Source organism: Talpa europaea (assembly GCF_964194135.1).
Source record: "Talpa europaea genome assembly, chromosome: 15".
In the NCBI taxonomy this organism is placed as follows: domain Eukaryota; kingdom Metazoa; phylum Chordata; class Mammalia; order Eulipotyphla; family Talpidae; genus Talpa; species Talpa europaea.
The window spans coordinates 7,739-144,105 of NC_140083.1; the positions used below are offsets into that span (position 1 = coordinate 7,739).

The following is a 136,367-nucleotide window of genomic DNA, read 5'->3' on the forward strand; positions in this document are numbered from 1 at the left end:
TCTCTCTTAGCCTCCAGCTCTTGGCTTTTCACCAGCTCTCAGCATGCCATTGGGATTCCAGGTCAATGGAACTGGTAGGAGACATTCACGAATTTTCTCCCTCTATTTGTAAATAAACCTTTTATTAACCTTGTGCATGTGCCTGCAGTTGAGTATTAATGAGTCCATTTTAAGCATGCAGGTGAGGAACCATAGGTGACCCATTTCATGTTGGGGTTGCCCTGTAACAATACTACAAAGCTATTATAATAAAAACAGTATTGGAACAAAAACAGACACAGAGACCAATGGAATCTAATTTAAAGCCCAGAAATAAAACCACACTTCTATGACACAGGAGCAAGGAATATACATTGGAACAAGAATAGCCTCTTCAATAAATGCTGTGGGAAAACTGGATTGCAACATGCAAAATAAAAAAAAACCTAGACCACTATCTCACACCATGCACAAACCAACTCAAGTGGATGAAAGACTTGAATGTGAAACCTGTCATCATTGACTATATAAAAGGCAACATAGGCAAACACTCAATGACACAATCCTCAGAAACATCTTTGAGGATTCTTCTCCAGAAACAAGGAAAACAAAGGAGAATGTAAACAGTTGGGGACACATAAACCTAAAAATTTTCAGAACAGCAAGAGACAGTGATCAAAACAAAGAGACACCCTGCTGAACGGGAGAAAATATTTGCAAATCATATGACATATAAGGGACTGATATGAAAGATTTACAAAGAGCTTACACAACTCAAAACAAACAAACAACCCAGTCCAAAAAAAGGGGCAGAAGTCAAAAGACACTTCTCCAAAGAAGGAATGCAAATGACCAACAGGCACAGAAAAAAGGTTCAGAATCACTAGTATCAAGGAAATGCAAATCAAAACCATATAGATGCCACCTCACTCCAGCAAGAATGCTCTACATTAAAAAAAAAAAAACAGGAAACAACAAATGCTGAAGAAGCTGCGGAGAAAAAGGAGACTCCTACACTGCTGGTGGGAAGGCAAACTGCCCACTATGGGCAGCTGTGTGGAGCTTCCTCAGAACACTGAAAACGGATCTACATATGATCCAGCAATTCCACTCTTAGGAATCTACAAAAAAAAAAAAAAACAGGAGACCTGAAGTCCTATGTTTATTGCAGCACTATATTCAATAGCCACGATATGGAACAATGCAACAATGCAACAAAACAGATGAATGGATCAAAATGCTGTGGTATAAATACACAATGGAATATTACTCAGCAGTCAAAAAAGACAAACGCATGCCACTTGTGGCAATATGGATGAAGCTGGAAGGAATTATGCTAGCCACAATAAGGCAGGAGAAAGAAATATCAGATGGTTTCACTTATATGCAAAATATAGAGAAACTGAACAAAATGTAAATAAAAAAACAACCCTAGCAGGCTGACCAAGAGCTGAGGCATCCAGCGGGGGGTGGGGAGGGGGATCAACATGGGGAGGGAAGAGAGCAAGGGATTATGGTGATGGGTCATGGCTGCTATGGTGTGGGAGCACTATGGGGACCACCCCTGAGGGGAGAAACCAATAACTAAACAAAAATGAACAAGGATGTAAGAAAAGAAGGGAAAAAAAGAGATGGGCTTTAAGGACAGGGAAGACCCTAAAACAATATAAATAAATAAATGCACCTAAAGGGGGGTCTCATCCTGAACAATACAGCAGCCACTGCAGGGACATCCCTTCCTCACCAATTGTTCTAGATATCCAGAAATTTTTTCCTGATAGGTGCAGCAATTAAGGCTGCTGTATGGGAATAATTCCCAACGCGTCATTTCTCCTCAGATACTTCTCCTCAACACTCCTTAGTACAGTATTTCTTCTCAGATTTTTCTCCTCAGAGACCTGTATTCTCCTCAGAATCTGTTTCCTAGGGTGTCAATTCTCCTAAGATATTTCTCTACAACACACCTCACTATAGTATTTCTCCTCAGATTTTTCTCCCCAGAAGCCTGTCTTCTCCTCAGAATCTGCTTGCCAAGGTGTCATTTCTCGTCAGATATTCCTCCTCAACACCCCTTACTGCAGTATTTCTCCTCAGATTTTCTCCTCAGAGGCCTGTCAGAATCTGCTTCCCAACATGTCATATCTCCTCAGATAATTCTCCTCAACACTCCTTTGTACAGTATTTCTCCTCAGTTTTTTCTCCTCAGAGGCCTGTCTTCCCCTCAGAATCTATATCCCAGGGTGTCATTTCTCATCAGATATTCCTAGTTCATTGCCTTTGCAAAAAGAAATATAGAACATAATAGAATGAAAATCCTGTATTCCAAGTCAACTGTCACAGATCAATGTAAATCTAGTGTCCTGCCAAACAGAACACATTCATTTTCTGTCTCATTGTAGAAAGGAAAACCTGATTATTTCAGCAGAGGTTCCATCATTGACAGGAAAGATGGTGGTGTCAAAATTTATATATATTCTTTTGTGGTAGTTCAACAGTGGTTTTATTTCTGCATAAACTTGTAAACCGTACAAGGTCAGAAGTTTCATAAATGAAAAGGGTGCTAAGCCTCAAGGAAAAGGAAGAAAAAAAATAAGAATAGCAAGAGGCATTCCAGGAACGAAAGAATGCCAACAATATTTAACTCCCATTTTTAAAGAAGGGGATTTTATTTTTGACTAAAAATGTACACTTGAAATGAATTTTGTCCACTGTCAATGAAAGGAAGCGACTGACACAGAGCAGACAGGTATTGCCATGTCTATCCGTGACCTTTATTGTTTCTGACACGGTGACTTTCAAGGTAGCAACAATGGCAACAGATGTTCTAGTCTCAACCCATTTGAGCAATGTTGAAATGGAATTGCACACAGGCCCCACAAAATGGAAATCCTCACCAACATTTCCACCCCAGACGTGAGGACACTCGAGCCTTCCCCATTCATCGTACAATTTTTACATTGTCACCATCTTCAGAGGAAACGTGGGCTATTTACTTGCAGCTCACTTTGAATTTCCACGCCGGCATGATGCAGCGGGACCATCGGGTGGGTGTCGCCACCGTGAGTCCCGTCTTGCCCGGGCCAGGCTCCCATAAGACTTGGAGTGAAGTCCCGGCCTGGGCCTGCAGGGTGGGGGGTGAAAGGTTAAGGGGGGAGTGGGGCCAGCAGGGTTGGGGGCAGGAACCTGGTCCTGCAGGACCCAGCAGGGAAGCACCCTCTGTGCTTCCATCTGGGCAGAAGGGGAGCCCAGAGAGAGGGGAGAGTGAGCAGCATCTCCTGTGGGCGGCTGATGGCAGAGTGGGGGGCACCGGCTGGGAGGACCCCGGGGAGGGAGGGCTGGATGTGGAAAACCGTCAGGCGCTGGCAGGTTGTGTTGTGGGCAAGGAGGAGCACAGAGGTCCGGGTTCACTCCTGAGCAGCCCACAGGGTCAGAACCGCACTGTGGAGGGGGGCCAGGAGACCCACCGGCACGTGAAGCTGTGCTCTGAGCGCTCTGAGCGGAGGACCCAATGGAACAAGGTAAAAATGCACCGCGCTCCACCCCGGAGCTCGCCCTGCAGCTGTGTCCACCACACCCGGGTCCCGCTGGAGCTGGTCGCCGCCTGGGACAGAAGCTGCACAGACTCTCTGAGCCCCTGCACCCTCTCTGTGGCCGGAAGCTTCGCCCTGGGGGTGCGACAACCGCACCCTCTCCTCATTGCCCACGAGGGATGAGCGCCCGCCTGGCAGCGTCATTCCAGGAGGCCCCTGACTGCTGACAGAGAGGCGGGCAATCAAGGATTGTGGATTTTACAGACACACATGACCAGGACGTGGCTCTAACTTCATTATCAACTTCATGTTTTCCAGTTTCACGTTTTCAATTTCCTGACTTAATTCCTCTCCTTGATTCCTTTATAAAGCATGCAAGTAAGTCACTTGAGTGCAACATTTTCTCTGGTGGCACCATGAAGCAGATGACAAAGGGATGATCTTACTGAGCGTTCCATCAGCAGAAAGGTGGAAGAATATCCTAATACTATACGATCAATAACTGGTCATCTATTCTATGATAAAATGCCATTGCCTTTCAATCTGAAATATTCCTTCTTCATCCGGAGAACAGACCTACTTTGTCTTTTTAGAATTTATAGAAAATAACACCTACATTTTTTATTAACACTCTGTTTGATGAATGTTCCATAATTGGGAAAAAGTAACATACCAAATGGGACTTCCTATTTGTATACAATTTACAGATTCATTGCAATTTTGATGAAATTTTAAATGGTGTTCTTCAACAAAATGGAACCAGTACTGTTCAAATTCATATGGAATCACAAAACCTCAAGTAGAAAAAGTTCTCCTGACTAAAAGAGAGGAATAATGGCGGCCTGACACTCCCAGACAGCTGACAACACGACAAAGCTATTCTCATAAAAACTGTGTTGGGACAAAACCAGACACAGAGACCAATGGAATCAAATTTAAGCCCAGAAATAAAACCACCCATATATGGTGAACTAACCTATGACAGAGGAGCAAAGAATATACATTGGAAAAAGTAGCCTCTTCCATAAACGATGCTGGGTAAACTGGATTGCAACATGCAAAAGAATGGAACTAGACCACGACCTCACACCACACACAAACCAACTCCAGTGGATGAAAGACTTGCATGTGAAACCTGGCACCATAGAATACACAGAACAGAACACAGGCCAACACTCAATGAGGAGTCGTCTCCAGAAGCAAGGAAACCAGGGAGAATGTAGATAGATGGGGCTACAGCAAGCGACAGTCATCAACACAGAGATACCCGCTGCATGAGGGAAAATATCGGCACACCACACCACATAACAGCTAAGGGACTGATATCAAAGATCTACAAAGAGCTTACATGACTCAACAAAAACAAACAACCCAGTCAAAAAAAAATGCCAGAAGTAAAAAGATACTTTGCCAAAGAAGAAATGCAAATGGCCGGCAGGCACAGAAAAGATGTTCAGCATCACTGATATCAGGGAAATGCAAATCAAAACCACAATGAGCTGCCACCTCACTCCACTTAGAAGTCTCCACATTTAAAAAGAGAAACTGGAAACAACAAATGCTGGAGAAGTGGCGGAGAAAAAGGAGACTCTGACACCGCCGGTGGGCGCGCAAACTGGTCCAGCCACTATGGGCAGCTGAGTGAAGGTTCCTCAGAACACTGAAAATGGGTCTACATATGATCCGGCTTTCCACTCCTAGGAATCCACCAAAGGGACAAAAAAAAAAAAAAAAGGAAACCCAAACTGCTGTGTTCATTGCAGCCCTATTTATAATAGCCGTGACATGGAAACAACTCATGCCAGGAAACAGATGAATGGATCAAAACGCTGTGTACAGTTACACCATGGAATACTGCTCAGCAATCAAAAAAGACACATTCATGCCACTGGTGGCGATATAGATGGAGCTGCAAGGGATGATGCTAGCCACAATAAGGCAGGAGAAAGATAAATATCAGGTGGTTTCAATTACATGTGAAAAATAGAGAAACTGAACAAAAGGTAGAGAAAAAGACAACCCTAGCAGGCTGACCAAGACCTGAGGCACCCAGCAGGGAGGGGGAGGGAGGGGGGTGAACAGAGGGGAGGGAAGAGCCCAAGGGATTATGGTGATGGGGCATGGGGGCTATTTTGGTGGGAGCACTATGGGGACCACCCCTGAGGGGAGAAACCAATAACTAAAAAAATGAACAACTATGCAAGAAAAGAACAAAAAGAGAGAGATGGTCTTTAAGGACAGGGAAGACCCGAAGACAATATAAATAAATAAATGCTCTAAAGGGGGTCTCACCTGAGCACTGCTGGAGGCACTGCCGAGGCATCCCCTCGTGAGTTGTTCTAGATCTCAAGGAATTGTCTCTGGCCTGTGCAGCAAGTAAGTCTGCTGTGTGTGAATAATTAGAAAAATGCTATTTTTATTTTTAAAGATTTATTTATTTATACAAGAACCGGGGTACAGGCCAGAGGTGCGGGGGTGAGAGGAGTCACCAGAGACAGAGTGGGGAGCAGAACTGGTGGATGGATTGAAATCCAGGGCTGAGGGGGGCAGCGGGGAGACGGGGAGATCTGCTGCGCCCTGAGGGCTGCTCCTGACCCGCGGGGGTGGACCCGTCCTTCAGGGGCTGGCCAGAGCTGGGGAACTCCATCTGTACCCCCCTGCCCCCCAGGAAGCCCATGAATATAACCTGAAATGGTCCCCAGTTCTCACCCAGAAGCTGAGCACGAACTGCGCTGTAGGAGAGATGGCGCCGCCATGGGGATCACGATGGCGAGACCTCGCTCAGGGCAGCGACCTCCTGCCCCAGGACGGTGCGGGGGCTCCTGACCCCAGCTCCCCCTGCCCGGGCAGCAGCTGCCGGCCCCATCCCGGTGCCGCCCCCGGCCATGTCCTCTCCACCCGCCGGCCCTCAGCAGAGGCAGCACCGCTCAAGGCCCCACCCCGCCCGGAACCCTGGATATCCAGTTGCTGCATCCCCAGGACTACCCAACCCTCTGAGCACGCCCTGGACCTGGCCACACTCGCTGGGGGCTAGAGGGTCACCTGCACCCTCCGCTCGCACTAACAACCCCAGAAGCAGCCTGGGCGGAGGGGCGAAGTCACTGGTCAGGGAGGCTACCCCAATCTAGCCACAGGCAGACAGTGACTGCGCCCACAGCCAGGAAATGCAAACAGGCACCCCCCACCCCCTCCCCGGTCACCTCAACGCGCGCAAGCCCTGGACAACCCGCATCCCTGATGGGTAAAAGCCCGCACCTACCCCAGCTGACCTGAGAAACCCCAGGCTCAGCCCCCAGGTGAGCCAGGCCCCACCCATCCACTGTGAAGGTGCAAAAGTGACAATTTCAGAACCGTGGGTAGGGGCCGCCAGAAAACCCCTACACCCTCTACTCCCTGTCCTCTCAGTATGTGCTTCACAACGACCGCAAGCCCTGGACAACCCGCATCCTGATCCGGAAAAGCCCGCACCTGCGGGAAAAGCCCGCAACGCTCCTTACTGCAGTATTTCTCGTCAGATTTTTCTCCACAGAGGCCTGTCTTCTCACCAGAATCTGCTTCCAAGGGTCACTTCTCAGATATTTCTCCTCAACACTCCTTACTACAGTATTTCTCCTCAGATTTTCTCCTCCGAGGCCTGTCTTCTCCTCAGAATCTGCTTCCCAGGGGGTCATTTCTCTGCTGCACCTCCCCCTGCAGTGACCTTTAGGGCTAACCGTTCCTAGGTCCGGCTGGGCAACCAGCGCGCAGGGGGAGAACAGCAAAACCCTACCTGCTGCGCCTCCCCCCGCAGTGATCTTTAGGAATGGCTTTCGCCACAGTCCCTAGATCCGGCTGGGCAACCAGCGCGCGGCGGGAGAACAGCCTGAAGCAGAGGAAGTTCAGCGGAAGTTCCCTGAAAAGGCAGAAGCTTATCAAAAGATAACGACCACCAAGAACCACTACAAGAATGTTAAAAATCTTATCCCTCTTCCTAGAACTACAAACTTTAATCCCTTATTTGTCTTTCTAAACTTCCTTCTTTCTTCTATAATGGTCATTGCTTGTTATGTAGATCACCTCCCTGATAGTGATAGACTGAGCCCATGAGCAAGCTAATTTCTTTGATATTCATTCCTGTGCTTTTGGAAAACATATATATACTGGTCACAAACTTAAAGAAAATTACACTCAGATTTTCACTCTTGAAGTGTGTCTGTGTGTCATTTCTTTCGCCGACGCCCTGACCACCCTGCACGCTTCTCTCAACCCTGAGGTGGCCTCATCGTCTACTGCTGTGCTGGTCCGCGGCATTTCTCCTCAGATATTTCTCCTCAACAGTCCTTACTACAGTATTTCTCCTCAGATTTTCTCCTCAGAGGCCTGTCTTCTCCTCAGAATCTGCTTCCCAGGGGGTCATTTCTCCTCAGATATTTCTCCTCAACACTCCTTACTGCAGTATTTCTCCTCAGATTTTCTCCTCAGAGGCCCGTCTTCTCCTCAGAATCTGCTTCCCAACCTGTCATTTCACCTCAGATATTTCTCCTCAACACTCCTTACTGCAGTATTTCTCCTCAGATTTTCTCCTCAGAGGCCTGTCTTCTCCTCAGAATGTGCTTCCCAACGTGTCATTTCTCCTCAGATATTCCTCCTCTACAAGAATTACTACAGTATTTCTCCTCACTTTTTTCTCCTCAGAGGCCTGTCTTCTCCTCAGAATCTGCTTCCCAGGGGGTCATTTCTCCTCAGATAAATCTCCTCAACAGTCCTTACTGCAGTATTTCTCCTCAGATTTTCTCCTCAGAGGACTGTCTTCTCCTCAGAATGTGCTTCCCAACGTGTCATTTCTCGTCAGATATTCCTCCTCTACAAGAATTACTACAGTATTTCTCCTCACTTTTTTCTCCTCAGAGGCCTGTCTTCTCCTCAGAATCTGCTTCGCAGGGGGTCATTTCTCCTCAGATATTCCTCCTCAACACTCCTTACTGCAGTATTTCTCCTCAGATTTTCTCCTCAGAGGCCCGTCTTCTCCTCAGAATCTGCTTCCCAACCTGTCATTTCACCTCAGATATTTCTCCTCAACACTCCTTACTGCAGTATTTCTCCTCAGATTTTCTCCTCAGAGGCCTGTCTTCTCCTCAGAATGTGCTTCCCAACGTGTCATTTCTCCTCAGATATTCCTCCTCAACAGTCCTTACTGCTGTATTTCTCCTCAGATTTTCTCCTAAGAGGCCTGTCTTCTCCTCAGAATTCCCTGGGGGTCATTTCTCCTCAGATAATTCTCTTCAACACTCCTTTCTGCAGTATATCTCCTCAGTTTTTTTCTCTCAGAGGCCTGTCTTCTCCTCAGCATCTGCTTCCCAACATGTCATATCTCCTCAGATAATTCTCCTCAACACTCCTTTCTACAGTATTTCTCCTCAGTTTTTTCTCCTCAGAGGCCTCTCTTCTCCTCAGAATCTACATCCTAGGGTGTCATTTCTCATCAGCTATTCCTAGTTCATTGCCTTTGCAAAAAGAAATAGAGAACACAATAGAATGAAAATCCTGTATTCCAAGTCAATGGTCACAGATCGATATAAATCTACTGTCCTACCAAACAGAACACGGACATTTTCTGTCTCATCCTAGAAATGAAAACCTGATTATTTCAGCAGAGGTTCCATCACTGACAGGAAAGAGGGTGGTGTCACAATTTATATAGATTCTTTTGTGCTAGTTCAACAGTGGTTTTATTTCTGGGTAAACTTGTCAACCGTACAAGGTCAGAAGTTTCATAAATGAAAAGGGTGCTAAGGCTCAAGGAAAAGGAAGAAAAAAAAAGAACAACTGGGAATAGTAAGAGGCCTCAAGGAATCAAAGAATGCCAACAATATTTAACTCCCATTTTTAAAAAGGGGGATTTTGTTTTTGGCTAAAAGGTAACTAGGAATAGTAAGAGGCATCAAGGAACCAAAGAATGCCAACAATATTTAACTCCCATTTTTTATTTTTTTAATAGAGGCATGTTTTATTTATTTATTTGTTTGTTTGTTTGTTTATACATGCACTGGGTACAGTCAGAAGCGCGGAGGGTGAGAGAATTCACCAGAGCCAGAGCGGGGAGCAGAGCAGGCAGAAGAGCTGAAGTACACTACTGAGGGGAGCAGCGGGCGGCAGGAGAGGTCTGCGCGCCATGTGGGACCCTCCTCCGGTGTCCGGGGAGCAGCCGGGGATCGAACCGGCGCCGCAGAGGTCGCAGGCAGCTTCGCAACCCAGCGCTCAACCGCTGCGCCACCGGGGTGGCCCCAACTCCCATTTTTTAAAAAGGGGGTTTTATTTTTGGCTAAAAAGGTCCCCTTGAAATGAATTTTGTCCACTGTCAATGAAAGGAAGCCACTGACACAGAGCAGACGGGTATTGCCATGTCTATCCGTGACCTTAATTGTTTCTGACATGGTGACTTTCAAGGTAGCAACAATGGCAACAGATGTTCTAGTCTCAACCCATTTGAGCAATGTTGAAATGGAATTGCACACAGGCCCCACAAAAGGACATCCTCACCAACATTTCCACCCCAGACGTGAGGACACCAGAGCCTTCCCCATTCATCTTACAATTTTCACATTGTCACCATCTTCGGAGGAAACGTGGGCTATTTACCTGTAGCTCACTTTGAATTTCCACACCGTCGTGATGCAGCAGGACCATCGGGTGGGTGTCGCCACCGTGAGTCCCGTCCTCCCCCGGCCAGGCTCCCGTAAGACTTGGAGTGAAGTCCCGGCCTGGGCCTGCGGGGTGGGGGGGTGGACGGTTAAGGGGGGAGTGGGGCCGGCAGGGTTGGGGGCAGGAACCTGGTCCTGCAGGACCCAGCAGGGCAGCACCCTCTGTGCTTCCATCTGGGCAGAAGGGGAGCCCAGAGGGAGGGGAGAGTGAGCAGCATCTCCTGTGGGCGGCTGATGGCAGAGTGGGGGGCACCGGCTGGCAGGACCCCGGGGAGGGAGGGCTGGATGTGGAAAACTGCCAGGCGCTGGCAGGTTGTGTTGTGGGCATGGAGGAGCACAGAGGTCCGGGTTCACTCCTGAGCAGCCCACTGGGTCAGAACCCACACTGTGAAGGGGGGTCAGGAGACCCACCGGCACGTGAAGCTGTGCTCTGAGCGCTCTGAGCGGAGGACCCAATGGAACAAGGTAAAAATGCACCGCGCTCCACCCTGGAGCTCGCCCTGCAGCTGTGTCCACCACACCCGGGTCCCGCTGGAGCTGGTCACCGCCTGGGACAGAAACTGCACAGACTCTCTGAGCCCCTGTACCCTCTCTGTGGCCGGAAGCCCCACCCTGGGGGTGCGACAACCGCACCCTCTCCTCACTGTCCACGAGGGATGAGCACCCGCCTGGCAGTATCATTCCAGGAGGCCCCTGACTGCTGACAGAGAGGCGGGAGGGGCAGCCCTAGCACCTCCCCCCAGCAGGCCCCAGGGCCCTGCCCCCCGCCTCTGCCTGCACCCAGTAGGGGAGAGAGAGGAGCAGACAGGCCAGAGCCCAGAGACCACCCGCTCTGACAAAATGGAAGGTTCTACACTCATCAGGCAGGCCCGGGGGCAGGGAAGATAGTTTTTTCCTCTAATACCTGAGCCTCTGTTTCCTTATCTGTACAAAGGAAAGTATCCCCTCGACTGGAGAGGCAGACACCACCCCTTCACCTGTTGTTGCTGAGCGCCCACTGTCTGCTGGACGAGGACATGGCCTGAGCCGAGCCCACAGCTCAGAGCACCCTCAGGAGAAATCGGGGGCACAGGGAACCTCAACAGACCCACAAGAATTGTGACAGGGAGCTTGAGACGCCACAGCCTTCCCTGGAAGGGACGCCTGACACGCTCCTGGCCGAGGGGGCGACCAGCAGGGCTGCTGCGGAATGACCCTTGACACGGACTCCGTCAGGTGAATGGGGAAGCCGGAGAGAAGGAGGCTGTCAGAGAGGGGCCGCGGGCCTGAGACAGCAGGAGCAGATGGCAAGAGTCTCGTCAGCTTGTCTGGAGGCTTGGACTTTAGCCTGAGCGCGGACAGTGGGAGCCACTGAAGAGCTTTTTGAGGCTGTAAATAAATAACGTGACAAACAGGTTGTCTTGTGAGGGCAGCGAGGACCGAGGGAAGGTCTGCAGACAGCCCTTGGGAAACATCTGGGTCCTCCCTTTCCTCTCCCCAGGGAGGCAAAGATAGGGGGACGTGACCCAACCTGTCCAGGGCAGCAGCAACGTGCCCTTGCTCACCAGGTGCAAATTCAGACCCCAGGCCCAGCTTCAGAAAGGACCATCCACGGATCAGTGGGTCTGGCCCTGCCTTGTCCAGTGGCAGGTGACCAGCCCGCAATCGAGGACTGTGGATTTCACAGACACACGTGACCAGAGACGTGGCTCTAACTTCATTATCAACTTCATGTTTTCCAGTTTCACGTTTTCAATTTCCTGACTTAATTCCTCTCCTTGATTCCTTTATAAAGCGTGCAAGTAAGTCACTTGAGTGCAACATTTTCTCTGGTGGCACCATGAAGCAGGTGACAAAGGGATGATCTTACTGAGCATTCCATCTGCAGAAATGTGGATTAATATCCTAATATTATATGATCAATAACTGGTCATCTATTCTTTGATAAAATGCCATTGCCTTTCCATCTGAAACATCCTTTCTTCATCTCTAGAGAACAGACCTACTTTGTCTGTTTTAGAAATCATAGAAAATAACACCTTTTTAGAAATTAGAGAAAATAACACCTACATTTTTTATTAACACTCGTTTTATGAATGTTCCATAACTGGAAAAACGTAACAAACCTAGATGCGACTTCCTATTTGTATGCAATTTACAGATTCCATGCAATTCCAACACAAATCACAATGGTGTTCTTCAATGAAATGGAACCAATAGGGCTCACATTCATGTGGGATCACAGCAACCTCTAGTAGTGAAAGTTCTTCTGACTAAAAGGGTGGAGGAGAAAGGAGCTATTGTTGCGTTGGGCAACACCACGCCGATAAAGAAACGGGAGTCGGGAGTTGTGGAGCAGGCTACATAATGCAGGATGCTGCTGAAGCACAAGATCGTGGCCTTCTTATTGATCCACAGCATCGGTTGTAAGGGTGAGGAGCAAAAGGAAAGGGGAAGGAGATGAAGGGATTGGAGATCAAAGAAAGGGGAAGAATGTAGAAGATCAGGGATTGTGAGTCTGCCCTCCAGACACTTCTCGTCTGCTGGATGACTTGGTATTGTCATGGAGGTCACACCCTAATCCCCAGCCATGGTTCTAATCTTATCAACAAGGCTTCCACGGATCAGCTTCTGGGGTCCTTTGTTATGCATTGGTCCTCAGGTCCCCAGGGGTTCCCGGTCATACCTCGCGATGCATAGCCTTCCCAGCGTGATCCAGCTTTGTGCTCTTGTTTGATTTGAAAGGGCACCTTGAAGGGTTGGGCTCTGCACCTAACTGACCGGGCCATCTTGACCTTGCTTAGAACTATAGGTGACAAAATGGTGGCCAAACAATCCACTTAGGAGTAGCAGACCCACAAGGTACTACACTCCCAGACATCAAAGAATACTACAAAGCTGTTATAATGAAAACAGCATTACAACAAAAACAGACACAGAGACCAATGGTGAACTAAACTATGACACAGGAACAAAGAATATACATTGGAACAAGAAATGCCTCCTCCATAAATGGTGCTGGGGAAACTGGATTGCAACATGCAAAAGAATGAAACTAGACCACTACCTCACTCCATACACAAACCAGCTCAAGTGGATGAAAGACTTGCATGTGAATACATAGAATACACAGAATGGAACACAGGCCAACACTCAATGACCCTATCCTCAGAAATGTCTTTTAGGTTTCTTCTCCAGAAGCAAGGAAACCAGAGAGAATGTAGACAGCTGGGGCTACAGCAAGAGACGGTCAACACAGAGACACCCGCCGAATGGGGGAAAATATCGGGACACGGCATGACAGCTAATGGATTGATATCAAAGATCTACAAAGAGCTTACATGACCTAACAAAAACAAACCACCCAGTCAAAAAAAATGCCAGAAGTAAAAAGACACTTTGCCAAAGAAGAAATGCAAATGGCCGTCAGGCATAGAAAAGCATCAGTGATATCAGGGAAATGCAAATCAAAACCACAATGAGCTGCCACCTCACTCCACTGAGAAGGCTCCACATTAAAAAAGAAAAACTGGAAACAACAGATGCTGGAGAAGCAGTGGAGAAAAAGGAGCTTCTGACGCCGCTGGTGGGAGCGCAAACTGGTCCAGCCACTATGGGCAGCTGTGTGGAGGGTCCACAGAACACTGAAAACGAGTCTACACATGATCCAGTGTTCCACTCCTAGGAATCTACCTAAGGGACAAAAACAAAAACAAAACAGGAAACCTGAACTCCTGTGTTTATTGCAGCACTATTTACAGTATCCATGACATGGAAACAACTCAAATGCCAGAAAATAGATGAATGGATCAAAACGTTGTGGTATAATTAAACCATGGAATATTACTCTGCAATCAAAAAAGACAAATTCATGCCACTTGTGGTGATATGGATGGAGCTGGAAGGGATGATGTCAGCCACAATAAAGCAGGGGAAAGGGAAACATCTGATGGTTTCCCTTACACGTGAAATATAGAGAAACAGAACAAAAGGTAAAGAAAAAGACAACCCTAGCAGGCTGACCAAGACCTGAGGCATTCAGCAGGGAGGGGGAGGGAGGGGGGGTGAACAGAGGGGAGGGAAGAGCACAAGGTGATGGGTCATGGGTGCTAAGGTGGTGAGAGAACTATGGGGACCACCCCTGAGGGGAGAAACCAACAACTAGACAGAAATGAACAACTATGTAAGAAAAGAACAAAAGGGCCTCCTGGTGGCGCAGGTGTTTGAGCGCAGCGCTGTGAAACTGTCCGCAGCCTCTGCAGTGCTGGTTCCATCCCCACCGGCCGCAGAGATGCTCACATGGTGCAGCAGACCTCTCCTGTCTCCCCCGCTGCTCCCCTCAGCAGTGTATTTCAGTCAATCTGCCTGCTCTGCTCCCCGCTCTGTCTCTGGTGACTCCTCTCACCCTCCCGTGCATCTGGCCTATACCCCAGTTCTTGTATAAATAAACAAATAAATAAATAAATAGATAGATAGATAAATGAATCTTTAAAAAAAAAGAAGAAAAAAAGAGATGCTATGCTCTTTAAGGAAAGGGAAGACCCTAAGACAATATAAATAAATAAATGCTCCTAAAGGGGGTCTCATCCTGAACAATGTTGCAGGCACTGGACACATCCCCTCCTCACCAACTGTTCTAGATCTCCAGGAATTTTCTCTGGTAGGTGCAGCAATTAAGCCTGCTGTGTGGGAATCATTAGAAAAAGGCTGTTTTTAACTGCAGTCTCTTGCAAGTAGTAATCATGTTTGGGGTTAGAGCCATTCTAAAACTATGGAGTCATTCACGTTCAATATTAATGTCAGCATCTTCACGTGGGGTAATGCAACATGAAAGTTTTGTTCTGTCTTGTTTTAGGCCAAAGCTCCTTCCTTATGGAGGACACCCAGCACCCAAGGACCTGTTCTGAGGATGGGTGGGGGCGCCTACCCACCTTCCCTACCCCTGGCCTCCAAGAGGGTTACAATTTGCCCCCATTTTAAAACCTCCAGCTCAGTACAAAATACAAAGATTTGGGAGTCCAAATATATCTGGCCCTTGTGCTTATTTTTTGATCTCAGAGAAGTCACGGATCCCTTTTGGACCTCAGGGTCCACGACTACAGGGTAGGAATAGTATCTCTATAGCGTCATTAATGGAGATCACGTAACTAAAGCGATGAACTTGTTGCTCCAGCAGGTGCTCAAAAAATGCTGATTCCTTTCTCCTTTCCAGAGAAATTCAACTTCTTTCCAAAGTGAGCATAACAGAGGGATTGGCAAGGAAGGAGGTAACACCCCCTAACAACATCAGTTTAACACATTAAAAGGTAAAGTGCAGCCTCCCCCTGCCCAGTGGCCTAGGGGTTAAATCTCACGCTGTCACCACAATGGTCTGAGTTCAAGCCTGGCTGGGGAGCTACCCACATGGCACAGCAGACCTTTCCTGTCTCGCCTGATGCTCCCCTCAGCAGTGTGTCTCAGTAGATCTGCCTGTTCTACTCCCTAGTGTGTCTCTGGTGAATCCTCTCACCCTCCCTCACCTCTGGCCTGCCCCCCCCCGTTCTTCTATGAAAAAATAAACAAAAGCTTTAAAAATAAAAAAGATAAAGTGAATTATCTCCAAAATGTCTAGTTCCACATGAGTCACTGTGGTTTACACAATCCCTGAAATAGGAGGAATCCTCTTAGCACCATCGATAGAAAAAAGATCTCAAGAGCTTGGAAAAGGGCCCTTCATTTTCTCACATACTCCCTGTGAAGAAACTTTCCACCCCAACTGGTGACAGTGCCATACTGTCACTGCTGTGGGGTTTCTCGGGTCAGTCCTTCAGTGATGCAGAGAGGGCCACTGCTTTCAATACACTGAATCGGTTAATAATAACCCATTTTAGAAAACCAAAGACTTGTAGCCAGAATGTGGCAGCCGTGTGGCTCCTGGTCACTCAAGGCTCAGGAAAGCCTGGATTCTATTCAAGTGTTATTGTAAAGTCGCCTCAGGAGGCAGTTTCCAGGGTCAAACCCCCTTCAAGGCTCTGAATGGCCACATCACCTTCATGACAGGTAGTGACGCCTCAGCCCCCAGGCGTGGGCCCAGGCCCAGCACAGGAGGCATCTCAGACCCCGTGGGAAATGCAGAGCCCCAGGCACCACACAACCCCCTGGGTCAGAACCTGCACCCCGGGAGACTGGGACTCGACTCTGCCCTCCTGCCTGCTAGACCTGGCGTGGGCGGGGGGGATGTTAGCCCCAGAAAAGTTTACAATACATCCCCCAAATTATATCCTAAGTCCACAGAAATAAAACACACAGGTCAATGGAACAGAGCGGAGAGCCCAGAAAACCCATCCGGGGGTTGATCAGTGCAGCAGGGAGGAGCCGGGAGCAAACACGGGGGATGCGCTTTCATTCAGGGGCGCTGGGCACCCACAGGATCACACTCAGGAATGTCCTGACCCCCATGTTCCTCCAGGACCCAAAGTGACCCGCGTAGAGCTCTCCACGGCCCGGCCCGCCCTGGGTGCCCTGACTCACCGCTCTGCATCAGCCACGGGCAGGGAGACGTCCTCGCCCTCCACTCCCTCCGGGGTGGCTCCTGAAGAAACCAGGTTCCCGCAGGCAAGGACTTCACCCCGAGTCCGGAGAAGCAAGTACCAAGGAGAGCCTGGCCGCTGGGGAGGCGGGAGCCAGTGTTGGGGCGGGGGCTGCAGGTGCGGGTGTAGGGGGGGCTCCAGGGATGGGGGCGGGCGGGAAGGCCCGGGGGTGCTCACGGGGGCGCCCCCGTCCGTCCCGCTGCGGCTGAAGTTTAGAAAATCCAGCGGAAACGAGGCGAAGCGCCCACGTCTCTGAAGGTCTGTGACCCTAAAATTTCCGCAGCCGTGAAAATAGCAGATCGTATCCTCGTGCATCAAAAACACGCGGGAACACTGACCCGCGGCCACAGAGGGCCCCCCAAACCCGCTGCCCCCCCCCCCAGTGAGAGCAAGGGTGGCCCGCTCGCCCTGGCCTCGCCCGCCCCGGCCTCGCCCGCCCGGCGCCTCCTCACGATTCCCCGAGAGGCCGCACTTCCCCGCCTCGCCACCAGGCGGCGCGCGCTCCCCTCACTCCTGCGCTTCGCCCCCAGGGCTTCTCCTTCCTCTGCCCGCGGGTCCGCTCCGCCAAGGCGGGCGCTCGTGGCTTCCGCATCTCTGTCACTTCCGCCCCTATCGCCGCTCCGCGTCAGCGCGCAGTGCCGTTACGTCAACACGCAGGGGGCGGGGCGAGGCCGAGGAAGGAGAGGCTCGCGGGGCAAACCAGGGGCGGAGCAGCGGCGCGCGCCGCCTGGTGGCGCCGAGGGGCGGTGCGGCCAAGGCGGGGTAATGGTGGGCGGGGGTGCCGGGGCGGTGGGAGGCGTGGGGGGGACGGAGCCGCGGCCGAGGGGCGGGTCGGCCGGGCCAGGGGGGATGCAGCCCAGAGAGTCGTGGGGGGGCAGGAAGTGGGAGTGTGTGACGTCAGAGCCCTGAAGATGGGGAGACAGAATGACGTGGAGGCAGGAACCCGCTGAGATAGGGGGTCCTCACGCATTCGGGGAAGAGCACAAGGTGGGGTCGCCCTTCCGTGGGGCCTCTGGAGTTAGCTGTTAGCACTTGGGACGTTACATAGATGTGTGTGTCTGTATTAAAGGAAAGAGTAATTCAGGATTTGAGACATGACCTAAGGAAATGCTTTCACACACGCACACACACACACACACACACACACACATCTTTATTTGTAAACATGCTAACCAGCATTTTCTCATACTTACAAATGCTGGAAACAATCTAAGTCAAAACTCCAGGAAACAGTGACATATGTAGCGCTATGTACATGAAACAAATGTAGCGATGAGGCACAATAATCTGAATAGTTTTAAATGACTTGGAAAAAACTTATGTTATAATGTTAAACGAAGGAGGAAAGATATAAAATTGTAGGCATAGCATTATTCCAGATATAAAGTGAACATAATATGATTCGTTTAAATTTTAAAGACCAGACAAAATTGAAATCACGTGTTGTGTCTGCATTTAGTGATTCACACTTAGGTGATGAACTGTCATGAAGGGCAAGGGAAATAATTATAATGACAGACACATATTCCTGCTTACTTGGGGAGGAAGATTATGATATAATGTGGTCTTAGGTTTCTTCACCCAGTTAATGGGAGTTCATTTTAGTAATTCTAAAATTTCACATTTATAGTCTCTGCCCTTACACATGGGTGTTATAGTTCACAGTTCAAAATATTGGAAATTATGTGGAAGAAAGTAAGCTAATTCTTAAAATTATCTATTTCAAAAAGATTTATTTATTTTTTTGCAAACAAGAACTGGGGTCTAGGCCAGAGGTACAGGAGGTGAGAGGATTCACCAGAGACAGAGCAGGGAGCAGGACAGGTGGATCCACTGAAACCCACTGCTGAGGGAGCAGCAGAGAATCAGGAGAGGTCCGCTGCGCCTTGTGGGTCATTTCCCTGGCTGGGAATTAAATTCAGGCCACAATGGCTGGCAATAGCTTGATAGCACTGAGACTTTAACTCCTGCACCACTAGGGAGACCCTAAGAGTATTTATCTTTTGAGGAAAAAAATCACAGTTCACTGTTTCTCATTTTCTTTTATTCTCATGTTCAAATATTCGACAATGTACACAGCTCCCTTTCAGTTTCAGAACCAGTCAACCAAAGCAAATTTAAACATTGGTGCAATCATTGGTGTAATTGCTCCTTGGCAGTTGCAATGTAACCATAGATTTTTTTAAAGAAAGCCTTAAAAATTCTGTTGCAGTTACAGAAATTTTTAATGGAGCCATGACTTTCCATAAAACAAAATTTGAAATAACTGATAAAACCTTCCTGTGATTAGTTCATTGCCTTTGCGAAAAGAAAAAGAGAACACAATAGAATGAAAATCCTGTATTCCAAGTCAACTTGTCACAGATTGATATAAATCTAGTGTCCTGCCAAACAGAACACGGACATTTTCTGTCTCATCCTAGAAATGAAAACCTGATTATTTCAGCAGAGGTTCCATCACTGACAGGAAGATGGTGGTGTCAAAATTTATATAGATTCTTTTGTGGTAGTTCAATAGTGGTTTTATCTTGGTAAACTTGTAAACCGTACAAGGTCAGAAGTTTCATAAATGAAAAGGGTGCTAAGGCTCAAGGAAAAGGAAGAAAAAAATTAGAATAGCAAGAGGCATTCCAGGAACGAAAGAATGCCAACAATAGTTAACTCCCATTTTTTTAAAAGGGGATTTTATTTTTGACTAAAAAGGTCCCCTTTAAATGAATTTTGTCCAGGGCCTCCCTGGTGGCGCAGTGGTTCAGCGCTGGTTGTGAAGCTGCCCACAGCCTCTGCAGTGCCAGTTCCATCCCCACCAGGTGAGGTTCCCACATGGCGCATAGACCTTTCCTGCCGCCCGCTGCTCTCCTCAGCAGTGTACTTCGTCGGTCTGCCTGTTCTGCTCTCCGCTCTGGCTCTGGTGAATTCTCTCACCCTCCTGTGCTTCTGACTGTACCCAGTGCTTCTATAAATAAATAAATAAATAAATAAATAAATAAATAAATAAATAAATAAATTTTATTTTAAAAATGAATTTTGTCCACTGTCAATGAAAGGAAGCCACTGACACAGAGCAGACGGGTATTATCATGTCTATCTGTGACCTTTATTGTTTCTGACACGGTGACTTTCAAGGTAGCAACAATGGCAACAGATGTTCTAGTCTCAACCCATCTGAGCAATGTTGAAATGGAATTGCACACAGGCCCCACAAAACGGACATCCTCACCAACATTTCCACCCCAGACGTGAGGACACTTGAGCCTTCCCCATTCATCTTATAATTTTTACATTGTCACCATCTTCGGAGGAAACGTGGGCTATTTACCTGTAGCTCACTTTGAATTTCCACACTGTCATGATGCAGCAGGACCATCAGGCGGGTGTCGCCACCATGAGTCCCATCCTGCCCTGGCCAGGCTCCCGTAAGACTTGGAGTGAAGTCCCGGCCTGGGCCTGCGGGGTGGGGGGTGGACGGTTAAGGGGGGAGTGGGGCCGGCAGGGTTGGGGGCAGGAACCTGGTCCTGCAGGACCCAGCGGGGCGGCACCCTCTGTGCTTCCATCTGGGTAGAAGGGGAGCCCAGAGGGAAGGGAGAGTGAGCAGCATCTCCTGTGGGCAGCCGATGGCAGAGTTGGGGGCACCGGCTGGGAGGACCCCGGGGAGGGCTGGATGTGGAAAACCGCCAGGCACTGGCAGGTTGCATTGCAGGCACAGAGGAGCACAGACGTCCAGGTTCACTCCTGAGCAGCCCACTGGGTCAGAACCTGCACTGTGGGGGCGGGGGACAGGAGACCCACAGGCACAGGAAGGTGTGATCACTGCTGTACTCTGAGCGCTCTGAGCGGAGAACTCAATGGAACAAGGTAAAAACGCACCGCGCTCCACCCCAGAGCTTGCCCTGCAGCTGTGTCCACCACACCCGGGTCCCGCTGGAACTGGTCACCGCCTGGGACGGAAACTGCACAGACTCCCTGAGCACCTGCACCCTCCCTGTGGCCGGAAGCTCCGCCACCCCCGGAAGGTCATTCCAGGCATCGAGGCCTCTGACAGTTGAGAGAGAGGCGGGCAGGGCTGCCCCAGCACTTCCCCCCCATACAAGCACGCGCCAGGGCCATGCTTCCGCCTGCACCAAGTAAGAAGAGGAGAAAAGCCGACAGGCCAGAGCCCCAAGACCACTCGCTCTGCCAAATTGGAAGGTTCTACACTCAGGCAGGCCCGGGGGTGGGGAAGATAGATTTTCCTCTAATACCTGAGCCTCCGTTTCCTTATCTGTACAAAGGAAAGTATCCCCTCGACTAGAGAGGCAGACACCACCCCTTCACCTGTTGTTGCTGAGCGCCCACTGTCTGCTGGACGAGGACACGGGCTGAGCCGAACCCACAGCTCAGAGCACCCTCAGGAGAAATCGGGGACACAGGGAACCTCAACAGACCCACAAGAATTGTGACAGGGAGCTTGAGACGCCACAGCCTTCCCTGGAAGGGACGCCTGACACGCTCCTGGCCGAGGGGGCGACCAGCAGGGCTGCTGCGGAATGACCCTTGACACGGACTCCGTCAGGTGAATGGGGAAGCCGGAGAGAAGGAGGCTGTCAGAGAGGGGCCGCGGGCCTGAGACAGCAGGAGCAGATGGCAAGAGTCTCGTCAGCTTGTCTGGAGGCTTGGACTTTAGCCTGAGCGCGGACAGTGGGAGCCACTGAAGAGCTTTTTTTTTTTTTTTAATAGAGGCATGCTTTATTTATTTATTTGTTTGTTTGTTTTTTTTTTTTTTTGTTTATACATGCACTGGGTACAGTCAGAAGTGCGGGAGGGTGAGAGAATTCACCAGAGCCAGAGTAGGAGCAGAGCAGGCAGAAGGACCGAAGTACACTGCTGAGGGGAGCAGCGGGCGGCAGGAGAGGTCTGCGCGCCATGCGGGACCCTCCTCCGGTGGCCGGGGAGCAGCCGGGGATCGAACCGGCGCCACAGAGGCCGCGGGCAGCTTCGCAACCCAGCGCTCAACCACTGCGCCACTGGGGAGGCCCTGAAGAGCTCTTTGAGGCTGTAAATAAATGACGTGACACAACAGGTTGTCTTTTGTGAGGGCAGCGAGGACCAAGGGAAGGACTGCAGATAGCCCTCGGGAAACATCTGGTTCCTCCCTTTCCTCTCCCCAGGGAGGCAAAGAAAGTAGGATGTGAACCAACCCACCCAGGACAGCAGCGACAGTTGAGAGAGAGGCGGGCAGGTACAAATTGCTCGCCAGGTACAAATTCAGACCCCAGGCCCAGCTTCAGAAAGGACCGTCCACAGATGAGTGGGTCTGGCCCTGCCTTGTCCAGTGGTGGGTGACCAGCCCGCAATCAAGGATTGTGGATTTTACAGACACACGTGACCAGAGATGTGGCTCTAGCTTCATTATCAACTTCATGTTTTCCAGTTTCACGTTTTGAATTTCCTGACTTAATTCCTCTCCTTGATTCCTTTACAAAGCACACTGGCACTATCCTGCAAGTAAGTCACTTGAATGCAACATTTTCTCAGGTGGCACCATGAAGCAGATGACAAAAGGACGATCTTACTTAGAGTTCCATCAGTGGAAAGGTGGAAGAATATCCTAATATTATACTATCAATAACTTGTCATCTACTATATGATAAAACGCCGTTGCCTTTCAATCTGAAATACTCTTTCTTCATCTCTGGAGAACATACCTACTTTGTCTTTTTAGAATTTATAGAAAATAACACCAATGAGCCTCCCCAGTGGCACAGCGGGTTGAGCGCAGCACTGTGAAGCTGTCTGCAGCTTCCACGGCACTGGTTCAATTCCCGGCCAGCCAGGGAGATTCCCACATGGTACGGCACATCTCTCCTGTCATGCCCATTGCTCCCCTCAGCAATGTGTTTTGTCAGCCTGCCTATTCTGTTCCCTGCTCTGTCTCTGGTGAATCCTCTCATCCTCCTGTACATCTGGCCTGTACCCAGCTTCTTGTATAAAAATAAATAAATCTTAAAAAAAAAGACTTGAGGTAAAACCTGGCACCATAGAATATATAGAAGGGAACACAGGCAGAAAACTGAATGACACAAAACTCAGAGACACCTGGAGGATTTCCTCCAGAAGCAAGGGGAACAAAGGACAGTGTAATCAGCTGGGGCTATATCCCAGTCAAAAAATGGGCAGAAGAGCTTAAAAGAAACTTCTCCAAAGAGGAAATGCAAATGGCATATGAACAGGCATATGAAAAAATGTTCAACATCACTCGTAATCAGGGAAATGCAAATCAAAACTACAATGAGAGGGCCTCCCCGGTGGCGCAGTGGTTGAGCGCTGGGTTGCAAAGCTGCCCACAGCCTCTGCGGCGCCGGTTCAATCCCCGGCTGCTCCCCGGCCACCGGAGGAGGGTCCCACATGGCGCACAGACCTCTCCTGCCGCCAGCTGCTCCACCTCAGCAGTGTACTTCGGTCCTTCTGCCTGCTCTGCTCCCTGCTCTGGCTCTGGTGAATTCTCTCACCCTCCCGCGTTTCTGACTGTACCCAGTGCATGTATAAACAAACAAACAAACAAACAAATAAATAAAATGTCAAAAAAAAAACCTACAATGAGATACCATCTCACACCAGTGAGAATGGCTCATATCAAAAAAAAAAAAAACTAGCAACATATGCTGGCGAGGATGTGGAGAAAAAGGAACTCTCCTGCACTGCTGGTGGGAGAGTAAACTGGTCCAACCAGTATGGAAAGCTGTGTGGAGGTTCCTAAAACTGCTAGAAATGGAGCTTCCATATAACCCAAAAATTCCACTCCTGGGTATCTATACAAAGGACACAAAAAAAATTAATTCAAAAGGACACCTGCACCCCTATGTTTATTAGAGCACTATTTACAATAGGTAAGCTGTGGAAACAACTCAAATACCCAAAAATAGATGACTGGATCAAGAAGATGTGGTCTATATACACAAGAGATTATTACTCAGCAATCGAAAAAAGTAAGTTCATGCAATTCGCAGCAAAATGGATGGAGTTAGAAGGGATCATGTTCAGTGAAATCAGCCAGAAAGAAAAAGAAAAATACTGGATTGTTTCACTTACAGGAGGAATGTAGAGGATTCAAATAAGGGATGGGGGGGAAGTTATTATAATAAAGTGAAAATCAAAATCAACAAGCAAGTATAAATCAGAGACATTCTGCAGAGGGAGAGGGGAATAGGATCAAAACTGGGGTGGGAAGAGCACAAGGGACTATGGTGATGGTGCACGGGTGAATTGGCGGTGGGAATTTCGTGGTGACTGTAACTGAGATGAGAAAGCATACATTGTTAAAAAATGAGGAACGATGTAAAAAATATATACAATTAAAAAAACCTGCCTTTACATTTCATTGCCAACTGCCTTTTTATACTGAGTGGACCAAAGAGAGCTCCGCAGCGGCAGCCTTCCCCGCCGCCGGGAGACGGAGAGGTGCGCCCGGCTCCCCTGCGCCCCGCTGGCCTCGGGCCCGGCCCTGTGCTGAGGCCGGGTGCAGCCGGCCCTGGCCTCCCGCCGCTCCCACCGCGTCCTCGGGCTGGAACACCAGCTCGGGGCAGACAGGCCACGATCAACAGGTGCGCGCAGCTCCCCGCGCCGGCTCAGCGCCTCCCGGGCTCCCCCCGGGGGCCCCGTCACCCCCGCTGGCGCGAGCCCTCCCGTCCCGCGGCTGTTGGGGCCCGAGAGGAGCCCCCGCCTGAGGGTCCCGGCGGCTCCTCTCGGCCAGAGGCCTGGCGGGCCCGCCCGCGGCAGCACCGGCGCCGCCCGAGGAAACGGAAGCGCCGAGCCGGGAGCCCGCGCAGGCCGCGGCGCTGAGGGAGCCGGCCCGGCGAGGGCCCGCGCGCCCCTGTCCGCGGCCGCGGCGCGGGCGTCCCGGCCGCTGCTCGCACGAGAGGCCCCGGGCCGGCGCCGCCCGGCGGTCACCGCGGCCGCCCAGGCCGGGAGCGGCTCTGCCCGCCACCACCCGGCTGCGGGGTCCCGGGACGGAGCGCGGAGCCCCGGGCCCGCCCGGCCCCGCCCAGGCCCCGCCCACCCGAGACCCCGGGCCCGCCCCGCCCCGGCCCCGCCCACCCGAGCCCCCGGGCCCGCCCGGCCCCGCCCCCGCCCAGGCCCCGAGCCCCCGGGCCCACCCGGCCCCGCCCCCGCCCAGGCCCCGCCCACCCGAGCCCCCGGCCCCGCCCCGCCCACCCGAGCCCCCGGGCCCGCCCGGCCCCGCCCCCGCCCAGGCCCCGAGCCCCCGGGCCCAACCGGCCCCGCCCCCGCCCAGGCCCCGCCCACCCGAGCCCCCGGCCCCGGCCCGCCCACCCCGAGGCCCCGGCCCGCCCACCCCGAGGCCCCGGCCCGCCCACCCCGAGGCCCCGGCCCCGCCCACCCCGAGGCCCCGGCCCGCCCACCCCGAGGCCCCGGCCGGCCCACCCCGAGGCCCCGGCCCCGCCCACCCCGAGGCCCCGCCCAGTCCCCGCCCACACCAACGTCCTCCCCGCAGGCCCGCCCCGCCCTCCTGGGCCGCCGCCGCGAGACCCAAGCCGGTCGGGTCCAGCCCCGCCCCTCGCGGGCGCCCGCTGCCGCCCGGCACCTCGCTGGCCAGCCGCGCGCGTTGGGGCCTTCAGGCGGCGGCCGGGCAGCCCTCGGGGTCCTCGCGCGGTTGCGTAGCAGCCGGAGGACGCGCGGGCCGGAAGCGGGCGGCGCGGAGGCTGCGGGCCGGGTCTCTGCAGCGCCCCCGGGAGCCGGACGCGCCGCGGTGCGGGCTCGGGCTGGGGCTGCGGCTGCGGCTGCGGCCACGGCGGGGCGGGACGGGGCCGGCCGGGCGGGGCTGGACGACGGGCCCCGCGGGGCGGGGGCGCCGGCCTGGCCGCGGCGTGGAAAGGAGACGCGTTTCGCGCGCCCCGATGACTGCGGAGCGGAAGAGCTGCCCGACGGTCGCTGCGCCGCGGGGCTGCTGCCCCGGCCCGTGCGGGGAGTCGCACGGATGTGACTGGGCAGTTTCCGTCCCTGTTTTGCCCGTGAGGAAACCCTGCGTGGGCTTGGCTTTAGAACACCGTCTCTCCTGGCGGCCCGGGGCGGCCCCGAGGGGCGCGGGGAGGGGCCCGGCGACGCCACCCCGAGGAGCTTGGTGGCCCAGCGAGGCAGAGAAGCCCGGCCGGGCCTGGCTCGCGGTCTCCTCCCAGCCCCCCTGGGAAGAGGAAGACGTGGACTTGGTTGAGAGAACCTGTCTCTAACAGCAGCTCTTCTTGGCCTTCCCAGACGGCAGCCAGACCGCGGCCCGGGCTGAGCCCACCCTCCAGCCAGGAGCCCATGGCTGGGGACAAAGCCAAACCCTGTGAGCTGGACCAAGAAAAATACGACGCTGATGACTACGTGAAGATCATCTGCCTGGGGGACAGTGCCGTGGGCAAGTCCAAGTATGTGGGGAGACCGGGCCCCCGGACCCAGGACAGCCCATGAGCCCCGAGGCCTCGTGGGGGGGTCAGGGCTGGATCCCAGGTGTGCGTGGGGTGGGGGAGCTGCTGCGTACCTTGTGGGTCGGGGCAAGTCTTAAGTTGGGCCTTTTCCTGGAGTCTTCAGAGAAAAGGGAGGTCATCCTAGAGACTGGCAAAGCAGCAGGAAGAGGGGGTGAGAGCTGGAGAGTTCCTGCATGTGCTGTGTCCAAGGTGGAGATCTGGGAGCGGAGAAGGGGTGGGGGAGGGGAGTACAACGCGAGTGAGGGTGTCGGAGGTGCTTTCTGGGGGGAGCCTGCACTGATGGGGTGAGTGAGGGCTGGCTGCGGGGAGCCCTGCAGGGTCGGGGACAGTGCCGTTGGCATGTCCCCTCTGCCTTGGCTCGCGGGGCAGGCTGGATGCCCTCCTTAGCCCTGGCTGCGGTGCGGCGGGGTCCTCTGTGCTCCCAGCTTCATCTGTTATTGGCACATTCTTGTCCTCAGGTAACCATGACTCATTCTCTAGGGACATGATTTGTTTTGGGCCATTTCATTGAGTTCACAGTCTGCCCCCCACACAAGCATGAACACACTGGCCAGTACCTCGCAGCTGTGGGCCACCCATGACCACTGGCCAAGGCTGAAGCCAGAGTCGGCACTCAGAAGACAGGCGTGACAGGCGCTGAGTGACCCACAGAGGTGATGGAGCGCAGCTTGGTGCAGGTAGAGGGGCGCTAGCCCAATGCTCCACAACGCTTGTCAGCATCACTCAAACAACAAAAACCAGGAATCCGAATGGCTCCGGGGACAGCAGCGATGGCCACAGCATGCTGACGGACCCTGCGTGGGACAGCGTCTCAGCAGACACACTGACCAGCGTGGGGATACCCCATGCAGGGCCAGCCGGGGCTTCCACGCCAGCTCTCAGCCTGACACGGCTTCTAAAAACCTTGAGAGGAGACGAGTAAGGGCCTGGGTAGGGCCGGCGCCTCTCAAACCCAGGGGCCTCACACTGTGGATCCGCCTGGCTGGGGGCGCCGGAATGGGGTCTACAGCAGGCCTCCAGGAGGCCTCGCCTTCTCCGGCGGCAGGTCACAGCCTCCGCCTGCCATCCCGTGTGCCTGTGGTCCCTGTGCCAGGCTCTGTCAGGGTGGACCATCGTCCCCAGGCCTGGGCACTGGGCACTGACCCCACCACACCAGAGCCCAGGCTCCCACTGCTGCAACAGAAGCTGCTCCCCAGAGGAGCCAGTCTCTGGAAGAGCCGGTCCCCGGAGGAGCTGGTCCCAGAGCTGGTCCCCAGAGGAGCTGGTCCCCAGAGGAGCTGGTCCAGCGCAGCCAGGCCTTGTCGTTCCCTCCATACCTGTTTCTCCTGGTCCCAGGTGTGGTGAGGTTTCCCGAGGGCCCCTCTGGTGCCCCTGGAGTAGCTTGGCCCAGCGGTTGTCTTCCCCTTGATGGTGTTCACTGTGCACAGGACAGTCCGCCCCTCGGGCCACAGAGCTCAGCCAAGCCAGAGCTGATGAGGCTGAGGAAACAAGCAGAGAAGTCACAGTGGCCCGGCCTCTAGCTGCTGCTGTCCTGGAGGGCTGCTCACCAGCTGGCCTTGTGTGGGAAGGAGAGCGCAGGAGGGAGAGGCTGCTCTGGGGAGCGGGTCGGACGGTCCATGACTGAGGAGGAGCTCAGGCTCATGCTCGGGAGTCCCCCAAGGCCGCTTCCCCCAACCCCCAGCAGGTTCACGCCCTGCTTCTGTCCTGCCTGCGGGGATCAAGTGTTTTGAGGCATTTCACTGGCGTGTCCCTGTTCCTTGGGGACGTGCATTGCCTTGTGGGACTCTTCATTATGAGCGGAGCCTGTTCCCAGTGTGAGCTGCACTTCACACCCTCAGGAGTGTGAAGCTGTGGCCGGAGGATGGGAACCAACTCAGAGCCGTGACCTTGCAGGCACGGGGTACAGCTGTGAGCAGCCCTGGCTGCAAAGGCATCTGGGAGACTCTTTCCACTCGGGGAAGGGCTGATGACTGGCAGGGTGGTGGCGGGGGAGGGGAGAGAGTGGGAGCAGAGGAGCCGAGGCCTCAAGCGGCTGCGCTAAAAGAAGGGGGAGCCCTGGGACACCTGAGCAGAGGTGGGCCTGGTCTCCCCAGTGTACCTGGGCCGCCACGTTCCTCAAGATGGCTCTGGCTTTCCAGTGGGCCGTGGCTTCGGCGGGAGCCTGAGTTTCTAGCCCTTGAGAGCATTTCTGCATCTGTGCTCCCGTGGCTAGTGCTGGGCTCTCCTGTGCTGGCAGTGGCTCCAGAAGCGGGCTCCAGGGTCAGAGAGGCGCCCACCTGCCAGAAGGAAGCGGGAGGCGTTCCTGCGGCTTCTGTTTTTTGGAAAAGTTTGAAACGTGCTGGTGCATGTCATGACACAGCCGGAAGAGCGCGCCCGAGCGGCCCAGCCCACAGACATCCCGCGAACACCCCGCGCATCCCTGCCCCGGCACTGTTTCTGCCCTGCTGGCCCGGTCTGCCCGGTTTCTGCTGCTGCTCGAGCCCCTGAGGGCACATGTGTCCCGCTCGCCCAGTGGGCGCGTGTTCTGTCCTGTTCTCCTACCATCCCCCTTGCTTCTGTGTGGTTGACATTGCTGTCCTGCTTCACTTCTGACTTTGATCTTCTGAGTCTTTTCCCTCTTAGTGCAGTGAAGATTGGCCAATTTTGTTGATTTTCTTGTTTACAAAGAACTAATTTGTGGCTTCACTTCTTCTCTATTGTCTGTCTATTCTTTCATGGGTTCACATCCACCGTGGTATTTATTATTTCCTTCCTTCTGTTAGTCTTGGGCCTAATTTGCTCTTTTGTGCCGATGCAGTTTGCTGTAGCTTCTTGAACTTCATAAATTTTGGAACATTGTGTTTCCATTTTCATTCATGTTAAGGCATTTCCCAATTTTCCTTATGACTTTTTGACCCATTTGTTAAGATTGTTGTTTGATTTCCACATATCAGTGAATTGTCTGATTTTTCATCTATTGGCAGTTCCTATTTCCATTCATTTTTATTGGAAAAGACATTTTGTACAACCACAGTCGTCTCAGCCTCATCAGGACTTGTGCGGTGGCCTGACTGGTGCTCGCCTGCCCAATGGGGCGCATGTCCAGGGGCTGGGAGGGCTTGTCTGTCTCCGCCCCTGCGGGTCTTTGGCCTGCGGCCTCCAGACTCATCGGACTCCAGTGAAGCCTTACACGGTGGTGTGCCCTGCGTTGGTGTCAGTGTTACTTCCATACTTGGGCTCTGTTATTAATTCTGATGTTTATACCTTCTTGGTAGCGTGAACCTTTCATCAGTGCACAATGTCTTTCCCCCTGTGCCTCTGTGACTTCGGATCTGTCCTGTCTGAGGTCACACACTGTCCTCAGCCCAGCACTGGCCGGTGCCTTGGAGGTCATTGTTTTCATGGTGTCCCTGAAATCACAGGGAGCAGAGGCTTCCGACCAGAGGCACAGGGATGCTGACTCAGCTTCCCGGTAGCTGCCTCAGGTGTCCAGAGGTCTCCGGGCTGCTGTGGGAGTTGGGCGCTCTGCCTTCTTGGGAGTCGCTGCTGTGGCCCGCTGCGGCTGGTCCTGGACTTGCCTGCCCCATCTGCTGGCAGTGCCAGGCTTCCTGTGCCCCCTTGGGGCACTCCTCTTCTCATGCCTTTGCCCATGTTGTGACAGGGTTTCTGCACTGCTGTGGACATGGCCCTCACAGGGCGGCTAGCACAGCCTCCAGTACCTGCTCCCTCTCCCTACAGGGCTCCAGGCAGGCTCTGATCGCCGCCAACACCCGTCTGCCTTTTAAAAAAAAAAAAAAGATTGATTGATTGATTGATTGATTGATTTATACAAGCACTGGGTACAGTCAGAGGCACGGGAGGGTGAGAGAATTCACCAGAGCAGAGCGGGGAGCAGAGCAGGCAGAAGGATCGAGGTACACTGCTGAGGGGAGCAGCGGGCGGCAGGAGAGGTCTGCGCGCCATGTGGGACCCTCGCCGGCAGCCGGGGATCGAACCTGCATTGCAGAGGCTGCGGGCAGCTTCGCAGTCCAGCACTCAACCGCTGCGCCACCAGGGGAGGACCTGCCTTTTTCTTTCCTTTGCTGGATTGCGCTTTGGTCTTCACCAAGCTCTCGGTGTCAGAGATTTTTTTCCTGTTTTCTTCTAAAATAGTTATTATGATAATTTCACATTTCATATTTAAGTCTGCAATCAGCTTTTACCTGACAGGTGTTTAAGGCATGAGGGTTCACGTCACTATTTCTACTGTGGACATCTGACCTGTCCAGGCTATTGGTTGCTCCTGGGTGTGGTCCTGGGTGAGCGGGAGGGGCCTGGGGTGGCATCCACCTGACCAACTTGCCCATTCCCTTGCAGACTGATGGAGCGGTTTCTCCTGGATGGCTTGTATCCTTAAAGGTCTGGCACGCACGGTCCCTGGCCCCTCCCTCTGGCAGCTCCTGCCGCCCCTCGTCCGTGGCCCCGGCGGAGGGCTGGGAGGGTGAGCAGCCTTCACTCCCGCCAGAGCCTGCCGCGGCCACATCTGCATGCTGTGGGTCTGCCCTGCTGGGAGGAGGTGGGGTGATGAGCAGCCCCTGCCGCCCTCGGTAGCCCTGACTGTGGGAGTTGCTGAGCCCCCTGACAGCAAAGGGCGGGCTCCCGACAGTCATAACCTAGAGCAAACGTGGTGCAGGTTTCCAGTGAGGCCCTCCCTGGCCCCACAGGTGGCTGTAAAATGCCTCCCAGCTCAGTCGCACAGTGAGAGGAGCCCTGGCCCTGCCTGAGCCGGGCCTGAGCGTGTCTCGCTCCACCTCCCCAGGCGCCCTCTGCACCCGCCACCAGGACTTCGGGCTTTGCTGGGCACTCCACAAGCCCTTGCAGCCTCAGACGCCACACCAGGCCTCACCCACAAACAGGCAGCAGCCACGGGCAGCAGCCGGCTATCTGCAGGAGCCCCACCGTAAAGGGGCCTGCACACCACGCTGTCCTCTGTACCTGGTCCATTTCTGACAGCTTCTTTGTAGAATTCTGTTTCCTGTGTGACCTTGGGCTTGGATGGCCAGGACACATGCTCAGCCTCTCCTGGCCCTCTCTGCCCGCCTGTGCCCCCGCAGGGGAGCTGACCCTCACACTGCAGTCACAGCAGATAAACCAGGCTTTCCCCAGAAGGGTCCCTGAGACAAAGGTGGGCGCTCTGCAGCCCACCAGGAGAGCAAGCACTTCCCAGACACACCTACCCCAGAGCAAATGTAGACAGGCCTCCGGGCGCGAGCCAGCAGCGACACGGGGGTCGCGCAGCGGAAGCTGGCCCAAGTGCAGTGGCCATGCCGCCGAAGTCCCATAAACTCCCCGAGAAAGAGGATGGCCCACCATGCCAGAGCCCCAGCACCTCCCTCACCCCCCATCCTCCTTTGCTCCTTGACCTCTGCGCAGCCGGCCGCAGCAGCTGTCCACCTATGCCCTGACCCTGTACAAGCACACAGCTACCGTGGACGGCAGGACCGTCCTTGTGGGTGAGCAGCACAGGGCCAGGCCGCGCGACGGGGCCATGGGTGGGCCAGCAGGAGGAGGGGACCTCGGTACAGGGCAAGTGGGTCGAGGAGAGACCTAGGCGTGCGGGGCTCAGAGCTGCTCTGAGCGACGGGCTCCTTCCTCCGGTGAAGAAGGCACCATGCGGCCGGAGTGTCCACAGCGGTGCTCCCTCAGGACACGAACTGCCGCCCTGATCACCTGGCGAGATGCTCAGGCAGCTGAGTTTGGCTTTGGCAGGGCCTGTGTCTTGGCGCCCAGGCACCCCCGAGGCCTCTCTGCCGTGCCCCCCACAGCCCCACACGCCCTGCCCACAGCACTCTGGGGCCCCCTGCTTTCTGCAGAGACCACCAGGCAGGCAGTCAGGGCTGTGCTTGCCTTGCAGACTTCTGGGACACGGCGGGCCAGGAGCGGTTCCACAGCATGCACGCCTCCTACTACCACAAGGCCCACGCCTGCATCATGGTAGGGGCCGTGGCGGGGGGCATGAAGCGCCATGTGAGCTCGTTGCGGGCACAGTGCGGACGGCAGCCTGGGTGGGAGCAGGCGGGATGTCAAGAGCCCAACTGCGGCGGAGGCGCCTGCACGGCACCCCAGGCGTCCCCCTGCCCAGCCAGGCTCTGACCATGGGACTCTGGCCCCAGGGACTTCCTTGGCCCCTCACGTGCTGACAGACACACAGCCCTCGAGGGCCACCCTGGTGGCCAGGTGGTCAGTGCCCAGAGGGCGTCAGCCGGGGCGGGGCTGAGAGCAGGGGAGCTGGGTCCAGGGTCTCTCCCTGGCTCTGCTCCGGGCCTGCCCTTTCAGATGCTAAAAAGCGGCTTTTGGGTCCGTTTATAAGACTCGTCTGGACACCCACGCACAGTGTGTGGACAGCGAGCAGGGACGCCGCAGCCCCCGAGGGCAGGCCTCTGCCTCTCATGCCCTCCGTGGGCACGCAAGTCTCTCATTGCCGTTTTCCAATGCCCTGGCCTGGGAGGCGGGGGGCGGGGGGATAACATGAAGGTGATGGGGCAGCCTTGTGGCCCCACTAGGACCTTGTGGCCTCGGTGGGGGCTGGCGGCCTGGTTGGCTGGGTCCCTGGGGCATCGGCGCAGACAGCCCTGGGGTAATGGCAAAGCCTTGGGGAGACAGTGCTAGGCCTCTCCTGCTGGCCACAGCTCTTGCCACCACACAGCCGCCAGCCTCGCCCCTACTCTCGGCCGTGTGGGCCTGCCTGCTTGCCTGGGGGCCTCTGGCTGCCCGCAGGGTGGAAGCCGAAGGGGGTGGGAGCCCTACAGTGCCCGTGCTCACGCCACCCAGGCCGCTGAGCTGCTTGCGGTAGCTGCTGCTCCGCGTCACGTGGGGCGACGCTCGGGGCCAGCCTGTGTGGACACAAGGGAGAAGCTGTCCCTTACGCACAGAATTTGAAACATTTGCAAATGTCACCGCCAGCACATGCCTCAAGGGACAGACTCCAGGCCCAGCTCTCGCAGAGCTGGTCTCTGACCTGTACCGGGTACTTTGAGCTCATCCCCTTCCTCTGGGAGCGATCCCCTTGCCCTGACATGCCCACGAGCTCCTCTCAGACCCTCCTCTGAGGCCCAAGGTGTCCCGCCAGCACCTGAGCGACCTGTATTTGCAGGCCCCACCGCACTGGCGGCAGCGTGGGGCGCCGCCCTGGGCCCTGATGGGGCTGCCCCTTCCCCAAGCCAGTCCCCAAAGTGGGAGAGAGGCTGAGGACACCACCCCCGCCTCCTGGTGGCCAGCAATGGCCGGAAGCGACAGCCAGGGGTGAAGCAGAGTCCAGAAGTTTCTTTACAGGCCTGCTCTCCCAGACATCCCTACTGGGCCTTCAGGACCCGCGGCCAGCGCCTGCTGGGCAGTGAGGCCCCAGGGGCGTGGGCAGGGGCACTGGCCTGGGAGGGCCGAAGGCCCCGCAGTGGCCACTCAGGATGCCTTAAGGGTTCCCGCCCCGCAGGAGAGGCCCCCAGGGCTGCAGGGCTCAGCGGTGCCTGTAAGAGGTGAAAACTCGATCATGAACAGTTAATAAAATTATAAGCTACAAAATGCCAAAAGGTAAAAAGTACTTTGTCTAGAATACAGCAGTAAGGGTGCTGCAAGGGGCCTTAGGGGGGTCTGGGCACGCTTGGGGCTGCTGCAGAGGCGTTTCCGAAGCGGCCGCAGAGCGCCCGCCGCCGGGCCGGGCCGGGCTGGGCCGGGCCGGGCCGGGCCGGGGAGCCCGCCGGTGCCCCGGGGCGCTCAGGCCCGCGCGCCGCCCGCAGGTGTTCGACGCGCAGCGGAAGGTCACCTACCGCAACCTGGGCGCCTGGTACGCCGAGCTCCGCGAGTTCCGGCCCGAGATCCCGTGCGTCGTGGTGGCCAACAAGATCGACGGTAGGAGCCCCCCCACCCCGCGGGGTCCCCGGGCCGGCGCCCCCGCGAGCCGCCCTGCCTTCCCTCCGCAGCCGACATGAGGGTGACGCGGCGGAGCTTCAACTTCGCCCGGAAGTTCTCGCTGCCGCTGTACTTCGTCTCGGCCGCCGACGGCACCAACGTGGTCAAGGTAGGGGGCGCGGGGCGGCGCGGGGCGGCGGGGGACAGCCGGCGGCAGGCCCGCCGCCCACCGAGCGCCGCCCGCCGCCCGCAGCTCTTCAACGACGCCATCCGCCTGGCGCTGGCCTACAAGCGCACCTCCCGCGACTTCATGGACGAGGTTCTGCGCGAGCTCGAGGTGGGCCGGCGCGGGGCTGCCCGGGCGGGCGGGGCGGTGACCCTCACCCTCTCACCCTTACCCTCTCCCCCTCTCACCCTTATCCTCTCGCCCTCACCCTCTCGCCCTCTCACCCTTACCCTCTCACCCTCACCCTCTCACCCTCTCACCCTCTCACCCTCACCCTCTCACCCTCTCACCCTCACCCTCACCCTCTCGCCCTCTCACCCTCACCCTCTCACCCTCACCCTCTCACCCTCTCACCCTCACCCTCACCCTCTCACCCTCTCACCCTCACCCTCTCACCCTCTCACCCTCACCCTCACCCTCTCACCCTCTCACCCTCACCCTCTCACCCTCACCCTCTCACTCTCTCACCCTCACCCTCTCACCCTCTCACCCTCACCCTCACCCTCTCACCCTCTCACCCTCTCACCCTCACCCTCTCACCCTCTCACCCTCTCACCCTCACCCTCTCACCCTCACCCTCTCACCCTCACCCTCTCACCCTCTCCACAACCTCTCACCCTCAACATCCCTCAACCCTCACCCTCACACCCTCACACCCTTACCCACTCCCCCCAATCTCACCCAAATCCTCTCGCCCTCACCCACACAACCCACACACCTCACCCCTCACCCCCCAACCCTCTCACCCACACCCCTCTCACCCCTCACACCCCACCCTCCTCACCAAACCCTCTCACCTCACCCTCAACCCTCACCTCACCCTCTCACCCTCACCCTCTCACCCTCACCCTCACCCTCCCACCCTCTCACCCTCACCCTCACCCTCTCACCCTCACCCTCTCACCCTCACCCTCACCCTCTCACCCTCACCCTCTCACCCTCTCACCCTCACCCTCTCACCCTCACCCTCTCACCCTCACCCTCTCACCCTCTCACCCTCACCCTCACACCCTCTCACCCTCACACCCTCACCCTCTCACCCTCTCACCCTCACCCTCTCACCCTCACCCTCTCACCCTCACCCTCTCACCCTCTCACCCTCTCACCCTCACCCTCTCACCCTCACCCTCTCACCCTCTCACCCTCACCCTCTCACCCTCTCACCCTCACCCTCTCACCCTCACCCTCACACCCTCTCACCCTCACACCCTCTCACCCTCTCACCCTCTCACCCTCACCCTCTCACCCTCTCACCCTCACCCTCTCACCCTCTCACCCTCACCCTCTCACCCTCACCCTCTCACCCTCTCACCCTCACCCTCTCACCCTCACCCTCTCACCCTCACCCTCACACCCTCTCACCCTCACACCCTCTCACCCTCTCACCCTCTCACCCTCACCCTCTCACCCTCTCACCCTCACCCTCACACCCTCTCACCCTCACACCCTCACCCTCTCACCCTCTCACTCTCACCCTCACCCTCACCCTCTCACCCTCACCCTCTCACCCTCTCACCCTCTCACCCTCACCCTCTCACCCTCACCCTCTCACCCTCACCCTCTCACCCTCTCACCCTCACCCTCTCACCCTCACCCTCACACCCTCTCACCCTCACACCCTCTCACCCTCTCACCCTCTCACCCTCACCCTCTCACCCTCACCCTCACCCTCACACCCTCTCACCCTCTCACCCTCTCACCCTCACCCTCTCACCCTCACCCTCTCACCCTCACCCCCTCTCACTCTCACCCTCACCCTCACCCTCTCACCCTCACCCTCTCACCCTCTCACCCTCTCACCCTCACCCTCTCACCCTCACCCTCTCACCCTCTCACCCTCTCACCCTCACCCTCTCACCCTCACCCCCTCTCACTCTCACCCTCTGCCGCCTTTTCCAGAACTTCGACCTGGAGCAGGAGGCTGATGCCACCCCAAATGCGGCGCCGCAGGACAGCACGAGCCCAGGTGCCCCCGGGCAGGGCCTGGCACCCTCCCCTCTGCCAGCGGCACCCCCCGGCCCGTGACCCCGGCCCCCGCCCGCCCCCCCGCCCAGGTGACCCTGGCGGCAGCCGCGGGCGGCGAGCACCAGACGCGCTGTGTGTGTCTCTTGAATAAAGTAAGTTTCGGCGCAGTTTCCGCAGAGCTGACCTCCAGCCCGGCCCGCGCCCACCTGCTGCCCCGGGGCTTCCGGCAGGTGCCTGCGCCCCTGCGGGTCCCCGGGTCCCCGGGTCCCCACCACGGGTCCCGGAGCTGGGCTGAGAGGCGTCTCCTCGGTGCCCCGAATTCCTAGGACCAGCGGGCGCCCGGCCGGCCCCTCCCGGGACAGCTTCCTTTCCAGTAGAGGCTGCCTCGCGCCCACGCGGGCCTGCGCCTGCCTCCTGGGTCTGGACTTCACTGAGCAAAGGGCTGTGGGGCCCACCCTGAGGGTCCCTGCGCCCCACAACCCGCTTGCTGAAGGCGCTGTGTGGGGCGAAGGGGGGGTCTGAGGGATGGAGTCGGCGGTGCATCCAGAGCAGTTGCCTTTCCCCTGAAGCCGCTGCAGTCTCAGTTCAGAGGCTCGCCCTGATCAGTTCTGCCCAGCAGCACCGTGCCCCCAAGGCGCTCGCGGACCGCTCCGCTGAGATGGATGTAACCACCATCTGAGGAGACCATGCTGCTGCCCGACAGCTAGCCGCCGCCCGCATGACAGCACGCCCATCCAGTCCCCAAGTGTTTATTTCTGTCCCTTGGGAGGAAAGCCCCATTATTCTTTCAGCAGTTTCTCCCCGTGCCCCCTCTGCCGGCTCTGGGGACTCTGGGCTCCGGCCTCGCCCTGAGACCTCACCTGGTCCTCCATCACCTGGCCAAGGCGCTCACCAGCGCAGGCCCAGCGGTGTTTGGGGCCACAGCGCACAGCTGCAGGCCCACGGAGGAGTGTCCACCTGCCGAGGGGCCGCCTCCAGTGCCCCCCGCAGCCGCTCACGCTCGCCGCTCACGCTCACCGCTGCCCACGCCTTCAAGAAAAACCTAGTCGGGGCTCCCTGGGGGCTCAGGGGTTACTCAGGGTTCTCAAGCTCTCGCCAGCCACTGTGGCCTGAGTGCGACCCCAGCCAAGGAGTGACCCACAGGGTGCAGCAGACCCCTCTTGTCTCCCTGCTACTCCCCTCAGCAGTGTGTCTCAGTGGATCTGCCTGTTCTGCTCCCCACTCTGTCTCTGGGGAGTCCTCTCACCCCCACACCTTTGGCCTGCATCCCAGCTCTTGTATGCATAAATAAATAAAAATAAATTTTTTTTAAATCCCACTTACATAAAATGGATTTATAGTCCATTTAATACGTTGCTGAATATATTAGTATTTTGTTTGAGTTTTTGCATCTACATTCATAAGGGATGTTTGTTGATAATTGTTTTCCAACTTTCACAGGTTTCTGTTGTGATAGAATCTGTGGTGTGGCTTTGTGAAGGTACGCTGCCCAAGGAAGGAGTTAGGGTGTGTTCTCCTGTGCTGCTGTTTTAGATTGGCGGGGGAGGGGGCCTGTAGTTCTTTAAATGTTTGGTAAAATCCAGCAGTGAAGTCATCTTGTCCTGCCTTTTTCTTCTTGGCTTGTCAATTAATTTTTTTTTTTAAGCTTTATCTTTTTTTTTTTTAAAGATTTATTTTTATTTATTTATACAAGCACTGGGTACAGTCAGAAGCGCGGGAGGGTGAGAGGATCCACCAGAGCCAGAGCGGGGAGCAGAGCAGGCAGAAGGACCGAAGGACACTGCTGAGGGGAGCAGCGGGCGGCAGGAGAGGTCTGCGCGCCATGCGGGACCCTCCTCCGGGGGCCGGGGAGCAGCCGGGGATCGAACCGGCGCCGCAGAGGCCGCGGGCAGCTTCGCAACCCAGCGCTCAACCGCTGCGCCAGCGGGGAGGCCCTGTCAATTAATTTTTTTACTGATTCAGTCTGCATTTTGTACGTGTGTTCAGACTTCCACACTCTTCTATTTCTTCTCGAATCTCTTTTGGTGATTGGTGTCTTCTAGGTCTGTTTCTTGTAGGTGACACACTGGGGCAGGCGCTTCCTGTAGCCTTCTGTAGTCAGCAGTGTTGTCCCAATGCCCGTCTTTTTATTTTAATTATTTGCATCTTCTTTTTTTGATTATTATAGTTAAGGGTTTGCAAATTTTGCGGCTGTGCTCTGAAATTAACTTTGGATGAATTAGTTCCATGGCTTTTCTAGTCTCTGTTTCATTTGTTCCTGCTGTTATCCCCTTTGCTATGCTAACTGGTTTAGGTTACTTTTATCTCGTTCTTGGCAATGCATAGGCATTCCTTACTGTAAATCTTCCTCTGAGCCCTGCTGCATCCTGTAGGTGTTGGTATATTGTGCCTTCATCTTAAATTCATCTCTGGGTATGTTACCATTTCCTTTGTGGTTATTTGATACATTGTTTTTTTTTAAGAGAATTTCCACATAATTTCCACATATTTGTGAATTTCCCAGTTCTCCTTTGTTAATCGATTTCTGGCTTCGCCCATTGTGGTCAGAGAAGACACTTTGTGTGATTTCAGTCTTTTTAAATTGACTGAGAATTGTCTGTGGCCTGGAACATAATCTCTCCTAAGGAATGTTCCATAAATGTTTGAAAACACTTCTGCTGCTGCTGCTGCTGGGTGCCCCGTCTGTGTCCATCTGCCGAGTGTATTGTCCGAGGCCTGCACGACCCACTCATCTCCACCAGACATCCTATTTTGAAAGTAAAGTATTAAAGTCTCCAAATAACATCACAGCACTTTTTCTTTCTCCCTTCAATCATGCCAGCAATTGCTTCAAATATTCTAAGGTTTGTTCTTTGGTGCATGTGCCTTTGTGGCTCACGTATGTCGACATGTTTTGTTTTGTATAAGATTTATTTATTTATGCATACACGAGCTAGGGCACAGTCCAGAGGTGTGTGTGTGTGGGGGGGGGGGTGACAGGATTCGCCAGAGACAGAGTGGGATACAGAACAGGCGGATCAACCGAAGTACACTGCTGAGGGAAGCTGCGGGCGAGCCAGGAGAGGTCCGCTGCGCCATGTGGGTTGCTCCCTAGCCAGCCGGGGATCGAACTCCTGGTGCACAGGCTTCAGACAGCTTCATAGGTTGTGTCTATGCCTAATCACACTCTTGAGTTGCCTGTTATCGATTCATTTGTTTCTTACAGCGGTTTTTGACTTAGAGCCTATTTTGTCTGATATTAGTATAACCACATCATCTCTTGATTACTGTGTTTGGGGTATCTTCTCCATCATTTTTCTTTAAGCCTGTATCATTGGCCCCGAATCTCTTCCAGACAGCATCTGCTGGGATCATGTCTTTAATTCCTTCTGCTATTCTCTGCCTTTCGTTAGAGAGTAATTCATTTATACTCAAAGTGATCAATAAGGTGGGTTTACTGCTGTCCTTTACTAGGAATTTTCTGTGGGCATCATACTTTTTTCACATAAGATTTATCTCAATGCCTGACAACATTTAGGCTAATCAAAATGGTGTTAATATAATACCTTACTTAAATAATGTATCTTTCACATGTGGCCACAAAAGCACCGATTATTTGACAAAATGTTGAGAATAACATAATAGATCAAGACTTTCATACAGTTGAGGAGGACATGATTAGGAGCAAGCTACTCAAACAAAACAAGCGCAAGTCTGTCCCTATACTTTGCCTGTTTGTTTTTACATTTGTGTCACAGAGAATGGAGGCATAGAATTTTAATGTTTTTATAAAGGAGAAATGAAAACACCATAAATTGCTGTGTTTGCATAAAATTCATATGCCAAAAAGTAAAACACAATCCAACTGAATTTATCCAGGTTCCCCCACTTCTCCAACATGATTTAGCTAATTTTCTGTTAGTTTCCTAGATTTACTCTGTAAATATTATTATAGTTATTACTGTATGTAAAATAAGAAAAATGATTTATATGAGTCGTCATCTTTAAAAATATTTTCTATTCTCTCCCCCCAGGACCCCTGCCAAATCTGTTGCAAAGGTGAACAGTGATGTGGGGTACTATGTTAGAGACCCCGAGACATCTGTAGCCTTAACTTCCTAATACGCATCCACTCTCAGTTTTCTGCTGATATAAAGATTCAAGTGATCAAATTGTATAATTAGCTGGAGGAAAAATGTATATGGTATACATTTTTAGCTAAAACACTGTAAGCACTACAAGCACTCTTTAAAGTACTGTTAAATTGCATACGCAACTGTAGCAGTTTGATTTGCTCAGGAACATAACTGCACTTAAAAAATTAAATAATTTTCTATTTCATGTTTAATTGGTTCTTAAATAGTTTTCTTAGAGGGAAAACAAGATTTTCTGTTCCTTCAGAAACAATTTATAAATTAAATGGTATGTGTTCATTTTAACAAGGAAACCTAAAGTCTTAGTCTAAAAATACGTGCAGGTCCTCCTGTGCCTGTCCTCCCTGCTCTGCCCGTGTCCTCCTGAGGCTTTCTCCCCCAGACCTCCTCCCCAACGTTCCTGCCTTTGCTAACGGCTGTGTGTTTGTGCAGCCAGCACGCAGCGCCATCTTGCACCTGCCACCGCGGCAGTTATGAGACCAGAGGTGAGGGTGGGTGCTTGCCATAGCAGCTGCCAGCCGGGAGCCAGGCCGTTTCCTTACTGGGACTTGCACGTTTAATCCCACAGTGAAGGATTAATCCCAGTCAAGTCTGAGTTTCAGTTACCACAACAGGAATAGGCAATCCACCCACACCCACCAGGACTGCCAGCATGTGAGCAATTCCCGCTGAGAAGCCTGGCGGTGTGGGGTGGGTGAGCCGGGCAGCTGCCCCGCTCTGCAGGCCCGAGCGCGCCTGGCAGGCCCCGCTTCTCCTGTGTCCGTGGCTGCCCCTTCTGCCAGCCCTGGGACAGCGTTACAGCCCCACAGCCCACCCCCACGCACGTGCCACCCACATGCAGCCATTTCCGTGGCTCCGTTGGCTTCTGTACCTTACAGTGAGGATCTCAGACACTCCCAAAGGGTGAGAGGCATTTGGCGTCCACAATGCACGCTCCGTCGCTGTTCCTGGAGAGCTTTGGTGAATAATGAATTTCCTAATTTGCTTGAATCCAGTAACTGATACAGTTTAACCACACACCCAGTAATGGGCGTGAGCACAAGCCGGTCCAGAGCCAGAGCCAGAAGCAAAACCTCCAAGCGTCTCGTGCTGGGCCCTGGTGGCTTGCAGCCCCTATCCTCTGTGCTTAGGGGAAGCCAGGCTCCCGCAGGGCCTCCAGGAGACCTGGAGATGCCCTCACACCTCAGGGCTCGGCCCACCGGTCCTCCCAGCCCCAGCAGCTCACCGCCCAGAGCTGCTTCCAGAACCCCCCCCCATCCACCGACCCCACTGAATACGCAGACCCGTGTGAAGGGTGTGCGGGCCTGCGCCCAGCCCTCCCCGGGTCAGGACGGCAGCTGACGCTCGTTGGCCTCCCAGGGCAAGGCTTGGGCTCCGTTGGGGAGGGCAGGGAGGAGTCCAGACGTGCCTCTCGGCGTGTGTATATATATCTATATATTTATATTTATATTTATATTTCATCTCTTTTCCCTCAGGAATGCAGGGCCACTGGGTCTACGAGAAGGGTCAGGTCAGGCGGGGGCAGTCAGCTCTGGGATATCTGTGGTGTCCACCTCATAGCTGCTTTTGGCACTGGAGAAGGTCTTCCCCTTCAGAGCCTCTATTAGCTGCTGCAGCCGCTTTGCGAAGGACAGTGCTTGGGGGGGCCTCATGGTGGGCGGGGGCGGGGGCGGGGGTGGGGGCGGGGGCGGGGGCGGCCGTGCATGTGGGGGTGGGGGTGGGGGTGGGGGTGGGGGTGGGTGGGGGGGGGGCACAGAGGGCCGGAGCGCTGATGCAGACGGGCGAGCAGGCCGATTGGGGTGCTGGAAGTACCAGGGGGAGTGCTGAGGGTGAGCAGAGGTGGGCCTGGCCGGGGCTGCAGTGGGGCGGGCCGCGCTGGCCAGCTGAGACTTGTGCAGCGTGCTGGACCCGATCTTGGAGGCGATCCAGTTCAGGTAGGCCCAGGTGGATGTGTAGACCCCGGGGCGCTTGGCGCGGGCGCAGCCTACCCCCCAGCTGGTGACCCCCACGACCACAAAGGTATTCTCCGCCTTGTCTTCACACATGAGCGGCCCGCCGCTGTCCCCCTGCCCAGGAGGACACGGTCACTGCCTGACCAAGGGGCCGGCCGCACTGGCCGGCTCCCTCCGTGTCCCTGCGCTGCGGGGGCTGATGCCGGAGCAGCATCCTGGCTGGGGGTGGGTGTGGTGAAGGGGGCTCTGGGCAATGTGGGGACCAGCAGGCCACATCCTGTGGGTTTGGCTCTGCACCCCTCAAGAGCTGTTTGGGGGCGTGATGACGCCTGTCAGGGAGGGCCACTGGCTGGCTGTCGGGGCAGCTGGTCACTCCCATCCTTGCTGTGACTGAAGAGCTGGGGACGGCTGGGGGACAGGGCAGGAGGCAGGGCCTGGACAGGGCAGGGCCCAGGGGCATCACGGCCAGGTGCCCGGGGGGACATACCTGGCAGGTGTCCACCTTGCCCTCAGGGTACCCGGCACACACGTTGGTTGCACGGATGCGCCCGTTGTACCACTGGGTCGAGTTGCACAGGTCCAGGTCAATGAGGTCCACTCGTGCCTCCTGCAGCACGGGTGACACCCTGCGGCCTACAGCGGGCAACTGGGTGGTCAGTGGCAGTGACCACGGTCTGGGTGGTGCCCTGCTGCCCACACTCCCCCTGCCCTGAAATGCTCCTTTCAAGCCCAGACGTGGGGTCAGCGCAGAAGCAGACCAGACGGGCCAGGGTGGGGTGCCCGCTAACTCGAGCAGCTGGATGAGGGCGGGCCCCAGTGGCTGTGAGGGTCCCGGGAGCCGGCTGTGGCCAGCCATGAGGCCTGCCAAGCCCACCGGGGTCTCAGGTGCCCTCAGCAGCACCTCTCACCGCCCTCGGCCAGGTCAGAGAGGCAGAGCCTCTCAGTGCAGGACCCACCTCCGTCCCACTGTCGGCTCCTTCCCCACGGGGCTCCGCCAGGCCTGGGGTGGGTCAGCGCTGCCTCTGCAGCCTGGCGCTGCCTGAACCGCGGGGGAGGCCCACTTCAGCCAGCGGCCGGTGCATCCCCATCAAGGAGCAGCAGGCAAAGGCCAGCACTGCCCGCCCCAGCTCGCCTGGCCCCCGCGCCCGCAGTGCCTGAGCTGCCGCCAGGGCCCGGTTCGGGCAGCCTCGCAGGCACCCACAAGGCCCAGGCAGTGGCTGGGCACTAGAACAGCTTTCCAGCCATGCCAGAGCTGGGAGCCTCAAGACAGGCCATCAGGGCCCGGCATCCCATGGCAGCAAAGGGCTTTGCCCTGGGGTTCATCAGCCACTGCTAGGGGGCCCCGCAGGCCTGGCCCCTCGCAGGCACCCCAGGAGGACCCAGAGCCCAGACCCCGCCTGAGTAAAGGTGGGAGGTGGCGAGTGGCTGAGGGGAGAGATCCGCAGTGGCTGGTGGGCAGCAGGGCCAGGCAGCCGCAGGCCAGGGGGGTGTGCAGGGAGACCCCTGAGGGGCCGAGGCCCACCGGGGACTGAACTGAACCTTGGGGAGAGGGGAGGGAGGGTTAAGGGAAGAACCACGAAATCATCTGTTATTACCAAAAGGGCTGTTTGAAGCCCCACGTGACTGGACCGCCTTGAATTAGGACACACAACTTCCCATTATCTCAAAACAGGCGCTTCAGGGCTGAGTTCACGGCCGTGTGATGGCCTCCCCCACACTCACGCCAGAGGCCTGGTCCTCAGCCTTGCCCACTGCTGTCCCTGGGCCTGCACCGGCCTCCAAGGACGCTTGAGGCCGCACGGACAGGCCGGACCGGCGCAGGGCCTGTGCTCAGCAGCCGGGAACGCTCAGGCCGGGGTACCAGGTGTTCCGCCCTTTCGGCCGCGAGGGGCACTGAGGCCCAGCGAAGGGGGCAGCCACGGCCTCTGGACCCACCTAAGGCTCTTTCCCAGCAGGGTTTCAGGGTGCGGCCCACACCAGGGAACAGCACCTGCAGGCCCGGCATCCAGTGCCACCAGAACCCTGACTCCCGGCCCTCCCCCGCCATCCCCTGGGGCCAAGGCCGCGCTGGACCCACCGCCTGCCCGGGGCCCCGGCACTCACTGTTCTCCCTTATGAAGCCCCAGCCGGCCACCCAGCAGGTCTGGGGGACTCGGGGCGGGCCTGCCCGGAACTGGGGCAGGCAGCCCTGGCCGATGAAGCGTCCGCAGGAGATGGGGGGTGTGACCTTCAGCAGCGCGATGTCATTGGCCTCGAGGCTGGGGAGGTAGCGCTCATGCAGCACTATCTTCTCCACGTACCGCTCCTGCTGGGGCGGCTTCACGGGCGTGCTGCTCCCGTACACCACCTCCCTGGCCCCGAACACCAGCCTCCAGTCGTACACGTTTCTGCAGGATGGGCGGGTCAGGCTCGCACAGGCGCTGCCCACCCCCTGGACACCGCCCCCTGGACCCCACGTACTTTTTCTTAGCGAAGCAGTGAGCGGCCGTGAGCACCCAGTGGGCATTCAGCAAGGTGCCCCCACAGACATGGTACCTCCGGTTGCTGTGGTAGGTGTAGACCTGCAGGCTGACCATCCAGGGCCAGGCCCCCAGGTGCGCGTCCTGCCCTCCCACAGTGCGGGTTCCCCCTTGCAGGTTCCGGAATCCGCAGGGGCCACTGGAGAGAGAAAGGGCACTGCTCGACCCTGCCGGGCACACGGGCGCTGGGAGGGACGCGGCCTCAGGTGCAGTCATGGAGCGGGGCCAGGATAGACCCAAAGGCCCTCGCAGTACAGGGGCCTCTGGCCAAAGGGGGCAGGTCCCGAGATCCTCAGGGCTGTGCGGGGAGGAGAGTGGGGGAGAGCAGGGTCCTGGGGCTTAGGGCTGGGCGGGACAGGGAGCAGTGGCCACGGTGGACACAGTAGGCCGGGTGGGAGGCGCCCCAGGGTCAAGCACAGTCCGGGGGGCTCAGGGTCTGGAGTTCAGAGCAGTGACTCCTGAGTCCCAGCTCAGGGGCCAGGCCTGGCAGGGAGGGGCACAGGCCACGGGCTTTGGTGTCCGAGCCCAGGGTCTGGGGCAACAATGAAGTCGGGGCCCTGAGGCAGCGCGGTCCGCTGGGCCCCACCCTGGGCACAGGCAGTCTGGGCAGGGCCTGCGTCCAGAAGACAGCCCCTCGTGCCTGGCGGACCCCGCACTTACTCACACGTGTTGTTATCTTTGGCGGCCGCAGACGCTGCCAAGACCAGCAGGATGGCAGTTGGCAGCATCTCTGCCCGACTGCTGCCAGCCTGGCCCGGAGCCCAGTGACCTCACAGAGCCCCGGCCAATCAGCAGGCTCCGCCCACCCCCCCTTGCAGCCAGCGGCAGGAGCCCCCACTGGCTCTTGAGAAGTGACCCCATCCCTGCCCGGAGCCACCCCATCCCTCCGGGGTCTGGGCCTGCCCCTTGTGGGCAGGTGCCGGTCAGCAGTCGGGGGCCGGGCCCAGGGGCCCTTGGGCTGTAGGGGCAGCATCCGCCCCTTCCCAACTGTGCTTTTCAAAGGACCACTCTGAGTGCCCGTGGCTGAAAAAGTCCGCCTTCCCGTCCACCGCTGAGTGTCCATCTCCACTCTGGACCTGCGGGCAGCAGGGTCTTGCCCCCTGTCCTCGAGAGTCAGGGGTCCTCGGACTCACCACCAGGCGTCAAGGCCCCGGCCCTGACGCCCCGACCCTGGACACCAGGGAGGGCCGCCTCCCACCCATCCCTCTGTGCCAAGGGCCAGGCCAAGCCAGGGTCTCCAGGGCCTACCTGCATGTTCTCAGCCCCGGGTGGCAATCTTGACACCCTCCGCCCCATGCCAGCATTCCCATCTCTCTGAACTTGCCCACGCCGCACCTGGAGGCCTCACCAGCCTGGCCGCGCAAGCCGCCTCCTCCCTGAGTGCGGGGCCCGTCTGGTCCCAGGCCCGGAGGCCTTGAGGCCTCTCCTCGAGTCAACTTGTGCTCCCGAGCCCCCGTCCAGGGCGTCTGTACCCCGGCAGACCCCCAGCCGGCCCTCACAGGCCCCCGGAGGGCTGACGCTCATCTCAGCCACGAGTCCAGCAGCCTTCTCTCTGCTGGGATGTCGAAGCCTTCGTGTCCAATCCCGCAGGCCGCGAAATCTGCCTCGCACTGGAGTGCACGGAGCGCCGGTGTGCCCGCCCAGGGTCAGGGCCCGCCGACCCCGCTGCCGTGTCCTCGGGGTCCCTTCTTCTCTGCAAGGGCCGAGGCCCTGCTGCCCCGCTCTGGCAACCGGCAGGCCTGCTCCCCAGCAGGCACGTGACGGCCTCCCTCGGGTGGGGACCCTCATTTGCTCCAGCGCGTCCAGACCTGAACCCACACAGCCCACTCCACAGGGTCTCCCCTGCCTGGGAGCCGGGGGCCGGACCCCAGCCGGGAGGAGAGGCGGGAGGCCCTTGCTGAGAGCGGCGAGCTCTGTTCCTTCCTCAGGCAGCACTTTGGTCCCCTGGGGACCAGCGGGCTCCGCTGGGCCACGGCCGAGAGGCCGTGCACTGCTGCTGTGGGTCGGGCTTGCCTCCCCTGGCCTGCCGGGAGGTGTCAGGACTCCGGGCACCTCAGGAGGTCCCACCAGACTCTTCTCCCCTTCGTGTCCAACTCCCCCGCCCCACCCCCCTACGCCCTGCCAAAGATGTGCTTTCGGCTGCAAGAGATACGTCCTGGCCGCCAGCTGCCACATGAAGGGCGCCTGGGCTCGGCTCGGCCCTCACATTTAGCAGCCCCAGGGCCCCGGCGGCACCAGCACTGGGCCCCCAGGAGCCCCTGGGCCTGGTGGAGGGCAGGCCCCGCGCCGGGCCAAGCAGAGATCTGAGCAGCAGTTTCATTTCTTATAAATTTATTACATAATATTATAATTATTATCAATAATAATAATATAAGAAACATAGATCTCTGTGGGGTGTATCACAACGTCAGGGCCAGGAGGCCTCAGGCCTGGAGCGGGGTGAAATCCCCGGTGGCGCTCCATACAAAAGGAGGGGTGAAGCGGAACTGACCCTGTAAAGTTAAAAACCCAAATTGAACGGAACCAAAAACCCACAGGTGGAGGTGAGACCGCGTGTGCGAGTGGCAGTCTGCGGCGGGGGCTGCGCGACCTGCTCCGGCCGGTCCCCAACTGCCGGGCGGGCGGAGGGGGGGGCGGCACAGGCCGTGCCGGCCCCTGGGCTGTGAAACTTGTTTTCTGGTTTTTTTTTTTATTAAAAAAAGCTAGAAATATAAACAGAAACTTGTGAGTGACGTGGATGGAGCTTAGTCCAGACTCCAAACCAGAGGGTTAAAAACGCCCCAGGGCCCCCACCCCACAGGTCATCGCTGAGTGTGGGGAGTCACAGTAAGGGGGCCGGGGCGCCCTCTGGGGTCTCGGCCCCTCCCAGGGCTCGCAGTGGCCTGCCTCGAGGGGCCCCTCCTGACCCGCTCAGAAGCCCCTGGGGGGCACTGCCTCCCAGGGCGCCGGGGCTCCACAGGCAGCAGGACCTAGCAGGGAGGCCCACGGCTGGGAGGCTGGAAGGGCAGCGGCCACAGCGGCCCGGGTGCGGGCTGGCCCCGGCTTTCTTTGGAAGTGGACACGAGTGCTCTGGCAAGCGCGACCCACGCGTGCGCCCTGCGTCCGGCCGGGCAGGCGGCACCCACGCGCCCGGGCATACCTGGCAGCCGCGTGGCGCACAGGTGCACAGGCGGGCGGGGCGCGGCCGGGCCAGGCGGCTTCTCTGCTGTAGGCAGGAGACCGTGCCCTCGCCCGTGGGGGAGATGGCCGGGGCGGGCGCCAGGCCCTGCCCCCTCAGCGACAGTCCCCGGGGCCACCTGGCCTTGCCGGTGCCGGCAGGACTCTGCCACCCCCTCCACGCAGCACCTGAAGGTTGGTGGGGCACACGGCAGCTCAGCAAGAGGAGGGGGCCGAGCCAGGGCCCCAGGGCGGGCTACTGGGACCCTGGCCAGCCCCAGACCAGCTGGAGCGTCCCCCGCCCCGTTTGGGGGTGGCAGTGGCAGTCAGGGGCCAGAGACGGAAGACTGGGCAGCCGCAGCGGACGGTGGGTGCGGGAGGGGAGGGAGGGAAGCTACTAAGGACAGAGATATTTGTTCCTTTTCTTGTTCCAAATATAGAGTGGATTAAAATATGCAAAACAGGGGGCTCCTTGGCCCCCGACCAAGAACCCCAGTGTCTCCCCCCTCCCCCCGAGTCCACAGGTGTGTCCTGACCTCGCATGCTGGACTAGGTCCCCCCTCTGGGAGAGCCGCCACCAGGAGCGCGCGGGGGTGGTCCGGCCGGAACGCCCACCCCGCCCCGCTCCCGCCCAGCCTCCCTGGCCCGCGCCCCTCCTGGCCGGGGCGGCCGGGCGCCGGAGGGCACTAAGCAATGTACAGGGCAAGTCTCCGAGCAACAGCAAACAGGACGATTCATGCAACATTCCTGGCCCGGCGCCGCGGGGGAGGGGGCCGAGCCGGCGGCCCGGAGGGGAGGGGAGGGGGGGGGGGAGGGGCGGGCCCTGCCCGCAGGGCGCGGGGCGGCGCGGGGGTCAGCTGCCGTCCAGCTGCCGGAGCGCGCGCTCGATGTTCATGCGGTGGCCCACGCGCGTGACGCCCAGCTCCACGAAGTCGTCCTTGGTGAGCGCGGGCAGGTGCGCGCCCTCGATCTCGTGGTCCTCGAAGCGATCGCGGTGCTCCCCCAAGTGGATGCTCTCCAGCCAGTCGCCCACGTCGAACTTGCTCCAGAGCTGCAGCGGCTTTTGCTGGAAGGGGCGGCGCGGCGCGGGGGACCCGGGGCCCGGGCCCGGCGCGGGCGAGGGCAGCGGCGACGGCGAGGGCGAGCGGCTGCGCGCGCTCACGCTGCGCACCACGAAGCGCACCTCCTTGGGTTCGTGCGGGATGGAGAGGCTGGACGACTTGAGGATGGTGGGCGGGGTGAGGCCAAAGGGCCGCCCCACGCCCCCCGCGCCCGCCCCCAGCCCCTCCACCCGCTCCAGCGACGCGGGCTTCACCGGGCTCGGGGCGCGCCGCGCCACTGGGTAGCGGCCCCCCGGCCGCACCGGGTAGGAGGCCCCGCCGCCCGGGCCCCCGGGGCTGCGCTGCGCTGAGATGGTGCTCAGCTCACCGAGGCTGCTGAAGAGCCTGCGGAGGGAGAGGGGTCAAGGCCAGGTGAGGGGCACCAGGAGAGGTGGGGTGGGCACGGCCGGGGGCTCCCTGGGGTGGGGCTGGGCTGGGAGGGGGTAGCCTTAGGGCCGGAAGAAAAAGGGTTGTTCAGGCTGTTTCGTTTGGACCCAAGGGTCAGAGCCAGCGTCCTGCCGGGGGTACCCCTAGACTGACTGGAGCAGGAGGGGGCTGGCAGGGCCCCACCACTCCCTGAGCTTCCCAAGGGCTGCTGCTGCGTCCCTGCCAGCCTGGACCACGCCCTGAGGGTGAGACCCAGACGGTCCCTCACGCCCGGGCTGGCGCGGGCAGCCGAGTCTCCACAACGGCTGGCGCAGCTGGACCGCACAGATGGCGGTGTGAGGCAGACACAGCAGAGCGCATGCCCCCGGGCCGGCGGGACAGCGGGCACAGCGGGGTGCCTGCCGCGTGGCAGACATGCAGCAGCCACCAAGACGGGCCCAGCACCTAGTGCAGACGCAGGCGGCCCCCCAGCGTCACCCAGCAGGGCCGCGGCTCCCAGCCCTCCCAGCGGGCCCTGCCCGAGGACCCCGCCCAGGAAACCCTTCCCCGGCCCCTACCGCGTGGCCAGGCCTGGGCGGGGCTGTCCATGGCACTGACGTCCCACAAAGCCAAGCAGAGCAGAGACCGGCAGAGGCGCAGAGGCCGGGGACGGCGCTGGGGACGCACAGGAGACAGAGCAGCCGCGTGCAGGGCGGGGAGAGCGGGAGAGCGGGTTAGCGGTCCCCCAGGCAGGCCTGGCAGCGGCCACACAAGCAGAGCCACGGAGCCGGAGCTGGGCACGGTGCCCCGGGGAAGGAGCGGGGTGCGGGCCAGGCGGGCCTGTTCTCCAGCGAACGACATGCAGACCCCGCTGTGCCCCCCACAGGCGTCCCCAGGAATGGGCGATGCCCGCAGACCCCTGTGCCCCAGCAGTGCCCCCTCTGTGGGCACCGTGCCACCCCTGCTGCCAGCCCCTCCCTCTCCCAGCCCCTCCACCACGGCAGGGCTGAGGCCCCTCCCCTGCTTTTCTCACCCCTTTTGTGCTGCACTGATGGTGCCACCCCAAGCCCAGCCCTCCGCACCCCTCCTCCCCTTCTGCCTCTACCTGCCGCCGGGCCCCTACCCTGAGACCCAGCTCCGCTCCCCACTGGGCCCCCGGCTCCACCCTAACCCTCCTCCCTGCCACGTCCTGGAGTGGGCCCTCTGGCCAGGCAGGCCGGCCGCCACCACCCTGGGGTAAAGGGGTCGGGAACCCCTGGGGGGCGCAGAAACAGGCCTCAGGCACCAGAAGAGCCTCCTGCCCCCACAGCACCTGCTCCAGGCACCCCGGGCTGCAGGGAGAGCAAGGGGCAGGGGCATGGGGGGGGGGGGACAGTGCCAGGGGAGCGACTGAGGGGACAGAGCCTGTGGGACTGGGGTCAGCACAGGCAGCCCCCACCCGGGCCCTCACCAGACCTTGTGGGGACCCCTGCCTTAGGTGGGGACCCGGGATGGCCCACCACAGGGGTTAAGTCAGGCTGCCCGGAGTCTGGGCTGGACAGAGCACATGGCGAAGGGGCGCCCTCAGCCATACCCGAAGGCTGAGGATGAGGGGGGCGGGAGGGCAGGGGAGCTGGGGCGTGGTGGAGAGGGCGGGTGGCAGAGGCGCAGTGGAGAGAGCAGCGGGACGGGGGTGCGCAGTGGAGAGGGCAGTGGGCAGGGGGCGGTGGAGAGGGCAGTGGGATGGGGGGCGGTGGGGAGGGTGGGTGCTGGGCGCAGGAGCAAGGGCCGAGGGCCACGCTGCACTGGGCTGGGAGTGGGGAGGCCGGCCAGTCTCCTGAGTCCTGCGGGTGGCGGGAGCCCCACAGGCCTCGTCCTGCCAGCCCGGGTGCAGCTGTGGCCCAGACCCCGCTCCTCCCCTCCTTCCTCTGCCCTCAGCCCTCTCACCATCTCCCCCGCCTGAGCACAGCTGACCGTCAAGCCCCACCCACGGTCCCCAGGCCTGGCTCCCACCTCCTTCCCAGGCACCTCTTCCGCTATCACCTTGGCAGCCCCAGGCTCTGCAGGGCGCCCTGCCCCACTCCTGGGACACCAACCCCAGGGTCTCCCGAGATGGGGCATCTCAAGCCCTCACCTATCTGCCCTCTCCCTTCGAGGCTTCTTTCCTAGAGGGGTTCCTAGTCCCCCTCTTAGTCTGCAGGGTCTCGGGGCCCCATCACCCATCCCCCCTCCACAGGGGCAAAGGCTGAGGAAGGCCCAGCTGGCCGGGCTCTCCCACCCTCTCCCCCACACTGAGCTCTACATCAGCCCAGACACCTCTCCCTTCCCGACACCCTGGATCTGGGGGTCCCACTCAGCACCGCTCCCCTCACTGTAACACCCACCAGCTCGCGGCAGCGGCCAGCAGCAGTGACCACATGGCCCATCGCGGGCAGGAAGGGCAGGCGTGTGGGCTCATGGGGACAGGTCGCCCGGCCGGCCAGCGTCACACGCAGGCCTCGGCCACCCTGTGCACTGGGCAGCCTCGCTGCTGCGGCTCCCCACACAGGGCAGGTGTGAGCTCGCCGCAGCCCCTCGCCACCCTGCTCCGCATGCCACCCAGCTTGTAGGCCACCTGGTCGCTCCACAAGCTCAGCCCCACCGGTGATCACTCCTGCCCCCCCAGTAGAACCTGGGGCCCGAGCCCTCGGCATGTCCCTGGCCCGTAGGACCTGCAGGGACAGAGCCTCTGGCCGCTGGGCCTGCAGGTGTGTGACCCCCTCTGGCCGCTGGGCCAGCAGGTGTGTGACCTGCAGTGCTGGGCTGTGCAGCACGGCAGGGGGCGCCGCTCATACAAACTCCCAAAGCTGCTGCGCCTAAGCTTTCCCATGAAACCAGACATGGGGTCAGACAAACACAGACCGAGGCCACAGAGAACTGTGGCTCCTGTGCAGCCAAGACCACAAGGGCCAGAGCCACCACAGAATCAGGAAGACAATGGAATTCGGAACAGATGACAGACCCAGAGGCAGGTGTGGTGTGGGGCCCAGAGGCAAGTATGGTGTGGGGCCCAGAGGCAGATTGGGGCCCAGAGGCAGGTGTGGCTCCCGGAGGCAGATGTGGCCTCCAGAAGCAGGTGTGTGGCCCAGAGGCAGGTGTGGCTCCAGAGGCAAGTATGGTGTGGGGCCCAGAGGCAGGTGTGATGTGGGGCCCAGAGGCAGGTGTGGTGTGGGGCCCAGAGGCAAGTATGGTGTGAGGCCCAGAGGCAGATTGGGACCCAGAGGCAGGTGTGGCTCCTGGAGGCAGATGTGGCCCCCAGAGGCAGGTGTGTGGCCCAGAGGCAGGTGTGGGCCCCGGAGGCAGGTGTGGCCCCCGGAGGCAGGTGTGGGGCCCAGAGGCAGGTGTGTGCCTCTAAAGAGTGGGATGTTCTGCCCACCAGGCTGAACTGGCAGCACAGATGAGATGGATGGTCTGGAATCAGTGGCCACAGACCCTGACCTCCTGGAACAGCAGGCCTTCTCCAGCCCCCACCCTGGGGAAGGGAAGCGTCTCCACAGGTTTCCCGGCTCGGGCCCATAGCCAGGACAACAGCCGGCCAGAGGGCGCAGGGCAGCTCCCTGTGGCCAAAGCACACTGGCCGGACATACTGCGTGCCCAAGGCGGGCAGGGGCGTCTCTGTTCTTGTGGTGTTGGCTGAGTGAGGAGAAGGCCAGGCAGGGTGGTGCCCGGAGGGAACACCCACGTCAGGAGCCAGGGACGGGCCTGCTGCCGGAAGGTCATGGGCGCCTGCAGTGGGCATGTGGGGAGGACGTGTCGCCTGGCCAGGCGGTGGTCTCAGCGGTCCCCACTGAGCCACCTGCCAGCCCAAAAGCAGGAGGCCGGGGTCGGTGTGGCCCCTCCAGAGCCCAGGGCTACACCCAGGCCTGCGGTCAAGCCGTGGGACCCAGGGGGTGAGCACAGGCAGGGGAGGGAACTCAGAGGGCGGAGGAGGGGCAGTGGAGGGGCCACATGGCAGGGCGACCAGTGGGCGTCAGAGCCCTCGTGCCGGTCACCCACAGACAGCAGGCATGTGGGGGCGGGCGCATGGCCCCCTGTCCTTCACGGGGAGCTCTTGATAGGCGCGGGCTGCGCAGATGCCCCATGCTGGCCAGGAGGGGCCTCAAGGCCCTGGGTGCTGGTGACCAGCGCGTCACCCTATGTGCCGTGCTGCGAGGGACCCCGCAGACCGAGGGTGGGACCAGGGCCTCCGGCCCCACATGGCGTCAGCGTCGGCGACATACAAGTTGCCAGGGGGGCAGCAAGGGGCAGGACAGGGCGTCTCACTGCTGGCAGAGGCGTCTGGCCCTCCATGGACTGCCCTGCGCTGTCCGCTAGGCGGCTGACCCCACCTGGTTCCTGGGAGGGCACCTGGCCAGGCCGGCCCTCGGCTCCCAGGCCTGGTGGGTGGTTCAGGAGCAAGTAGGGAACCCATAGGAAGCAGCAACTGTGGAGCAAAGAGGCTCCAGTGGCTGCGGGACAGATGGGTGTGGGGCCCCCTCCCAGGCCACGTCTGAGGCTGGTGGGGGCCCCTGGGGAGGCTGCACTCAGAGAAGGGGCGGCTGGACGGTTGCGTGACCCTGCCCACGGAGCCAGGAGACTGATGTCAAGACCTTGCTCGCCTGGGCCTGGCCACGGGCCCAAAGGCTAGTCTGCCCACACGGGTCATCCCGAGCCAGCCTCCTGGGCTCCACTCCCAGAAGACAGCGCCAGGCAGCTTCACCTCCGTCGGCTCGGCATCTATCAGGCCTGCCCCGCACCAGACCTCAGAGGGCGCTGGTTTGCACTGGGCCCAGGGCAGGGCAGTGGAGCATGACGGGGCTGGTCCCGCAGAAACTGGGGTTGTCATCCCAATGGGCCCAGCCCCCGTGGCTCTCCAGGGCCCCGCCCTGCCAGGAAAGAGGTTTCTTCAGACTGATAGTGGCCGAGGCCGAGAGAGGGGCCCCGGCCAGCCCTTGAGGTGTCTGTTCCTGGAGCATGCCGAGTGCCCCAGTCCCCGCTCATTTTGCACCCTTAACTGGAAGAAGAGGGAGCAGAGCAGCCCTTGTGGGCTCGCCCCGGCCCTCCCTGCCTTGTGACTCGTGCCCCCAAGGCACGTCTCGAGGACCGCAGAGGAAGAGGCGGGTGGCACAGGGCAGAGCCAGGAGGCCCGGAGCGCTGCGGAGAAGGGAGCCGGTGAGAAGGGACAGAGTGGCCAGGGCAGTGGTGCCCGCAGCAGGAATCGCCCCAGAAGGTCCACAGCCTCTGGGAAGGAGGGCTTCAGCGAGGGGCGCCCCAGGGCGGGGTCCCGCCCTTCCGGGGTGCACCAGGCCTCTCGAGCCCCACCCTGGCAGGGGGCCTGGGAAGGTGGAGGTGGGTGGAGGTGGCAGCGACCTGGCCCGATGAAGGCCGCCACAGGCCTGTGTCCAGGGGCTCCCGGACGCCAGGGCCAGAAATGCTCCTGGGCGGAGGCAGCAAGTCAGTGGCAGGTGTCAAGTGGAAAGGAGCCGGCACGGGGCGAGCTTGGGGAGCCCTAGGAAGCCGTGGGGGCTGCAGGGCAGGGGACCACGGCCCGGCAGCTGCACAGAGTCCCCAGACCGGCCTTCCCGGCAGAGGCAGCTATGGCGCCCACCTCCCGCCCCCAGCACCCCAGCCCTGCCCCTCCCTGGCTCGCCAGGACAGACACAGCAGGGGGCAGACTGGGGCGGGCACGGAGGAGCACACGGGCGGGGTGTGGACGCGGACAGTCCCTCCCCGCTGCCCTGCTCACCGAGCTGCCGCGATGGGCGACTTCTTGGCCGGGTCCAGGAGGCTGCCCAGGCCGCCGGCTGGCTCCTCCCCCAGCGAGCGGGTGTCCTTGTTGAGCTGCTGCAGGCGGGAGCTGAGCTCGCTGATCACAGTCGGCTTGTCATCCTCCGGCCCGGGGAGCCCCCGGCTCTCCACCGGGTCCCCCCACAGCTTGGACCTTCTCTGGAAGAGGTAGCGGGGGCGGGCGGGCCCGGCGGCCAGCCCGGCAGGGGCGGCGTGGCGCGGCTGGGCCGTGAGCTCGCTGTCGGAGGCCTGCTTCAGCAGCGGGTCCCTGAAGGTCACCGGCCCCTTGCCCAGCGGGGGCCTGAGCTTGGGCTTGGGAGGCACTGGCGGCTTCTCGAGTAGAAAAGTGTGTCCGTTGGCGAAGGAGGTGTGGGTGTCGGTGAGCTCCCCGCCCTCCGAGCTCAGCGTGGACATGCTGGACACGGTGGAGACGGTGCTGGTGGTCTCCAGGTGGGGGTCGCTGGAGCTGCGCGTGTCGGCCTCCTCCACGCCCGAGTCTGCCGCGGACTCGGGGGCGGGGGGCAGCTCGCCGCCGGGCTTCCCCGGGGCCGGGCCCGGCGCGGCGGGCGGCGGGGGGCCCGGGCCGGGCAGCGGGCTGGCCAGCAGGCCCCCGTTGGCGAACTCGTCGGGCGGCGGCACCAGCCCGATGCGGGCCAGCTCCTCCCGGGTCTCCTCGTCGCTGGAGGACAGCTGGGCGGGCGGCAGGCTCACGGCGAACACCAGCTCGGGCTCCTCCTCCGAGCTGCCCTGGCCGGGCCCCGGGTCTGCGGGGGCGGCGCCCGGGGGCGGCGCGCGCGGGCTGGGCAGGGACTCCGCGGCCAGGGCGGCCGGCGCGGGGGCGGCGGCCAGCTCCGGGGTGCCGGCGCGCGGCTCCTCCGCCCCCAGCCCGCCGGGCTCCTGCCCGTTGCTGGTGGCGTGCACCACGATGAGGCCGGCCGGCCGCTGCAGGGACGTGTCCAGGACGCTGAGGATCATGGCCTTCTTGTCCTCGGGGGACTTCCGCTCCTCCCGGGGCGCCTTTTCCGGCTCCCTGCGGGCCGGCACCGGGATCCAGGCCGGGCTCCGCGGGGAGAAGGCGGGGGAGGCCAGGGGCCCGCGCTCCGCCTCGCGGGCCTGCACGTCCACGAACAGCGGGCCGGGCCGGTCGGCGTCCGGGCTGTGCACGGGCGTGGGGGAGCGCGAGGGGGCCTGAGAGGCCAGCGCCCGCTCCCGCGCGGCCAGCGCCAGGGCCAGGGGCGAGCTGGGGTCCAGGGGCTTGCCGGTGAGCGGGTGGATGAAGGTGGAGCCAGCAGGCCCGAGGCTCGGGCCGCTGACCAATGGCTTCAGCGCGGACACGGGGGAGGGGAGCAGCAGGTCGCGGCCGGGGGTGGCGGCGGGGCCCAGCAGGCGCTCGTCGATGGAGCGGGAGGGCTGCAGGGAGGGCAGGTCCACGCTGGGCCCGCTGCCCTCGACGGCCCCGACGGACAGGAACACCGTGGAGCGGCGCCGCTCCTCCAGCCGCCGGTCTTTGGCAGGGCCGGGGCCGCCGAAGGGGAGCCCGGGGCCGTCCCCGGGGCCGTAGTCCAGGCCCGGCCGCGGCCCGCGGTGCGTCGGGGAGGGCTCGCGGGCGAAGCTGCCGCCCACCGGGCCGGGGCTGCCCACCGCCAGGGCCGCGCGCTCGGCCGCGTCCTCCACCTGCAGCTGCTTGACCAGCGGGCTCTTGCGGCGCTGGGGCTTGGACGGCGCGAAGAGGCTGGCGCTGAACGCGCCCAGGTTGGCGTAGGGGCTGTCGGGGCCCGGGGGCCGCGAGCGGCGCTTGGGGCGCTCTGGCGGGGTGGCCGCCTGCGGGGGCCGGGGCACGTCGCCCGCCTCGGGCGCCGAGTCTTGCAGGATGATCATGGAGCGCGCGCGCTTCTGCCGCTCGGGGTAGGGCATCGGGCCCAGGGGCGCGCCCGCGTCGTACAGGCCCGCGCCCAGGCGCGCCTCCAGGCCCGGCTTGAAGCTGGAGCGCACCGTGTCGTAGGCTCGGCCCGGCGGGGGCGGCGGCGAGAAGGCCGGGGGCGGCCCGGAGTCGAAGTAGTAGGGCGCGGGCGCGGGCGGGGGCGGCGGCGCGGTCTGCGGCGGGGGCGGGATGCCTCGGCCCTCGCGCACCGTGTCCTGCATGGACGAGCTCCGTGGGAAGCGCCCCTCCAGGAGGGACGCCAGCTTCTCGTCCTCCCCTGCGGACAGAGGGGCCTGTGAGTCCGTGAGTCCACGGTGCTGGGGCGATGCCCTCCAGGAGGCCCCCGCAGAGGCAGGCCCTGCTGCCTCCACCCGGGCATGCCAATCCCGGAGAGAAGGGCAGAGGAGAGCCCCTCAGAAGTCAGCGCAGGCGGGGCCAGCTAGGGGACGGGGAGGCTGGGGCGCCCCATCAGGCCTCCTGGTTGCCCCACTCCTGCACGCCATCGACTCTGACAAAGTCTCGGGAGTGGCATCAGCTCAGATATGGGGTGCAGACGGGTGGCACCAGCAGAGGTGCTGAGAGAACCCCAGGAGATGCGCCGGGAGGGCAAGGGCAGGTGCCCCTCCATCCCCCCAGGGGGCAGAATCGCAGTGGAGCCAGGGGCGGCTGGGGCTGGGGTCGTGCCAGAGAAGGCCCGGCCTGGTCTGCGAAAGGCCAGCACTAGGGAGCAGTCGTCACTGGGAGGCCCTGGTGCCGCCAGAGGCAGGAGGGAGTCCCCAGCCTGGGCCGCCAGCCCGCAGCTGGGGCAGCAGCAGCCAATGCCCAGTGCATGGCACTCATGGAGACCTCCAAGAGGCCCCCCGCGGCCTGCAGACGGGCAGGGAGAGACCGCCGGGGGGCTGCAGCGACCCCACAGCGGACTTTGGCCTGGGGGGTGGGGGTTCACAGGATCCTGCAGGCCAACACCGGGCATATTTCAGCTTCATTCCCTGCTGGCCGTGCACCCCAGGCCCAGTCTGGGCACCGCTGAGCCCCGGTTCTCATGGACAACACTGACCTAGGGGGAACGCATCTGCCTGTCTCACCTAGGTTTGTTGGGGTCCCCGGGCCCTCGGCTGCCTAGTGGGAAGTTGGCAGGAGCCCCTGAGCATCCTGCAGACACCTGGGCCTCAAGTGTGTCGGGTCAGGCAGCAGGTGTTAGGTGCCCAGTGCAAGCATGGAGGGGCTGCCACCGGACGCCCGGTGCTGAGGCGGCTCTCCCGGCCCCACCCCGGGATGCCCTGCAGCCATGGTGCATGGGCTTCATCACAGACTCAGGCTGCAATTCTGGCTGCCGGTGACTGCCCAACATCCCTACCCCCTGGAACCTGGGTTTCCTCCTGCTTGCAGAGCTGCTGCGTGCGAGCTGGCCGCTGGGCCCACAGCCCCACCCGGGGAAGGCTGCACCCAGGTGTGGGTCCGCCTGGCACTCAGGTACTGCCAGGCTCATCCCGGGCCTTTGCAGAGCCTTAATCACAACGGCACCCACACGCGGGGGCCCCGGCGGCCACACATGAGACGGCCACAGGGGGCAGCTCCAGCAGCCAAGCCCCCTCTGGGGAGACAAGCCGCACATGAGTGGGCAAGAGCCTGGCCGGTTGGGCAGCAAACGCCCAGCACGGAGCATCTCCCCAGCACTCACTCCTGACAGGACATGCATCCACGCACCGCACTGGCCACCCCACACGGCACTCGTAGGAAGCATGGCCCCTGGGTGAAGGCACGAGATGCCCCACACCATGGGTCAGGGCCCTGAGGCCCCACAGCCAAACAGTGTGCCTGGGCCGCACGGCAGGACACGGGGTGGGACCAAGGACACTCGCGCGCAGCAGGCCGGGCATGAGGGGTGAAGGGCCCTGAGCTCACTCCCAGAGCACAAAGGGCGAGTGTGGGAGGCCCAGGTCCAGGGGCCTGTTGAGCTTGGGACCTGCGCTGGTCAGTCCTGGACTGGGGGGTATTGGGGGGGGGGGGCAGAAAAGAGCTGATGCAGCAGACCCAGGTCACAGGGGACTGAGGACAGGTGTCCCAGGGGGAGCAGGAGGGCTGGGGCTGGCCCTCAGGGACCCGAGGTGGTGGAGCCCACAGGAGGCCAAATGGGGGGCAAGGACAGCTGCTCTGCGGCAGGCCCCCTTCGGCAGAGGGAGGCCTGGGGGGGCTGGGGCAGGAACCCCAAGAAGAACCAGAGCTGCGGCCTGGGTGCTGGGTGGGCGGGGCCAAGCCGTGGGGACAAGAAGCTTGCACACTTCACCGCAGGGAACCAGGGCAGGCAAAGGGAGGGCCTCTGGCTCCAGTGCCCTCCGCCCACCTCCCACCCCCACCTGCAAGTGGGCATAGCAGGGCCTGCAGGGCCGGCCATGCAGATGCCCCAAACGCCACCCCAGCCCTCTGGGAGGTTTGGGTATAGCTGGCCACACCGCCACACCTCACACACAGAAACGTCACCACCAGCCCCACCAGACAGTGCTGGCCTCCCACACGGGGTCCTGGGGGAGCAGAGACAGGCACAGGCAGTGGGCAGCCAGGTGGGCAGCCGGGATGGGGCCTAGACAAGATGCCCCACTGTGGTGCAGCGGGCGCCCTGTGGGCACCAAGTGGGCTGGGTGCAAATGCAGAGCTGGGTGAGGGGCAAGCAGACCATCCCCGGATGGCACGGGTCTGCCAAAGTGTGGGCAGGAGCAGATGGGCAGGCGGGACGGGACAGGTGCCGGAGTGTCTGGGCAAGAGGAGGCCAGTTGCCAGTGTGCCGTGGTGTGCACAGTCTAGGAGGCAGGACAGAGGTGTTAGGCCAAGGCCACAGCTTGGGAGAACCCACATTTCATGGTGTGGGGACAGCGCGGCTGGAGAGCCAGGCTAGTGGACCAGTCTCTCTAGGCCTGGGGGAAAATGCTCTGGAGGAGCTGAAAATCAAACGCTGGCTGCACATGCGCGCGCACGCGTGTGTGTGTGTGTGTGTGTGTGTGTGTGTCTGGAGGGACAGGACCCGAGTGCATGGAGGGTGGGGGTGCACAGGCGGAGCCGGGGGCCAGCAATGTGGGGGGCTTGCCTAGAAGCAGAGCACGAGGGTGAGAATGAGAAGCACAGACAGAGCCGGCAGGTGGGAGCGGACGGAGGAGCCCAGGGACGAGGAGTGGACAGCCAGAGCAGGGCCTCGGAGGGCCCAGCGGGGCTGGTCACGGGATGGCCTCAGGTCAGACCTGCGGAGGCTCAGGCCCAGCCAGGCCGGGAGGTGAGGTCCAGGGACAGTGACACCTCATCTGGGAGGCAGGGGGTGCTCTGGACAGAAGTAGTGGGGCCACCGCCGGGTAAGAAAGGGCAGGCCGGGGCCCAGAGAGCCACGGGAGCAGCAGTCGACAGAGCAAGCTGCAGGGGTCTCGGCCAGCAAAGCCTCTCTGGCAGGAAGAAGGCTCACCCCACGCGTGGGGCAGGTGCCTGGGCGGTGGCCAAGGAGGGCAGGACTCCGGGAAACTCGGGCCCTGGGCTGAAGGTGGGGACTCCAGCCCTGCGCGCCACCCCATGCAGCCCAGCCCGGCCATACCTACAGACTTGGTCCGGGGAATCCCCTTCCGCAGGGAGCCCGGCAGCTTCTCTGGGCCCGGGAGGCCCTGGCGCTCAAACAGTGACTGTGGGGTGGACACAGCAGTTACCGGGTGTGGGTGCTGTTCTCCACCCAGCTCCGCCCGCCCCCTCCCGAGCCCGACACCAGGCACCCCATGCACAGCCCCCGAGCGCTGGCCAGGTGGGGCCGGCGTGGACCAGACCAGGGTCAGTGCACCGCAGGCCCAGGCAGTGAGGGGGGCGGGGAAGGCACAGGCAAGAGACATTGGGCCAGGCCCACCTGTGGTGCAGCCCCTGCCCAGGGCCCCAGGGGCTGGGACGGCCCCACACCTCTAGGAGGGCCACGGGGGAAAGGAGTCCAAAGTCAGACCCTCACCCGGAGAAGATCGCGGCCCGCAGGACTCGGCCCGCCCCGGCCCGGCCCGCGGCTCACACTGATCTCCGCTGGGGTGATCCTCCGGCTGGTGGGCCGCGGCTTCACGGTGGCGGCCCTGGAGTCCGCCTCGGCGATGTCGGGCCTCAGCGTGGGCTCCGCGGCAGCCGCCAGGATCTCGTCTAGCTTCTCTGGGGTCAGAGGAGCGTCTCAGCTGCGGGGCCTCCGCGGAAGCGGCCCCCGCCCAGCCGGGCGGCTCACCTGCCCTTGGAGCTTCGAGGCCGCCACACGGGCCAGGGACCCCAGGCTGATCCCCACCCGGCCCTCACACACCCGCCCCTGCTCCAGCTTGGCTTCTCCAACCCTGGGGAGCGCCCAGGGGACCCCATGGACCCCACTCCAGAAAACTCCTGACCGACCCCAGGGAGAGGACCCAGAGGGACAGAGCTGACCACTCGCTCCTGACCTGTGTCTCCTGCCCATCCCCCACACTGGGCCCCCCACCGCACCAAAGGGCAGGGCGGGCTGCACAGGCTCCAGAGTGCGCACAGCAGGAGGGCCCCAGTGCAGCGTGTGGACACCAGACACCCCAGGCCACAGCTGGAGGGACGTGGAGGAGCTTCCAGCCGGAAGAAAGCACCGGGAGCCCCGTGGACAGAGGTGGGGTGGGGGCAGAGCTTGGCTTGTTCCTATTAAAGCATTCAGTGTTTTTTAAAACATTTAAAAAAATGTTTTATAAAATGGTTTTGATTATCGATGTGATTTGGAAATGATGTTAACTACGCTTGTCTGAGAGCGGTGCTGGTGGGGAGTAGGGGCGCGCTGTGGGGGCACGTGGGCTCCGTGGGGTTTGCCCACCGCTCAGGCTCCGAATCCCAAGCCTCGCGGACCCCCGGGGCTGCGCCCACGCCGAGGGTCACAAGTCCTCCCGCCCCCAGTGTCCGAGTCAAAGCGCGGGTCCCCCAGACCTCCACGGCCAGCCAGGTCACTCGTGTCCGCCTGGCAGGTGCTCGCATCCCAGAGTTAGGGGAGTGGCCCCGCACCCTCCCTCCTTGCCCCACAACAGGTGAAGGGGCCTCCCCTGCTGCCCTCATTTCACCCAAGAAGAAAGGGGAGCTCTGAGAAAACCTGGCCCAGGTCACAGACAGAGCGCGGAACACTCGGGGCAGCCCCAGGTCTCGCCCAGACCCCAGACAGGGCCGCGGGGCTGGGCAGAGACCACTGGGGGTGAGAAAAACCGTGAGAAGCAAGGAATCAAGAATTCCACAAATGACAAGCTGAGGAGCTGGCGTGGCTCCCCAACAATCAGAAAAGACACACTCAGGTGACTTATCCGAGACGCAGAAGAGGGCAATGAGCACCTGGGGAAGCGGGACCCGCTGAGCGCCCAGCGAAGTGCCCAAGCGGCGACGGGCCAGAGCCGCAGCTTTAGCACAGAGGGACACAGCTCTTGGCCCGGCTGGCAAGGGGCCACAGAGGCTGGGCCTGGCCTGGGCGCACAGGCCAGGGGGCCGTGGGTGCTGGTGGCAGGGCGCAGCGGGAGTCAGGAACATGGACTGGACAGGCGTGTGCCAGGGCACACTGGCTTCCGCCTGGCCCTGACTGCACAGCAGCGAGGAGCAGGCAAAAGGCCCCCTAAGGCCTCACCACGCGCTGGGCCTGCCCTGGCCCAGACTTGGTAACACATGGGTGCAGCGCCCTCTGCAGCCAGCAGCCAGGACACCCAGGAAGTTGGCTCCAAGGGGACAGGGCGGCAGAGCATGAGGGAAGAGCTTGGGGGAGCCAGCAGCCGGGAAGTTGGGGAAGGAGGCGCCCAACTCTGAAGGCGCAGGTGGCACAGGACCTGACCCTGTAGCAAGTCCTCACAGCAGCGGGGCCCTCACAGCAGGCACAGGGTCCCCCGAGGACAGGAAGAAAGCAGAAACGCCAGCCAGGGCCACGCGCCCCACTGCAGCCCTGGCCCCCTGGCCACAGACCAGCCCCCCACCGTCCCGCACAGCGGGTGGTGCCCGGGCTGGGCATCCCCCGGGTAGGCTACCGCCTCTGCCTCACCAGGCCGCCTCTGTCCTCCCACCCGGAACCCCCAGGCCCAGGGCCTCACCTCCTCACCCACCCTGGAATGCCCACCCCCACTCCCTGGCCCTCTGGAGCCCACCAGACCCCCAGGGCACAGGCAACAGGGCACAGCCCAGGCCAGCAGAGCACCCAGCTTGGACTGAGACCCTTCCCGGACAGTGGCCAGGCCGACCTGGGGCCCGGGACGCAGCAGATGACTCACCCCCTTTCCTTCTCCGCATGGAGGCTTGGAATCGAGAAACAGAGCAAAGGGATAAGAGGCAGGCTTCACCCCGCACCCAGGCCCCCACTCCCACCCCCACCACCCAGGACCTCCGGGCCCCACCACCCACCTGCCGCCCTCAAGGCCATGAGGGGCAAAGCTGCCCAAACGCCCAGTCAGACCTCAAGGCAGAAGATCCACAGGCAGGGGCGTCGTCACGCGTCACACACGCACACTGCACACGGGGCACATGCTCTCTGCACACGGGCACACGTGCATGCACACACATGTGCACCACCACGGGCACGCAGCGCACACATGGAGAGGCTCGCACACAACTGAACCCTGAGTCATGCTCAGTTCAGTCAAACTTTTGTTCAGGAAATAGGCAAAAGCCCCATAAAAAACAAGATTGGGGGCCACAGGTGACGTAGGGTGTCCCAAAGCACCCCGCTGTGTTAACAACAAGGCCAAGTCCGTGTGCTTGCCAGACCAAGGCCAGTCCCCCGCCCATGGTGTGGGCCCTGGGACCGCACAGCGAGAGAAAGGAGCCCAGAAACTCCCAAAAGCCGCTCTCTCCTGGTGGGGGGTGGGGGGGGTGGGGGGAGGGGCCCGGCCCAGCACCCCTGCAGCCAGCACCACTCAGCCCAGGAGAGTGGACAACCAGAGGGAGCCCCGTGCTGAGGGCATCGGGATTGTCTGCCCTTCCCGTCCCAGGCAGAGGGCCCCCCAGAACCCCGCCCCCAGTCCTGCATCTGCCAGTCACTGCACCCCCGGGTTTGTGGGTGCCGCCTTTGCTCCCTCCAGGACGCCCTTTCCTCTTCCTCTTCCTGCTTCTCCCTAACACCCTCCCAGCAGCGGGTGGCCCCTGGGCACAAGCCACAACCCCCGCCACCTGCTTTTACTGTTTGGTCCCAGTTTCCCCAGACCGTCTTCTCAGCAGACCTCAGGACCCTACAGGGCAGCATGGCAGAGAGCGGACAGGCTGCCGAAGCTTGCATGCTGAACCGGGGAAGATCCCTCAGGCACTGTCGGGCTGCTCTGGCTTCCTCAAACCAGGCGTTTCTGGAGGGGCCTGGTCAGAGGATGGTGGGTGACCCAGGACAGCTCCAGGCTCCTTGGTGCTGCTTCAACCAGAGCAGGGACCCCAAACCAGCGGTGCAGACCCTTCCAGGCCATGCCTTCAGCCCCCAGTCTGCTCAGGGAAAGCTGGTAAGAGTGTCGTCCACGTGGGGCTGCAGGAGTGGACCCGCTGGGAGACTGGGTCTACGGGGTAGCCTGTCCTGAGCAGCAGACTGGAGCAGAGGGGAGCAGCACCCTCATCGCTGCTTCTCTCAGACAGAAGCAGCCCAGAGTGCTGAAGCCTTCCTGTCTCCACGGGGCCCCTGGGTCGCAGATCTCAGGTTGCAAAGCAGCTCTCTGAGCAGAAACACAGGGCCTCTGCAGGAGGAGGACATGCCCAGGGGTCGGTGTGTATGTGGGGGGGTGGGATCTGGTGCCCAGGCCCCACGACCTGCAGGTACTTGTTTATCAAACGTTTATCAGCATGATGGATCGGTTGCCCAGCCTTGGAGTCTTGTGAGCCTGGGGCAGAAGTCTGCTAGCTGTTTTGCCTCCATCTTGAATGAGCAAGTAGAGCTGGTTATAGAATTCTAGGCGCAAAGGCATTTGGAAGCAAGACTTTGAGGTCAGTGTTCCATTGTCTTCAAGCACCAACCGTTTTTGAGTGAAGTCGGCTGTCAGCGTAACCATCGTTAAGTCGTCTGATCCCCCCCCTCTTTCCAGGGATGCGGAGGCTGACGGTGGTGTAAATTTTACTACGGCATGCACAGGCAGATTTGTTATTTCCTTGCTTGGGACTTATACTTTGAAGTTGTTCAAGTGTGGAAAATTCTTAGCCCATTGCTCTTCAAATACTGCCTCTCACCCAATCTTTCGTCCATGTCTGGTCAGCGCCTTTGGACCCCCACGGGCTGGGCTTTCTTACACATCCTCTTATCTGCTCTCTGATAGTTTGCATCTCCTTATCTTTCTGTGCTGCATCCTGGGTAATTTCCTCATATTTATCTTCAAATTTGCTTTCTCTTTCTTCGGTGAGGTCTGGCCTGGTGGGTTTAAAATCCCAGTTGTGGATTTTAAAACTCTACAGCTCTGCTTTTTGTTGCAGTAACAGTTCTTTCAGGCTCCTTTTAAAATCTGCTCGTTCAGTTTTGTATTGTCCTTTCTCATTCGGAGCGGGTAGTTCTCCGATACTTTCTATTTAAGTCTCTCGTCTTGGCTCTTTCATATTCCTCTACAATTTGCAGTTCTCTTGATGCTCACTCCAGGTCTTGGGCTTGGTTCTAGCTTTCCCACTCCTCATGGGTCATGCATCTTGGCTTTGCAGGGCTGTCAGAACCCCAACACCTGGCCCACAGGACCTGGGTCTCATCACAGCCCTCACGGATGCTGGAAGCACTGGCTTCCTCTCATTCTTTTGGCTTTGACTTTTGTCTTCATTTTTGAGACTTGGAGATTCCTCTTCCTTTGTTTTGAGTTTGCTGTGTGTTTTAGGAATTTTATCTTATTCAGAATTTTTATGGGGAAGAAAATACCGACCATGTCAGCCTACTCTGTCTCCGTTGCTATTCTCCACAAGGAAATAAACTGCAGTCAAGAACACAAACTTGCTAAGGGGGCGTCTAGTCTGTGACCAGGACAGAGACAGGGCTCAGTCAAGGACTGGGGTCCAGGAGTAAGGAGTAATTTTGGGGACCAGGTAAGTGTTTTCTATGGCTGGGGCAGAACGGAGCCTGAAGCCAGGGTTGGGGCTCCATGTCAAGCCAGAACTGGGGCCCTTCCTGTGGGCAGGCCTGGGTCAGCTCGGCTCAGGGCTCTTTCTAATGCTGGGGATTAGAGAAAAGTCTGGGGATGGGGCCAGGCTCAGATGACAGAAGGGCAGAGCATGCTGACAGCCACATGTGGGGCGTGCCCCGTGACAGGTGCCGGTGGCCAGGTGCATCAGGCCGCTCGTGGATACCATTCATGGTCAGACGCGGCCGTGTTCATCTGGAAATGCCTGTGATGGCACTGTCAGCGGTCACAGCGGTGAAGACATGCCCACAGGGTGGCTGCTGCTGACCAGCACACGTGTGGGGACCGACAGGATGGGGCTAGGAGCAGCCACGTGCACCAGGACGCCCAGTGAGGCCGCTGGTGGTGACCCCGGGTGGGGTGGTGCCCGCAACATGCCCCATCAGAGCCCAACAGCCGTGTGAGCCTCCAGCAGCCTGTGCGGGCCTATCTCACCCACCAGCGTGGTCCCGGCCCTGGAGGGCATCCCCCTATCAGCCACGAGCGAGCAGGCCCCGAGAGGGAAAGCGCAAAGGCCCCACCGCCCTGCCGATGGGGTGAAGGCCAGCCGGAGAGGCCGCCCCTGCACCCCCGCGCCGCGCGCCCACCCACGCGCCCCCCGCCCGCGCTCACCAAGCTCCTCGAGCTCGGCCGTCATGGACTTGGAGCGCAGCGTCAGCGTGGTGCTGGGGGCCCTCTTGGGGGGCGGCGGAGCTGCAAAGAAGAGGGAGGCCTTGGCCCTCCGGTCCAGCAGCAGGCGGCGCGGCGTGGCCAGGTGCAGGTGCCACTTGCGCTCCACCGCCTGGATCTCCTCGTACTCCCGCGAGGACGAGTCGCACTGGGCCAGGATCTTGTTGAGGCTGCGGCTGGACGCGAACTTCTTCATGGCGCTGGGGGCTCGGGCCGGGCGGCGGGCCCGGCGGTCGGGGCTCGGAGGCGGGCCCGGGCCCGCGGGTGTCGGTGCGGGGCCGCGCCCGCCGGGGCGCCCACCGGCCGTCGGCGGCGAGGCTGAGCGGGGCGCCCGCGCCGTGGGGGGCTGGGCGGGGGTCCGGCCGCGGGGCGCTGCTCCGGCCCAGGCCCGGGGCGCTGCCCTCGGGGGGCGCGCGAGGGCCGCGAGCGGGACGGCCGGCCGGGCCGGGCCGGGCCAGCGGAGCCTCCTGCGCCCGCGGAGCCGCGACGTCGGCGCGGGGAGAAGACGCTTTTCCTCTTCCCTCAGGTGCCGCCTCCCCCTTCCCTCCACAGTGCGCGGCGCGGCAGCGTCAACCTCACGGTTGCCATGGCAACCCGGCCTCCAGGCAGCTGCCGCGGGAGGAGGGCTCTCCGCGGTGGGCGGCGCGGGGGCGGGATCGGGGCGCGGGGCGGGGCGGGGGCGCGGCGGGCCGGACCCCGCGGGCGGGCCGCGCGGACGGGGCGCCCTCACCTCTGCGCCGCGCCCCGTCTTCCTCCGGCCTCCGGGTCACCGACACCACCTTCATGACCAGGCGGTTCCCGCCCTGGCGGATCAGCGCCACCACCTGCTTGTGCCCGACTTTCACCACGTTCACCCCGTTCACCTGCGACAGACGGGCCGGTGGGCAGGGCCGGGCGACCCCCGCACCCCCCCTCCGCGGGCCGCCGCTCACCTCCACGAGGAAGTCCCCGGTGCGCAGCCCCGCCCTCCAGGCCACGCCCTCCACGTCCACCGACTCCAGGTACTGCAGCGCCGGGAAGGCGGGCGTGGGGGTGAACTCCTCGATGGGCGTCTCGGCTGCGGGGGGCGGGGGGGGGGCACGGTCAGGGAGGCGCGGGCGGCCGGGAAACCCCTCCCCCCAGGAAGACCCCGTCCGCGAGCCCTGCCCTGCGGCGGACACTGGGCGCGGAAGGCCCTCGGGGAGGGGCGGGGGGGGGGGGCGCCGCGAGGTGGGGGGCAGGGCTGGAGAGCAGGGGTGAGGTGGGGCGGAGAGTAGCTGAAGGACAGACAGGCAGGGAGGGGCAGGGAGGGAGGGCAGGCGGGGGTGAGGCGAGGTGCACAGAGCCGAGAGGCCCAGCGCGCCACCCGTCCTCACCTTTGGCCCCCCGGAGCACAAAGCCAAAGCCCTCGTGGTCCCGCTTCTGCAGGACGGCCACCTTGTCGTCGATGACGTAGTCGCTGGCGGAGGAACGCAGGGTGGTGAGGGGGCCGGCGAGGCTGACCCCCGCCTGCCCCAGAGCACCCAACTGACCCAGCAGGCAGGACACAGCGGCTGGGCCGCCGCCCTCCGGCCCCCCCACCAGCTCTGCCTCCCCCTACACGGTGTCCCCCGAGCCTGCCCACCTACCCAGCCACCTGCCCCCACCTGCCCTCCAGCCCTCACTGTGTGAGGGGAGTACCTGTGTGAGGTGAGGCTGTCATAAGAGCCCACCGTGTAGTGGCGGAAAAGTCTCTTCGTCCTGTCCTCCCGGGTTTCTGAGGGGAATTTCAAGAGCTGACGAAGGGTCATGGCTTCCCGCTGGCCTGAACAGCCCCGCAGCCCGGCCGGTCCCAGCTCCCACCCACTCCCTGCCGGCTGCGCCCACGCACAGGTGAGGGCCGACCTGGGTCCTGGGCCCAAGGCCCTCTGATCAGAGGCCTCTGGGGTGGACGACGGGCCGGGGCAGCAGCTTCATCCCAGGGGCTGGACACAGCCGACCCCAAGGCAAGGCCACTGAGGGCGTGTTCCAGAGACTCCGGCCCATCTGCTGCTGCTGCCACCTGTCAGCCGACGCTCTCAGGTATGCTGGCCACGTGCACGCACGTGTGCAAGAGCCAGAGCCCTCAGCTCCAGACCCTGCCTCACGTGGGCCCAGGGCCAGCTATGGGCCAGGCCTGCCCTCAGGCCCCTGAGGCCACCCACTGGGTGCCCATCTCTGCCCTTGGCCTCAGCGTGCCCCCCGCCACCCAGAGCGCTCCGGCCCTGCCTGTAGGCCGCGGGGGTCCAGCCACCCTCAGCTGCCCCGGCCGGCGCACCCCTGCCCCTGGCTTCCCGGCACCTCCTCCTCCAGTCCCGGCCCCGGGCCCTCGCACGTGGCCTCCTGGCGGCCATTATCCCAGTGCCACTCAGGACACAGCATTCATTCAACAAGGTCCACCACGCCCCCCGACTGTCCCCTGGGCCGTCTGACGCCCTGAGAACAGCCCAGAGGCTGGAACAAGCTCCACCTGCCGCCCATGGCCTGACATGTCCAAGGGGGTGGGCGCCAACCGGGCCCCAGCCCAGGAGGTCACGTGGAGGCCACTCCAGAAAGATGCTGAGCCCAGCACAGGGGCAACAGCAGGGCACCCCCAGCCAGCCAGCTGCTGTGGTGGGCAGAGTCGGGAGGGGCCCTCTGAGCTGCAGTGATGGCCTGTGCCCCCAGCTCTGCCTGGTGGGCTGGGGCCCCTCACGTCCAGAGCCCGGCACATGCAGCACCCCAAAGCTGACCCGCCAGGCAGAGGGTGGACACGACAAGTGAATGCAGGCTGGGCGCGGGAGCATCCAGGGGAGAGCGACGGGGGCTGGGCTGAGGAGGGGTGGCCAGGTCGGTGGGATGGACAACGGGTGGGCAGGCGGCTTGGGTGGGCGGAGGGTGGCAGGAGGGCGGATGGGCGAGTACGCGGGCAGCGGGGTGGGCAGGGGTCGGGGCGGGGTGAGAGTGGGAGCAGCAAGGCGCGGAGGAAAGCACGAGCGCGTGTGGGCGCTGGGGCCACCAGCCGCGTGGCCCTCAGAGAGCGGAGCCCGCCGTCCCCGCACACCGCCCAGCACCACGCAGATCCTCGGCCCCGCGCAGCCCCAGCCATGGCGCAGTGGACAGCCCCCACCCTGGCATCAGAGCCCCCTGCTGCCGCCCATGCCCCCCCGCAGCCTGCCCGCAGCGGCCACGGTCCAGGCCCATCCCAGACCCAGTCCACCAAGCAGACTCCAGTGTCCGCCAGATGCACAGGAGCAGCTGAGGTGAAGCCCAGCACATCCCAGGCACTGGGAGTAGGTGCAGGAGTGAGGGGAGGACGGGGCAGGGGAGGACTCTGGCCAGGGACAGGCCTCCAGGTGTCCACAGACCAGCTCCACTGTCTATAAGGCATCACTGGCCCTGCCCCTTCACCACTGGACGGCGGCACCAGCCCGGCCTCATGGGCGGGCACAGGGACCTCCCAGGCCTCTGAGCCTCTCTGTTCCCCGGCCAGACTCAGAAATAAACTTCTCTGGATCTGGGCCTGCAGGAGACGGTACCCCCACCCTCCAGCGGAACTTGGGCAGCCCAGCAGCCAGGGCGGTGGTGATGCCCCCAGGCAACCTCCTCAGCCCTCTCCATCTGCCAAGAGGCTCCTGTCTACCCATGGTCATACCCAGGGCCAGCAGCCAGGAGGCACAGACCCACCCCAGGCTACCCTGTGGCCCCTCCAGGCTTCAGCAACACCCCCCGCCCGCAGCCCCTCACAGTCCACAGGGCCTTCGCCCTCCCCCACATGGTCTGCCGTGCACTCCGCCTGCCCAATCCCCGCCCACCTGGGCCCTGCAGCCTCCTCAGGCGCCCACAGCCAACTGCCCTGCCAGCCGCAGATGACAGGGTGGCCACCTCCCAGCCTGCCGGGACCTCCGGCGGGCGCCGAGTTCCACAGCAACAAGTCGAACAGGCGCCCACCACGCCACACTGCTGGGGTCGCCCCTCCACAGCCGACCACCCAGGTGTGCCAGCCCCTGGGCTCGACACAGCCACATCACTGCCGAGAGGCCTCCCTGACCCTTCAGACCAGCCCAGGGCCCAGCCAACGCTATGCCCTGGCCTCCAGGCACGCCCAGCATACCTGCCTGCTGAGGCCCGACTCCAGTCCAGACCCCCTCCCCAGCTTCAGACTCCAGCGGCCCTGGACCCACGCAGTTATCCAGCCGGGACCTTGTGGGCACGCTAGGGCACAGGGCCTGCCCGGCCACGGTGGCCGCCGCCTTGCCCCTGCCACTCAGCCCTCGCACAGCCCCCAGGGGGAGCCGGGCAGGTGCGCAGCCTTGGCCCCCCCCCCCCCAGAGCAGGGGTCCAAGCCACCCAGGGGACCAGCCTCTGGGGAAACACCACCTAAGGCAGGCTGCGTGCAGGGAGGGGCTGCACCCTTGTCCAGACACCGTGGAGGCCACCAGTCAGGAGGGGCCGCACCTACCCGCTCCCCAGGCAAAGGCAGCCCTCAAAGGCCTGAGCCCCACCAGTCCACACAGGCCCAGGCGGCAGGAGCACCAGCCCTGCCCAGCAGACCTTGCTCTGCAGGCTACCACCCCCCCACACCGGGGTCCTCACAGGTGGCCTGGGGCATCAGGACCAGGGAAGCCACAGCCTTTGCCCTCAAGACCCCAGCAGGCTCAGGATGCAGCTTCAGATCAAAAGGCTCCCGGACCCCGCAGCACCTCCAGGCCTGACTGGCCTCACTTCTTCTTGGCTGATCCAGGCCTCCCTGACCGCCCACTGGACAATCTGTCCACTTTGGAAAGACGCCGCTTTTCTCACACCAACTTCTCTACCAGGCTGCGGGCGGGCCTGGGGAACACGGCTCCAGCGGCGAGTGTGGTGGGGTCGCGGGGTCACGGACAGCCCCACGGCGACACGTGCGTCCTGGGGCCACGCCGCAGTCTCCAGGGCCCCAGGCACCCATCCAGCCGCGCACCGCGTGAGAGTCCTGAGGGGCGACATCTGGGGCGCGGGGACACCCACTCGGGATGAGTGTCTGAATCCACACTGGTCTTTTCTCCAAGGAGGTGTGGCTGCGCTGGCTCTTTCCCCAAGTGCCCTGTGCTTTCCTCCCAGCGAGCCCCAAGGGGCTGGGCGGGAGCTGCAGGTGGTCACTCACCGTGCCGGGCGTCGTACTGTCGCATCTGCACCTCCTCCACGCAGTCGGCCGGGAACCAGCCCGTGCGGCCTTTCACGGTCCCCTCCCAGAAGCCGCCCTCCCCGATGCTGAGCACTGGGGGACAGAAGCCAGGCAGGCCATCAGGGCTGGGACCCGGAGTCCCCGCCCCCCTCACCTTCCCTTCCTTGCTCTGTCCTCCCCGCTGACTCCCTGGGAAGATTTGGGATTTACAGAGAAAAAGAAACGAACAGATGGGCACAGCACAGGATGGGCATGTGGGGGACAGATAGACACACAGATGGACACACTCGAGGGAGGGCAGGAGCAGAGGCAGGCGCCCTGGTCCTGCTCCTGCCCTCCCAGCTGACCACTCTCCTCCCACTTCTTGCTCTGCCCAGTGCCCCAGGGGTCACTGTCAAGAGCTCAGGGTCACTGTGTTGTGGATAGAGGGCTAGACCACAGGGTGGACCAAGGAGGGCTGACGACATAGCTGCTTCTTCCTGGGGCACCGGAGAGGATGGGACCCCAAAGATGACAGAGATACTCAAATTAGGGGAGCTGGCCATGGCACAGATCCCCTGGGACACAGGAATTCCCGTGAAAAATCCCTCATGATGCAGACACCCAGGCACTGTTACACAGGTCCCCACAACAGCACAGGCCCCCAAGGAAGGGCCTTCAGCGAAGGGTCCCCCCCAAGGAAGGGCCTCCAGGGAAGGGCCCCCCAAGGAAGGGCCTCCAGGGAAGGGCCCCCCAAGGAAGGGCCTCCAGGGAAGAGCCCCCCAAGGAAGGGCCTCCAGGGAAGGGCCCCCCAAGGAAGGGCCTCCAGGGAAGAGCCCCCCAAGGAAGGGCCTCCAGGGAAGGGCCCCCCAAGGAAGGGCCTCCAGGGAAGAGCCCCCCAAGGAAGGGCCTCCAGGGAAGGGCCCCCCAAGGAAGGGCCCCGAGGAAGAGCCCCCAAAGAAGGGCCCCCCAGGAAGGGCCCCGGAGGAAGGGCCTCCAGGGAAGGGCCCCCCAAGGAAGGGCCTCCAGGGAAGGGCCCCCCAAGGAAGGGCCTCCAGGGAAGAGCCCCCCAAGGAAGGGCCTCCAGGGAAGGGCCCCCCAAGGAAGGGCCTCCAGGGAAGAGCCCCCCAAGGAAGGGCCTCCAGGGAAGGGCCCCCCAAGGAAGGGCCTCCAGGGAAGGGCCCCCCAAGGAAGTCCCAGAAGCCACAAAGGAGCCCCACAATTGGCGGAGGCTCTACGGAGGGATGGGGTCCCGCCCGCACCGGTCCCCACCGGACACGACACCCGGTGCTCCGGGAACCCTCGCGGCCCGGCGGCGGCTCCGCTGCGGGCCCCGGCCCCGCGGCGCCAGGACCCCGCGCAGAGGCGCCCCGCGAGGACCGGCGCCCGCGCTCCGGCCGAGCCCCCAGGCCCGCGCGCCCGCCCCGCCCCCGGCCCGCCCGGCCCGCCCGGCGCGCTCACCCTTGACGGCCTCGCCGCGGTGCAGCGGGATCTCGCCCTCGCCCTGCGGGCTGTGCGCCTTCACCGCGATGAACTTGCGGCCGGGGACGGCGCTGTAAAGTTTCCGCTTCGGGCCCCGCGGCGGCGGCGCGGGGGGCGCGGGGGGCGCGGGGCCGGGCGCGGGCGCGGGCCCCGGGCCGCCGGGGCCGCCGGGCCCGCTCGGGCTGTAGACGAACACGTAGGTGACGGACGCGATGCCGGGGGGCAGCGGGCGCGCGAAGCCGGCGCCCGGGGCCTCCATGGCGCGCGGCCCGGCCCCGCCGCCGGCCTCACCGCAGCCGCCGCCGCAGCGCCCGCCGCCCGCCGCCCGCCGCCGCCCGCCCGCCCGCCGGGGGCCCGGCCCGGGGCCGCTCCATGGGCCGCGCCGCCGCGCCCGGCCCGCTCCCGCCAGCGCCGAGCCGCGCCCGCTCAGGGCTCCGGGGCCGCGGGGCTGCGCTCCCGGGCGCGCCGGGCTCGCTCCATGCCGCGGCCGCCCGCGCCCCGCCTCCCGCGGCCGGCTCCTCCCTCTGCGGGCGGCGGCGGGGCCGGCTGCGCCCCGGCCGCCCGCCCCGGGCCAGCCGGGCACTGCGGCGCGGGCCGGGAGCGGCGGGCGCCCGCGCGCGGCGAGCCGGGAGGGGCGCGGGCCCCGGGGGAGGCTCCCGCGAGCGCTGCCCCGCGGGCCCACCCCGCCCGGGCCGCGGCCCTCGCCCGCGGCGCTGCCCGCCCTCCGGCCCACGGCGCACGCCCAGCGGGCCCGCACGCCCTCCCGCTCCGGAGCCTGCGCGGGCTCCCTGGCCCTTGGGCAGCGCGGCCGCCATCTCCGCCGGCCAGACCCGGGAGGCCCCGCCACACTCGGGCCTTCCTCGCCCCCTGCACGCGCCCTCCTGGAGCGCGGCCGCCGCGCGGGTCAGGGCTCTCAGCTCCACCTCGCCCACCCCGCCTGCCCAGGGTGGGGACAGGCGCTCTGCCACCCGGGGGCCCAGGGGCTGCGCGCAGGCTCTGCCAAGACCTGCACCCCCTCCGGCCCCGATGCCACCTCCACTCCTGTGAGCAAAGGCAACGGCTCCCGTGCGGGTCCCTCTCCCTGCTGGCCCTTCCTAAGGGCTGCAGACCCCCAGCCGCTCTCAAGGGAGGGCCACCGGCCTGGGTCACTGCCCACCACCTGCTCCTTGGCTGGGCGCACGTGTCCTGTCCTGGGCCCCTGGAGCAGGCTGTGAGCCCACATCCACACGGGGCTGCGGTCCCACGGCCGTGCCCGGGAGCCGCACTGGGCAGGTGGCGTCTGCCGGAAGCGGGGAGGGAGGTGAACCAACAAGGAACAGGTCCCCACTCCGACTAGGAATGACCCTCTGCGACCCCAAAACACCCAAAGCTAGTTCTGGCCACGGCCGTCCCACCCGCAGGAGACCCGGAGACATGCGCAGCCTTGGGGAGCACACGGCGGGCTGGGCAGGACGCGCCTTGGAGGCGCCCGACACGGTCAGTGGGCCACCACGCAGGCCACGAGAGCAGGGATGGCGCGGGGAAGTTGTCTGAGCCCTCTGCGGGCGCCGAGCTCAGGGCCCCCGGCTGCCCTCCCCTCCCACCCTGGGCTGCCCGCATCTGACGAGCCTTCGCCTCATCCATGCTCCCAGGGGCCCACCATCGGGACCAGCCGCTGCCCGCGGCCCTGTCCCCAGGCATCCCAGGAAGGGTCCCCACCTGCCGGGCTCCAGACGGCTTCCTGAAGGCAATGGCTAGTCCTGCCTTGGGATGGGAGCCCCTGGCATAGAGGGGTCAGCTGACCTGCCTGGCCCCCGTCAGACACAAAGACCATGCTGGATGCTGACGGTCTGTCTGCACTCCTGGCCATGCCACCGGAGCGACTGTGAGGCTCCACACCAGGCTTCCTACTCCAAGATCTGGGGAGACCAAGTCTCTGGAACGTCCCAGGTTCCAGGCCCCCAGGGCTCATGTGAGAAGTACAGCAGACCCCAGAGAGGCCTGAGTCATCCAGGGCCTGAGGGGCGAAGGAAAGACCAAGGGTCCCTGGAGAATGGGCTGGAATCACCTGCAGGTTTCCAGCCCTCATGAAGAGCACACTCCATTCCCAACCCCTCATGACACACTGCCCAGGCTGACTGGCCCAGCCCACGTCCTCCTCCCTGGCATCACAGTAAATCGTCTAAATCACGGATTTGACCAGACACTTTCCTTCCAACAGGCCCCTCGGGGGCCCACAGTCCTTAGGACAAGGCCCAGCTTCAACCAGAGACCAGAGTGGGGGAATCTGCCCACAGGACCGGCCTTCTGTCCTTCTCCACCCAGCAAGGCCATCTGGGGGCCTGGGAGTCCAGCCCCAGCCTCAGCCCTTGAGTGCAGAAGTACCAGGCACCACTGGGCCTCTCTGCCTCCTACGCTGGCCGCTCCTGGCTTGCATCTGGGTCCCCCCCCCCGCACCGGGCCCCAGCCAGGGCTCACCATCCCTGCCTACCTGATCTTGCTCTGGGAGCCCCTGCCTGCTGCAAGGCCCCCGGCATCGTTGTGGTCACCGTCTCGGTCCCGGTCTTTCTCCACCTGCAGCCGCTGGAGCAGCAGCTGATGGGGGAGACTTCTCAGTGAGGGGCCCGGAGAAGCTGCTGGCTGAGCCTCGCCCTTCAGGTTGATGTCACTGGCTGAGCGCTGCAGAGGCCGAGGGGAGGCCAGGCCACTAGGGCCGGCCAGCCGCCGCCGCTTCGCATAGCTGGGGGTCTCCCTGAATGGTACTGTGGGGGGGGGGGCGGGAAGGCACACTGATGAGACTCTGGGCAGCCAAACAGGGTAACCAACTTGTCCTGGCTTGCCAGGCTTTCCAGATTTTAAAACCAAAATTCTCTGTCCCAGGACAGATGGCCACCCTACAGCTAAAACTGCCAAAGGGGCTACACCCCCAGCTCCCTCTGATTCCCGCTTCAGGGAAAAAAGCCTGCTCCTCCTGTCAGCCAGATGGGGTCTTGCGGGACTCAGATCTGCTCATGGAACTGCCCATCTCCCAGGCTTTGAAAGAGACAGCGCGGGCCATACCCCATGCGCTGTCGGGGCCATTAGGAACTGGCTAACCAGGAAAGTGCAAACATGCGCTTTACCAGAGGCTGGCAGACTCTCCACAAGGAAGCAGGCAGCAGCTATTTCAGGCTTCACAAGCCACACAATCCCTATGCAAGGACTCAACACTGCCTAGACCAGGTAAACAGCCACAAGCAATATATAAAAAATTGGATATGGCTGAGTTCCAGTAAAACTTGGTTTTTTAGCAGATAATGCAACATGCTTAAGAAAACCATAATCCAACTATATGCCATTTATGAAAAATCACTGAGCACCAAAGACACAAGTATTTTAGAATGAAAAATTAAAAATATCTCTACTATTTTGTAAATATTAACCAAAATAGCAATGAGTAGCAACATTGATATTAGCAAAATAGGCTGAAAGATAAGAAATATTGCCAGTGACAGAGAAGGACATCAAATAGGTTAAAAATCAGTATAAACACACCAAACGACAAAGAGCCAAACACATGAGACAAACATTGGCACAAGTGGAGAGCCCTATAGTAATATTTAAGACTTCAGCACCCCACTTCCAATAGTAGATAGAACGTCGAGAGAGAAAGCAACAGGACATAGAAGACTTAAACCGACTGAGCCTAGAGAGAGAATAATCCACAAAACAGAGCAGAGACACAGTGTCCTCAAGCACACACAGAATATTCCACAGCATAGACCATACTTAGGGCACACATAAATTTTCAATACATTTTAAAAGAATGAAATCATACAAAGTATCTTCTCTAATCACAATACAATGAAACTAGAAATTAAGGACAGAAGAAACCTGGAAAATCCTCAGTTATAGAAAATTAAACAGCCTACTCTTAAATAACCAATGTGTCAAAATAGAAGTCACAAGGAAAGTTAGAAAATATTTTGAGGCAAATTAAAGCAAAAATACGACATACCAAAACATATAGAATGCAGCAAAAGCAGTGCTTTTTGAAGAAAAATAATACCTATAAACATCTGCATTAAAATTCAGTAACCTTATTATACCTATTAAGGAACTAGAAAAAGAAACTCATACCAAACCCAAAGTTAGCAAAAAAATGAGGTAATAAAAATTGCACTGAGATAAATGAAATAAATAGAATCAATGAAACCTAAAGTTGTGAAAATATCAACAAAATTGACAAACCATTAGCTAGACTGACTGAAAAAGAGAAAACAGAAACAAATACATCATAAGTGAAATCCGGGGCATCACTGGTGATCTACAGAAACAAATGGAATACGATATACTATGAATATCTGTATGCTAACAAATTAAGCTTGATAAGATAGATGGATGTCTAGAAAAACACAAATTACTGAAGCTGACTCAAGAAGAAACAGGTAATGTAAACACCTGTGACAGGCGGGGGTTGGGTCAGTAATCCAAATCCCCCAACAAGAGAAGTCCCAGCCAGACGCATCCTTGCTCTGTTCTGCTAGACCTCCAGAGAAGAATTAACAGCAATCCCTTCCAAACTCTTCCTGAAAAAATACAAGAGGAGGGATGCCTTCTAACTCGTTCTCTGAGCAACCAAGAAATGAGCAAAGGACTTGAAAGCTCTCCAAAGAAGCACAAATGACTAATAAAACACATGAAAAGATGTTCAACATCATTAGCCATCGGAGAAATACAACTCAGAGCCGTGAGGCGATGCTGCTTCACACCCGACAGGCTACAATCAGGAGAAAGAAAAAAAACAACAACTGGTAATAACAAGTGCTGGTGAGGATGTGAAGAATGTGTGACCCTGGTACATTGCTGGTGGGAATGTAAAATAGTGGAGAATAACCAGCAGTTCCTCAAAAACAAACTGCATTAAATATCCACATTAAAAATTCAGTAGGGCCTCCCTGGGGGTACCAGGGGTTAAGTCTCAGCACTCCGGAGCTGTCAGCAACCACTGCAGTGAGAGTTCAGTCCTGGCCAGGATGCTGACCCACAGGGCGCAGCAGACCTCTCCTGTCTCCCCACTGCTCCCCTCAGCAGTGTCTTTCAGTGGATCTGCCTTTTCTGCTCCCCACTCTGTCGCTGGGGAGTCCTCTCACCGCTCTCCCCCTCACACCTCTGATATGCATAAATGAATAGGTCTTTTAAAAATAAATAAATGAAAATGAAAATGCAATAACCTTATTATACCTATCAAGGAACTAGAAAAAGACAAGCAAACCAAACCCAGCGTTAGCAAAAAGAATGATGTGATCCAGCGATACTCAAGCTAATAGCAAACGGGTACTCAAGCAAATGCAGGCACACACGTTCATAGCAGCAAAGTCCCGCAAAGCCAGCGCGTAGACACAGCCCAAGAGCCACTCAAGGAACAGCGGGTCAACCCAAGGTCCAGCTGGCACCAGCAGGGAGGACTCACCCACACCACGCACAGAGGGTGGGAGACACCAGGCCCCAGGGCCACACTCAGTGACACACAGCACATCCAGAGCAGGGAAGTCCACACAGGCAGGGAGAGCACTCAAGCGTCAGGGAGGAGGGGGGGAATGCGGCGTCATGGGCTTTCCGTCAGGGTGACAAAAACATTTTGAAATTCAACAGAGCTGGCTGCACTGCTCTGTGAGCACACACGAGTCGTTATTGAGATCCCGTCATGTCGGGGGAGTTCAGTTTCACATGAAATTTAAATCCGCAACTTAAAAGCCTCACTTTAAAGGAAAAAAATAACTAGGTGGGGCTGGGCCTGGCCCACGGGGTGCCACTGGCCAAGTCCTGCTCTGGACAGCTGGGCACTGGGGGCTCATGGGCCCTGGCCCACCTGGAGCTGAGATGCGGTCTGCCCCAAACCCGCTCAGTCAGAACCAGCACCCCACGAGCTCCCCAGCCAGAGCTGGGACAGCGAGGGTACGGGAACAGTGCTCGAGAGACGGGGTAGGAGTGGCCGAGGAGGGCGGGTGGGTGGTGCGGGGCCGCAGACCACAAGTGGGAGGTGGTGTGGGGGCCGCGACCAGATGGCCCCACACTCGGGGGGGCGGGACTCACCAACATCGGAGTCCTTGTGCGTCTTGATGACCTCGGCCAGCTCAAAGTTCCCCGCGATGATGGCCACCTGGGGAGGGAGGGCCGGGAGGCTCAGGAGCGCCCTGCGCAACCCCCTCAGCCCTGGGGGCTCCTTCCACTCCTGGGAGGGGTTCCTGCCCATCCCATCCTGGCCCGGCCCCAGCCCTGTCTGACCGGCTCCCCAGTCTGCCTGGGGCTGAGAGCATTCCCAAGACACAAGACTGTCAGGGTGGAGACCAGGCCAGCCTGGGCCCAGTGGACACACCAGTCACCCCTGTTTTCTCAAGGGTCTCCTCACACACCATCTGCCCGCCTGACCCCACCACCACCGCCTCTGCTCCCGGCAGGACAGCCGGCCACCATGGGTCCTCTCTCCCACTCAGAACAGCCCCAGCTCCTTCCGTGGCCCAAACGTACCCCTGCCATGGCCCCCAGGCTGCCCCACAACACCAGGCCATGCGGAGACGGGTCCACCCATCCACTTGCCTAGCCAGAGCCAGCCGGGAAGGAGCGGAGCGGCCAGTTAGTCGGGTCTGGGCTCTGCTGCCTGCCTCTGCCGATCAGGCCCACACATCCTCCCCGTCCGGAGCCCTGGGCCTCCCTCTCTCCCTGGCGGCCACCCTCCCCCCTCGGCCAGGCCATGTGAGGTAAGGGCTCTTCATCACCCCCAGGGACAGAGCCAAGGGCCTGGAGGCGAAATCCACAGAGACAGGGGATGGGGGGGGTCGGGTTCTGTGCCCCTGTGGTCTACCTGGAAGGCTGTCTGGCTGTTGTAATTGCGGACGTCCTTGTTGGCTCCACGGAAAAGCAGGACGCGAGCGCAGCTCTCCTGTCGGGAGGGTGGAGGGGGCGGGTCACCGCTGGGTGCTGAGGGCGGGCGGGCGCACAGCGCGGGGCGCACAGTCACACACGGCGCAGGCACACGCAGAGCTGCGCGGACGGTGCACAGAAGGTGGCCCTCCGGCGGGGCCGGACCACACACGGGCCCGCCTGGCCATGCAGAGGGCCATGCATGGCTGCGCGCGCGCGCGCACCGCTTCCAGGGCACCAGCTCCCTGCAGGGTGCAGCACACACCCATGGGCGCACACGTGCATACGGGCAGCCACACCTGGTTGTAGAGGGCACAGATGTGCAGGGCAGTGTTCCCCGAGGCGTTCTGGGCCGCCATGTCGGCTCCGTAAAACAGCAGGTGCTCCAAGTGCTGAACGTGCCCGAAGCGGCATGCCTGGGGAGGAGCTTCAGGTAGCACCCAGAAGACAGGAGCCATCCCTCCCAGGAGACAGGAGCCCCGCCCACTGAGCCCAGGGCCCTGCCCTTGCCCGGAGCCCCGCCCACCCAGCACAGGGCCTCGCACAGGCCCCCTGCCCACCTGGTGGATCTCCTGCCACCCATTCTCGTCGGTGACACCCAGCTGCGCGTGGTCGTGCAGCAGCAACTCACAGCAGAGGGCGTCCCCGCCCCCCAGGGCGCTGTGGTACAAGGGCGTCAGGCCTCGGCTGTCCTTGTAGTCAGGCGAGGCACCCAGGTCCAGCAGCGTCTGGGGACGATGAGCCTCAGCGTCCACGAGGGGCCCGGCTTCCTCCCACCCCCGACCCTGGGCACGGCCCTCGCTGACCGTCAGGGCAGCTGCATTGCGCTGGCGCGCGGCGCAGTGCACGGCGGTGAGCCCGTCCCGCGTGCGGAAGTCCAGGTGGGCACCGCCATTCCTCAGCACCTTCAGCAGGTCCGAGGTGTTCTCCAGCTGCGCAGCGAGGCTCAGGGGACACTCTGGGGCCAAAGACGGGAGGGTCACGCCCCAGCCGCAGCGAGGCCACGCCCCTTCCCATCCTGCTTCTCACCTCCCGAGTCAGGATCGTGAAAATTGGGGTCCAGGCCCTTGTCCAGCAGGCGGGCCACTTTGTCTGTGCTGTGCAACTGGATGTAGTCCATGAACTTCTTCAGGTTCGCCTGGAATGTTGGAATGTCGCCTGGTCAGCCTGGCACCTGGCCGCCACCCTCTGACCATTGCCCGCCTTCCACCAGCAGGTCTCAGCCCATCTGTGGTGTGTCCACTGCCCCTGCCCTCAGTCCGACCTGTTGCCCTACGACACGAGCTTGTCACCGAGGCCAGGCTCCCATCACGGCCCCATCCCAGCCAGCCGGGGCCTCTCCGTACCCCAAGTCCACAACAATTGCGGCCTGAGCCTCTTCAAGGCCAGGGTGCCCTGGCCGTGCCCCCAGGATGTCCCTGCCCAGCTGCTCGCCCAGGCTCTGTGCCCAGCAGCTCTGGCAGGAGCCAGCCTGGTGGCTCATCACGCCCAGAGTGAACAATCCTTCTCTGGCCCACCTACCTGGCAAGTTCACCCACAGCAGATGCCCACCCTGGGCCCTCCCCACACTGGCGGCCCCTCGGTGACAAGGCATAACAGGCACAGCTGGTCCGCGGAGCAGAGTGCCGCTGAGCTCCACGGGTGCCCATACTGCTGGCCAGGCTGGGCTCTGGCACAGCTGCGGGCAGGGGTCCATGGGTGAGCACAGGGACCGATGGGCAGGCCTTGGTGGGTGGCGGCAACGAGAGAGTAGGCAGGGTGCTCACACAGGGGGTGAGACCTCAGCCAGACCTGGGCACCAGAGGGAGGTGGACAGCAGCACAGAGCTGCGGTCAGGGGTCCAGACTCATCTAAGATCAAGCAGGCCGAGGGCCGCTGGGAGCCAGGGTGCTGAGGATGCTCTGAGTGGCCGCCAGACACAGGCTCACTCAGAGCCAGTGGAAGGGGAGTCTGTCCCCAGCCACAGGCCTCCTGCTGACCACATGTCCTGGGGCCACAGGGAAGGCTGCCCAGAGGCTCCAGGGTCACAGAAGCTGGGCACAGGGGTGACAGGCTCAGACCCTCTCCTAAGCCCCAGACTGTCAGTGTCAGCAGGGTGGGCACCATGTACCCACCAGCCCCCCCCCAGAGAACACGAAGGGTCAGGCCCACCCAGCAGCAATGCCCAGCAGTGGACCCTGACTGGGCTCAGCACCACCTAGCCACTGCAGTCTGAGCAAGCCCACCTCCAGGCTCACCTCTTCCTCTTGGAGACAGGATAACACCCAGCAGGAGATTCACGAGATGCCCGATTGCACGTGCCCAGCACGAGGGGCCAGCAGGCACAGGGCTTCCTGCTCTCCTCGCCACCCCCACCCCCGTGACCACATCAGAAGTTTGCTCACTTTTCTCACATGTGGGCTCTTACAGGGACACCCTTCTCCCCCTGTGTCAGGGTCCACCAGCCAGCCACTTCACGGCCACAGTGCTGGGGTCTGCCCCTCCCTCTAGCCGCCCCCGGCCCAATGACCTCTCCGCGCCCCTGACAGCAGGAAAAGCCAGACGGAGCCACAGCCGGAGGACTGGCCAGGCCCACGGAAGGGATGTAAGGAGACGCTCTGACCTCACAAAACCCAGTCGAGGCCGGAGCCGGGGGACACTGGGCATGGGGAGCCGACCTCTGGGTCCCCTCCCCAAGACCGTCCCCTTACCTTTGTGTGAAGCTTTGCAAACTGCTTGTCATCGATGAGGTTCTGGGCGTACACGCGCCTCTTGTAGCGGAACTGCTCAGGGGACCGGCAGAGAAAACCGCTGAGCCAGGCGGCCAGGCCCCGGCCCGCCGTCCCCGGGGCCAGGCCCCACCGCCTGCAGGCCCCGGGCGCAGAGCCCTCTCTGCCCGCCGCACGCGGCCCCGGGGGCGCAGGCCCGGGCCGCCCCCGGCATGCCCCTCCTCACTCCCACTCCGGACGCCCCGAACCCCTCGTCCTCCACGGCCCGGTCCACACTCGCCCTCCTGCCCCGGAGCCGCCCAGAGAGCAAGCGGCCCCTCCGCTCCCACGACGCCTGCGGAGCGCCGGACCCGGGCGAGGCGAGGGCTCCGCGGGCTGGGGGCGGGGGCGCCCCGCGGCGCCCTCCGAGCAGGCCCGAGCCGGCCGCGCTGGCACCGCACGTGCGGCCGGGCACACGGCACGCGCTCGCCCTGGGCACCGCCCGCTGGCCCCGCGCCCCGCGCGCGCCGCGCACCTCCAGGTAGGGCAGGGGCGTGTCCAGGTTGGGGGGGTAGTCCTGCAGCAGCCGCTCCTCGTCCAGGAACTTGCCGGCGCGGCCGCGCGAGGGCGGCTGGAAGAGCCCGTAGTTGAGCGCGTCCTGCAGGCTGTGGCTGAGCGCGCAGAGCACGCGCTGCTTGGCGGCCCACACGGGCGCGGCCGGGTCCAGGCGCAGGCACTTCTGCGGGGGCGGCGGGCGGGCGGCCCGGTGAGCCCGAGCCCCGCGCGCCGGGCCGGGCCGGGCCGGGCCGGGCCGGGCCGGGCCGGGCCGGGCCGGGCCGGGCGCAGGACCCGCACCTCCGCGCCGGGAAGGGGGAGGCCCCGCCCGCTCGCCCGGCCGCCCCGCCCCGCCCCGCCCCGGGGCGGCGCTCCCCGGCCGCGCCCCGCCCGCCCGCCCGCCGCTGGGGAGGGTCTCGCGGAGGCGGCGGGGGGAGGGGGGAGGGGAGGGGAGGGGCGCGCGGGCCGGGGTCGCGGCGGGCGCGGGCGGGCGGGCGCGGGCGCGCACTCACCGTCTGCTGCAGGTCCGGGATGCCCACGCGCACCACCACGGCGCTCGCCCCGGGGCCGTCCATCCCCGCGCCGGGGCCGGCGCCGCTCGCGGCCGGGAGCGGGGCGCGCGGGGATTCCGCGGGGCGCCCCGGCCCCCCCCGTCCCCCCGCCGGGGCCCCGTCGGCCGCGCTGCGCGGGAGGGGGCCGGGGGGGGCCGGGGCCGGGGCCGGCGCGGGGGACGGCGGCGCCGAGGGCTCCGCAGGGGCGGCGGCGCGGCTCAGCTGCATCGGCCCCGGCTCCGCGCGGCGCCTGCCTTCCCGGGGGCGGGGGCGGCGGGGGGAGGGGGCCGCGCCGGAGGGGAGCGGGGGCGGCGGGGGGCCGCGCCGGAGGCGGGGGCCGGGAGGGCCCGGGGCGGCCGGGGGCCGGCGGGCCGGGGCGCCGCGCGGGGGCCGGCGGGCCGGGGGGCTTCGCGCGGGGGGCCCCGGGGGCTCCGGGGGGCGTGGGGCGTCCTAGGCCCGGGAGCGGGGGGAGTGGCTGAGCCGCGGCGGCCGCGTCGCCCCGCGCCGGCCCGCGGGCGCTCCCGACCCCGGCCGGCCGCGGCGAGGAGGGTCCCGGGGCTGCGGTGGGGGCGCCTTGGGGCGGCAGGGCCGAGCGGGGCGGGAAGGGGAGAGAAAAACAGGCGGGTTAATGCCCGGGGGCGGCGGGTCTCCCCCACTCCGCCGCCCCCCCCGGGCTGGGGGCCCCGCGGGGTCCCGGCGGGCCGTGGCGACTCCGGGCGCGACCGGCCGGGGGGCGCGAGGCCGTCCCGTGGCGGGAGCCGGTTCCCCTCGGGGAGCCCTCGCGACCGCGCCGCGCTCGGCGCCCCCCGCCCCGCCCCGCCCCGCCCCGCCCCGGCCGAGTTCGGGGAGCCCGCCCGGGCCGAGGCCGCCGCGCTCGCCGCTGCAGCCGGGTCGGCGAGCGGCCCGCGCCCCTCCGTCGCCTTGGCGACGCTGCCCGGGGGCGCGACCCGCGAGGCTGGGCCAGGGGAGGGGGCGCCACGAGTCCCCACCTGCCGCGGGGAAGTGAATTTTAGTTTTACGCGTTGTCGTGGCAACGCGGGAGGGGGTGACGAGTGGGCGGAGGAGCGGGGAGCGCCGGGAGGGAGCGAGCTCGGCACCGCCGCCCCATTGGAGCGCGCCCGGCCGGGCCGCGAGCTCCCGGGACGGCCCCGGGCGGGGAAGCGCCGCCGCCGGGCCGAAAGCAGAGCGCGGCCCTCCGTGCCCCGACGCCCCTGGCCGCCCGAGGACAGCGCCTGGCTCCCCGGAAGCCCCTCGCCTGTCTTGACCCCCTGACTTGGCCCTGACCCCCGGCGCAGCGGCCTCAACTTCTGCGGAGACCCCTCGGCCGACCGCGCCCTCGCCCCTGCCCCAGCCCCGGCCTCCCTCCCAGGGCGCGGCGGCAGCCCACCCGGGAAGATGCCCCTGGCCCCGCCGCCCAGCACGGCCCCTCCCCGCAGAGCCGCCTTCACCTGCCCACCACGACCCCCCAAAACAGACCTGAGCTCCCCTCTGCCCGGCAGCCTGGGTCAGCCCCAGAGCAGTTTCCTCTCCCGGCCGGCCGCGCTGACCCCCGAGGGCACCCTGCCTCTCCCCCTGCCCACCACCCCTCAGGGAAGTCTCTACCTCCCGGGCTGCAGTGACCCCTCGGCGGATCTCCGGCGTCTGCGGCCTGGGCCTGTCTGCCCCCCAAGCCTGGGCCCTCCCTGCGGAAGTGTGGCCCCGGGACGCCCAGCCCCAGCCCCTCTTGCTCTTCCCAAGGCCACTGGCCTGGACTGAGTGGAGAGCCAGGATCCCTGGGGTCTGGGCAGGATGGGAGGGGCGGGAGGGGGGCCAGGAAACCCCCTTATCTGCAGGAAGCACCTGGGGAAGCAGAGGGCTGGGTTCCTGTGGCCCAGCCCAGCCGGGAGGAAATTAATGCTTCCCGGAGCTCTCCTGTGTCTCCACCATCTTCCTGCCTGCCCCCCCCCCCAGGTCGCCCAAGCCCCAACTCCCTACCCACCCCAGAACCTCCCACCCCATCCTGCCCCTCCCTGCCATCCCCTGCCCATCCCCTGGACACAGCCCTTTGTCCACTGCAGCGCTCTGTAGGCCGCGGGCCCCTCTCCGGGATCGGGGAGCCAGGGAGCTGGAGCCAGAGGTGCCCACACAAGACAACATCTGCCCACACAGGACTGCAGCCCTGCCCTTGGCCCGGGAGCCTCGCGCCTGCCTGCTTGGCAGCCCAGAGCCCACGGCACGCTCCCGGCCTCCCCTGCCGGCCACCCCACCCTGGTCCTGCCTCCTGGCTGCCAGGCCTTGGGAGGGACCCTCACATCTTGGGCAATCAGCTGGGCCTGCGCCACACACGCAGGTGACCCCAGAGTCCCAGTCAGGGCCACTTCCCAGGGGCCTGGCACGTACTCGGGCACATAATGAGCAGCTCCCAGCCTGCAACACTCCCCCGGCTCCACACCACCCCGGCAAGCAGCAAAAATAACAATGCCCATAACACTTCCCTGGCCACGGCCGCCAAGGTAGCTCCAGAGGAAGCAGGGACAGGGATGTCTTTGCCCCGGTTTTGTCTAGAATAAAAGCCCCTCAGGCCCCTCGCCACCTTCTCTCCTCACTGCCTGCCCTACACCTTCTGGGCAGCGCCTGCGCCCACCCGCTGCCGCCCTGCCTGCCCCCTGAGGCGTCCCCACCCCTCTGCTCCCCAGGTCTCTCCTCCTAGCCCCCAATCCTACCCACCCCTTCCAACAAGGCCAGGGGTACAGAAAGACCCATTATCTCACGTCTCCTCTTCCTCCACACTCAGACACACCAGGGGGCCTCAGAGGGCAAAGCACCTCCTACAGTCTAGCCCCTGCCCCGACCCCAGCCCCAGCCCCAGCCCTGACCCCAGCCCCAGCCCCAGCCCCAGCCCTGACCCCAGCCCCCAGCCCCAGCTCTCAGCACCTCGTGCCCGCCCATCTTAAACCCTGTCCAGCCTGGGTGGTCTGTGCCCCAGCCCCACGTCCCGGCACCCACATTGGCTTCTCCTGTTCCCTCTCTTCTCACTTCAGCTGTGCCCCCCTGATCACATCATCCCTCCCTCCTCTCACACCAATGCCACCCCCACCGGCCTGCAGTGGCCCCCACAGAGTCATCCCTCACCCCTAAACCCACACATGCTTCCTCACCTTGTCCCTGAACCCCAGCCTCCCTTGTTCCCACCACAACTCAGGGAGAAAAGGCAGGAGTGACCTGCTGGGGCCCCCAGCTGCCCTTCCTGTCTCCCCCAGCTCCCCAGGGCACCCTGACGTCGGGACACACCCCACCCCCCCACCCCCGTTTGCTGCCAGGTGCCCTCCAGGGCAGGTCTCCCAGAGCCGCCCAGGGCCTGGGCAGTGCCTGCGCCCACAGGCTCAGCAGACCTTGGCCGAGTGGACAGTCAGAGCCGAACTGCATGCCGCTGTTCCCGCCAGGCTTTCAGGGCACAGTCCCCCAGCCCCAGCAGTTTGAGGCAGGGGCCTGCAGACCCAGCCGGTGGTAGAGCTGTCCGGGCCTGGCCTGGTAGCCTACAGGTAGAATTTCTCTCGTTTTTAGCTTTTTAATGTCTATTGGCATGTTTGGGCTCTGTTCCATCTGAGTCTGACTTGTTACATTTTATTTTACTAGGAACATAAATACTTCCAAAGGTCAGTTTTCACTTTTTAAATCATCTGTTTTCTTTTCTCTTTTTTTTTTTTTTTAGATTTATTTATTTATACAAGCACTGGGTACAGTCAGAAGCACGGGAGGGTGAGAGAACTCACCAGAGCCAGAGCGAGGAACAGAACAGGCAGACCGACGAAACACAACGCTGAGGGGAGCAGCGGGCGCGGCAGGAGAGGTCTGTCGCACCATGTGGGACCCTCACCGGCGGCCGGGGATCGAACCAGCGCTGCAGATAAATCATCTGTTTTCTATGGTATTTATGCTGTTCTGTTTATTTCTTTCTACACTTTTTTTTTCTTATGATTCTTTTCTAATTTATTAAGCTGATTTATTTTCTATTTCATATAACTCACCTCATTAATTTTTAGTTTTTCTTTTCTAATAGTAAGCCTTTAATGTTATAAATTTCCAAATGCCACTTTAGCTATACCCATTAACTCTTGAAAGTAGTATTTTTAATTTCACCTTGTTCTGATTTTCTAATGTCAATTATATATTTTCCTCAGAAATTTCTGAGAACTACACTTATTTAAAATTTCAGGTGTGTGCAGCAGCCCTGGAAGAACTGTCCCGCTCAAGGTCACATGTTCTCTTGCTGTGAGGAGAAGGAAGAAGCCCCGGCCCAGGCTGGGAGGCCACTCCAGGCCAGGGAGGGCTGACCCGGGCCGCTGACCCCTGCTTGGTTGCAATGGGCTCACAGGAGGCGACCTGCGGAGACAGCCTTTGGGGAGCTGGGGAGCTTTTCTCTCTAGGCCTGAACATGTCTGACTCTGTAAAGGTTTCCTGCCTGTTCAGTTGGGATTATTGGCTGCAAGGAGATTATACATATTCCGTTATGTCAAGCGTGGTGATTGCATTGTTGGAAATTTCTACTGGATATTCAAATTCCTGTCTAATTTTGATTTATAAATTACCAAGACTTGTGGATTAAAATCACACTGCTATGATGGTGTCTTTAGCAATCTCTCCTTGAAATTTAGCCAATTTTGGTTTTAGAGATTTTAGAACTTTGTTGTTCAATATAAACAGGTTATGTTTCTTAAAGCTTCCTGATGAGTTTCTCCGTTTATCACTATATGGTACCCCTCTTTATGCCTAATAATTTTTTTCCAGTAATTAATATACCACAGCACCTTTTTTGTGAGTATGGAGCTCACACATCTTTCCCCATCATTTTCCCTTTAGCCTCTCTTTGTCTTATATTCTTACGTGAGCTTCCAGGAAACAGTATGTGTAGCTGAATTTTTTTAAAACCCAGTCTGACAATTTTCAACCTTTAATGCTGTGTTTATGGTGACTGATGATACATTTTAATTGATTTTTACCAACTAATTTTTGTGTTGTCTATAGTTTTTCTTTATGTTTCTTTTTTCTCCCTTGCTGCACTCTATTGGGTTGATCAAATTTCCTTTATTCCCCATTTCCTCAGCTCCCATTGATTTGAAAGTTGCACATTCTTTGTCTATCATTTTTATAAACACTTAAATTATCTTTTTTTAAAAGATTTATTTTCTTTATTTATGCATACAAGAACTGGGGTGTAGGCCAGAAGGGGAGGGGGTGAGAAGATCCACCAGAGACAGGGTGAGGAGCAGAACAGGTGGATCTACTGAAATCCTCTGGTGAGGGCAGCGGGAGACAGGAGGGGTCTGCTGCGCCCTGCGGGTCACTCCCTGGCCAGGGTCGCACTCAGGTCGCAGTGGCTGGCGAGAGCTTGATAGTGCTGAGGCTGACCCCTGCACCCCCAGGGAGGGCCAAACACTTAAATTTTCAACATGAATCATCAACAAAGTCTAAGTTCAACCAATACTGCTAGCTTTCTTCCATGTAATAATACAGATTCATAATGTTTGAACTGTAATCCTATAGACTTTTGCCCATGTTGATTTTCACCTCTGAGTCAGTCATTCCTGACCCTGTCACAGCTGGCAGTGAGCACCTGCTTGGATTCGGCCACATGTCAACACTTTCTGTCCTCAGTATTCCGACTGGTAACTTACTCTTTCTTCCTGATTTCAAGATTCTTCTTCCTGGACGTATATAATTTAGAAAACTGTTCAATGGCTGTCTGGTAGCTACAAATTCTTTCTGCCTTTAACTTATCTTAGTTCACCCTCATGCTTGAATGATAGTTTAGCCAACATAGAATTCTAGATTGACAGTCATTTTCTTCTCAATTCTTTGAAGATTTTTCTCTCTGTGTGCTGTATTCTGGGTGATTTTCTCAATTCTCCCCCCTCCATTTTACTAATTCTCTCTTTGGCTGTGTTAAATCTGCTGTTCATCCCATTCATAGAAGGGTTTTCTCATGCAATTTGCAATTTCAACAACCAGATTTTATTGAAACCCTAGCTGGTAGATTCTCAGATTTGCTTTTTCTCCTTTTATATTGGCTTTTTCTTATTTGTTTAATGAAATTCTTAAATGTATTATTTTCTCTTAATCATTTCCAAAATTTTGTATTCTTATTTCTAGTCAATAGCTCCCCTGGGTGAGTTTTTGGAGGTCTTGCTCTGCTCTGTGATGTCCACCGACTCACTCACAGTTGGTTATTTCTAAGAAAATTTTGTGATTTGGCTGTGAACCCAGTTGGGACCCTGGGCCATCTGGACACGTCCCATAAGAGGTAACCCTCCAGCCCAGGACTTCTTTTACGTAAATTTCCTGGCTTGGATGCCCTGGAGACTACAAAGAATAATATAAATTAAATACCAAATTTGAGGGTGTCTCCACAGGAAAACCACAGTGCAGCTTGCTTAAATTTAAAAATCTGTGGTAATGAATTATGAAAACAGATGACTTGCAGGGAGATGGAGCACTACCTGTAACCTCAGTGTGCTGTGCGAGCCATGGTTTAAACCATTGTCTGGCACAAGCAGTGTGAATGGCTGGCCGACAGCCACATGCGGCTAGCGGTGGGCCCTGGGAGTGCAGCTCTCTGACCGAGGGAGGAAGCATCCATTCGTGGGGTTCGTAGAAGGCCTGTGAGCTCATCAGGAGCCACTGGTGATGGAGGTTCTGGCCTTACGAAGAAAACAGATGGGGGACAGGGATGCTGAAGGGGGTGGGTCCCCAAAGTGAGACTCTGAGATCGTTTGTCTTGTGCTGGTTTCGGGAGCTAATAAAGTCCCTCTCCCAGGGCGAAGTTCCACACCACAGAGAGGTAGAGGCTTAGGCAGCTGCCTGGATTAGAGTCCCAGCTTGTCTCACACACACACACACACACACACACACACACACACCCGCCCAGGGCCTGGGATGCTTCCTGGCCCTGTACCTCTCTGTCCCCCAGTAAGCCCAGGACAACGGGAAGGCTCAGTGGCGCTGGCCGCTGCAGTACTGTGTCCAGCGCTGAGTGTGAGGCTGGCCCCCGCCTGCGGGGCTAGGCAACTGGATGAAGACATGGGTGGAGGACGCTGGCCTCGTCCTGGCGCGGGGACACATCATGCCAATGCATGATGCCGCCTGGACCTGGCTTCTGCCATCCCACCCCGGGCCTGTGCCGGGGGAGTGCCACACTTGGAGCGGCAGAGCTCAAGCAGGCTACGTCCTGGCAGCATTAGATTGAAAACATCGTTTTAATGATGAAATGTAAGAGTGAAATGGAGAAATTTTCTCTCTGGTTCATTTCTCTTCAGGCTTTCACTCTCCACCCAGGCCTGAGCTGCGCCCCTCCCTCTGCTTGCTCTCAGGGTACTGCGATTTGGAAACTATGTTTCATTGCATAAAAATACATGCTAACAGTTACCATCTTACGTTTTTAGGCACAGCGCTGGGGTAGAAAGGAGCAATGTATAGTCTTAAACTCTCGACAGGTAGCCGGGAGGTGGGGTGGCTGGCGGGGGCGCCTCCTGCTGCGACTGCTCCTGATCCCCTTAGTCCGTCTGTAAGGAACTCCTGGCCCCTCGTAGGCCTTCTGAGACACCGGGTCCACTCGGCCGGTGCCCTGCGCCCGCCCACCTCGCTGTCCACCCGCAGGGGCTGGCGGCTCCCGGAGCCCTGGACGCAGCTTCCTGGGGGTGACACATCCGCCCTTGCAGGCTCGTGCCCCTGGACACGACTTTCTAGCCGTGGGCTCAAGTCCGCCCCCTTTTTTAACGGACCTTTCACTTGCTGCAATTTAGGGTTTCTTACACACCCTGGGTGGCTTTTTGAGAGATGCGTGCACTGAGCAAGTTCCCGGCCTCCTGGCCTTTCCCCTGCTGTAGCTTCACTTGCAGAACAAGAGTTTTTTGTTGTTATAAATTCACTTTCTCTTTTTTCTTTTGTTTACATTCCCCACCACCACCACCTAACAAATCTCTGCCAACCACAAGGTCATATTTTCTCCTGTGTTTTTCATCCACATGTCATCCTTTTAACTTTTACACTCAAGTCTGCGATTATTTTCAAGTTAATTTTTGCTTGTGGTGTCAAGAAAAAGTTGTTTATAATTTCCCTTTTGGGATATCCCCTTGTTTCAGACCATTTAAAGATTTTTTTTTAACTTTTTTAATTGTGGCAAAATACATATAACATAAATTTTACCACTTTCTGTTCCTAATTCTAGATTAGTTGCCATTTATACTCCGCATTTTTAGCTCACTCTTCTATTCTCTGGACTCTTGACGTTGAAATAAATGCTGGGTTTTTTTTTTTAATATTTATTTATTTATGTGTAGGAGAGCTGGGGTACAGGCCAGAGGTGCAGGGCGTGATAGGACTCCCCAGGGACAGAATGGGAAGCAGAACAGTGGATCTGCTGAAATCCACTGCTGAGGGGGCAGCGAGAGACAGGAGGGGTCTGCTGTGCCCTGTGGGTCACTCCCTGGCCGGGGTCACACTCAGGCCGCAGTGGCTGGCAAGAGCTCGAAAGATCTGAGACTAAACCCTGCACCCCCAGGGAGAGCCTGTTTTTAACTTTTATTCTTTCTATAGGTAATTTGTTTGTTATGGCTACTTTTAAGATCCTGTCGTCTTTAATATTATTCAGTTTTTTAAAACATTTTATTTCCACATGATGTGCCTAAGTGCTGTTTTAACTTCAGTTAGTCTGTCGGGATTTGCTGTGGCTCCTCAATCCGAAGGGTTTTGTCCTTCATCAAGTGGACCTTCTCTGCTATTGTCTTTTTGAATGTTGAGTCTGTGTTGTGAAGATGTCAGTGTGAGAGTGGTGGGGGGGACCTTTTGTACCAGGGGCAGACTATGGGGGCAGGGGCGACCACTGGCCTGTAGGAGATGCTTCTACATTCATCAAAAAGAAAACAAAGTTCTCAACTGGGATTCAACGAGTGCTTCAGGAGGCGGGGGGTGGGGGGGTCCTGCTTCTTTAACCTGTGCCCTGACTGCTGCCCCAGTCCCACCGTCCGGTGTCCTCCTGCTGGCGTCCCCAGGGAAAGAGAAATGGCAGGTGAGGGTCTTCTGCTGTTTACTTATTTATTTATTTAAAATAGAGGCATGTTTATTTATTTATTTGTTTGTTTGTTTGTTTGTTTGTTTATACAAGCACTGGGTACAGTCAGAAGCGCGGGAGGTTGAGAGGATCCCCCAGAGCCAGAGCGGGGAGCAGAGCAGGCAGAAGGACCGAAGGACACTGCTGAGGGGAGCAGCGGGCGGCAGGAGAGGTCTGCGCGCCATGTGGGACCCTCCTCCAGTGGCCGGGGAGCAGCCGGGGATCGAACCGGCGCCGCAGAGGCTGCGGGCAGCTTCGCCACCCAGCGCTCCACCGCTGCGCCACCAGGGAGGTCCTCTTCTGCTGTTTAACTGGAAAGAAGCTATTTTGCAAGCTGCAGGGTGATGTTAAATTGGAAACAGGTGCTTAGATGATCGTATCTGTGAATTTTTTTGCGATTGTCCCAAACAACAAGACTAAATAAGTAGCTTTCATGAACGACATCAGGGTTTTTCTTTTAAGATCTTCTCATTTCAACCACTGTCACCACGGGCACAGTTAAGACGGCAACAGGAAATTCCAAATATCTGTGCCGATTTAAATTGAAAGAGATGCTAAAAATCATGTATCTGTCTAAATCTGGGCTTAACCCGTGACAAGAGTCACTGGATAAGCGCAAAGTTCCAGTTCTGCAAAATGGCCTTAGTGTGATAAAGTATGAAAATAAGATGTCGTGAGTTAACTTCATGTGCGAATAAACCATCGCGGTTACTGTAAATCCACAGTTTTGGATGAAAAGAGACGTTTTCCCCTGGAGAAGGAGCTGCCGCTGGCTTCTTCCTCAGAAGTCTTTGGACGCTTGGTATTTTTTAACAGTTTTTCATTCTTTTAAGAAAGGACCGCACCGCACGGAGCCGGCGCTGCAGCGGGTAAAGGAAACCATCGCTTTGGCTGCAGCGATGGGCCAGGGCTGGAGGCTGCAGCGCCCTCGCTCTGTCCCCCCCGGGCACCTGGGCCGGCGGCAGCTGGAAGGAATGTGTGCGACGCGTGCCCTTCTGTCCAGAGGCACCAGAGCACCCACTGCCCCGCGACGTGAAGTGCCCAGCTCTGCAGGGTGGGCCGGGCGGCGGCGGGCACTGGGCAGTGGGCACACAGCTGCTGTTTGGGTGACAAAAAAGCTGGCAGTGTTGCCTTCACAGCGTTGCGAGCCCACTAGGTGAGATCATAAAATGCGAATGTTGTTAAGACTCAGACACCCCGGAGTGCAGGGCCTGCCCCTCTGGCTCCCGTGGCCCCGTCGACCTCGATTCTGCTTGACGTGTCAGACCCCGAGCCTTCTCACCGGCAACCTGCCCTTGATGTCGACCTTGGCGGTTGTTCTCAGGTCACGCCTTGTTCTTTCTCCGTGAACCCTGCTCCGGGCCCTTTCCCGGTCCTTCTGGGCGCCTCGTTTCCTGTCCAGGCCGTCCCCGCATCACGGCTCCCGAACACCTTCCTCGCACTCTTGTGACCCAGGCTGCAGGGCCGAGGGCCCTGGGGGCTGTTCCTTCAGGCCCAGTGCCCTCCCACGCTGCCCCGCCTGACCCTCCCGCCGCCTGGGGGTCGGAAACCACTGCTGGAAGTGAATTCTGCATCTATATAATCGGGGAACAAAGTGGTTGCAAAAAAGCCTTTCCTTTCTCTCCCTGAAAAGCAGCTCCCCCATCTCCAGCCTGTCCTGACTTCATGGGAGAGTCTCCCTGGCACTGCCCCACGCTCGGCCTGTGCCACCACCTGGCCTAGAGAGATGGCGCCCCCAGCAGCCCCTCAGAAAAGGCCTGGGAGTGGCCGTCACATGGTCAGAAGACTGGGAGTCACTCGGCTGTGTCACGGCCCGGGAGTGGCCTGGGCGGGGGCGGCCCCGCTCTACCCGCCCCTGCGCCACCCTGCTTGAGTGCTGGGCCCTCCCGTCGTGGGCCAGCACTGCAGGACGGCCTGGGCCCCGAGTGCCTTTGGAGCCCAAGCCCCACCCACGCTGCAGGCCGACTCATCCATGGTTCCCGAGATGGGGCTGCTGCTCCCTCAGCACAGGACCTAAGCCCTGCTCAGCTGCTGGGGACTGGGCAGGAAGACGGGCTGGTGCCCGCATGCCGCGCCAGGCTGAAAGCGTGTCCGCCTGCCTCCGGGGCCGCTCAGTGGCTCTGAGGGTGTCTGGGACAGGGCCTAAGCTCAGAGCCAGTGCCCAGCGACCCCCAGAGCCTGAGTGTCCTTCCTTGGCCGTTGCCACCCTGGCCACCCATCAGGCTGCCCCTCTGCCAGGAGTCCCAGGCTGGGGCCTGCCCTGGAGCTGGTGAGGGCCCTGTTCCTGAGGCCTGGGGTCCCCCACTCGCGCCCCCGCCTCCACTGGCCCCCACTCTGCCTTGGCCCAGCGGGCAGCCACATGGCCAACCCCCATGGTGCCCCACTCCCAGACTGGCCTAGGCGTGGCCGCCCCCGGGCCTGTCAGAGGACAGCTGTCAGCACAGCCGCCCCTCCTCTCCAGAAGCTCTGTCCGCCCGCGGCCTGGAGCCTCCCGCGGTCCCTCCTGCCTGGCTCAGGGTCCTCCCCAGTCAGCACTGGAGGACGTGACTGAGGAGCACGGCCATCTTGGCTCTCAGGTCTTCTCTCCCTGGGAAGGCAGGGCCGCAGCCACCAGTGCTCTGTGTCCGCCACGCCCTCAGAGCCTGTTGCCTGGAGCCAAATGTGGGCTCTGCCGAGGAAGTTCCTCCTGGACACAGCCCAGCTCCTTGGGAGCACCGGGAGTCAGAGCAGCTGCATGCCAAGCCCTGCTGGCCCGCTGCTGGGTGGGGTTCTGGGAACCCGCCGCCTGCCCAGAGGTGCCTGGGCCGGGCCTGGCAGCTACTCTGTGCCCCGTGCCCGGGGCTCTCAGGGTCTTGCTTGCAGGGACGGCAGCCACGAAGTGGGCCAGGCAGCGGGCCCCGTGGAAGCCTGTCTTCTCTCCGCCTGCCGCCCCCACTTCAACTGCCTCCCTCCGCCTGAGCATCCCTCCTGCCCTGACCCCACCAGCCACCAATGGCAGCAGGGACAGCAGGGACCCCCAAGTCCCCAGGGTTTCTGGCCATCTCGCTTTGCCCATCCCACAAGTGACCGGGGACAACAGGACCCTCCCTCCCTTCGGATCCAGGGGTGGCAGCTCACCCTGGGCAAAATGGGGTGGGGGGCTCGGGGCCAAGGGAGGCCCCACTGAGAAAATGACTCCCAGAGCGGAGCCACAGCCACTGGGGGACGCACCCTGCAGCCAACAGCAGAGGCTGGAGCCAGCCTGGCCAAACTGACCAACAGGAGCTCGCTGAAGACAGAGCCCACTTGGGTGAGGCTGCGGGAAGGTCAGGGGCCCCGGGCCTAACCGGTGTCAAGTGCGAGGTCCGGCTCACACAGACGGCAGGGGCGGGGGAGGCTGGGACCTCACTGGGGTCCGGTCCAGGCTGACTCCTTGCGGCTACCCTGCCCGGGGCGGGGCACAAACCTGCACTGGGTGGCGGGTTGAGGGGGGCAGTGCGACCTGGGGGCTGCAGGAATGGCAGGTGCAGAGGGCTCTGGGGTGGCGCTTGGGGGCTTGGGTGTCAGCCAGTGCCAGTGCCAGCTGCGGCCACATGCTGGCACATGAGCAGCTGGCCAGCCTCCCGCCCGCCCGGCACAGGCCTGGAGAGGGGCCTCTCACAGCCCTTGTCCTCGGTGCTGAAAGACCGGCCTGAGCCAGCTTTGCAAGGGCCTCCCTGAGTGTGGGCGTCAGTTCCAAATTAGCAAAGTCCCAGGCGTCCAGAGCCACCTCCCCCACCTGGCCGGCACCTCCCAGTGGGGCTCTGTCCCAAGCTGACTCTCCTGCCAGCTCCCGCAGCAATGCCAAAAAAGAACTCGCGTCTCTAAAAGACTTGGCCGCCTGCAGAGCCCAGGCTTTGAACAAACATAGCCAGCAGCACACCCCCGCCTGGTCAGGGCCGGTGGCCGCCGCCCGAGTGCACAGGCCCAGTGGCTTCCAGAGCGGCGCCAAGCATCTTGGACATCACAGCCACAGGATCCCGGAGGAGGAGGGCAGGGCTCGCGGCCCCGGAGAGGGAAGAAAGTGCTTTGGGTGGTGCCTTTTAATCTCCAATTCACAGCGCCGACCAGCTGTGACAGCTCCAATGACAGGTTCAAAGATTTCTGGGCCACCGAAAACTTTCTGTCCCACCACCCACCAGCGCTGCTCCCACGCACAGGCCTAGAAACCAGGCCCGGCGTGACCCCTGACGGCGGCAGGGCCTCCAGCCGCGCCTTCCCCTCCCTGCAAGGTCAGCAGGCGGGGTCCTGCCCTTCAAATTCTGCTCCCCAGCCAGGGCTGAGCTTCGGAGACGCTGCTGCCGCCCCCAGGCTGGCGCCCCGGCCTTCCCCGCGCGCTGTCCCCCCGGCGCCAGGCCCGTAAGCCCCGGAACCCCCCAGTCAGGAGCCAGGGACTCCCTGGGCTTGCGGGGAAGGCGAGGCGAGGCCCTGGCAGCGCGCTCTGGAGCGGGGGCTGCCCTCGGGGCGGCACTGGGGACCCCCTGCAAGGCCAGGCCGCCGCAGCGAGGGCGCTGGACCGGGCCCCGCGGGTCCCGGCGACGTCCTCCTGCCGGCGCCACCCGGACCCGCGCGCGGCCACGGCGGCTCCCCGCGGGGCGCACGGGACACGCGCCTCGGCGCGCCCCAGCGCCGAAGGGCCGCGGGAGGCCCGCGCCGGCCGTTGCCCCCCGCGCGCCCCCCGCGCCCCCCGCGCGGCCTCGGGGCCCGGCCCCCGCGCCCCGCCCCCACCAACCGCCCCGGCGCGGGGGCGCGGCGCGCGCACGGCCCGCCCCCCACGGCGCCCCGCCCCGCGGCGCCGGGTCACGGGACAGGGCGGGGCGCGCCTCGGAGGCGGCGCGGGCTCGGCGCGGCCCCGGCCCCTCCCCGGCCGCTAGGCCCGCGCCGCGCCGGCCGCTCCGCGAGTGGGAGGGTCGGGCTGCCCGTCTCCGAGGCGCCCGGGACGGGCCCCAGGCCCGGCGCTCGGCTTCTGCGTTGGGGTCTGCGAGACAGAGTCCGCGGCACCGAGGAGGGGTCAGGGCGGGGGTCTCCGGGGACGGCGCCGCGGGGTCAGGGCCTGGGCCGAGCTGGGTGGACCCCTCCCTGCCCCGGGTCTCTGGGGACGGGCCCACCCGCGGCCCGGGCCATGGGGGTGCTGTGGGCCCGGGTTCTGGCCTTGGCCGCCAGCCTGGCCGCCGCCAGCCCCCCTAACATTCTGCTGATCTTCGCTGATGACCTGGGCTATGGAGACCTGGGGTCCTATGGGCACCCCAGTTCCACCACCCCCAACCTGGACCAGCTGGCTGCAGGGGGCCTGCGGTTCACAGACTTCTACGTGCCGGTGTCGCTGTGCACACCCTCCAGGTGAGCCGCCCCAGGGGAGCTACCCTCACTCCGGGGGAGCCGGGCTCGGGGTGACCGGCCTCCGCCCCGCCAGCCCACCCGTCGCCCCTGCGGACCCTGCAGCCAAGCCAGCTGTGGGATCTCCTCTCCCTTCCCTGCACCCCTTTCTGCTGGCTCCTCTCATGGACCCGGACTCGCCCGCAGGGCCGCCCTCCTGACCGGCCGACACCCTGTGCGGATGGGCCTGTATCCTGGAGTCTTGGAGCCCAGCTCCCGGGGAGGGCTGCCCCTGGAGGAGGTGACCCTGGCCGAGGTCCTGGCTGCCCGCGGCTACCTCACAGGGATAGCTGGCAAGTGGCACCTCGGGGTCGGGCCTGAGGGGGCCTTTCTGCCTCCGCATCAGGGCTTCCATCGTTTCCTGGGCATCCCGTACTCCCACGACCAGGTAAGCCTTGGGCACTTGCTGCCAACCTGCCCGCCTGGCCGGCCAGCCCGCACACCCCTGACCGCTGCTGCTCCTGCAGGGGCCCTGCCAGAACCTCACCTGCTTCCCGCCGGCCACGCCCTGCGAGGGCAGCTGCGACCAGGGCCTGGTCCCCATCCCGCTGCTGGCCAACTTGACTGTGGAGGCTCAGCCGCCCTGGCTGCCGGGGCTGGAAGCCCGCTACGTGACCTTCGCGCGGGACCTCATGGCTGATGCCCAGCGCCAGGGCCGCCCCTTCTTCCTCTACTATGCGTCCCATGTGAGTGGCCCCGCCCTGCCCGTGCCCCCCCCCTCGCCCAGCCCTGCCCTGCCCAGCCGAGGCTGACCCTGGTCTCTGCCCCCAGCACACCCACTACCCACAGTTCAGTGGGCAGTCCTTTGTGGGGCGCTCCGGTCGGGGGCCGTTCGGCGACGCTCTGATGGAGCTGGATGCGGCGGTGGGGGCCCTGATGACGGCTGTAGGGGACCTAGGGCTGCTCGGGGAGACGCTGGTCATCTTCACTGCGGACAACGGGTAGGTGGGAGCCTGGACTGGCCCGCACCACTGAGTGTCAGCTGAGGGGGCGGGTGCTGGCCATCCTGGTGCCCACAGGCCATGAGCCCGTGGGTGCTGGTCTGGAAGGAGCGAGGTGCTGCCGCCCGTGGGGGTGTAACTCAGAAGCCCGGGGCGGGCCCAGAGGACCCAGGCGCAGCTGCTCCCGCCTGATGTCCTCCTTGTGTCCAGGCCTGAGACCATGCGGATGTCCCACGGCGGCAGCGCCGGGCTTCTGCGGTGCGGCAAGGGCACCACGTTCGAGGGAGGCGTCCGCGAGCCGGCCTTGGCCTTCTGGCCGGGCCGCATCACCCCCGGTGCGTCTGCAGACCCTCCCGGGGTCCCGCCCACCGCCCATCACCCGCTTGGCCGCCGCAGCCACTGCACAGCCCTCTGCCCTCAGGTGTGACCCACGACCTGGCCAGCTCGCTGGACCTGCTGCCCACCCTGGCGGCCCTGAGTGGAGCCCCGCTGCCCAACGTCACCTTGGACGGCGTGGACCTCAGCCCGCTGCTGCTGGGCACGGGCAAGGTGGGGCAGCAGCCGGCGCGAGCGTGGGGCGGCCTGGGTGGGGGCAGCGCCGGGCTCTGCTGTGGACAGCAGGCATCTGTGACCCTGGCCTGCTGCGCCCCTAGAGCCCCCGGGAGTCTGTCTTCTTCTACTCGGCCTACCCAGACGAGGTCCGTGGGGTCTTCGCCGTGCGGACTGGGAAGTACAAGGCTCACTTCTTCACCCAGGGTAACTCCCAACCCCACGACCCCCCAAGCCGAGCGCGGCCCTCCTCTCCTCTCACCCCGTGCTCGCCCGCCCCCAGGCTCCATCCACAGTGACACTACCGCAGACGCCGCCTGCCACGCCGCCAACCCCCTGACCGCCCACGAGCCTCCTCTGCTCTTCGACCTGTCGGTGGACCCCGGTGAGAACTACGACCTCCTAGGGGGCATGGCCGAGGTCTCCCCTGAGGCGTTGCAGGCCCTGAAGCAACTCCAGCTGCTCAAGGCCCAGTTCGATGCTGAGGTGGCCTTCGGCCCCAGCCAGATGGCTCAGGGCGAGGACCCAGCCCTGCAGATCTGCTGCCAGTCCAGCTGCAGCCCCCGGCCCGCCTGCTGCCGATGCCCTGAGCCCCAGGCCTAGCGCTCGCAGGGCCAGGCCAGGGCGCCCGCCCTGGGGGCCTGGTGTACGAGGTGGTTTGTGCCTTAGAATGCCAATAACACCAGCTGGCGCTTGTAAGTGTGATAATTCCTCTAATCTTGTGGTAACTGGGAGGTGAATGCTGTTTTCCAGTGTTACAAATGAGGAAACTGAGGGCTGGGGCAGTCCAGCCAGACGGCTGAGGCCACCCAGCCAGTAAGGGCGACCTGGCCACAGGCACACCGCCCCTTGGTGACAACGCATTGGAGCTGTGAGAGTCGGTTGGGTCACAGGAGTAGTATGGGCCAGGGCTAGGGGTGGCAGGTGTGCAGTGTACCCCTAAGAGTCTGTTTCTCTCTGGGAGGGAGACTGGAGGCCCAGAAGCCGGCCGCCTCACCCTTGTCGGGGGCCACCCTGAAGTGGGTGCTGATAGCACCTCCCGGTGGGCCCTCGTTCTCACTGACTCGCAGCGCCCCAGCCCGCCCAGCCGCCTCGGGCCACCCAGCTGCACCCCCACCTGCTTCCACCTGCACGCATCCCTCTGCCCGGCTTGCCTGTGTCCCATCAGAGCAGCTCCTGAGGTAGCCGGGCCGGCTCCCCGTCCACGCTGCCGAGATCCTATGGCAGCTTAGCTGCCCGACCATGCCTCACACTGGCCTCTGCCGAGGGGCCTCCTGGCCCGGGTGTGGTCCTCGCGGGGTCCCCTGTGCATGTCGATAGCTCCGGCACGTGCACCCCATGGGGTGCGGCCTGGTGTGTGCCGGGGCCCAGGGGCCAAACAGTGGCCTTTTCAGCGTGAACAATGCCCCCCCAGAGGGCTGGAACCAGTCACACCCCGGGGTGGTCCAGGTGAACCCAGACCCCAAGGGGTCCCTTGAGGACCCCGCCCTCCTCCAGAGCTCACCAGGAGAAAGTAGCCCTGGGCGGGTCTGCACTTGGGCCTGGAGCCCCTGTGGGACTCCCCCGTTTCGCTGTGCACCAGGGCCTGCTGTGTCGGGGTGCCCCACGGCCCCTCCGGAGTGGCTGCACTGCCCCGGAGGGGGTGGCCCTGCTGTGCCGCCTGCAGGTGCCTTGGCCCAGGATGAGGGCAGGGGAGGCGGCGCAGCACTGACCATGCCCAGGCCCCTCCCCAGTGCGCGCAGTGGGAGTGGGGGTGTTTGAGGCGGAATGTGCCCGGGGGGTGTGTGGGGCGGCATGGACTGTCAGAGGGGCCTGGCCGTGGCCCTCGGTGCTCCTGGCCGGCGCAGGAGCCGAGCACCAGACTCAGACCTGGAATCTCAGCGGGGGGGGGGGTGGGGAGGGAAGCTGCTGCCTCATGGGGTGGAGTGTGGCTGTGCCCAGGGCACACAGCTGCGGGCTGCTCTGTCTGGGTGGGGAGGTGGAGACGCAGGCCAAGAGGAGCCACGCACTTCACCTTCCATTGGGATGAAAATGTAGCTGAGCACCAGGAAGGGGGCGCTGGCGCTGCAAGGGCCCAGCCTGGGTGGAGCGGCAGGCCGCAGGGGTGTGGAGCCAGCCCGTGAGCCGCCTCCTCCTGTCCCTGCCATTTGCTCTGCGTTTGCCGGCAGACTTGCTCCAATCTCACCGTTCGGGCAAACGTGCCCCGCATGTGCACGGCCCAGCTCCACGTTCCGACGCCTTGCGGTGCCCACAGCCCTTCCCTTCTGCACCTTCTCCTGCGACCCGGGCCCTAGGGGTGGCTCCTGGAGCCCCCGCCCCCCCCCCCCCCCCCGTGCCAACCCGCCACCCCTCCAGGGGAGAGGCCAAGCTGAACAGCACAACCCTCTGTACAGCCACCCTGAGCAAAGTGCCCTGTGACCAGCTGCCCAGGAGGGCTGGCAGCCATGGCCAGCAGATGAGCCCCACCCGGCCTAGCGCCCTCAGGGTGGCCTCCCCAGGTGTCTCCTGCAAGAGGGTGGCAGGGCCTGGGTTGCCCCGCAGGCTACAGTCCGGCATCTGGAGAGGTTCGACGTGCCGGCCAGTGAGTTCAAAGGCCCACCTGCTTTTGTCTGGTCCAAATTTGCGCAAAGGAAATAAAACCAAAGTTACCTTTGTCACGGACTCAAGTGATGGCAGAGAGGCTTCGGGGCAAGTGGTTTCAGCCTCCTCTGTTCAGAGCTCCCTGTGCTTGGGAGGGAGGGCCCGCCGGGCCACTGTGGTCCCTCAGTCTGCGCAGCTGCAGGAGGGCGCACGCGTCTGAACCGGTCAAGGCTGTGAGGCCCCCGGGGCATGTTCAGGGAGAGGCCCCACCCTGCCCCATGTGTCCACCTGCCCCCCACGCCAGCTCCCACCTGCCTCTATGGAGTGCTGATGCCCCGCAGCCCCAGGGTGGGGAGGGTCTTCCCCCAGGTCCCCTGGGGCTGCACTCTGCCCTGTGCCTTTCAGTGCCAGAACCAGCGCCAGCCGCAACCCGTCAGACACGGGGCTGGACCTCGGACCTCAGCCGGCTAGGCCGGGCCTCCTGCTCTGAGAAAAGGCTGGACACCCCTGTGGGTGGGTGGTTCAGAGAGAAACGACCCCACCTTGACCTCCCTGCCACCTCCCTCTTGCCCAACACTGCAGCACTCGGCGGGGTGTTTTCAGAGCCAGCCGCCTGCCCCCTTGTCTGCTGGGAACAGAGCAGCGCTCGGAGCTGGCGCAGCCCGCATGGCCAGGAGGCCGGGGCCGCGGGGGGCTGAGGCACCTCTGGGCAATGGGCTGAGAAGCAGGTGCTGGGCCTTGGCACCAGGAGACGAGGCCAAGGGAAGGGCGGGGCCGTGAGCACCCAGGATGGGCAGGGGCAAGGCCAGCAAGAGCAGAACATGGTGTCTGGGGTGCAGCCGGGCTAGGGGGGTGGCACAAGCAAGGTGGGCAGGTGCGAGGGCTCTCCCAAAGGATAGTGAGCCAAGTAAGGGGGGCCAAGTGTGGCCAACGGGTGGAGGAAGGCTGATGGCACAGAAATGGGGAGACGATTGGAGAGGGGGAGCTGAGCCCAGCAGGGCGGGGGGGGGCATCTGTGCCCCCCTGGTGGTTGGGGACAGCAGAAGGAGGTAGGTGGGGGGCCCAGCTGGGCCCACCATGGGCCAATGCCCTAGGCCCCGTACAGGGGGTCGCCAGCCTCAGGCCCACCCCCAGGTGCTGCCCCCTGCCTGGACTTTGCTGACCCCTGGTGGTGGCCTCTGCCTGCATCCGGCGGGGCCTGACTTCACAGCTGCAGCTCTGAGGTCCCGAGCAGTTGTGTTGCCCTTGCTGGTGTCCCTGCCTCAGGGTGCCTGCGGGGCTGCCCATCATGGGCCGGCTGCCCCCTGGAGGCGCTGGCCTGAGAGCTGGCCCTCCGGGGCAAGGCCCGGCTCATGTGCACAGTTCTTTACGCGCCAGGTTAAGGCCTGAGCAAGTTGGCGGCACCCAAACGCATGCACCCGCCGGGCTCAGTGGCAGGGGGCCCTTCAGGCGCTCAGCTCCCCGCTGGCCACTCCAGTGTATTTGGGAAGAGCCCCATGGAGCGCCGGGGACCTTGCGGGTTCCGGAGAGCACTGAGAGGAACTCCCGGCTGCGCCAGCTGGGCCGCGCCCACCATGGAGAGCACCCGGCCCCCCAAACACAGTCAGGGCCACACGAAGCAGAGTTTATTGAGGTGCAGGCTGCGGGCAGGGTTGCGACGGCAAAGCGGGCGCTGGGGTGGCCAGGACCGCCCGGGGCAGGGCACCCCCCCAGTGGTGGCCAGGGACTCGGGCTGAGCCTCAGAACCACACCTAGTCTCCCCCAGGCCCTTCTGGGGGCCCCCTGGCTGCGCCCCTCCGGGCTGTGATGGGGCCGTGCGTAAGACCCCCTCTGTCTCCACAGTCAAGGATAGGAGGTCCCTCGATTTTTACTATAAAAATTAAAATCCCTTTATAAGCCGCAGGGCGGGCGCGGCTCACGGGGGCCGGGGCGGCACCTACATCCTCACCTCCCTCAACAGCCCTCCCAGACTGACCCAGAGGGGAGAGCAGAGGGCAGGGGCGGGGCGGGCGCAGTGGGGCGGGGCGGCCAGGGGCGCGGGCTCGGGAAAGCGCGGCCAGGGGCGGGTCCCCCAGGCCAGGGGCGGGTCCCCCAGGAGTGGCAGCCCCGCGTGCCCTCAGTCCTGCCGCGAGCCTCTGGGGCGTCCCCAGCAGCGCGGGCGGGCGGCTACTCCAGGTAGATGTCCTCTGTGGGGCAGGCGTAGGCCAGGTGCTCCTGGTAGTACTCGAGGAAGGCGCGGCTGCGGGGGCAGGTCTCAGGCCTCACGCACACGCCGGTCCCCCGCACCCCCCACTTGGTCCCCGCGTCCGGCCCCACCCCCTACCCCCTCCACCTTGGAAAGAAACGCCGCCCACCTCCTCTGACCTCCCCTCCCTCCTGCCCAAACTGCGGGGCTCAGCTCCCGCGGGCCTCCCGGCAACCTCCTCCAGCGCGGAGGCCTGGGCCCTCCCGCCCCTGCCCACCCTGCCCACCCCCGAGCCCTCTCACCCCACGCTCTGGGCCACTGGCCTCATGGACTCTTGGGACACGAAGACGTGGCAGGCGAAGCGGCTCAGCAGCGGGTGTTTGGTGATGAAGCCGAAATAGCTGCGGGAGCGGCCGCAGGGGTCAGCGCACACCCACCTCAGGGGCGCAGGGGCCGACAGAGGCTGGGCACCCGGCTGCCGGGCCCTCATGCCCGCTGCCCAGGCTGCCCTGCAGACGCCGTCCAGACCGGCCCCTCCCACACTCGCCCAGACTCTAGTAGGCACGAGGCTCCGAGAAGGGCCGAAGGGCCCCCAGCCCCCGGGCACCCGGCCAGGATGGCCTCCCGGACGGAGCACGCTGCCCCCCCTCACACGGCCCAGGCTCCTGGCGTGGACGAGCTGGCCCTCACCACGGGCCTGCGCTGAGCTCGGGGGGCCTGGCCGGACAGCAGCTCCCCAGCACCCTCACACCCTCGGAAGCCCCAGCGGACCCTCCCGTGCTCAGGACCAGCCCCGGGTCGGGGCCCAGCCTGGAGGCCTGGGCCTGTGGCGCCTGCTCCCCCCAGCGAGGAGGAGGAGGAGCAGCTCCATCCCCAGCCCATGCCCTACAGCAACCCCTGGGCAGCCACCTGGACCCTCCCTCCCAGCAGAGAAGCGGGGGAGGGTCGACCCCACCCAGCAGAGACGGCCTCCCCGGCTTTCCACAGACATGTCCCATGACCCGAGGCCCAGCCCCCCACAGCACTGTGCCCTCCCTGGACCCGCTCGCCCGGGTGGCCTGCTGCCCCGACACCCCCATGCACCGAGCCTCTGGCCAGGCCCTCTCTGGTTGCCTCTTCCTATCCTGTCCTGGGCCACCGGGCCCCAGCAGGCAGGCCTTTGGGCCGTGGGAAGCCTGTGGCCCAGCCCCGCTGTCACGGCGCCGCCCTCATGCCCCCCTCCTCTCCTCGCCAGCTGCGGCGCCCTAAGACCTAGCCGCCCGCAGTTCCCTCCCCCACCCACAGCAGCGCGCAAGCCCCTGGTGGGCCGCCCGCTGCCCGCCTTGCTCCTCTCCTTGGGGGCTCCCGTCTGCCCAGCGCCAGGCAGCTCGAGCCTCAGTTTCCCTCCAGGCACCCAGGCCTGTCCCACCTCCCACAGGCCTCCGGGCATGTCCCGGGCCTCCGCAGCCCTGACCGCGCGGGGCCTGCGCGTCACACTGTGGCCCCGCCATTCAGGCCAGGTGCAAAAGCCACGGCCCGGTCAGGACACCGACCTGACACCCCCACAGCGGACCCCCGGCCTCTGCCATCACCCATAGCTTAGGCCTGGCTGGTTCCCACCCACCGCTGCTTGACCTTGGAGGCTTGGGGAGGGGTGTCCAGTAGTCCCCTCACAGGCCTGACCCCTGGAGCCCCCGGACGCCCTGGCCTCACAGGGGCTGCCAGCACCATGGCCTGCCTGTCTGTCTGTCCCCCATCCGGACCGGTGGGCCTGACCCTGCCTCCGAGCGGGCGCCACATGCAGTCAGTGCATGGCACCAAGTGGGTGCGGGTGGGTGGGCGCCGAGGCTGGGCTCACCAGCTGTTGCGGGGGTGGCAGCCGCAGAAGGAGATGTTCTTCATCTGGAAGAAGTGGCTGCAGTGCTGGAACTAGAGCGGAGGGCACGTGAGCCGGGGCCCCCCGGCCCGCCCACTGCCTCCCATGCGCCTTCCCGCCACTCCCTCCTGGCCCCCTGTCAGGGTGCCCACCTCGGGCCCTCCACTCAGGCTCAGCTTGACCCCCCGAAGAGAAATCTCAAGATCACAGGAGGCAGGAGGACGCAGGTGGACGGTCAGCTTCCGGGCAGTGGCGATCTGGAGAGAGGACAGAGAAGGCCTCAGGGTCTCGCCAAAGATGGAACACTGGCCAGGGCCCGACGCCGACCCTGGGACGCCAGTTGGGCCTGCTCAGCCCTCGCTCACGGGCCCAGGTCACGCGGACACCCAGCCTGCCCACCCCTTCTCCTGTCCCAGGCAGGCCCGCGGCCCCACCAGCTCTGGCCGCCTCCCGGAGCTGAGCCTGCAGCCGGCGGTGCAAGCAGGTGAGTCCAGGGAAGGGCTGCCAGGGGAGGCCCCGATTTCAGATTAGGAGGGGGTGGGCTGCGGGGGCAAGGGGCCAGGGGGAAGGTGTGGCCCCCCTGAACTGGCCAGGAGGCCCTAAGGTGACGGGCGTCAGCCGCCAAGCTCTGCACAGGCCAGTGAGCCCGCAAAGCCTCCGGGGCCTCCGCGGAGCATGGCAGCAGCCCGGTGGTCAGCCTGGCGGTCCCACTCACCTTCTGCATGGCCGCGCACAGGATGCCGTTGCCCTGGTGACAGGGCACCTCCACCGAGCCCAGGAACTGCACGTCGAACCGCTCCACCCAGCAGGGGCCACGCTTGCTCCCTGGGGGGTCACACGAGGGGTCAGAGGGCAGGGGGCAGGGATGGCCAGCTCCCCGGGGAGGGGGCCTCACCCAGCAGGTCCTTGGCCGGGCCGGGCACCGCGTGGGCATAGAAGGCAGGGAAGACGCCGCGCTCTCCCGTGCGCATGTTGAAGCCCCGGAACCAGAAGTCGTCCTCCTCGGCCTCCACCAGCACTGGGTCGTCCACGTCCAGCTCCAGCTCGTCCGGGTGGCGGGGGATGAACCTGGCCGGGAGCCTGAGGGTGGGCGGGTGCCTGGGGGGGGACCTGGGGGGTGCCTGGGGGGAGCCTGAGGGTGGGGGAGGGGACCTGGGGGGAGCCCGTGGGCAGGGCCGGGGGAGACGTACCTGAACACCGCCCGGTGGGTTTGTTCTCGCTCCTCCCCATTGACCAGGCAGGAAAAAAGGCCGAAGGACTCAGTGCCTGAGACAGGGCGGGAGAAGGACTCAGGGCAGGCGGGGAGGGGCTGAGCCAAGCCCCCTCCCCGGGCCTGCGGCGCGGCCCGCCCTCGCCTCTCGGGATGCGGGAGCGGCCTGGTGCTGGGGCGAGGGCCGTACCCGGCCCTGACCACCTCGGGACCTCGCGGAGGGCCCCTGCCCGCCGCCGCCACTCACTGGAGGAGCGGGAGGTGCTGTTCACGAAGACGTTGAGGAACTTCTTGGAGAAGGTGAGGTCGGGGCTGTCGGGGGAGCTGTCCTCGGGGCCCGGGCCTCCGCCCAGCAGCGCGGCCCCCGGCTCCTCCTCGCTGGCCTCGCCCCCGCTGTCCTCGCTGTCGGCGCCCAGGCCGCAGCGCCGCAGGCTCACGAGCTCCAGCTGCGTGTGCTCGTCCACCACCAGCGTGTACTTGACGGCGTCGTACACCAGCGAGGCGTCCAGGGGCGCGGGCGCGGCCCCGCGGGGCCCGTCCTCGGCGTCCTCGGCGTCCTCGGCGTCCTCGTCCTCCTCCTCCGAGCAGGCGGCGGAGCAGGCGCGGCCGGGGCGCGGCCCGCGGCCCGCGGCGGCCCACAGCGGCGTGATGGTGTCCCGCGTGGGGTTGCTGAGGAAGAGGCAGGGCCCGGGCTGCGCGGGGCCCGGCCGCGGGGCGCAGGGCGCGGGGGGCGGCGACGCGCACAGCGTCTCCATGTCCACCAGCTCCACCCCGCCGGGTCCCGCCAGCGCCTCGGCGGCCTCGGGGGCGCGGCCGGCCGGCGCCTCGGGCTCCCCCGCGGGCCGCGGCGCGGGGGACAGGCACTGGCCGGGGCAGCGGATGGGCGAGGAGCCCTCGGAGATCATGCGGCTGACGAGGTTGCTGAGCAGCCAGGGCGAGTCGGCGTCCTCGCTGAGGTCCGCCTCCGACTCGGAGCCCGACTCGTACTCGCTGTTGGTGTCGTCGGGGCCCACGGGCAGGAAGGCCGGGCGGCGCGGGGGCGCGCCGGGCGCCTCGGGCTCGGGCTCGGGCTCCGAGGCGGGCGAGGACGCCTCCTCGATGGAGTTGGTGAGGTGCGAGGAGCGGCCGCTGCTGCTGCTGCCGCCGTCACTGCTCAGCTCCAGCTCCGTCTCGGAGATGGAGGAGATCATGCGCCCCAGGCGCGCGCCCCCCGCGCCCTCCGAGTCCGAGCCGGGCGAGGACAGCTCCTGGCTGCTGCGCCGGCCCCCGCGGCCCCCGCTGGACCGGCTCCCCAGGTCAGCCTCGATGCCAGGATCCGAGGAAGGTGAGGCCCCATCCGCCGCCGCGGGCCCCGGGGGCCGGTTCCCCTCGCAGTCGCAGCCGGGGTGCACAGGCGCCGGCTCCCCGCCGGGGCTCGGGCCGGGCGACCGGGGCAGCGCCGGCTCTGCGGGGCAGGGGCTCGCTGCAGCCACACCCTGGGCTCGCCGCCCCCCTCCACCGCCCCGCGCCCCCAGCGCCCCCCCCCCAGCGCCCCTGCCGCGCCCCTCACCTGGGAGCGCCTCTGGGGGTGGGGAGCACAGCAGGGTCTCCCGCCAGGGGGCCGGGCGCGCAGGGGCGAAGCCTCCGTTGTTGTTGAGGGAATCCTGAGGGGGGACCCGGCTCAGTCTGGGGGCGCAGGGCCGCGGCTGGGCGGGCTGAGCGCCGGGGTCTGGGTCTCACCTGGGCGCCCAGGGTGGTCAGCTGCAGCGTGGTGGGCCGGTGCTTGAGGGGCTCCTCCGGCGAGGGGGAGGGGATCAGGGGCCTCGAGGCCGCCGAGCCGGGGCCCTCCTCGCCCTCCCCGTCCCCCCCCTCCCCGTCCTCCCCCTCGTCGTCCTCGTCCTCATTGTCGTCGATCATCTCAAACTCCTGGAAGTCGTCCTGGAAGGAGCAGATGGGATGCGGCTGCTGCGCGCGGCCCAGGGAGAGGCTGTCCTGCAGGAGAGAGAGGGCGAGTGGGCCGGGGCCGGGGGGCGGGGGGCTGCAGGCCCGCCCTGCCTGCACGGGGCGCTCTGCTTCCAAGTGAATCAGCCCGAGCCTGGACACTGACTCTCGGGGGCCCGGCCCAGCTGCCAGCCGGGTCTCACCCCAGCTCTGGCTGGTGTGCTGGCAGCTCTCCCTTCCTACGGCTGTCACAGAATCCACAGCCGGTGCTGCTGTCGCCCCAGGGCCAGCCCCAGGCGCAAGGGTGCTAGCTGCTCCCCAGACAGCCCTCGGGGAGCACACCCGAGGCCTGGGCGGCTCCTCCCTTCCACGCCCACCTGCCCCCAGGACACCGGTGCCTGGTGTGGAGCTCCCCAGGCCTCTCCAGCGCCCCCCGCGTCCTCCTGTCAGAGTCCCACGCCACATGCGTGTGTCTCTCCTGCTGGCTCAGGCAAGGCCACCCCGTTCTGGCCTAGAGCAGCTGGGCCAGCACTCCCCACGGGTGGCTGCTCAGAAATGCTCTTGAATGAAGAGAACCCCCAGGACGGTGGGGGGGGGGGGCAGCAGGACGTGGGGAGGAAAGAGTTCCAGGGTGGAGGGGTGAGGCGGGCAGGACTGAGCCGGGGCTGGGGGCCAGGGCAGCCCCTCTGGGAGGAACCCAAGCAGAGGCACGTCGCCCTCCCAACTAGCAGCTGATGGCGTTGGGGCCGCCGCAGGCCCTGGGCGGGGGCCCACAGTCGTTCAAAAAAGAGAGGTTTCATATCAGGAGGCAACGGGAGCAGGGCGACCAGGGGGCTTCTCAGCTCAAGCCTGAGCCCAGCCCCCCGGCCGCAGCTCCTGGGGAGGCCCTGCCGAGCCCCACCTTCTCACAGTGGTCAGAGTCGTAGCTGAGGCCCAGGCCGCAGTCGTCGGTGATCTCGGACAGATCTTCATCGTCAAATTCCTCCAGGCTTATGTCCTGGGGCGGCCTGGGGGTTGGGTCAAAGGGCAAGGACAGAGCCCCAAAGTCAGAGACCCGCTGGGGCAGCGGGGCAGCCCGGCCTGTCAGCACCGGTGTCCTCTAGAGCCCCTGCTCTCCAGGGCTCCCCAGGGCGGGAGCAGTGGCCACCCCAGGGAGCCACAGATCGGCCCTGGGGCTGGCAGGCTCTCCTCCCTCAGGCTCCTCCCTGCTAAGCTCCAGGCCCGGCTCTGGCCTCAGCCCTCGGGGAGTCAGGCTGAAGGGGGTGGGGGCTGGCGCTGCAGCCGCAGGAGAGGGTCAAGTCTGTTGAGGGCAGAGTCTGGGCAGCAGCGTGTCTCCCCCCCTGGGCTGCAGCTGCCCCCCCCAGCCGCTCCCACCCGCGGGGAGCCTTCCCTTCCCCCAGGTCTCCAGGTTGATGTCAACCGACCATTGCTGAGCCCTTGGGTCAAGCCAAAAAGGCCCAGCGAGGCCGGAAGGACAGGGCTGAGCACAGAGGTCGAGCTCGGAACCCCCGGACAGGGCCCTGGCGGTGGCCAGGCCTCCCCCCCCCCCCCCGGGGCCTCCCGGCTGGGTGCGGCCCGTTCCCGCGGGACTGGGGGCGGGGAGGGTGCAGGGGCCGGCGGGGAGGGGGCGCCGACGCCGCGGAGAGACCCCGCGGGGCACGGGGCGCGGGCGGGGTCGGAGGAGGCGCAGGGCCAGGGCCTGGGCCGGGTCCCGCGACGATGGGGGTGGGGTGGCGGGGCCGGCGGCCCTGGGGGCGCGGGGGCGCGGGGGCGCGGCGGGGGGCCTGCCGGGCCGGCGGGGGCGCCGGGGCGCGTACCTGCAGCCCGGCGGCGACAGCGAGTGGAAGGTGGAGAGCGAGAACATCTCCGCGCGGTCCGCCATCTTCTCCGGGAGGCTCCGGCGCGGGGGAGGGGAGCAGCCGGCGCCCCGCGCGCCCTCGTCGCTCCCTCCGGGCCGGCGCGCCCCAGTCGCCGCGTGACACGCCCTGCGGCACCGCCGCGCTCCTCGGCCGCGGGCTGCGCGGGGGGCGGGCGCGGGGGCGCGGGGCGCGGGCTGGAGGGAGGCGCCGGCTGGACTGCGCGGCTGCCGCGGGGGCTCGGTGTGCGGTTTGTTTTGGGGGGCGGGGGCAGGTGGGACGCGACGGGCGGCGCGGCGCGGCGCGGAGGGGGGTCTGCGGCGCCGGGAGCGGCGGGGGGCGCGGGGAGCGGCGGGGCGCGCGGGGAGCGGCGGGGCGCGCGGGGAGCGGCGGGGCCGGGGGGCGCCGGGGAGCGGCGGGGCGCCGGGGAGCGGCGGGGCGCGCGGGAGCGGCGGGGCCGGGGGGCGCCGGGGAGCGGCGGGGCGCGCGGGGAGCGGCGGGGCCGGGGGGCGCCGGGGAGCGGCGGGGCCGGCGCTGTCCGCCCCAGGGTGCTGACTCGCGGCCGGCGCTGTCCCGCGGAGGGTGCTGCCCGGCCGGCGCCGACTCTCGCTCACACAGGCGCGGGCAGCGGCGGCCCCGGTCCCCGAGGGCGGCGGCGGACAGGGCCCCCCCGGAATGCCGGCCCCGGTCACCGCGCGTGGCCACGCAGGGCCGCGGCTGCAGCTTCTGCGCCGAGCAGCCGCGGCGCGGCCGGCGGGGGCGGGGGGGGCGGGGGGGCGGGGGGGGCGGGGGGGCGGGCGCGTCCCCACTGCGGCGGCACCGCCGGGGCGCCCGCGTCCGTGTGGGGAGCGCTGGCTGCTGCGTCCGCCCGGAGTGAGTCGGGGCCGGGGCCGCCGGCGCTGGGCGCGGGGCTGGTGGGCAGCGGCCGGTGACTCAGCCCTTCTCCTGGGTGTAAACCACGGCCCGACAGCCCTTTGTTTAAACCGCCTGAGGCCGCAGGGCTTGACGGACGGGGCTGGTGCCCTGGGGGCGGGGGGGACACTGCTCTTCAGGGGCAAAATCCCCGCCCGGGAGGGCCCCGGGGACAGGACGCTCGCTGCGGGCCCTGGCCACAGCCGCGGCACCTCAGTTGCGCTGTTTTTCCAAGGACAACGTTCAGGACTTTGTCCCTCCCTGGTTAGGAGAGGAAGGGCGGGCGCCTCCCCGTCCCGCCTCTGTGCCCCTCCACGCTCCAAGCACAGCACCTGGCCTGGGGGGACTGTGGGCTCTCGGCCGCGGTGCTGGGTGCCTGCCCCCACCCCCACACGGGACCCGCCCGCCTGGACGCTGCAACCACGCCTGGGCTTGGTATTTCTTCCCGGAGTCCACTAAAAGTTTGGTCCCGAGGTCCCATATTTACTTTCGGTCCTGAGCTTTTTGGTCATCAAACCAGTTAACTCGGACACCCGCACCCACGACCCACCCAACGCCGGTCAGTCGGCCCGTCCCTGACTTCTCGCCCACCGTCTGTCTCTGGCTGCCCCACTCCGGCAGCCCTTCCCATCGAGGCCCCGGACTCACTCCGCCTGGAACCGCACCCGCTGTAAAGCCTCGTAGCCCCAAATTCCATCTCGGATCACCACCCCGCAGTCCCCCCTCCCCTTTAGTAAGTGACTCCCCCAGGCTCCAGGCGTTAAGGGCCACGGCGGGAGGTCACCACCCTGCAGTCTGGTAGCAATCTTAATTTTGCCATCAATTTTCGGGAAAATGGGCAAGTTCCTCGACGCTGTGGACCTATTGGAAGCTTCCGGTTATGGCTGCTGTGTAGCAAACTGCCGCCAATGTTAAGGAATCACGACCACCACTTGACTCCAGAGGCTCTTGCTGGGATCTGTCCGTGGTCTGGCTGCAGCCAGGGTGGGTGCCCTGGAGGCAGCCACTGCTGGCTGCTGGGAGCCCAGCTGAGGGGCTGCCACCAGCACTGGGTCTCGGGGAGCAGGCTCCTGTGTGCGAGCCCAGGGAGGGGGTGCAGAGAGGCCTACCTGTTACAGCAGGCCTTGAAGGCACCCGGCGCCACTGCTGCCACACTTGTTGGTCAAAGCAGTCACAAGCCCATTCCAGACAGAAGCCACAGCCCCTGCCTCTCAATGGGGGGATTGGCAAGGAATCTGGGTGTCAAAGAGTCGGTTTCCTAAAGCCACACGGGGCCCCAGCATGCAGCCCTCCAACTCTCCTCAGGGCCCGCTCAATGTCCCCTGGCTCAATGTCCCCTGCAGTAGCAGCTCCTCTTCTGGGCACTTCCATCTGCACACACACAGCACAGCCTCCCCTCTGCATGAGCTCAAGTCCTGCTGCTATGTCTTAAAAGGCAGCGAAAGTCTTCTTCTTCTGGTTTATTTTTTTTTATAGAGGCATGTTACTTATTTGTTTGTTTGTTTTGTTTATACATGCATAGGGCACAGTCAGAAGCGCGGGAGGGTGAGAGAATTCACCAGAGCCAGAGCGGGGAGCAGAGTGGGCAGAGGGACCGAAGGACACTGCTGAGGGGAGCAGCGGGCGGCAGGAGAGGTCTGCGCGCCATGCGGGACCCTCCTCCGGTGGCCGGGGAGCAGCCGGGGATCGAACCGGCGCTGAAGCCGCGGGCAGCTTCGCAACCCAGCGCTCAACCGCTGCGCCACCGGGGAGGTCCATTCTTCTTCTGGTTTAAATGTCGCCGATATGTGTACCTTTCAGAGGACAAATTTCCACCAATGTAAAACTCTATTACGACAATGAATCAGAATTGAATTTTTTTAGTGACTGTTAATGTTAAGGAGTGGTGATAATCCCCGAGATCCGCAGGTCAGGAGAGACTCCTTCACATGAGGCGCACGGCCCATGACAGCCACCGACCACCAGGCGCAGTGCGGGGCCACACATCTTCCTGCGGCAGCCCCAAACTGTGCTGCTGCACAGCCTTGATGCTCCCTGGGGTGAGCGCGATGGGGAGCCAGGCACTCGGGGAGGGCCAAGCTGGAGACTGTCGGTGAGAACCAAACGTGGGATGAAGCTGGCGGGGCTGCTGCTCTGCCCACCAAGGAAAGGCTCTGAGGGGAGACCGACCCCTGCCCCGACACACCGCGGAGGTCGCACGTAACTTCTTTACCTGGTGACAAAACCGCCATTACCAAGGGATGTCCTGGGGCCCAGCGTCCGGGCCCTCCATGGAGGCTAGAGTCTGGCTTCTCCCCTTTCTCGACCTCACCCGCATTTCCTGCTCCCACATAACCGACTGCATTGGAATACTCAGCCGAGCCACAGCTTCGGAGGGAATCCAAAGTAAGGCAACCTCTTAATTATGGCAGCCACATTACGCCTAACAAAGCCCAGAGTTAATGTCTCTGCCCTCTTGCTGAAGAATGTAAGGACCCTGGGAAGTGAATAGTATTTACCTCAATTCTAAAAAAATTCTGTTTATACATTTCCATTTTCTTTTCCTTTAAAAGCCCCTAGGAATTATTATTCTTGTTTTAAACAGTCAATGTTTACTTAGATTTACCCAAACATTTATCTTCACTCTTATTTGCATCTCAGACCTTCCTCTGACACCACTTTCCTTTTGCCTGAAGCACACTCACATTTGAACTCACAGTAGAAGTTTCCTTAATGTGAGTCTTTAGGTGTAAACTCTCAGTTGATCTGAAAATGCATTCTACACACAGCAAAAACATCCCCCCAAAAGTGAAGGCACGATGAAGTAACATCAGGCAAAGCAAATCTGAGAGCACACCGGCCTGTCTGCCCAGTGAGCTCTCGGTGATAAAAACCCAGAGCCAAGGAGAACCTGGGTCCACACGCGGGGGTGAAGACTGAGCACGACCCTAAAAAACTTATCAAATTTCGTCAAAATATAATTGCAGGGCCTCCCCAGTGGCGCAGCGCTTGAGCGCTGGGCTGCGAAGCTGCCCGCAGCCTCTGCAGCGCTGGTTTGATCCCCGGATCCCCAGTCACCAGTGAGGGTCCCACATGGCGTGACAGACCTCTCCTGCCGCGCCCGCTGCTCCCCTCAGCAGTGTCCTTCGGTCATTCTGCCTGTTCTGATCCCCGCTCTGGCTCTGGTGAATCCTCTCACCCTCCCGCGCTTCTGACTGTACCCAGTGCTTGTATAAATATATAAATAAATCTTAAAAAAAAATAATTGCATACATTTTAAAAAATTATCCTCCTTTTGTAGAGTTTTAAACAAGTGTGTAAGGAAACATGAAACAGCACTGGGGGGCGGGGGGGGGGGGCGCGCATGTGAGACGGCATATTACCGAGGCCGACTGTGACAGCCTCAACAGGCACATTATAGTCCTAGAGATTTTTTTGTAGATTTATTTTTATTTATTTTATGCATACAAGAACTGGTGTGCAGGCCAGAGGTGTGGGGGTGAGAGGACTCCCCAAAGTGGGGAGCAGAACAGGTGGATCTGAAATCCACTGGGGGGGGCGGGGAGACAGGAGAGGTCTGCTGCACCATGTGGGTAGCTCCCTGGCCAGGGATTGAACTCGTGCTGCAGTGGCTGTGGATAGCTTCACAGTGCTGAGACTTAAGCCCTTGAGCCACTAGGGAGGCCCCGTTGGTGGAGTCTTGCAAACACTTTAAAAAGAAATAATGCAGGACCTCCCCAGTGGTGCAGCAGGTTGAGTGCAGTGCTGTGAAGCTGTCTGCAGCCTCTGCAGCGCAGGTTCAATCCCAGCTGGCTGGTGAGATACCCACATAGTGTGGTAGACCTCTCCTGACTCACCCACTGCTCCCTTTGGCAGTATGTTTCAGTCAGTCTGTCTCTGGTGAATTCTCTCACCCTCCCGCACATCTGACCTGTACCCTGGTTCTTTTATAAAGAAATCTTTTCTTAAAAAAAAAAAAAAAAAAGAAATAGGGCCTCCCTGGTGGTGCAGCGGTTGAGCGCTGGGTTGCGAAGCTGCCTGCAGCCTCTGAGGCGCCGGTTCGATCCCCGGCTGCTCCCCGGCCACCGGAGGAGGGTCCCACATGGCGCGCAGACCTCTCCTGCCGCCCGCTGCTCCCCTCAGCAGTGTCCTTCGGTCCTTCTGCCTGCTCTGCTCCCTGCTCTGGCTCTGGTGAATTCTCTCACCCCTCGTGCTTCTGACTGTACCCAGTGCCTGTATAAATAAATAAAAAAATCTAAAGAAAAAAAAAAAAGATAAAAACCATAAAGGTTAAAAAAAAAAGAATGCCAATTCTAATAATCAACCATTCTAAACAATTAAATAAAAATTTCAAAAGCTGGGGGCCTCCCTGGTGGCACAAGGGGTTAAGACGCAACGTAGGAAGCTGCCCGCAGCCACTGCAGCACAAGTTCGACCCCTGGCCCGGGAGCTGCCCACACGGCCCAGCAGACCTCCCCTGACCCACCCGCTTCTCCCCTCAGCAGTGTTTCAATCTGCCTGTTCTGTTCCCGGCTCTGTCTTTGGCGAATCCTTGCACCCCCACACCTCTGGCCCGTACCCCAGTTCTTGTGTGCATAAATAAATAAATCTCTTCTAAAAAATTTCAAAAGCTCACTTCAAAAGCCCAGAATTAGTCAGTACTGAATTGTGGGTGGAAACGGTCGGCAAAGGAACGGCAGGCCGGGCGCGGGGACCCGCGCGGCCCGCGGCGGGGGCGCCAGGCGGGGCCCGTTTACCGCCGACCCCCCGGGGCGGAGGTCGGGGGAGGAGCGGACCCCGCCTGCCGAGGCTGACGCGGGCCGGCCAGGGGCTTGGAACCGAGCGCGCCCGGCTGGGCGCCCAGGCCTGGGGGGGCTGCTGCGGCTGGGGGTTCGCCCCCCGACCCCCAACAGCCCGGCTCGGGGCCCGCAGCTGCCCCGCCGCGAGCCCCCGCGGCCGCCCGCAGCTGCCCCGGGCGCCCCGACCGCCCCACGCCGCGCGCACCGCCGCCTCCGCCCCAGCCGCCCGCCCGCGCCCCCGCGCCCCCGCGCCGGGCCCCCCGCCGGGCCGCGCCGGTGTCTCGGGAGGCCCCGCCCGCGGGGGGCCCGCCGGGAGCGCGAGGGGCCCTTGGCCGGGCGCGGGGGCGGGGCGCGGCCGGCGGGAGGCCGGGCGGCGCCGGAGAGGCCCGAGCGGCGCCGGAGAGGCCCGAGCGGCGCCGGAGAGGCCCGAGCGGCGCCGGAGAGGCCCGAGCGGCGCCGGAGAGGCCCGAGCGGCGCCGGAGAGGCCCGAGGCGCCCCGAGCCGGCCGGGCGGGCGGAAGCGGAGCCGAGCGCCGCCGGAAGGAGCCGAGCCCGGCGTTCGAGCGCGGCGGGGCGTTGGGCCGGGGCCAGCGGCGCGATGGCGGCTGAGGGGGCGGCCGTGGCCGGAGGCGGGGCCGGGGCGGCCGGCGGCCCGGCCAAGGACAGCGCGCCGCCGGCCAGCGGCCCGGACGCGGCCCCGAACCGGCGGCGCTTCTCGGCGCTGCCGCGCGACGCCGAGCGCCGGGCCTCGCAGTGGTGCCGGGAGTACCTGGGCGGGGCCTGGCGCCGGGTGCCCCCCGAGGAGCTGCGGGTGCAGCCCGTGAGGTGGGCGGGGGGCGGGGGCGGGGGCGGCGCGCGCGGGGGCGGGGCGGGCGGGGCGGGGGGGGCGGGCGGGGCCGGGGGGGGGCGCGCGGGGGGCGGGGCGGGCCGGGGGCGCCGGGCTGAGCGCGCGCCGTGGTCCGCAGCGGAGGCCTCAGCAACCTGCTGTTCCGCTGCTCGCTGCCCGACCACCTGCCCAGCGTCGGCGAGGAGCCCCGCGAGGTGCTGCTGCGGCTGTACGGGGCCATCCTGCAGGTGAGCGCGCGCCCGCGGCCGTCGGGGGGCGGCGCGCCCGGCCCTCGGCGCCCGCGGACCGAGGCCCCCGCTGTGCGCGTCCCCGCAGGGCGTGGACTCCCTGGTCCTGGAGAGCGTGATGTTCGCCATCCTCGCCGAGCGGTCGCTGGGGCCCCAGCTCTACGGCGTCTTTCCCGAGGGCCGGCTGGAGCAGTACCTCCCAGTACGACGCCCCCGGCCCCCGGCCCCCGGCCCGCACCCTGCAGGCGACCTACCCACCCCTCACCCGACAGGGGGTTTCCCGCAAGACCCTGACCTCCCCGCGTCGCCCCACCCCCTCCCGCCCCAGCCCCCTCACCACCCTGACAAGCTCCTGGGTGCAGAGCCGGCCGCTGAGAACGCAGGAGCTCCGGGAGCCAGTGCTGTCCGCAGCCATCGCCACCAAGATGGCCCAGTTCCATGGCATGGAGATGCCCTTCGCCAAGGAGCCCCGCTGGCTGTTCGGGACCATGGAGCGGTGAGTCAGGGGCTTCCGGGCCACACCCCTGGGCTGAACCTGCGCCATCAGCCGCTGGCCCCCTGGGCGGCGGCACCCATGCCGGTCCAGCCCTCCAGCCGAGAGGGTGGCATCCCAGTGTCTAGTGGGGCCACACACAGCAGGTTTCCAGGTGCTTACCAGACACGCCAGGCAGTGACGGGTGGAGGCAACAGAGGGACAGCAGAGCCCATCCCGGCATCCTCCTCACGCTTCAGGTACCTAAAGCAGATCCAGGACCTGCCCCTCACCTGCCTGCCCCAGCTGAACCTGCTGGAGACCTCCAGCCTGAAGGACGAGATGGGCAGCCTCCGGTGAGAGAGGGCCGGCAGCAGAGGGCGTGGGAGGTGGTGGCCGTGGCACCCGTGGGCCTGCCAGGAATTGCTGGACAGTGGGGCCAGGCCCAGGGTGGCCCACTGGTCCCCCTGTAACCATTGACATGCCGGCCTGCACCCTGCCCCCTGCAGGGAGCTGCTGAGCGCCACCCCGTCGCCCGTGGTCTTCTGTCACAACGACATCCAGGAAGGTAGGCGGCAGCGCCAAGTCTCCCCACCCAGGCAGGCCGGACTCCCGGTGACCTGAGCCTCGCCCTCCCCAGGGAACATCTTGTTGCTCTCAGAGCCAACAACTGCCGACAGCCTCATGCTGGTGGACTTCGAGTACAGTAGCTACAACTACAGGTGAGGGGGGCGCCGGGGCTGCTCCCCGGGGCCTGGGCATGAGACTGAGTGTGCGCCCCGTCCCCAGGGGCTTTGACATCGGGAACCACTTTTGCGAGTGGGTCTACAATTACACGCATGAGGAGTGGCCTCACTACATAGCGCAGCCCGCAGACTACCCCACCCGGGACCAGCAGGTACAGCCGGGCGGGGCGGTGCCGTGGGGCTGTGGTGTCTGGAAGGAACGGCGACAATGGGTGTTGAGGGGGGACCCCACAGCCTCCCAATTCCCCTCTCCTTTGTTGGCCTCAGCTCCACTTTATTCGCCATTACCTGGCAGAGATAAAGAAAGGTGAGACCATCTCTCAAGAGGAGCAGACAAAACTGGAAGAGGATTTGCTGGTGGAGGTCAATCGGTGAGGAAAGGGGTGCGGGGTGGGGCTGAGAAGGAGCCAGTCGGGTGCAGGCCCTGGCGCACAAGGACCTGGAGGGAGGGTGAGGTCTGAGGCCCACGAGGGGGAGCTGTGAGGCCGGGAAGGGCAGGGCAGGGAGGGTTTGGCTCCAGCCTGGGGCCACAGGCCATGCCGCGCTCACACTGCCCTTGCCCCTCAGGTACGCTTTGGCATCCCATTTCTTCTGGGGTCTCTGGTCCATCCTCCAGGCATCCATGTCCACCATAGAATTTGGCTACCTGGTTAGTAACCCAGGGGCTCGAGGTGGGGTGGAGAAGCGGGGAAGCCAAGAGGGTGTGGGGTGCTGGTCCCAGGTCTTCTCACCATGTGGGGTGTTTCCTCCCAGGAGTATGCCCAGTCTCGCTTCCAGTCCTACTTCCAGCAGAAGAGGCAGCTGGCCGGCCTCCGCCCCGCCTCCTGACCCTGCTCCCTGGACCCTCGGCTTCTCCTGGGGCTCCTGGCGGCCTTGGAGGGAGGGCAGAGGCCTGGAGGCCCAACCGGCTTTCCCGCGGGCAGTGTACCCCGCCACAATAAACAGGCTTCCTCCCTCGTGGTCTGTCTCCCCTCAGGCCTTGGCGAGCACTCCCCACGGGGTGCGAGTGCAAACCGCGAGTGCGAACCGCACTGTGCAAAGGGACCTCACGCGGAGCCCAGCCCCCGCTCTTTGAAAAGCTCAGCCACTTGGTGCCGCAGAGTGGTTGGGGCCCCCCAGTGGACCCCTGGCTCCCGCTCACGAGTGGCAGAGGGCAGGACTTGAGTGGGCCCTGGGTGGGGTGCGGCCGTGGGGGGCCCCCCAGTGGACCCCTGGCTCCCGCTCACGAGTGGCAGAGGGCAGGACTCGAGTGGGCCCTGGGTGGGGTGCGGCCGGCTCCCACGCCCCTGGCAGGGCTGACGGGTGACCTCTCCCTCCAGTCGGCTATTTTTAGCTCCCATGGTGTCCTCGCTGGGGGCGGCCCCCGCCCCAGGTCCCGGCCTTCCCGCCCCTGCGAGCCGCCGCCCACCGTGGACTCCGGCCCGGGGGTGGGGTCTGGGTGCCGCCTGCGTGGCCTTCTCGGCCCAAATTTGGGAGTGGGTGTCAGGTTCCCGGAGGGCGGGGTGGCCGGCCTGAAGGACGAGGGGACACGCGCCAGAGCGACTGTCCCCACGCGCGGGCAGGAGCGACCCGAGCTGTGAGTAGGGGCAGCGGCGGGCCCGAGGCCGGCCCTCCCTGCCCGGCCCCGCTCCGCCGTGGGGACCGCTCCGAGCCCGGGCGGGGGGGCCCGGGGGTTTGGCGGCGGGGCGGCCGCGAGAGGTCGGTCTGGGAGCCATCGGTCAGCCGCGGGGCGGGCGGGGCGGGGAGTGGGCGGGGCCGGGCGGCCATCCGCCGCGGGGGGGCGGGGCGGGGCGGGGCCGGGCGGCCATCAGCCGCGGGGTGGGCGGGGCCGGGCGGCCGTCAGCCGCGGGTGGGCGGGGCCGGGCGGCCATCAGCCGCGGGGTGGGCGGGGCCGGGCGGCCGTCAGCCGCGGGTGGGCGGGGCGGGGCGGGGCCGGGCGGCCGTCAGCCGCGGGGGGCGGGCGGGGCGGGGCGAGGGGGCGGGGCCGGGCTCGAGACGGGGCGGGGAGGGGCGCGGGCGCGCCAGGGCTCCTCGAGGGGCGGGGGCGGGGCCTCGGTTGGTCTGAGCCCCGCCCCCCCAGGTGTCGGCCAACCCCCAGGATGGCGGAAGCGCACCAGGCCGTGGCCTTCCAGTTCACAGTGACCCCAGAAGGGGTCGACTTCCGGCTCAGTCGGGCGGCCCTGAAACAAGTCTACCTGTCCGGGGTCAACTCCTGGAAGAAACGCCTGATTCGAATCAAGGTGGGCAGAGGTGGTTCTCCCGCCTGGCTGGCTGTTGCTCACGTCCAGGTCCTCCACCCGCCTTGACCAGCGCCTTTGGGGGACAAGCTCTGGGGGGTCGGGTGGGGTGCAGGGCGGCGGGAGGAGGGGATGACCAGCCCTGGAGAGGAGGAAGAGCCCAGCCAGTGAGTGGGGGGAGTTCCCAGCCAAGGGCAGGGCCTCCCACCTGCCCGCTCTCCCCGGCCTGTCCTCTTGCTCCATGAGGGTGCCTGTTTGTGCCCCACAGAATGGCATCCTCAGGGGTGTGTACCCCGGCAGCCCCACCAGCTGGCTGGTCATCGTCATGGCAACAGTGGGTTCCTCCTACTGCAAGGTGGACATCTCCATGGGGCTGGTCTGTTATATCCAGAGATACCTCCCTGAGGGGTGAGAAGTGGGGCCTGGAAGGGCACAGATGTGGGGGCAGGGCTGGGTTCCTGAGCCAGGGAGGTTGGGGTGCCCCACACAGGCCCCTCATGGTCTCTGCAGTCCCGGTTGCACACCTGCAGTCTGTATGTGAGGGCTCAGATTCAGTGCCCTGGCAGGCCCTCTTCTCGGGCAGCTCCCTGAGATGGTGCATGGCTGTCAGGACAGGGCGGGACTCCCCAAGCTGGCCTCCAGCAGTCCCTCCGCAGCACCCCTCCCTCTCCAGCAGCAGAAGCCCCTACCAGACCCCGCAGACCCGGGCGCTGCTCAGCATGGTCGTCTTCTCCACCGGGGCCTGGATCGTGGGCATCGTCTTCTTCCGCCAAGCGCTGAGGCTGCTCCTCTCCTACCACGGCTGGATGTTCGAGATGCACCGCCGGACCAGCCGCCTCACCAAAGCCTGGGCTGTGAGCAGAGGCGGGTGGAGGGACCAGGTCCCAGGCTGAGCCCAGAGGCCTTGCAGCTGGCGGGGGAGGCTGTGGGCACAGCAGCGGGCGTGCGGGCCTGTCCTGGTCCCAGCCAGCCTTTCAAGGGCTTGCTCGTCCCCCTTGCTCCCCGTTCCACCCAACACCCTGCTTTGTGCCCCAGATCTGCGTGCGCCTCCTGTCCAGCCGGCGGCCCATGCTCTACAGCTTCCAGACCTCCCTGCCTAAGCTCCCTGTGCCCACCGTGCCAGCCACCATCCAGCGGGTGAGGCCTGGGGCCGGCGTCCGGCGGGCAGGGTTAGCTGGAAGTGTCCCAGCACAGGGACCGCTCCCTGCAGAGTGGGCTGGAGACAGTGGGCCTGAGGCCGGGGTCGGGAGGCGCTGACCACAGCCTGGCCACGCAGTACCTGGAGTCTGTGCGCCCCTTGTTGGACGAAGAGGGCTACTACCACGTGGAGACACTGGCCAAGGAGTTCCAGGACAAGACGGCCCCCAGGCTGCAGAAGTACCTGGTGTTCAAGTCGTGGTGGGCAACGAACTACGTGAGTCCCTCCTCCTGGCACCCTTGTCCCCCACCCGCCTGCCCTGTTGACATCCCACCCGCCCGCAGGTGAGCGACTGGTGGGAAGAGTACATCTACCTCCGCGCCAGGAGCCCCCTCATGGTGAACAGCAACTACTACGCCATGGTGAGGGCCTCTGGTAGCAGTTTCCACAGGCAGCCAGGGTTCTCCAGGGAGGCCTGAGGGCAAGGAAAGACAGCACCCCCAGAAGAACGGTCAGGAAGCAGCTTAGGGGTCCAGAGACCCAGGAGCCGCCCCAGGCCCTCACGCTGCCCCAGGCCCACCACCCTCCCAGCCCCAGGTCACATCCCTGCCAGGGCCTGTCCTGACTTCGCTGTCAGGAACCTCCCGAGAGCGTCTCTCCTGGCCAGCCCCGCCTGTGTCCTCGCCGCTGCGGCGGCTGGGAGCGCTCTCCCCCCCGAAACTCTAACAGGAGTAGGCTCACCCTACCCCACCCATCAGTTGCAGAGCTGGCAGTGCAGCTGTGGTTGGGTGGGGTGGGCTGGCAGGTGCCTGGTGGGACAAGGGCCGGGCCGTGTCCAGGCCAGGCTGCCACCTGGGCTGTGCTGCTCCCAGGACTTTGTGCTTGTCAAGAACACGGAGGTGCAGGCCGCCCGCCTGGGCAACGTTGTCCATGCCATGATCCAGTACCGCCGGAAGCTGGATCGCGAAGAGATCAAGCCTGTGAGTTGTGGGAGGGCTGGGGCGTGCCTGGGAGGGGAGGCCTTGTCTGACCTCGCCCGCCTCCCCAGGTGATGGCCATGGGCATCGTGCCCATGTGCTCCTTCCAGATGGAGAGGATGTTCAACACCACCCGGATCCCGGGCAAGGAGACAGGTACCGGCCCACGGCAGGCGCCCTCCTGCCTGTCCCAGGTCCTGGGGTCACAGGCGGTGGGAGCAGCCTGGACTGGCCCTGCCCGGGCCCTCAGGCTCAAGGCCGCACCCCTCCAGTAGCTCCCTGGGGGAGGCATCCAGTCTGGCCAGCGGCCCCGCCCACTGCTGACCGTGCACAAACCCCAGAGCTCGTGTCCTGCGCCCTGAAGGGCCCGCACTGGGGATGCTCAGGGCACGGCTTTGTCACAGATGTGCTGCAGCACCTGTCGGACAGCAGGCACATTGCCGTCTACCACAAGGGCCGCTTCTTCAAAGTGTGGCTGTACGAGGGCTCGCACCTGCTCAAGCCTCGGGACCTGGAGATGCAGTTCCAGAGGATCCTGGATGACCACTCCGCACCCCAGCCAGGGGAGGAGAGGCTGGCAGCCCTGACCGCCGCGGGAAGGTGCCGGCCGGGAGGGGTGTGGCCGGCACCCGTGCCTCTGGCCAGCCAGGCTGCAGATGGGGGTGCTGCAGAAGTGGGGCACAGCCGGCTCTGCCCTGCTCTCACGGGGTGGGGGTTGGGGCGGCAGCACCCTCCACGACAGTCCCCTGCCCGCCACCGACTAGGGCTGTCACCCCCCTCCCCCCTCCGCCTGTCCCCAGGACAGAGTGGGCCCAGGTGCGCCAGGCCTTCCTCAGCTCCGGCAGGAACAAGGCCGCTCTGGAGGCCATCGAGCGGGCCGCTTTCTTTGTGGCTTTGGATGAGGAGTCCCACGGCTATGACCCTGAGAACGAGGCCAGCCTCAGCCTCTATGGCAAGGCCCTGCTGCACGGAAACTGCTGCAACAGGTGCGGCCCTGTCCGGTCGCCGCCCTGCCCTGCGGCCCCACAGCCCCGGCCCTCCCCTGCTCCTGCCCCCGCGGCCCCACAGCCCCCACCCTCCCTGGCCTAGCCCTGGCCCCGCGGCCCCCCCACATTGCTCTGCCTTTTGTAGGTGGTTTGACAAGTCCTTCACCCTCGTCGCCTTCAAGAATGGCCAGCTGGGTCTCAACACAGAGCACGCCTGGGCGGATGCCCCGATCATGGGACACCTCTGGGAGGTATCAGGCCCGGGAGGCCCTGCGGGGCGGACTTGGGGGCGAGGGCAGCCTCTCAGCTGACCTCCTCCCTGCAGTTTGTCCTGGCCACAGACGCCTTTCACCTGGGCTACACTGAGACCGGCCACTGCCTGGGCACGCCCAGGCCCTCGCTGGTGCCACCTCAGCGGCTGCAGTGGGACCTCCCTGAGCAGGTGGGGGACACAGGCCCTACCCGCCCCCCACACCTAGCCCGCTCTGGGGATGCAGGGCCCCTGGAGCCCTCCCACAGAGCAGCCACTTGCTGACAGCACCCTCCCCACAGTGCCAGGCGGCCATCGAGCGCGCCTATCTGGAGGCCAGGGCGCTGGCGGATGACGTGGAGCTCTACTGCTTCCAGTTCCTGCCTTTTGGCAAGGGCCTCATCAAGAAGTTCCGCACCAGCCCCGACGCCTTCGTGCAGCTGGCGCTGCAGCTGGCGTACTTCCGGGTAGGCAGCGGCGGGTGGCGGCGGGCGCGGGCGCGCTGCCACGCTCACTCCCTGTGCTCCCCAGGACAGGGGCACCTTCTGCCTGACCTATGAGGCCTCGATGACGCGGCTGTTCCGGGAGGGCCGGACGGAGACCGTGCGCTCCTGCACCAGCGAGGCCACAGCCTTCGTCCAGGCCATGGCCAAGGGCCCCCACATGGTAAGCCCCGCGCCTGCTGCCCGCCCCCACAAGCCCCACAGCCCGCCACCCTCCTCATCTCCACCTCTGCCCACAGAGAGCAGACCTCCAAGACCTGTTCAGGAAGGCCTCAGACAAGCACCAGAACATGTATCGCCTGGCCATGACCGGGGCCGGGGTGGACCGGCACCTCTTCTGCCTCTACCTGGTTGCCAAGTATCTGGGGGTCGACTCCCCTTTCCTGGATGAGGTCAGTGTTGTGGGCAGGCAGGCTCGCGGCCTGGCCGGCTCTCCTGCCCTTCAACCCCACCGGTCCTGGCCCCGGGCAGTGCGCCCTCCTGGGGCTGGTATGCTGGGGCAGGGTCAGATGGACGAGTCACCTCATGTGAGGACCCCATGAGCTGGGGGCCTAGGGCAGGCGGGGGCGGGTGCTAAGGGAGGGTGCAGGGCTGGGGGGCAGCAGGCGGCTGGGGGTCAGGAGTCAGGGGCAGTAGGAGTGGTGAGGCCAGAGAGACAGGCCTGCACGTGAGCTGATGCCCAGGCTCCATGGGAGAGGACGGGGCGGGGCTCCTGGGTCAGGACCGTGGTGGAGCAGGCATGGGCCCCTGCGCCAGCACACGGGTCCAAGGCGCCTGACCGGCTGCCGCAGGTACATGCCGAGCCCTGGCGCCTCTCCACCAGCCAGACTGCCCAGTTCCAGATTGGCATGTTTGACCCGGAGCAGCACCCCAATCACCTGGGCGCCGGAGGAGGCTTTGGCCCTGTAAGTGCCTTTGAAGGGGGTCGGTGGGAAGACCAGGCTCAGGGGTCCCGGTGGCATGTGCATTGCCACCCAGAGGCCGCGCCAGAGCCAGGGCACTGCCCTGGGCCTGCCGTGAGGACCCAGATGGGCAGCTGATGCCTGGCACACGGGCCCCAACTCTCCCCTCTCAGCAGCCCGGGTGGCACCTGACCGTGCCCGGGACCCCAGAGGGTGTCTGCTGGACAGCCCAGGCCCCCTGCGAAAGCACCGTGCTGCCCTGCAGGAGCACGAGAGCCTCCCAAAGGAAGGAGTTACCTGGGGCCCGGGTCACCATCCTGGGGGCCAGACTGCAGGGAATGCTGGCCTCCACCTGAGAGTCCTGGCCGCGGGGAACCGGGGTATCTGGGGTGGGACCTCGTCCTTTGAAACTCGTGGGCAGAGCCAGGGTAATGTGGGGCCTCCAGACCAGCCTGCCCCCCCCCCCCCCGCCACCTTCAGGTAGCAGACGACGGTTACGGGGTTTCCTACATGATCGCTGGCGAGAACACCATGTTCTTCCACGTCTCCAGCAAGTTCTCAAGCTCAGAGACGGTGAGTTTCTCCTCCCCATCAGCCTGAGGCCCCTGCCTGGCTGGGCAAGCCCTGGCTTGGGGACCAGAGGGGCAGGGGCGCCTGCAGGCAGTCTGAGCTCTTGGCCCCACAGAACGCCCAGCGCTTTGGGAACCACATCCGCCAGGCCCTGCTGGACATCGCCAGTCTGTTCCAAATTCCCAAGGCTGTCAGCTGAGGGCTGGGCGGTGCCAGCTGCCCTCTCATCCCCAGACGAGGCGGCAGGCCCGGGGCCACCTGCACACATGGTGGCGCGCACAGGCTCGGCCTGAGGACAGCTCTGGTGCAGGCTCCTGGGTCGGTTCTGCTCGCCGAGGGCCCAGGAGGTGGAGGGGGTTGGAGCAGGGAGGGGATTTTGATTTTTTTTTCCTTGCTGGACACAATTAAAAATAAGACTGTGGAACTCTTTCTTAGCCCTAAAGAACCTGTATTATTTGGGAACTAGAAAGCCTCCCCTGCCCCAGCAGCCAGTGGGTGGCACGGGCAGGGCTGGACGGGCAGACGTGTACTCTGCTGCGAGGCGCATGACTCCGTGGCCCGTCCTCACCCACACGTGCGCTCGGGATCAACTCCTGCTTCAGGCCCTCCAACTGTGCCCTGAGCCACTGTGTCTGCAGAGAGTGACCCCCTCCATGCCAGGCTTGCCCTCTGCCCGCCGAGGACTGCACAGACCTGGGCCGGCCTCCTGGGCATGTGGGGGTGGGCTGCAGGCCCGAGGCCGGCTGCCAGGGGCTATGTCTGGAGGGGACACCAGGAGCAACCAGAGCAACATAGGGTCCTTCCCTCGGGGCGGCTTTTCTATTAAAATAAGATGAGTTGCAAACAAAAAGTACTTCTCGGGACGTGTACACTTGCTGGAATGATCTAGATCTCAGCCCTCGGCCAGGGCTGGGCTAAGGTGCAGCCCTGCTCTGTGCTGGATTCTGTGGGTCAGGCACAGCCTGCCCATGGCAGGGGTGGGGGGGTGGGGGGTGGGGGGGCTCCCTTCTTGGGGCAGGCAGGTGGCTGTGGAGCAGAGGGGCCAGCAGGGCGGCAGGAGGCCTGGGGCTGCACAGGGCTGATGGTTCATCAGGCACTCAAGAGCTCTAGGAGCAGCAGTGAGCTAGACCGGCCCCCTCCCTGCAGCGCAGCGTCTAGAGAGGGAGACAGGCAACAAACAAGAAGAATGAGTAAATTACATGGTGGGGCCCGTAGTAATGAGCAGGACAGGAGAAGCCAGAAGGGGAGGGAGCAGGAGGAGGCCGGGCAATTCGGGAGAGCTGCGGAGGCAGGCCTCTGAGGCCCTGTGATCACAGGCCTCAGGGTGGAGCATTCCTGGGGGCCAGAGCTTCCCAGAGGAAGAAGGACCTGGAGGGCAGACCCTGGCTTCTCCAAGCAACAGGAGGCCACTGGGGTTTGAGTAGAGGCCATGCCTGACCTAAATGTTGATGGGGCAGGCCCCAGCTAGCGCATGACATACCCAGACTGGCCATGGCACAGAGACTACGGGTACCAGGACTGCTGTTACCGCGACCCCTGCGGCAGGGTTGGGAGAAGGATGGACTTAAGCCGAGCACTTGGGAAGCGCTGACTGCCAAAGGAACTGGCAACCCAGACAGGGAGGCACTGAAGGAAACTCACACTGCTGATTTTGGGTGGTTGGTGATTAAATGAGACTTAAATGTTGAGTCTGACTTGCCTGCCCTGAGGAACATTGGTGGGATTGCCTCCACACTCTTGAAAAAATAAACCGAGAGCTGAGGAGTGACCGAGGCCCCATAACAGCTCGAAGGAGTTAACCCTGAGTGCACCCAGCAGGCCCAGGGCAGGCCCCAACCCCAGTCTGTCGATCAGTGCAGAGCTTTTCTGGGCTCCCAGCGATGCCTTCGGAGGTTTGTGTCTCAGGTGCCTTTGTAACCCGCTCTGGGATGGCGCTGGGTGTCTGCAGGCTTCCGGGGACAACAACCTTCCCGGCCCGGGGAGAACTGACTTTGCAGTATGCTAGCATTTAGCTCATGTTGAGACTCAATCAAACATGTTTACACCTGATTTGTTCTTGGTTAAAATATACAAAAGGAGAAACCACAGTCCTCAGTGGAGGCATAAGCCTACGGTAACAAGCCATCAGATCCAGGGGGCTCCCTGTACCCCACAGGTCCACCCATCTGCCTTCATGCTGGTGGCCACAACAGTTAAACCCCCAGCAGATTCATGCTCATCAAAGATTCAGCTGCAGGGCCTCTCTGGGAGCGCAGGGGTGAGTCTCAGCACTGTCAAGCTGTCACCAGCCACTGGAGCCTGAGTGCAATCTTCCCAGGCAGTGACCCGCAGGGTGCAGCAGCCCTCTCCTGTCTCCCTGTTGCTCCCCCCAGCAGTGTCTCAGTGGATCTGCTTGCTCTGCTCCCCTCTCTGTCTCTGGGGAATCCTCTCACCCCTGCACCTCCGGCCTGCACCGGTTCTTGTACACATAAATAAATCTTAGAAAGAAAAAAAAAGACTCGGCTGCAGAGGCCATGCCTTGCAGGGAGCCTGAAGTTGCTGCTGTGGGCACCAGCTCACAGGCGGCGTGGGACTGGGTGAGGCTGGCACGGCAGAGGTTCGGCTGGGCCTGCCTGGGCAGCGGGCCTGCCAGGCCTTGGCCTGCAAGGGAAGCCGGGAAGTGTAGCGTGCGGCGGACAGCAGGGGGCACAGTGGCCCATACTGAGGCCTGCGGGACCCCCTTTCTTGGTCCCACACATTCCAGCCCAGTTGTTCTCCCAGGAACCTGCGCCCCAGCGTCCGCCTTCCCGAGGGGGGCAGGCTGGCCAGCCCGCGCCCGCGCCCGCCTTCTCAGGCCGCGAGCGGCTCCTCTTCCCTGCGGCTCCTTCGCTGCTCCTCATCGGCCGGTCCTGGTTTGCTCTTCTGGGGCGCCGCGTGGGAACCGAGTGAGGGCTGGATGGAAGCACGCGGGCTCACGGGTGGGAAGGGCCGCGGGGAACCAGGTTGGGAAGGGGCGGCTGGCAGCTCGGCCGGCCGGGTGGGCGCGCGCCCGGGGCCAGCACTGCCGGGCGGGCTCCGCCAGGACAAGCCCCCCGGGGCCGGTCGGCCGGCCCAGGCCTGTGGGCCCTGGAGGAGTTCCCAGGCCGCGAGGCCGGCCCGCCACCCCGGTTTCCAAGCAAGTCCACGAACGCCCCGACTCCAGCCCCGCGCGAGCGCCCTCCGCGGCCCGAGCCCGCCGCGCCTCCCCAGGCGCGCGCCCGCGCCCCTCTCCCGACGCGCGGGGGCCCGGCGCCGCGCACAGGGAGCCGGGGCCCTCGCCGGCCCTCGCGCCGCGCGGCCCAGGGCGGTCCCGGGCGCGGGGCCCCCGCGGACACCGACAGGGCAGGCGCGGCCCCGGCCCCGGGCGCGGGTCGGGCTCCCCTCGGCCTCCGCCCCGGCCCCGCCCCGCCCCCGCCCCGCCCCCGGCTAGCCAATGGGCGCTCACGGCGCCGGCGCGGCCCTCCCGACGTGGGCGTGCCACGCGCCCAGGCCCCGCCCCCTCCGCGGGGCCCACCCAATGAGGGCGAGGGGCGCCCGGGGGCGGGGCTGGTAACGGAAAGGGGGCGGCGCGGCGCCGGCGCCTCCTCCCGCCTCTGGAAGCGGCGGGCGACGAGCTCCGGCGGAGCCCGAGGTGAGCGGGCGGCCCGCGGGCCCGGCGCCGCGCCCCCCGCACGCGGCCGCCGCACCCCACCCCGACCCTCGTCTGCTCGCCCGCACCCCGACCCCGGCCCCTCACCCCGAGCGCCGCCGCCCCTCACGGGCCTCCGGAGCCCGCCGCCTGGCCCCTCACACCCCGGTCCTCGGCCGTCCCCGCCGCCCGCGCTCCGGCTCTGCCGCTCGCGGGGTCTCCCCGCGCCCCCCGGCCCCGCCCCAGCCCTCGGCTTCTCACGCGGGTCCCCACAGCCCCCACAGACGCCGCCCCACAACCCCCCACAGCCCCACAGACGCGGCCCCACGACCCCCCACAGACGCCGCCACAGACGCCGCCCCACGACCCCCCACAGCCCCCACAGACGCCGCCCCACGACCCCCCACAGACGCCACCCCACGACCCCCCACAGCCCCCACAGACGCCGCCCCACGACCCCCCACAGACGCCGCCACAGACGTCGCCCCACGACCCCCCACAGACGCCACCCCACGACCCCCCACAGCCCCCACAGACGCCGCCCCACGACCCCCCACAGACGCCGCCACAGACGCCGCCTCACGACCCCCCACAGCCCCCACAGACGCCGCCTCACGACCCCCCACAGCCCCCACAGACGCGGCCCCACGACCCCCCACAGCCCCCACAGACGCCGCCTCACGACCCCCCACAGCCCCCACAGACGCGGCCCCACGACCCCCCACAGCCCCCACAGACGCCGCCCCACGAACCCCCACAGCCCCCACAGACGCGGCCCCACGACCCCCCACAGCCCCCACAGACGCCGGGAGGGCCCCTCCCGTCCGCCCACAGACGGCCGCCCATGGCCTCTCACGTCCCTTCACTGCCCCCCACGGCCCTCAGCCGCACCCGGGGCCCAGGCCCTTCCCCGCCCCGACCCGGGCTCCCCGGCAGCCGGCGTCCCCCCATTTCTCGTCCCCAGAAGGGCCCCATTCCCTCACGGCCTCCACACCTGAGGGACCCCAGCCCGCCCTCCGCGCCCGCCAACCCGCCCGCTCCCCGCGCCTTTTTTCTGCCGCCCCGGGGTCCCCGTGCCGCCCCTCGGCACCCTGGGCGCGCCCGCGTGAGGGGGCCGCGGTGCACCTTCCCCGGAGCGGGGTCCCCTGGGGTGCTCCCCGCCGCCGGGCGGGCAAGCGGGACTCGGCCTGGGCCTGGCGCCCCTGGGCCCCGCCCGCCGCCCTCAGCCCCCCAGGCCGCCCCTCTCGTTCCGCCTCGGCCTGGCCCCTCGCCTCGCCCGCGCCGCTGCGGCTCCTCGGGGCCGGTGTCCGGCGCTCCTCGAGCGGCCCCGAGCCGGCCCGGCCTGCAGGACGCGGCGCCCACGGCCGTCCCTGCACAGAAGCGCCTCCGCGGCGTCTCGAGGCAGGGCCCGGCCGGCGCCGCCCGCGACCCGCAGCCCCGCGGCCTTGCTGCGGCCCTCAGCACCCACCAGGGCGCAGCCCAGGCCCAGCCGTCACACCCTCCTCTGCCGCCCAATTCCACACACGGGGCAATGGCCTGGCCTGTGACCGCCTGGCCCCTCCTGGCTCCCTGGGCGCCCAGCCCACACTTGCCCCAGAGCCTTGTCCCCTTCCCTCCCCCCCCAGACAGGCACCCCATGTGCTCATGCTGGTTCCCCACCTGGAGAGAGGCCCCCCACCAGGCCCCATGACGCTTTACTTTCTCTATGGCACGGTCACCCCCTGCCTGGGGCCCACTGGTGTTGCTTCCTCTGCCCAGTGAGCGCCGCTGCCCTGGCCCTGCCCGGCTCCAAACAGCCCGCGGGCCCCCGCGAAAGCCTGAGGGGCTTGTTTTCTTCTGCTCTGGGTGCTGACCGTTTGAAGGCTTCTTCCTAGTCCGTTTTCCCTCGTCCTTTTATACGCTCACTGGGAATTGTTTCATCTCTTCCCACAATGTCTAAAGCTCCTCAAATCTTTACTGTCCGCTTAGCCCCTGCCCAGGGCTCTCGGGCTGCATTTTAGCTGTTGGAATCGCTCGGCCTGCACAGCTCTGAGGCGCCACACACGCCGGCAGCCCTGCGCCCAGCACAAGCCTCCCTGCCCCATCCTTCCACCCTCATCCATTCCTCTCCGTGGCTGGGTCTGTCCCAACAGGGGGCCCAAGCCTTCTGAGGCGATCCCGAGAAAACAGTGCGGGTGAGCCCAACTCGGGGATCACGGCTCCACCTCTGCTCAGTTGTGCTCGCTGTTTGGCTCTGGCTAGCCGCTTCTCCGTCCTCTGGACAGCGTGGGGATGACAGCCTTGGAGCGTGGCATCGTTGTGAGGATGATTCCTCGCACATATTAATCTTGAAATAAATGTCAGCTTTTATATGATTGGATTCATATCTCTTTCCCACCTAGTTGCAGCAAAGTATGCTCTGAGCAGTGGCTTTCTGAGGCAGGCAGGCACTCTCTTCCTTTGTGTCACAGCCACGTGGCTCTGTGGTGTGGAGAGTTGGCCTGGCTCGCGTTCTTCACGATTACTGCAGGGAGCTGTCATTTCTACTTTACAGATGAGCAAACTGAGACATAAAGAAACAGTGTGACTTTCCAGCGTTTCACAGCCTATAAGTGGAAGAGCCTGCATCGGAGTAGCTCCTGCTGGCAAGACGTGCAGAACCTTTCTGAGATTGCTCATTCCCTGTTGTCATTCTGTCCGCTCATGCGCTCCTGAGAATGCGCCGAGATTGTGCAAAGTGCTGCGAGCACAGTGGAGCCAGACCGCTGGGGCTCAGGGCTGCGAGCGCTCGCTGGGCACCCTTGGGCAACCTAGTTAATATTATTAAGTACTTACCTTACAGGATCTTAGAAATCTAAGCCGCTCGCTCGAACAGTGACTGCTTGAAAGTTGGCATAGTTGCTGTGGGAGGGTAAAGGAGGTGCAGACCACCCTGCAGAGCTGCCTGGTGGGAAATGAAAGGGCAGACCTAGAAGTGACCCCGGGCTGAGTGTTTCTGGCAGTGCTTGTCCTCAGGGTCCTCGGGAAGGCTGCAACTGCGGCTCTTGCAAGAAACTTGATTTTGGCAGCAGCTCTTTATACTTAGCCGATTGAACCCCCGGCTCCTGCAGTGGCGCACGGCGTGCTGTAAGGCACCGGGTTTGTCATAGCAGGGATTTTACATGGCTGATATGTGGGCTGTACATGAGCACATGACCTGATCCTGATAAATATGAGCTTTGGTGCCTCACAAGGCATTCTTAGGCAGAAAAAAAAGGAATATTTGAATGTTTACTTAGGTTTTAAACATCAACATTTAGGGTACTACAGTTACTGATTTAAAAATCCAGTCTTCCTCAAGAATTTAAGTTTAACTTATAAATCTCATTCTAAATAAGATTATTAGGGCCTCCCTGGTGGCACAGCGGTTGAGCGGTGGGTTGCGAAGCTGCCCGCAGCCTCTGCAGCGCCAGTTCAATCCCCAGCTGCTCCCTGGCCACAGGAGGAGGGCCCACATGGCGCGCAGACCTCTCCTGCCGCCCGCTGCTCCCCTCAGCAGTGTACTTCGTCAGTCTGCCTGCTCTGCTCCCCGCTCTGGCTCTGGTGAACTCTCTCACCCTCCCGTGCTTCTGACTGTACCCAGAGCTTGTATAAATATATAAATCTTAAAAAATATTTAAAAAAATAAATAAATAAAATAAAATCCTTAAAAAAATGTTGAATAAATAATAAATAAATAAATAAGATTATTAAATTATTTATTCTAAATAAGGTTACCTTATTCTAAATTCTTCTGGCAGCTCTCCTTTGCAGGAGCCTCTTTTTCTTTCTCTTTTTCTTAGTAAACCTGTCCTTTAAAATGTAAAAATATTGGGCCTCCCTGGTGGCGCAAGGGGTTAAGCAAAGCATTGTGAAGCTGTCCGCAGCCACTGCAGCACAAGTTTGATCCCTGGCCGGCCAGGGAGCTGACCCACAGGGCGCAGCAGACCCCTCCTGTCTCCCCTCTGCTCCCCTCAGCAGTGAATTTCAGTGGATCCACCTGTTCTGCTCCCCACTCTGTCTCTGGTAAATCCTCTCTCTCTCTCTCTCTCTCACACACACACACACACACGCACCCCACACCTCTGGCCCGCACTCCAGTTCTTGTATGCATAATCTTTTTTTAATGTAAAAATATTCTTTGATTTGTTAAATAGTAACGTGATGTTTTTGTTCCATTGAAAAATTTAAGTTCCTGTAATTATAAACTTAACATATTCCATTTTAATATACCTTTAAGTTCCTCAATTATCTTAATGACAAATCTTCACACCTTAAATAATTCTTACAAATATATCAAAGTCAAATATAAATTTGGTGAACCTCAATTTCTCTTACATATCCTAAAACTCTTTATAAACTTAGTAAGATTTTGACTTAAAAATTATAATAATCAATTTCACATTTCAAACTAGAATGACAAACAAGGATTCTGTTAAACATACGAATACATAAAATATTCACAGTAATTCTAGTTCTTTATGCTCTCACACATTTCCTTTTTTTAAAAGATTTATTTATGCATACAAGAGCTGGGGTGCAGGCCAGAGGTGCACTGGGGTGAGAGGATTCCCCAGAGACAGGGGAACAGAACCCGCGGATCCACTGAAATCCACTGCTGAGGGGAGCAGCAGGGAGACAGGAGAGGTCCGCTGCGCCCTGTGGGTTGTCTCCCTGGCTGGGGATCAAACTCATGCATAGTGCTGCGCCACCAGGGAGGCCCCTGATGATGCCAAAATTTCTATCTCTAACCTGTACCCTCTCCCCTGAACTCATTTGTCCAGCTTCCAAATTAACAGCCCGATTTGGATACCTCATAGGCATCTTCAACCTACTACACTGAGTTCTTTCCCACAGTGACCAACCTGTTGCAGCCCCCCAGCCCAGGGAATGACAGCTCCCCTGCTGACGGCCAGTCAGAAGCCTTCGCGCTCTCTCTGCCTCTGCACTGACTCGGCAGCAGCTGGTCACCCTGCCCTCAAAAGACTATTCTCCACCACCCAGCTTCCATTACTCCTCTGCTGACCCAAGCTACTATCTCTTACTGGGTTACGATGGCTGTTAATAGTCTCTCTGCCCCATGCCCTCCACCCCAGCTGTTCAACCTAGCAATTTATTGACATGTACAGCAGATTATCACCCCCCAGGCTCCCATCTCACTCGAATAAAAGGCTGGTCTTTCCAGTGGGTGAGTCCCACCATAACACCACTGCCCGCATTGTAACCTCATCTTCTACGCTTGCGTTCTCTGTAGCAGCGAAACTGCTCTCGCTGCTTTCCTCTGGCTCAGCCAGCAAGCTCCTGGCTAAGGGCCCTTTTTCTTAAACATTTCTCCTGCATTTGGGGATCCATTTTCCCCAGACACCTGCTCGGCTC

The 136,367-nt window shown here is 62.4% G+C and overlaps 7 protein-coding genes across 9 annotated transcripts; 4 read left to right on the forward strand and 3 right to left on the reverse strand.

Annotated features, from left to right (window-relative positions):
• Positions 1-26,028: 26,028 nt before the first annotated feature.
• On the forward strand, positions 26,029-36,371 carry RABL2B (RAB, member of RAS oncogene family like 2B). Its single transcript, XM_084255325.1, has 8 exons — positions 26,029-26,141; positions 30,537-30,566; positions 31,593-31,672; positions 32,074-32,153; positions 33,953-34,064; positions 34,136-34,233; positions 34,318-34,401; positions 36,190-36,371. Exons 1-8 carry the CDS (start codon positions 26,035-26,037, stop codon positions 36,313-36,315), a joined length of 717 nt encoding a protein of 238 aa, XP_084111451.1. The 5' UTR covers positions 26,029-26,034; the 3' UTR covers positions 36,316-36,371.
• Positions 36,372-41,899: 5,528 nt separating this feature from the next.
• Positions 41,900-45,587, reverse strand: ACR (acrosin; the record flags this gene model as incomplete). Its single annotated transcript, XM_084254854.1, has 5 exons — positions 41,900-42,454; positions 42,828-42,973; positions 44,444-44,727; positions 44,801-44,998; positions 45,520-45,587. The coding sequence occupies 5 exons, from the start codon at positions 45,585-45,587 to the stop codon at positions 41,900-41,902; spliced, it is 1,251 nt and encodes a 416-aa protein (XP_084110980.1).
• A 3,125-nt stretch (positions 45,588-48,712) lies between these two features.
• On the reverse strand, positions 48,713-84,457 carry SHANK3 (SH3 and multiple ankyrin repeat domains 3; the record flags this gene model as incomplete). Its single annotated transcript, XM_084254855.1, has 21 exons — positions 48,713-49,460; positions 55,225-57,463; positions 60,761-60,845; positions 61,214-61,344; positions 63,432-63,455; positions 66,897-66,977; positions 67,684-67,816; positions 67,886-68,010; positions 68,309-68,391; positions 68,613-68,688; positions 72,073-72,186; positions 73,534-73,736; positions 76,025-76,295; positions 79,609-79,675; positions 80,378-80,455; positions 80,736-80,852; positions 80,997-81,394; positions 81,466-81,574; positions 83,127-83,198; positions 83,659-83,862; positions 84,191-84,457. 21 exons carry the CDS (start codon positions 84,455-84,457, stop codon positions 48,869-48,871), a joined length of 5,469 nt encoding a protein of 1,822 aa, XP_084110981.1. The 3' UTR covers positions 48,713-48,868.
• Positions 84,458-98,575: 14,118 nt separating this feature from the next.
• On the forward strand, positions 98,576-100,883 carry ARSA (arylsulfatase A). The gene is made up of 8 exons (XM_084255424.1): positions 98,576-98,672; positions 98,856-99,096; positions 99,176-99,394; positions 99,480-99,649; positions 99,860-99,984; positions 100,071-100,198; positions 100,303-100,405; positions 100,482-100,883. Exons 2-8 carry the CDS (start codon positions 98,890-98,892, stop codon positions 100,799-100,801), a joined length of 1,272 nt encoding a protein of 423 aa, XP_084111550.1. The 5' UTR covers positions 98,576-98,672; positions 98,856-98,889; the 3' UTR covers positions 100,802-100,883.
• A 3,511-nt stretch (positions 100,884-104,394) lies between these two features.
• MAPK8IP2 (mitogen-activated protein kinase 8 interacting protein 2) lies at positions 104,395-111,830 on the reverse strand (the record flags this gene model as incomplete). 2 transcript variants are annotated; one of them, XM_084255680.1, is made up of 12 exons in its annotated part: positions 104,395-105,017; positions 105,266-105,364; positions 106,801-106,871; positions 106,971-107,075; positions 107,534-107,643; positions 107,714-107,886; positions 108,009-108,084; positions 108,276-109,472; positions 109,578-109,671; positions 109,748-109,999; positions 110,850-110,955; positions 111,766-111,830. In XM_084255680.1, 12 exons carry the CDS (start codon positions 111,828-111,830, stop codon positions 104,945-104,947), a joined length of 2,421 nt encoding a protein of 806 aa, XP_084111806.1. In that variant the 3' UTR covers positions 104,395-104,944. The 2 variants fall into 2 exon arrangements, with proteins under 2 accessions (XP_084111806.1, XP_084111807.1); XM_084255681.1 differs by having other exon boundaries at positions 108,276-109,490.
• A 6,241-nt stretch (positions 111,831-118,071) lies between these two features.
• On the forward strand, positions 118,072-120,742 carry CHKB (choline kinase beta). The gene is made up of 11 exons (XM_084256398.1): positions 118,072-118,318; positions 118,459-118,567; positions 118,656-118,769; positions 118,930-119,063; positions 119,300-119,395; positions 119,549-119,607; positions 119,680-119,761; positions 119,829-119,937; positions 120,053-120,156; positions 120,353-120,434; positions 120,539-120,742. Exons 1-11 carry the CDS (start codon positions 118,092-118,094, stop codon positions 120,611-120,613), a joined length of 1,191 nt encoding a protein of 396 aa, XP_084112524.1. The 5' UTR covers positions 118,072-118,091; the 3' UTR covers positions 120,614-120,742.
• Positions 120,743-121,884: 1,142 nt separating this feature from the next.
• On the forward strand, positions 121,885-127,547 carry CPT1B (carnitine palmitoyltransferase 1B; the record flags this gene model as incomplete). 2 transcript variants are annotated; one of them, XM_084254539.1, is made up of 18 exons in its annotated part: positions 121,885-122,025; positions 122,291-122,430; positions 122,699-122,876; positions 123,058-123,159; positions 123,299-123,436; positions 123,505-123,582; positions 124,033-124,140; positions 124,209-124,293; positions 124,542-124,737; positions 124,938-125,123; positions 125,269-125,374; positions 125,449-125,565; positions 125,676-125,840; positions 125,905-126,039; positions 126,116-126,268; positions 126,668-126,781; positions 127,259-127,351; positions 127,464-127,547. In XM_084254539.1, 18 exons carry the CDS (start codon positions 121,885-121,887, stop codon positions 127,545-127,547), a joined length of 2,319 nt encoding a protein of 772 aa, XP_084110665.1. The 2 variants fall into 2 exon arrangements, with proteins under 2 accessions (XP_084110665.1, XP_084110666.1); XM_084254540.1 differs by lacking the exon at positions 123,058-123,159.
• Positions 127,548-136,367: the final 8,820 nt, after the last annotated feature.

What these genes read in the sequence shown, in the direction of transcription:
- RABL2B (XM_084255325.1), top strand. Translation starts at nt 26,035, where the DNA reads ATGGCTGGGGACAAAGCCAAACCCTGTGAGCTGGACCAAGAAAAATAC. An exon ending in GGTGGCCAACAAGATCGACG is followed by an intron (nt 34,065 to 34,135) that starts GTAGGAGCCCCC and finishes TTCCCTCCGCAG; the next exon opens with CCGACATGAGGGTGACGCGG. An exon ending in AGGTTCTGCGCGAGCTCGAG is followed by an intron (nt 34,402 to 36,189) that starts GTGGGCCGGCGC and finishes CGCCTTTTCCAG; the next exon opens with AACTTCGACCTGGAGCAGGA.
- ARSA (XM_084255424.1), top strand. Translation starts at nt 98,890, where the DNA reads ATGGGCCTGTATCCTGGAGTCTTGGAGCCCAGCTCCCGGGGAGGGCTG. An exon ending in TCCTCTACTATGCGTCCCAT is followed by an intron (nt 99,395 to 99,479) that starts GTGAGTGGCCCC and finishes CTCTGCCCCCAG; the next exon opens with CACACCCACTACCCACAGTT. An exon ending in GCCGGGCCGCATCACCCCCG is followed by an intron (nt 99,985 to 100,070) that starts GTGCGTCTGCAG and finishes CTCTGCCCTCAG; the next exon opens with GTGTGACCCACGACCTGGCC.
- CHKB (XM_084256398.1), top strand. Translation starts at nt 118,092, where the DNA reads ATGGCGGCTGAGGGGGCGGCCGTGGCCGGAGGCGGGGCCGGGGCGGCC. An exon ending in CTGCGGGTGCAGCCCGTGAG is followed by an intron (nt 118,319 to 118,458) that starts GTGGGCGGGGGG and finishes CGTGGTCCGCAG; the next exon opens with CGGAGGCCTCAGCAACCTGC. An exon ending in TCACAACGACATCCAGGAAG is followed by an intron (nt 119,608 to 119,679) that starts GTAGGCGGCAGC and finishes CGCCCTCCCCAG; the next exon opens with GGAACATCTTGTTGCTCTCA.